At 33.4% G+C, this 144,179-nt stretch overlaps 2 protein-coding genes across 6 annotated transcripts; one reads left to right on the plus strand and one right to left on the minus strand.

The window, feature by feature from the left end:
- The first annotated feature begins 17,215 nt into the window (after window positions 1-17,215).
- Window positions 17,216-67,859, plus strand: LOC118183844 (uncharacterized). 3 transcript variants are annotated; one of them, XM_035353458.2, is made up of 6 exons: window positions 17,216-17,374; window positions 37,217-37,399; window positions 41,055-41,175; window positions 51,181-51,295; window positions 56,519-56,809; window positions 67,308-67,859. In XM_035353458.2, the coding sequence occupies exons 2-6, from the start codon at window positions 37,249-37,251 to the stop codon at window positions 67,632-67,634; spliced, it is 1,005 nt and encodes a 334-aa protein (XP_035209349.1). In that variant the 5' UTR covers window positions 17,216-17,374; window positions 37,217-37,248; the 3' UTR covers window positions 67,635-67,859. The 3 variants fall into 3 exon arrangements, with proteins under 3 accessions (XP_035209349.1, XP_085675063.1, XP_035209342.2); XM_035353451.2 differs by lacking the exon at window positions 17,216-17,374 and adding an exon at window positions 17,677-17,694; XM_085818937.1 differs by lacking the exon at window positions 37,217-37,399 and having other exon boundaries at window positions 17,260-17,374.
- On the minus strand, window positions 67,847-108,120 carry Prp31 (pre-mRNA processing factor 31). 3 transcript variants are annotated; one of them, XM_085818933.1, is made up of 14 exons: window positions 107,974-108,120; window positions 101,261-101,453; window positions 100,226-100,280; window positions 99,947-100,030; window positions 91,913-92,010; window positions 91,216-91,322; window positions 91,081-91,132; window positions 89,026-89,143; window positions 86,281-86,438; window positions 83,723-83,940; window positions 77,649-77,721; window positions 77,383-77,511; window positions 71,890-71,985; window positions 67,847-68,032 (listed from the first exon to the last, which is right to left on the minus strand). In XM_085818933.1, the coding sequence occupies exons 2-14, from the start codon at window positions 101,429-101,431 to the stop codon at window positions 67,925-67,927; spliced, it is 1,467 nt and encodes a 488-aa protein (XP_085675059.1). In that variant the 5' UTR covers window positions 101,432-101,453; window positions 107,974-108,120; the 3' UTR covers window positions 67,847-67,924. The 3 variants fall into 3 exon arrangements, with proteins under 3 accessions (XP_085675059.1, XP_085675060.1, XP_085675061.1); XM_085818934.1 differs by having other exon boundaries at window positions 107,865-108,004; XM_085818935.1 differs by lacking the exon at window positions 107,974-108,120 and having other exon boundaries at window positions 100,226-100,276; window positions 101,261-101,377.
- Window positions 108,121-144,179: the final 36,059 nt, after the last annotated feature.

Below are 144,179 nucleotides of genomic sequence, written 5' to 3' on the forward strand. Positions count from 1 at the left end.
GAGGCAGGACGATAAGTGACTTCAGAAGGTACATGTAATGCGACAGGATGATTGCAGATAAATCATATTATAACTCACAATGCACAAAATTTATATCATTTAACGAATTATCTAATCGTTGCCACATGTTCCATTCAAATACTGTAATATAGCTAGAACGATGTATACAAGACATTAAGCAAACAAAAAAGAAACTTTTCACAAACGATTGAGTATTTCTCGTTTAATTAATTCAGTTCTCACTTCGCGACAAGGTAAAAATACATAAAAACTCAGAATATCTGTATTAAAAATTACGAAGTAAACCTTAAACACTTATTTCCTCGAAAAAATTCCAGAAAGGATTAAGACCGATTTAATTCGCAATAATAAATGAAGGCGTTATCTTTGTTGTTGCGAAGCTTAGTTTCTCTAGATTGCCAACAAATCCATTATTCTACTGTTTCAAATGTAAACAAGCAATGGCCGCCATCAAAACAATTATTAGGCTTAGCGGCACTTAAACAACTTTAAAATTGTTGATAATTCTAAAAATATTGCACACAGAATTACTAAGGGTATAAAACATTAACCGGAAGATAAGAACCACATAATTCAATCATTTTTAAAGCAAAAAATGTACAATTTACAAACATATAAGAGTAAAGAAACTGAGATCACTGAGCCAGGTAACAGAGTGGATATATACTCCTTTTTGAGTTATGCGAGATACGTACGTTCATACAGACGCCACGAAAAATTCTCTTCAGAATTCATTTTAAAGCAGTTTTATAATTTTTTTGGAGGAAAAGAGTCTTTTATTCTGTTCTTACGTACAGAGATCACGCAAAATTGCATCCGATAGCGGTCAAAATGGATATTTTCGTTGAAATATGCTGCCTGAAACTTTTCGGGATTACTCTTTATTTCGTAGAAGGAAGTAAAAACATGAACTAGTAGTGTTTGAAAGTATAAATAGCAGAACTAAAATTTTAAATTAATAAAAAGTATTTGCAGTATTTACTAGTAATGCTGATGTTTCTTAAAACCATTTCTTTCGATCATATGTAAATGGATTTACCTATTTTTAGTGTCTACATTTTAGAATAGTGCTAGATTACAATAATCATTTCACGCACGTTTTATAATCAATAACTTTTCTTTTGATACTGTATAGAAATAATTTAGATAACATAGTATACGATAGTAAGCTAAGTACGTTAAGCTCTTCGTTAAATAGCACACGAAACATTTTGTTTCTATTTATTATGAATTTCTTTGTTATGACAAGCACATAAAATGTAAGCGAAGAATGTACTTAAATTATGAATGTGCTTTACTTAAATGATTTACTTAATATACTTATTTAAGTATAATGAATATACTTAAATTAATAAAGAATAAAACCTAATTTCCAACATTCATTTATTGAGATAATCTCATAGTCTTATATAACGGCAATATTTAAAAAAACACGAATTGCACAATGTTTGGAAGAATAGATACCAAATGACAAGTAATAAAACTGCAATTTGCAATCAATAAAAAAATATTTAGCGTTTTTCAATACTACACAATTAAGTATGGCATAATTATAGATTACAATATTTCATAGTAATGCTAATGTTTCCATAACACTATTTTTTGGAATATATGCGAATAATTATGAATATTTCGAATAAGTCTGAGCACCAACCAGCTGTATCATGAACACGCGATAATCAATTAATATGAACGATATACTACGTTATAGTACTTAGGACGTGTAGGCAACAATTATTATTGGTCATAATAACTACAACTACTTCTACTAAATAATGACTACTACTTTCACTTCACCTTTAGTTTCAGTTTAGTTTCTAAGGTTGTCATGCATAAAATCAGTAAGGAGTTGGTGAGGGCTACAAAGAATAATAAAGATGTTATATATGGAAAATATTGATTCTTGCTTTTTAATTTTTGCTATTTAAATTATTATAAAAAGAACTTAGCAAGCAACCACATACTTGGTGACCTCGGAATTATTGATAAAGATGTCAGAAAGTGAAGAATCGGCGATTAAAGAAGAAATAGCACGGGTAAGTGTTAAAATACCTCCCTTTTGGGCTGAAAAGCCAGAGATATGGTTTTATAAAGTAGAAGCACAGTTTTCTATTTGTGGAATAACTGCCGAGGAAACTAAATTCAACTACTTAGTATCGCAATTGGAAGCAAAATTTGTTGAAAGTTTATGGGATATTATAAGTGACAATAGCAAAACCAAATATACTGCTGCTAAAGAACGTCTCTTGAACACTTTTAAAGAAAGTGAAAATAAACGTTTACAGAGACTGCTAACTGGCATAGACTTGGGAGACAGTAAACTTAGTCAACTTTTACAAAAAATGCGAAATCTTGCTACCGATGGCATTTCGGATAAAGTTCTTAAAACACTATTTCTGCAGAAAATGCCAGATACTGTGCGCAATATTTTAATCGTTAGTGATAAAGATATCGAAAAACTAGCTCTGATGGCGGATCGTATCATCGAAATGCAACCAAAACAAGAACTATACTGTGCCAGCAGTATTGTTTCTCCAGGAACAGATGCTATTGCTGAATTACGACAACAAATTGCAGCTTTGGATAATAAATTCGAAAAACTAACTGTGACAAGAAATTCTCGTTCTCGCTCAAGAAATAGCAGTCGATCATCTAATAATCGAAGTAAATCTCGGAGCCGTTATACCCCTAATGGCAAGTACTGTTATTTCCACTTTCATTTTCGAGAAACGTGTTTTCCTGATAGATGCAAACCCCCCTGTGCATGGAAAAACAGCTCCCCGGAAAACGAAAATCAGCAGTAGAATTAGCGGCAGACTCTGCTGCTGTAAATAAAGAATATTGCCGTAAATTCCGCTTATTTATCACGGACAAGAAAACAGGTTTACATTTTCTGGTTGACAGTGGAGCAGAGGTAAGCCTTATTCCTCGTACTTCTAAACACAAACTTATTAGTGACTATAAATTATATGCTGCAAATAATACAGAAATTGATACTTTTGGTACAGAAGTTTTAATTCTTGATCTTGGTTTACGCCGAGAATTTCAATTCCCATTTATTGTAGCAAAAATTAGTAAACCCATATTAGGTGCAGATTTTTTAAATAAGTTCAATTTATTGATTGATATAAAGCATAAAAGGCTAATTGATGGTGTGACGAACCTTGCAGTTTATGGTGACATCGCACCCATCTCTATTCATGAAACTGTAAATACAACGGGCAGCTTATGTAAATATTCTGATTTACTTGCTATGTATCCTAGTATAACAAAACCAAATTTTCTTATTTCTACTGTAAAGCATAATGTGAAACATCATATTATAACTAAAGGACAACCTGTAAGTTGTAAAGCAAGACCATTAGACTCTAAACGGTTGGAAATAGCTAAAAGAGAATTCAAATATATGCTGGACAATAACATCATTAGTCCGTCCAGTTCAGAATGGGCAAGTTCCCTACACATAGTGACAAAGAAAGACGGTTCTTTCCGCCCATGTGGGGATTACAGAAGACTGAATGATTTAACTGTACCTGATCGTTAACCCATTCCTCGAATTCAAGATTTTCAACATATTTTAACTCATAAAACTATATTTTCTAAAATTGATCTCTTTAAAGCGTATTTTCACATTCCAGTAGCAGATGAAGATAAAGAAAAAACTGCTATTATCACACCTTTTGGTCTTTACCAATTCAATGTCATGAGTTTTGGTCTCAGAAATGCCCCCGCGACCTTTCAGAGGTTCATCAATGAAGTTTTTTATGGCCTAGACTTTGTGTTTCCATATTTGGATGATGTGTTGATTGCCTCTTCTTGCGAGGAAGAACATCGTTTACATCTTAAAACAATTTTCCAGCTTTTAGATAAATATGGTCTCCGAATTAATATTAGCAAATCAGTTTTGGGAGTACCTGTAATAGACTTTTTGGGCTATCAAATATCTGCTGAAGGTTCAACACCTCTACCTGAAAAAATTAAAGCTATCACAGAATATCCGTTTCCAGAAACTATACACCAACTTCGTTCCTTCTTAGGACTGATCAATTTCTATCGTAATTGCATTAAAAATGCCGCAGAAACTCAAGCTCCTCTTCATGAACTTTTGAAAGGATCTACAAAAAACGATCGACGTAAAATACTATGGACCAATGAAACCAGAAAAAGTTTTGAAAAATATAAACAAGATATTGCTCAAGTAGCGTTGATGGCCTACCCCAATTCGGATTACCCTCTGGCACTTCTCACAGATGCATCCGATTTGGCTATTGGGTCAGTTATTCAACAAAAAGAACCAAATGGATGGAAACCTATTGCATTTTTTTCAAAAAAGCTTAATGATGCCCAGAAAAATTATAGCGCTTACGATCGCGAGCTTTTGGGTACATATTTATCCGTTAAACACTTTAAACATTTACTTGAAGGCCGCGATTTTACTATTTATACGGATCATAAGCCCTTAACGTTTGCTTTTAAGCAGAATCATAACAAAGCATCTCCCAGACAACTCAGACAGTTACAATATATCTCACAATTCTTTACTAACCTATGCCATATAAGTGGTCAAAACAATGTGGTTGCAGACAGCCTATCTCGGATTGAGGACATCGATTCACCTGTTGTTGATTTTGACCTGATAGCAGATGCACAAATTAATGATGATGAACTGCAACAGTTGAAATTACATTCCAAATCATTGCATATTAAACAGCACCAATTACCATCAGGAAAACTCTTATATTGCGATATCTGTACTTCTAATATCAGACCATTCATACCTCAAACTTTTCGGATGAAAATATTTAATGCAATTCATGGTTTAGCTCACCCTGGAATCCGAAGTACTGTAAAAGAGATTACTAAAAGATTCATTTGGCCGGATATAAAAAAAGATGTTAAACAGTGGGCTCAAACTTGTATCGATTGTCAGAAAAATAAACTAAACATACAAAATCAGAATATTCTCAATATCAAGCACCAGACGAAAGATTTAGTGTTGTGCACCTTGATTTAATTGGGCCTTATTCACCTTCTAATGGATACACTTATTGTTTGCCGTGTATTGATCGGTTTACCTCTTGGATGGAAGTGGTACCGTTATCAAATATCACAGCAGAAAATATAGCAAGAGCCTTTTATGAACATTGGATAACACGATTTGGTGTACCTTCTTGTGTTATTACTGACAGAGGAACTCCATTCATTTCGGAACTGTTTCGAAATTTGGCTTCGCTATGTGGAGTAAAATTAAACCATACAACTTCTTACCATCCTCAGAGTAATGGGAAAATTGAACGTCTACACCGTACTTTAAAAGCAGCTATTAGATGTCATAATTCTCTTCATTGGACAGAAACATTACCAACAGTTCTTATGGGTTTGCGAGCTGCTCTACATGAGGACTGTAAGTATACAATAGCTGAAATGGTTTATGGCAAAACTATTAAATTACCTGGCGAATTCTTTGAAGAATCAAACATGCCAATATCTAATGATAATTTTGTAAGTAATCTTCGAAATCAGATGGCCCTTTTAAAGCCCTATCAATCCAAATCCAAATGTAAACAAAAGATTTTCATCCCAAAAGATTTGTACACATGCTCGCACGTGTTTCTGAGGGTTGACAGAGTAAAAAAACCTTTGGAGCCCCCATTTGAAGGACCTTTTTTGGTACTGCAAAGAACCCCGAAATATTTTCTTCTATCAATTAAAAATAAACAAGTTAGTATCTCTGTGGATAGGTTAAAACCAGCTTATGTGTTACAACCTAATGAACTTTTGTCTCCAACTTCAAAAAGTGATCATACATCTGTGCCAAGTAAGCAAACATCAGTGCCAAGTCAGCAACTAGAACAACCTAAAAAATTAACACGATGTGGAAGACAAGTAAAACTTCCAGTTCGTTTCAATGACGTTATTGACTTTTCTTGAACTTATAACTCTTTCATATTAATTTAAAACTTAATTATGTTTTTTTTTTGTGTACATAATTTCAATTTATATATTTGTATCAGTGTTATTTGTATAGATATTTGTATCTTCTCTCCCACCATGTTTTCAGAGTAACGCAACTTTGTTACTGGTAGGGGAGTGATGTAGGCAACAATTATTATTGGTCATAATAACTACAACTACTTCTACTAGATAATGACTACTACTTTCACTTCACCTTTAGTTTCAGTTTAGTTTCTAAGGTTGTCATGCATAAAATCAGTAAGGAGTTGGTGAGGGCTACAAAGAATAATAAAGATGTTATATATGGAAAATATTGATTCTTGCTTTTTAATTTTTGCTATTTAAATTATTATAAAAAGAACTTAGCAAGCAACCACAGACGTTATAAGAGAATCCGTGTATATTAATATGTTGCACCGCTGGAGCCACTGAAGACTGGAAAAACCACAATATAATTTTAATCACCGGAAAGTCATTAAACACCAAAACAGAATTCTATTTAACTGTATAGACGATGTTAGTACGTTGCAAGCAGATATTCACCATTACCACGAAGATTTCTCCTCAATTCAAAATAGAATTTGGCAGCTAGCCAAAGCGCGCAAGCCTCGAGCTCAAATGTTTGTTTCCGTCAAATATTGGACAGCTGTTAAATATGCATAGATATGTATCGTCTTTTAACATTGGACGTTTTCTCGGAATTCTTAAAATCGCCAAATTTTTATCCGTGAATGCATCTTCACGCAATCAAATCTTCGCGAAAACTTTACTTTTTGCACTGTATGCGGTAAAATGCTTCATATTATGTCACCATATTAATTCAAATAAATTCGTCCTTACTTCAAAAATAATAACTGAAGTCATATTTCAGCAGTAAAATAATTGCTAGCATGTGATTTGCATTGATTTCGGAAATATGATTTTTCAAAATATATAAAATGCATAACTTAATAACTTACTTTATAGATTAGTTTCATTTTTAAATATTTTGCTATAATATTTAAACAAAATATTTTAATTAATTATTTTAACGAAATATTAATATAAATTTAGCACGTATTTTTAGTACTAATTAAATTTAATAATTCAAGTATTTATATTAAATTTATATTTCATTATATGCATCTACCTTGGATTAATATATTTAGATGAAATAAAGTAATGAAACATTGTAAAATAAATCTTATGCTGACTTCAGATTCTTGAAAGAGAAGATTTAGTCTCTTTTTCATTCTAAAAGTAACGCTGATGAACTATGATAAAGATGCTAAAACGACGACGTCTAAAAGCGGTCATATCAGGACGTTTCAGCGACGTCGACAATTGCCAAGATGCAACGGCAAATATTTTGCGTCTTCGCAACGTTGTAAAGACGTCGTAAAAGTTACCACGACCACTTTGCAAACTCTCGGACTAGTGTTACTTGGGGGAATTTTTCATGATTACAATACTTCCTTTGTGCAAGGAACTAATAACTGAATTTGATGATACTGTTAATTTTGATACATTATCCGAATACAAATGTACACTGGTGAAATAAATTAAGAGAATTTGCATATTTTATCGAATTGTAAGAAAAGAACTGAACTGAAGGAAAACCACTGCTTCTAGATAAAAATGCAAATCTTGTACGGCAAATACGTAAGCGTACACGTGTGCGTAGGCAAAGCCAGCAGAAAAATAGGCTTTATAAGCGCTTGGAGAGTAAGACGAATTGCGTTCGCTAGCACACCTTGGCGAATGTGTTGGTGTTATGTTACAGCAATCGGTTAAATTCACATCGGAACAGTAAAAATAAGTAAACACGAACGTTTAGATGATGGAGTGAGTTGGCGAATTGTGGGGAGGCTAGACATACAGAAAGTTTAATTTAACGCCCAGCGTCGTGTGTAACCTATGGAAACAGTTCCAGAATACTAGATCCATTGAGAGAAAGCCTAGGCAAGGTCGTCCAAGAGCCACGACGGCTAGAGAAGATCGGTATTTGTCCATTTTAGCGAGGCATAACAGACATTTTTGGCGCTCCCCCCTCGGAAAAAAACTGATATGATGAAAAGCTTGTTTAGAGATCATTTGGCACCCCTCTGCGAGCGGCGCCCGGGGCATCATACACCTCCTTGCCCCCCTCAGTACGCCACTGCTCTCGGGACCTGTATGTAGCCACAGGAACCCGTGTAACAAGGATGGCTGTTTCCAAAAGACTGAATGAAAGAGGGTTGTTTGCCAGAAGACTGGCTGTTTGCGTCCCGCTCATGTCTATGGACACGAGAGTCCTATTAGAATGATGCAGGCAGCATAGTGATTGGAGTACGGAGCAACAAGCGACCGTTCTGTTCACCGACGAGTCCCGTTTTAGCCTAAATACTGATTCTCGCCGTACTTTCATATGGAGAGAGTCAGTCCGCTACCTACCCTCCAATGTTCGCGAAATCAACAATTATGGCGGTGACGGTGTAATGGTCTGGGCAGGCATCATGTTGGATGGCCGCACACCTCTCCACGTCTTTGACAGAGGCTCTGTGACTGGTGTGAGGTATAGAGATGAGGTCTTGGAACCCAATGTTCGCCTTTTCCTGGATGCAGTGGGCCCCGAGTTCATCTTACAGGACGATAATTCGAGGGCACATATAGTTCTTTTTGTCGACGATTTTCCCGAGAGTGAGAATATTCGCCGGATGGATTGGCCAGCCAGGTCTCTAGCCAGGTCCCTATACAATATGTGTAGGACGCTCTGGGAAGGGCAATTGCAATTCGCAACCTTCCCTCCGAGAACCATCCAGAAACTGAAAAGAGCGTTGCTGAATGAGAGGGACCAATTGCCACAGGCACTGATAAACTGCGTTATTTCCAGTATGACATCACGCTGCGAGGCCTGTGTGGTTGTAAGAAAGGAACACATACCCCCTATTAACCCATTTCTTTCGTTTCTTCTCCAACCGCTGTTTCAGACCTTCAGACTCCCATGAGTGTTACACACAAACATGTATGTGTATTATAACTGTTGAATGTTTTATTTTGTTTGTATTATATCAGCCTATGTTCATACCAAATTTTATTAAAATCTGTCCAGTAGTTCTGGTGATCGTAGATCAGATATGAAAATTCTCTTAATTTATTTCACCAGTGTAGTAAACTTTTTGGAAGTTTGATATAAGAAATATCGTGGACGAAAAAATCCTCATATACATACAGGTAGACCGACAGACATTACCATAAAAATATATTCTCGGGACCCTAATTCGTGCTGATTCACTCAAAACTCTTTATCGAAATTTTAAACTAAAAGTATTACCTTTCTATGTATATAGGTTGGTGGAAGGTAATAAAAACGCTTGATTATATTGTTATAAATTTATAAAAACCAGTTTTTACACATGGTCAATTGTACCTAATAAAATTTCATATTACAGAGCTTTATGTTTATTGGAACAACGAAGTAGGCTTTGTTTTTAAACGATCCTCCGGAAGCGATATTTTATTCAAAACTCGTTGCTAATTCGGGTATGGAATTAGTGGGAGTTCATGTGCTGGCCTCTTCAGATTTTTGTAAAATAAATATTTTTTAATGACCGGTCGCTTTATTTAATAGCCATTAGCCTTGCGCCTCTACAAGGTCTGGAAGTGGTGGCCATTTCATTGTGGAAACACCTAATAAGTGGCCACCGCTGCTTCTTATGAAGTGACGGACACTTACAAGCATACCTTCTCCAGGATTCGAACCCGGGCCCATCGCTACGGCAGTCAGGGTCACTAACCATTATACCGTCTGAGCGGCTGTAAAGTAAATATAGAATTCTCTCTAAGGCAATCCTTCTCGGTTTCAGATAATTTTGTTGTTCTATGGAGGCGATCGTCTAAGAAAGACAATTCTCAGTGCTGATGTTTATTTATGTTCTCAGAAATATTATTAGTCTCTTTCGGAGATGGTCTTTTATAGTGGAAGTCCTCTGAAGTACACTGGACAGCCAATTCAATAACGCGTTGCTCGACCTTTAGCCTGCAAAACAGCTGCAACTCGCCTTGGCATGGACGCTAGGAGTTGTTGGTAGATGACTGGAGAAAGCTGTACCAAATGTTTGACCGGCGCGGCCAGTTTGCATAAATGTGCTGACATCTTTACGCAAGGTGACTGTTGTTCGCCAAGCTACAAGTGTCTCCAGCAATAAAACACAAAGGTGTCCGGCACCCTTTTTAAATTACCGTGAAGAATGCGACCTTCATCAAGATTCCGGGACAAGTGAATATCTAAATGAATAATCGTCAGTTTGAATAAAAGTGCCGGCACCTTTTGCAAATTAAACCTTCTTAAGACATAAAGAGTCGCTCATCTGAAGATCTGAGTGAATAGTTGCTGACTTGAATAATATGCTAACACCTTCTGCAAATTAGCTAGTGTTCATCAAGACATAAGAAGCGCCCGATACTCTCATTAAATTCGGTTTACACAACGAAGAATGCAGCCTTTATCAAAATGCCACAGCGTCCATGTACGAGTCTTTATTTTAATCACCGACGTGCATAAAAGTGTCCACACCCTTATATGAAGTTCAATTTATAACTTGGAAAAAGCAATTTCTATCTAAGTGCCATAACTTTAGATGGTTTCTAACCTGCGAAATACCCACGAAAGTGACGACATTTTTAACAAGGAACCGATATTTACCATGGACAATCTGGTAAAAAGGTGCCGGCAACATTATTTAATTTATAAATTGATGGAAGCATCTTTCATTGAAGTGCTGATACTTTCATATCAGATCATATTTATTAAGTTATAAGGTATTTCTCCTGCATTTTTGACCTGCCTTCGTGGTGTGGTGGTTTGCACGCTGGGCGCGTATTCCAGATGTCCGCGGTTCGGTTCCCGGCGAAGGCGTTTGCTTATTTTTCATCTCTCCGGCTTTTCTAATTAACCTAATGTCTGTACAGTGGCGTCAAAACTAAAAGGGCGGTGGATGATGATTCTTCACACCCAGGATTTGGTGATTGGTTCCCCTAAAAATCCCAGTCACCCTTTAAAAGTGAGAGTATATAAGGTATTTCTCCCGTCTTCGCGGTGTGGTGGTCTGCACGCTAGGCGCGTATTCTAGAGGTCCGTGGTTCGATTTCCGGCGAAGGCGTTGCTAATTTTTCATCTCTTTGGCCTCGAAATAACCTAATGTCTTTACAAAGTCTTGGCAAAATGCCATCATAAGGTTTCGGCTCCGTTATGAAATTGAATTTATAACTCGGAGAAAGCATCTTTCTTTGAGATGGTGACACCTTTGAGTTTGATCACCTTTATGATAGTTTTCCCTCTAGATGAACAATCGCAGACTTGCGAAAAGATGACATTTTTTAGTGACATGGTGACTTAGGCCACAGGTGTCCTGAGAAGTTTCCCTAATTCCTAATAATCTTATCCGCCCCTGGTCTTCTTAAGAGGCTTCATTTTAATACGTAAAGTTTATGAGAAAGTTCTAAGTTTTATTTCTGCATTGTTATTATTTTTTAAATACCGCTAACTTTCTCATAACTTCGGCTGTGAGTTTTCTTTCTGCAGATCCATTGCCAAACGCAAAAAGCATTCTTCAAAATATTCACATCTGTATTTACATAGCGTTATTCTTGCGCTTCTATAAATGGTATTGTTTATAACTATTAAAATTTCAATGCTTTTTAATTTCAATAAAAGTTCCATATTTATCATCAAATTCCATGAGTAAATTTATTGTAGCTTAATGCAGTGTGGTCCAACCCTTAGTTACCAGTGGCCACTCAAACGTTAGTATAGAAGACATTAAAGAAAGAAAACGAATTACATATAAATCACTAGTTTAATTTATCACTGTATTTTACAGTCTATAAATCAATGTGATGATTGGCACTGCTTTTTTGATACAAGTTTATCAATGCCCACTGTAATTTCCGCAAGGCAAAGTCTCAGGTTCGATTCCAGTGAAGTACTTTCAATGGGATTTAATTTGTTTGAGAGCAGAAAAAGCTCTTTCACACACATATATAATGCCAAACAGCGATAACATTTGCAAAAAGAATTTATGAAGTTTTGGAAAACATTCTTTAGAAATCAGTTTCCAGAAATGTTCAGTGAAATCATAATTTTTAGTCTGGTAGAATGGATCTGCCTGAAGATAATAAATTTTCATTTGAAGGTCGCAACGACTTACTTCAATCTCCATGGGATTGTTGAACAATGAAAGTTTTTTTATTTTAGGGAGTAAAAATCCTGGAATCTGTCTTGGAACTCTTTCTTGATATCAGTAAATACTTAGTAAAACATACCAAAATTTGTGTCAGTTTCTTCTTTCACCTGCTGACAAAATGAGAAAATGTGCCGTATTATTTGCCTTCAGTGCAATTTGCGTTACATTAAGTTTTTTGCGAAAGCCTTCAATATGTCCATAAAGCTGGGATATATATATATATATATATATATATATATTTTTTTTTTTTTTTTTTTTTTTTTTTTGCCTTGTAGTTTCAAGTTTAAAGCATTTAGATGGGTTGTTAAATCTGTCAGAAAAGCAAGATTATTTAAAAACTGGATTTCTTCCAAATTTTTTTTTTATACTCATGCCTAATGTTTTCTTTTTTTGAGGAAAGCAAGAATTTTATTCCTCCCCCCTCCCCCTCAAAAAAACTGTTGGAGACAATTTCCAGCTTTAGCAAGCGCACTTAACAGTGCAATGAAATGTCACCATACTCAGATTCAAATTGTTCACAAATGCAATAAATGCTCTGTGTCTCAGGGCTTTGCCTCCCCTTATTAAATTTACAATATTGCGACAGTTTTCATTGTCTGAGACTTATAATTTTTATTATTAGTCCAAAGGGATTTGAATCCCGAAGGACTATTAGTTTCGTTTTGGCATTTTGCGTCGGACTCATAAATGTCGGTTCACTTTTCAAACTGTTGCCACAAAATGTTAGAGTCCTGCATTATATTTGAAGAAATTAAATAATGAAAAATCTGCATAAATGTATGTATATTTCTCGTATTGTGATAAAACAACGGTACATAGAGTCATCGAATTTTGAATAACATAATCCTCCAACGAATATGAGCATGTGGAAGACCAAATTTGAAATTTGAAATTTGTTTTATGATCGATTTCCTATTTTTTAAAACTTTGACGAATTTTTGATTAACAAACTCAAGGATTTCAAAGCGAGCAATGGCAACGTTGTGCAGAAAAAAACATTTTTATCTCCAGCGCGTGAGTCTCTGTATCGGAAATTCTAAAGATATGCTCGTTTTAAAACTATTTTGCGATATTGCTGTTGCACTGGATCTTATGGTTTAAGTGCGAGGAACATGATATTTAATAAAGAAAGGTAACACACAAAATGTTAAAAAACGCCCCTTTGGACGTAATTTAAAATCTGAAACATTTCAGATTTTTTTTTTTGTATTTTTTTTAATTATTATATTTAATATAATTATTTATATTTACTATTTATTATTTAAAGCAGTAAGGAGGGTGTTTTGTTTTTCCAAATGTTTAACTAACATTTTTTTCCAGTAAAGAAGGGCAAGTGCACAAAAAATAAGTTAGAGGGCCGCACGCGGACCGCGGGCTGCGTGTTTTATCACATTACGTTGTTGTACGTTGTTGTACACACGTCACATTCGTTGTTTTATCACAATACGAGAAATATACATACATTTATGCAGATTTTTCATTATTTAATTTCTTCAAATATAATGCAGGACTCTAACATTTTGTGGCAACAGTTTGAAAAGTGAACCGACATTTATGAGTCCGACGCAAAATGCCAAAACGAAACTAATAGTCCTTCGGGATTCAAATCCCTTTGGACTAATAATAAAAATTATAAGTCTCAGACAATGAAAACTGTCGCAATATTGTAAATTTGGACCACGCTGCCTTAATGAAACATGCATTAGAAAATGTGAAAAGACTATATTTAAACACTATAAGTTTAATTAAGTGCTGTAACAGCTTTAAATAATATTAAAATCTTGTAGTTTAAATAATTTAAATAGATGAACATTAAGGTATTTGTGAATGGCAATATTTGAAACCAGACTCGAGTGCCTCGTGCGACTCTCGCACGAAGAATGTAATTTATTTTTAAATGATAGAATATGTTTTCTCTTCTTGTTTGTATGTCGCCATTTTTTTGAGTGTTAAATAAAAGTTATTGCTGTGTTCCATCATTGGAGTTGCTTCATATCGCCAAAGAAGCATCACAGTCATAATTATTTTGGAGGCACCGACCAAGATCGAATAATCGTGCGTATTTTTATTTTATTAGTTCATCAGTGAACATAATATTAGTGATACCAGATTACTACTTCCTGTTCATATAGAATTGCTTTATTTTATTAGTTCATCACTGAACGCAATATTAGCGATACCAGATTATTATTTCCTGTTAATATTAAATTGCCTTATTTTATTACCGTATTTGATATTATATTTAATATTCATTTTAGTTGTGCAGACGGTAGATATTTATATTGCTCTATGTTATTATTCTTATTTTAATCACAATTAATGTGGTACAGAGAATGAACTTCATATAATTTAAATATTTCATTTTTGAGCCATTTTGAGGAAATATAAGGAACACAGTGTTCGTTAATTTTAAACGTAGAAACAATGTCTTACTTAGGAAGAGCTCGTAAGGAAGATTTGCAAAATCTCGCAGCTGAACTGGGAGTTCATGTGACTGCAGATTTGAAAATAGTTGATTTAAAACAGAAAATTGTTGAAAGTAGAGATTATGATGAAGTCTTCGTCAAAGGAGTTTTAGAAACAATAATAGAAGAACGGAAAGAGAGAGAGGAAGCAGAAGAGCGGAGAAGGAACGAACAGTATGAATTAGAGAGATTAAGACTTGAAGCAGAGACAAAGTCTCAAAATACCGGACAGATCCGGCCGAAAACGGAGCTGCGTCACCTTATGCAGAAATTCGATGACAAGAAAGGATATATCAGTCTATATTTGCTATTGTTTGAAAGGCAAGCAGAATGGGCTAAAATTGATAAAGAAGAATTTGTATCTCATTTACTAGGACTACTTCCTTACGAAGTAACCCAGTTAATAGCTAGAGAACCCTCCGATAAAGCTAAAGACTATGAACACGTGAAAAATTTATTGTTGAGACGGTTTAAACTAAGCCCGGAAAAGTTTAGGCAGAAATTTATGAAACATCAAAAAAGTACCGAATCCACATGGGTGGATTTCAATTATGAAATAGAAAATTATTGCAAAGAATGGGTGACTGGTCTAGGAGTTAAGACTTTTGATCAGTTGCTAGATTTGATGGTGCTTGACCAACTTAAACGTCGAGTTCCTCCTGAAATTCGAGATCATTTTCTTGATGAATGGGTAGAGATGATTTCATCTAAAAAATTAGCTGAAAAACTTGATGCCTATGAAAACGTTTTCGGAAACTTTCAAAAAAAGCCTGTAGTGGATCGGCAGAAAGAAAGATACAATGCACTAACTCAAGGTAAATTGAGTTCAGATAATAAAAATAAAACTGAAAAAAAAATTGTCATCAGGATTTAATTCGCAAAGCTGGTTTCATAGACCTAGAAATCCACGTCCAGATGATAAATATGAAAAACGAAAAACGCCACAATGCTATCAGTGTGGGTCCTATCAACATTTAAGACCCCAATGTCCAAAACTTAAGAATAGTACTGAATCTCCTGCTAATCTTAACAGAATTAGTGCAAAACCAGAGGATAAATTTCTATTACCTTATACTAGTATGGGTTACGTAAATGGTCATAAAATTCCTATATTAAGGGATTCAGGTGCTAGTATTGATATAGTTTGTCGCAAATACATCACGCCGGAAATGCTGACAGGTGAAAATGTGTGGGTGCAACAGCCATTAGATTTGAATCCAACCTGTTTACCATTGGCTGAAATCGAACTAAATTGCGATCTTGGACGAGTAATAACTAAGGCTGCCATTATTAGAAATGAACTCGACAAAGGAAGGTATTTATTAGGCAATCGAACTTTTGCACTGTTGAATAAACAAAGAAAGGAACCTGATAGTCATCCTTATCAGGTTAATGCCGTCTCTACTAGATCTCAAAGGAAAAGAAAAATAGCTGAAGAGAAGATCTTGGAACCGATGAAGGAAGAAAATAAAGCATCCAGAGATGTCTTTGAAGAAGTAAAATCACCGGAATTAAACGTGGAAGATGTTCACGAAAAACTGGAAAACGATAAAGAAATTAATATTGGGAATCATTTTGCAATGCAGCGTTATCATCATCTTTCGGCTTTTGATTTAATATCAAAGCCGCTACTAATAGACGAAGAAAACAATTGTCGAAAGCAAATGACAAATGAATATTATCCGAAAGGCACAGATGAACTGACGAAAGGCTTTGCTGTGAATTATAGCCGAGGAACTGGTCCACCATGAAAGAGATCTAGGCGCCGTCAAGGAAAAAAGGAAGACTAATTTGATCATTTTGCATCTTTTTCTACTTAAATGTAGTATAAAAATATTTGTTTAAAACTTAAAAATTTTGGCCTGAAATTTGGAAACTTATAAGAGAAATTATCTTTTCTCTTTAAGCAATTGAGCAAGCCGAGCTTATTAAACTGTCAAATTTTACAGAACTTTTCCCTTCGGTAAAAGTCTCTCCGTTGGGGGAGAGGTTGTAACAGCTTTAAATAATATTAAAATCTTGTAGTTTAAATAATTTAAATAGATGAACATTAAGGTATTTGTGAATGGCAATATTTGAAACCAGACTCGAGTGCCTCGTGCGACTCTCGCACGAAGAATGTAATTTATTTTTAAATGATAGAATATGATTTTTCTTCTTGTTTGTATGTCGCTATTTTTTTGAGTGTTAAATAAAAGTTATTGCTGTGTTCCATCATTGGAGTTGCTTCATATCGCCAAAGAAGCATCACAGTGCTTACTAGTATTATTTCTTAGAATTAAGTTCCTTAGTAGTATATATTTCTATGATATAGTAGCATCCTTTGATATCTTTTCATTTTTTCCCTCTCTTGGAAATGTGTATTATAATTTTTCTATATATAAAGCTTAATTTATCAAGAAATAACCTTTTACGTATTAACAAATCGATTTCCTTTCGTTCACGAAAAGAATTACTTTTTGTAGCATCTGCTGTTGAATATTAAATGGAGTTTTCTCAGTTGCTACACGAAACGAAGGTAAGAGTGACAGATGCGGAAAACGATTTTTGCTTTTTTATCTCTCACCGATGAGTACAGTTCGAAGTCCACTTTCACTACGTTAGTCATGTGCACAACTAAACATCGTGAGAACGAAGCTTCATTAGCGCATGTTTAAAAACTAATAAGCGAAATGTATCGTCTGCTGCTTAGTTCGTTCAAATTCTCATCTAGTTCGACTGTGCTCTGAGGTAAACATTGTTTTATTTAGTAATCAATTTCTTTCATCGTTATCTAGAGTCATAATATAGGTGTAAATGCTGGAAATTTGGTGATAAACTCGCGAATCAGTAAATGTGTTACAAGCTTAAGAAATAGAATCTATCTAAGTTAGTTTAAAGAGAACTATGAATTCGAGGATTCCTGTTTAGAACGAATCTTCTTTCTTTTTTTGTAGTTATTTACAACCTTTGGTATACGTTATACCATTCTTTTTGTGGAATTCTCCATTCGTTAACAGCTTTCAGTAAATCAAACATGTTTCTTGGTTTTATTTTTGAGTCATTGCAAAGTAATCAGTTTCATATAATTTTCATGTTTTGTTTAAGGTTATGCAGTCTTATATATATTAACGAATCAGTCTACTATACCGAACAAAATATAAAACTGTACTTGAATTGTGATGCCGTTCAATGTAATTAGAAATTATGTATTACTTATTTTTAAATTTCCTACGAAATTAATAAGTGAATTCTGATGCAAACCGATCGTTTTATTAAATAATATTTTTCACAAAAAATTAATGTTTTTAATTGTTTACATTTTTACATGTTAAGTTTAATATATTATACGTTATATTAAGTACATTTCTTTAAGCTGTTTTTTGAATTGTAATATGTACGTATTAAACTCTTTACGCTGTAATAAATTAAATCTTTTACATTGTAATATATCCACATTGCATGTAGTTTTCCCTGAATACGCGATAGCATATATTTTAGCTTAACATTTTTTGAAAATGTAGAGGTTTATCATTTTCAAACGGATTTTTTAATTGCATTATCTCAGTATCATTACTGTTATATTCTGGTGTACTCTTTTACTTTGTATTTTATATTGCAAACTACAGCTTTCACTACTTTTCCAAAATATTTTGAAATTCTTTTATTACGTTGGATGTTGTTTTTAGGTAAGTAAAATAAATTAATTTACAAAATTTAATACTTATTTAAATATTTATTAATATTTTGGCAACAGATAAGAAAACCTGCAAATTATTTCTTTTTGAGTCATTTGTTAGCTGAATAACTGTATTAAGTTTCAGAAGGTGTCTATTGAAGTATAATTTAGGACATCTGCTACTGTAAAGAGAAAGAACGTTTTCAAAGAATGACTACATTATACGGAATTATCTCCCTGTCAGATAAGAATCACTATACTGATATTATAAGAAAATCAAGATGATATAATTAATTATTATCATCTTTTAGAGTGCTTAGAACTGGGATATTTACTTTTCTAACCGAATACACGCTTGTATTTCTTATCATTGTCGCCTAGATACTATCATAGTATTGAATACGATTTCGAATACAAAAACTTAAAGCTACATTTTTCAGCTTAGTATCGTTTATGTCACAATCTATTTTTACTAAATCTGAAATGCGCTTATATTTCCTTCTACGAAATCATATTAGGTTCTTGCGGAAATCTTTTCTCATTCGTACCTTTCATTATTAGAAAAATGGACCAATAAAATGTACCCATGCTTTCTTCGGAATTTGAACTTTAGCCTGTTGGTAAGACAGCTAGCATTGCTAACCATTATACCGATCAGGGCAGCTATATATTTCTGCAGACTACTACATCTTTTAAAGACCCATCAGTAGTTAAAGAATACCGAAAACTGGTAATTTGATTCAAACCCAGGCGAATGAAGTGGATTTACGGTTCCCCGTGTTTAAACGAGAATACAAACCAGTTTCCCTTAGAAAGTCTCACATGAAGTCATCCATAGATTTAGGTACTATTGTAGAACGCACAGATCGATGCGTACGAAGAGAAGTGATAGCGGCTCCGCAATCGATTACAATGAACATTTTTCGGAATGTGCAAAGAGCTTTGGTTGTTCCAATATCCGACAGGAAACTTTCTCGACGTTTGGCTGAAAACGGTTTGCACACAAGCTACTCTTTGCGAAGATAGCCATTATCGCCAAACCACCGACGCAAAAGACTGTATGGTGTCGTCAACGAGCCGCTTGGACATCTGAATGGCACAATGTGGTATTCGGTGACGAGTCTCGGTTTTGTTTATCTTATGATAGTCACAGGTTAAGAGTTTTGAAGTATCGGGGATATACAGCCAATCCGACTACTACTGCTGAAATGCACACTACTTGTTAGCGTGACATAATAGTTTGGGATCATGTGTTATGGTAGCAGATCACCCCTATTACGCACTAAAACACATTGAGGGCACGACAATACGTTGATGCGGTGCTGCAGTTACTTGCGCTATCTTATCTTTAGTGGCTGCGAAACAGTAATTTCCAGCAGGACAACGCGACATCGCACGCAGTATTCGTTAGTCGACAAGCTTTGCAGCATGTCCCATTGCTTTCTTGGCCTGCCATGTTACCTGATTTTCTCCGATCGAGCTTTATTGTTTTATCGTCGTTTGTCTGCTCTGTCCCAACCATCATCAGAGGATGAACTTTGGAGGAAGGCTCAGAGCATATGGGCTTCCATCCTTCAGGATACTATCTGCACACTAATTGAATCTGTACCTCATAGGATAGCAGCTTGCATCATCGCGAGAGGTGGTTATACATCTTATTGATTCCTTGCATATTTCAGTATTGCATAAATTTATCTTTCTATAAATAACATCACTCGTTTACATATGCATGTTCTGTCTGTCTATCAGTTGACATCCCATTCTGCCCAATCTTTCATACTGTTGAATTTTCTATGTCGGGCAACTTAGAAAAAACGAGAATAATAAGTCTTCCCAAGGAAAGTACACATCGGATGCAGGGGCGTAGCTAGAGGGGGGAAAGGGAGGCATCTGTCCCCGGGCGCAGAATCCAAGGGGCGCCAAATTGATGTTACGACAATTTAAAATTAAATGTTTTCCATCCTTGGCAAGCAGTTGGGGGCGCGAAATTTTCAGTTGTCCCTGGGCGCTGAAAACCCTAGCTACGACTCTGATCGGATGGCTCGATAAAATGGCCATGTTATGTGATTTTTTCTCTAGAGTTTTAATTAAAAGCATAGTTTACATTACAAGTGTCTGCAATAGAGAGAAATATCTTATAATGAACTGAATACATTCTTACAAATTTCCTCTGCAGAACACCTAATATTCTGCAACGTATATGTATGGCACCAGACCCGGCTGTAGTATTTTTAGCGCTCTACGTGATTGGTACAATTGGCGCCTGAACTAACTAAACATATTAATAAGTGAAAGAGAAATATATTGGATTGGTCGGCATTTGCCTTTCCTCCCCCAATAGAAAAAATGCCTTTTACCATTTTTCTGGTGTTAGCATATAGTTTCACGCTACAAGTAAATGTTCACCGTTTAAAAATTTTATAAAGTATAGAACAAGTATGGTGGGCTAGCAAACTTACCATTTCTGTTTGATTATTTCTTGCCTTTCCTTTTGAATGGTATCATACAAATACACTTAAATAAACATCATCGCTATTTTTCACTATTTTTTATAAATATCAACTTTCAAATGCTTTTAGCCTGTTTTATTCTTTTATTTTATGATCACTTGCGTTAAACATTATTCTAGACAATCCATTTCTCAGTCGCTTCAAAAATGGACCATTTTCTTGAATATAGAGTGAGCCCAGATGGAATAGCGAAACATTTTGTAGAAATCGGATGAATGTGCATTTAGAGTAACATAGGAACATTATATATCTTCTACATTTAAAAAGTGAATTTAAAATTTTAAAATATTATTTTAAAATACTTTATATTTAAAAAGTGAAAAGATTTGTAATGTGTTTCTGTAAAAGTATTCAATGTTTTAATTAGATATACTCGCATGATGAAATCAACGCATTTTCCTGTATCTATTCCTTTTAACAACAGGAATAGATAACTGTTTAACAGGAATAGATGTCCTTTTAAACAGTTTGTTAATTGATAACAGATAGGTTAAATACTAACGCATAATGTTTAGGTTCCTCCGAATGGCTCGAAGGAAAAGTGGAGCAACGCAAAATCGCGTTTCGAAACTAAATGCCTTTTTGGGCTAAGGAAAATGAAAATAAATCTTAATATATCCAATTCGTTTATTTAAAAATTGTTATATGATCTTTGATATTGGAACAAACCTTTTTATTAATTGTGACAAATCAGAGTTAAAACTTCTAATCCTAATAGTAGATAGAAAATGGGGGTTCTGCGGCAGGTGGGTCAGTGGGTCAGGGGGCGTGGCCAATGACATCACAGAGGGCGGGGCCAAAGGCAACGTCATCACACTAGGAGGCGTGGTCACGAGTGGAGTTGATGTGTTGGTAGACTGCTGATTGAGTTGTAGACCTCCTGCTTTTCATTTAAAGTTAGTTTTTTAAATTGGCAACGGGAAATATTTTCTGCATCTTAATTTTCATGAAATGGCGATGCTGCCCTCTCTTGACGAAAAAGTGAATTATATGTTTTAGAAATATATTTTTAAGTAAATTATTCAATGCGCGACTCTGAAAACAATGTAAAAGAAACAAATATAAAAAAGACTTTCCTTTAATGATAGTTCATCATGTTATGAAAATGTAACTACAAGATAATTTGTTTTTATTACTCAATTTTATTCTGATACTTTTATCCTTTCTAGTTTTCCATGAAACTTTAACTTATTTCTCAGGTTTTCTGTTTTCATAATAACATATTCATTTACTGTCATATTTTTTAATACTTAACGTTTCTAATTTGTAATATTTTATTTAATTACCACATACTATTTTTTTTATTATACCTTTCATAAATTTCAGCATACCCTGATTTTTAACTTATATATTATATTTCACAAACGTTCCCGCACATGCTGTTTATTTGTTACATTACTTAATTTTAGATACAATTTCACACTTTTTTTAACGTTATAATGTTCAATATATTCTGAATTTTAACTTTATTTACTTTTTTTAAACCATTCTAGTATTCTATACACACTTTTACTTTTTTTTAAACCATTCTAGTATTCTATACACACTTTAACTTAGTGGTTTGAAATTCTATTTAAAAAGAAACGTTTATTTTTCGTGATCTTAGTTCTTTTACTAAATTTTCTACAGAATTTCTAATTTCTTTTACATGTTCAACAATATCTTCCTTACATTACCGAATATTTTTTTTTTAAAACTTAAGTCTATAACTGTTAATTGCTTCACTTACGTTCATGATTTCCCTTCTGTGTTTATATTTCTTAATTCTAGTTTAACTTATTTATTATAATGTTTTTATTTCTGTCTCATCACTCGTAATTCCAACATGTTATCCCTTTTTATTCATTCTAACGATATGGATTGTTTTCATTTACTCCATATTCAAATATTTCCTTGCAATTTTTAAAATACTTGTTTTATTCTCCGATCATAATAGATCATCTACAGGTTTTACTCAGAAATTTCCATTCACAACTTTACAGTTTAATACCATTTATATCTAAATGTATTCCTTTCTCATATAGTTTTATGGTCTTCAAAGTGTCTAACATCATGTTCAGTTTTAAATCCCGATTACCTTTAAGTGTGTTGATAATTTTCATTTCTAATTTTACAACCACGTTCAGTGTTTCATCCACACATACCAAAATATTTCTTACATCTTCTGATATTTAGTCTATGTCATATTTCAGTACTTCAAATGAATTTACACTGCTCACACTATTATTTTTTCATGTTTTAGAGACACTGACTATACAAATTTTACTATTTTTCCTACACTAATTGCATCTATGTCAGCACTCATGATAAACTAGCAATTGGTTTGCATCACATGCATAAAGAAATTCTTAAAACCAACTTTTTCAATATCGTACTCAAATTACTGTTTTCCAGATGGGAATTAGCAGTATTCTTTAGTTTTACTCTGTTACATCTTTTTTAATTTTAACATCTTACTTTTAATTCTAACATACATCTTTTGAACAGTTTTTTCTTTTAATGATAGCCTTACCTTATCTGTTCAAATTAATTCTTTAAGTCACCTTCTTTACTACCTTTCAGTACCTTCATAATTCACTATGCAAACGCAATGTCTTTCACTGACATTCTGTTTGATAATACTACAAGTTTCCTTAACTGACAAAAAGCGAATTATTTCTCATTTCAAAATAGAACTACTATATTTTCGCACAAACATTACCTTCATCCATTCAAGACGCCCCTTAACCTGTAACTGACGTAGCGATAGGAAAGGAGACTCTTATATGCTCTTTCGACATTTGAGGTTTTTAGAACTTCTTTGGCAAGTATATCAGTTCAGAAGTCAAACAACAAAAATCAGCGTTATATTTACAAAATTTTCACAGGACTAGTTTCGATGGTTTTACCGAACCACCAATTATGTTTTAGTTCTGGTTTCACCAACAGATGGCGCCCCTTGCTTATTCTTGTCCAGGCTTTCTTATCTTATCTAATCATTATTTCCTATCTGGTTTGGTTCATTTGCGCTTTTGCAGCTGGAGATGGTGGTTCGGTAAAACCATCGAAACTAGTCCTGTGAAAATTTTGTAAATATAACGCTGATTTTTGTTGTTTGACTTCTCAATTAGTATTTATTCGGCGTGTTATTGTGTCTTAAGTATATCAGTACCATCAGAAAATATACTTGACATTTTTAGCCAGTTTAAAGGCAACATACTGTTATAAGAATGATTTTAGTTAAATTTATCAGACAAATAAACACATTTTGTGCTAAATAGGCATAAACATTTAGATTCAGAATATTTCTTTTTAATCCGATGTAAGACTTGAATTTCATTCATGGTACGGACTGTCTCTTGATTTTTTTGTTTACCTTACACTAATAGAACATTTTTATTTTACAAGTTCAGCTTTTAACGGAATAGAAATAAAAACTACGATACACCTGGTGTTTTTAAGAAAAGGAACTTTGATATATTTCTGGAAATGTAAATGCTTCTAGAGTTTTCTTTCAATAACGTTGATTTTCATTACTTTACTAATTTCAATAATTCTGTTATTAGCTAATATGAATGAAAGATTGTCAAAAATGTGACACAGCATAACTCTTACGAACATACGTATCTTTACCAGCATACAGATATTACCGATTGAAATGAAGAAAGATAAGATATTTTACTCCAATCTACATTAAATTTAAAAAATATATATATTTAAACTTTCATACATTCCAAAGAACAAACGAAAACTCAATAGATATTGTTATGTTTGTATATATGAGATAAAAGTTTTATGAATGGTATTTAAAGTAATGCTCAGAACTTCATAAAAGCGAACATTCCCTATGTTAATACACATATCATCAGTTATTTACATAATTCAATGTAATATTAATCATTACATATACTATATACACATATATTTAAAGTTTAATTGTCTTACAATTGAATAATTAAGTATTGAGAGAAAGAGATTCCTTTCTTGCACTATTTAATTCACATGGAACAAATTTTCCCATCAACCACATTGAACCGCGTTTATTAAATTCGCCAAAGCTCTTTTATTTCTGCATTTTCACACTCACGACACATTTTAAATGAAACTATTGATTACCATTTCAAACACCGATATCATAACTCAGTGTAACACTACACCATAACTCATTTTTTCCCTACTAACTACAATTTTATATATTCAAGAAGTACATCTAAGACATGATCATTTTCTATGTTCTAGCAAATCGATTCAATTGCGAACATACTATTAAGACTTGCGATTTTAGAAGACTTGCATGTGTTAACGATGTCAACGTTTCTTCGTTTTTGTAAGATTCGCATCAAACCATGTCGCATTCGAATGTGGTGTAAGAGATCACTTTATCTTTTAAACACTTGTAAACAATGGATGCAATTTATAAGAAGAGAAGTATCATGCTGTTTCAAAACATCATCATCAGCATATTTCTGTTTCTTTTCAAATTCTGTTTTACTTGAAAAAATATCCGAACATTCAATACGATGTAAAGATTCATATTGTTTTAAATTCTTATGCTCACTGAATATTTTTTATCATGATTTACTCTTAAAAGTAACTTTATAAGTTTTCATATCCTTTTTACATGAAAAGAACTTGTGATTATTCACTACAAAATTCTAAGACGAGAAGCTTCGCGACTTTTCAAACTATAAACTTAAATTTCTTAGGACATACACTACATCTGATGTTTCTTTCATGAGATTTCAAATATCTCTTCAGATTACTCGTATTCAAGAAACCTTACAAATATATCACATAAGTTCAGCGAATAATCGCTTCATAAACTCTTAAATTTTCAACACGAGTGAATCACTTGAAGCATATACTGCACTGTAAACATACATTACTTAAAAAAATTGTTATAAAAATAAAAATACATTCATTTCACCAAGAAGCTTTTCTATTTAAATACATTTATTTATTTCCAAAGAACAAGTTTCTGTATTACACATAAAATATACTTCGAATTTTCTTACATTAATTAACATCAAATTAACAGCAATATCCATTTACTGACATTTGATATACATGTTTGCTTTAAAATTAAAACTAAAATTTCAACATATTTCTATTAAAAAAAACATAAGGAAAAAAAATAGTCATAACATCAAACAAACACAGAAATTTAAATAGTATAGCTGTACTTATATTAATGCATTTTTATAATCTTCATAACATTTCAATTCAAAAAACCTATCACAAAATAAATGAAAATTTTTTTTTCTGCCTTAAAGAATCTCTTATATTTTTAAAATTAATGCATAAAAATATATCTTCACCAATATATTTAATTCTATTATCAACACTTATTATAATGCAATCATGTCTTGTTTGTGAAGGAGGATTTACAATGCAACCTTCGCATTTAAATAGTTTTTTAATCACTGAATTTAATTCAGTTTTGATAGAGTTTATGAGTTCTTTAAAAAGTTCATCATCATCACTTGCCATATCCGAACAATTGTTTTTACATTTGATTTGCAACGGTAAAATAATTTCAAAAATACTTTTATATAAAGTATTAGATACATCAGGAATAATTTCTTTCAATTTTTTTAAAATATCACAGTTTACTTTTAGGTATGTAGGTTTTAGTTTAAAAGAATTTTCATCTTGTTTAAAAACTTGTTGAAAAATACACTCACCTTCTTTGTTGAAAACTACCAACTCATTATTGCAAATGATGCTGGCACTCGTATAGACAAGATTAAATTCATATATTTTTGAGGAAAATTCTTGCCATGTTGCAGGAGTTATAACAACACCGCATGTAGTAGGGTATAATATTTTATTTTGTTCCACACATTCACGTAGATGAATGTTCATTCTGTTTTCAAACTGATTTATGGACACAAAATATCCCCAACCAAGAGTCCACTGTGCAATCAACTTCGAACTTTCTTTTTTCTGTTCTCGATTATTCGGCATGAAGATATTTTCAGGAACAGACTTCATATAGTGGGCAAACCAGTCATCCTGTGGAAGTTCATCCTCATTATCTTCCAAGCGTCGTTTTTTAATTTTCGAAATTTTTATGTTTCGGAATGTGATACTAATTCTAGGATCTTTAACGTCAGGTTGAGAGGGTATTCCGTGCATCCAAAATTGATTCGTTGGGGGTTTCATTACAAGGAGAGTTCCATGAGTTAAGTCCACGCTTCGAGATGTGAAATTTCGCCTGGTAAATACCATTTGACGTTTTGTACCTAAACTGATGATAGGTATATCACTTTCAGGTTCGAGACAAGTTTCATTGTCTTTATGCGTTGAAATTTTCACCACTCCGTCAGGATAATAGTTCAATAAAGCAAAATTATATTTTTTGCCAGTTATCGTGTCAACATAATCTTTTACATTTAGAAGAGTTTGAGTCCATGGTTCTGCACAAATGCTCGTTCCAGAGAATTCGTAACTAAGTCCTTCATCACCAAAAGCGAGTACTTTTCTTCGTGGAACATACTGAGTCCCATTAATTTCAAAACTAATATTTTTAAAATCATAATTTGATAGTCATCTAGCAAAATATCAGCTTCATTTCGTGAATAAAATTCTTCGTATAATTCCACATTTAACTCTGTATCACATATATTCCTCATATTCGCTTTTGAATCTAACGACAATTCTGAATGATATAGAAATACGTAGCATTCTTAAATAGCAAAAATTATCTAAAAAATACATTAACGAAATGATTTAATCAACACTTATCGTAATACATTCTTGTCATGTCTTGTTTGTGAAGCCAGTCTTTCCGGCGTCATATGTGTAAAAATAATCATGATAGGATAGTGGGAAAGAGTTATAGTGTCCTAATGTTGTTATTCTGAACCTCGATATTACATATATGCATAAGGTGAATCTTAAAAGCATCATCCACTTATCATGATAGAGTAATGGAAAATTTCTAAAACTCTGATAATCATACGCGAAAGAATGTATTATCTTAAGGTTATTGTTGCTATTCCAAGTTTGACAATACATACAGAAGTGAAGGAAGACCCTTGATGAGCGCTACACGTTATCATGATAACGTGAAGTCTACAGCGCTTATCAAGGATCTTCCTTCACTTCTTATGTAAAGTTATATCCGAAGTTATATCACTTCAGTCGCTTAATAATACATCGCATAAATATTCTTTTCTTTTAAAAATCCTAGTTGAAAGTTAATTAAAATTATTTAGATTAATATTAAATGTATGTAAAGGGCTAATTGTACTACAGAAAGGTTCATGACTTTTCTGTGTATACTGTGTGGTATATAAAGTGAACTTCAGGTTTTTCCCACTGATAGTAAATCTGGAACCAATAAAAATGTATTAAGACTCATTTTTAGGTAAATATATTGCTTTTTATCGCACACTTTCTAAACATTTGTTGGGAATTCTGGGTAAATAACTTAAATTCAGTAAAGATTATATCCTGATTTGGGTAAAACCTTAAATATTCTACAGTGAAAAATGTTTATTTCATATTTAGTTCTTAATATTAAGAAAATAGTTCTAAGATAGTTATTGTGTACTGTGGGAATACTACAGGAAAAGATGAACGATTTAGATGGTCTTTGGAGTTTTTTACTCAGAAAAAGGTAATATTTAGCAAATTACAGTTCTCGAAAATGCATAGAAAGTTCCTGTAATGCAAACATAAATGTACAATTATAAGAAAACGTAATACTTATTTGGGTGTAATTTTTTTATTGAAAATGAGTTATTCCTTATTAAATGTGTATTAGTAAGGAATATTTAACTGCTATGATGAGTGTTGTACGAAGAAATTTCTGTATTTGTGATGAAGAAGGTTAAAATATTCGAAATTGTAGTGGAGATTTAGGTAAAATGTCTCTTACTCTTTGGTTCTTTCTGTAAATATAGGTATATTGGTAATTATATATGTTGTGTAAAGTACTTCAAAAGATTTCGTTCATAAGAAAATAAATTGGTAAATAAACTAATGCAAACTGACATTTGCGAAAAGAACATTTTAGTCTAAGAAATTGAAAAATAGTCTATATATGTAATTGTCTAGTGAATTAAGTTGGAACTGGGCTAACTTAAAAAAATGTATTAACACTATGCGTTAGAAATAAATGCATATCAATAAAACAAACTTTCAAGAGATGAAATTGTAACCAATGGGTAAAATCGATGGTCATTCATCTCTTATTCAATACTGGAAATGTTTATCTTAGAAATTTCTTTTATACATGTAACGTCAGATTTCATCCATTTCACATGAAAGCCATTCATGAAGACAGAAATATCCGTACTTAGTGTAGGGAAAGGTAATAAAGTGAAAATTTACATAGTCGAGACATTTAAAGTGATGTAGAATGCATTCAATTAGTACAAATTACTGAATTAAAAGGTACTGAGCGTTCAAAATAATAAGAAAGAATTTTGTATGCGTTCATGAAAGAATGAATATGGGTCTAAAATTATGGATGAAAGTTGAGATTTCATTCTAAAAATTCGGAATCTATCAAACTAGCTTAATGAGAATCAAGATTCAAAACTGAACATTGGTAAAACTGAAGAGCTTAAAAACATATATTCAGATATAAAGGGTATTAAGAATTAAAAGGAAATGCTAGAATATGCAGGAAATGTTAAAGTTTGAAAATGCGAATCAAGTTAATAATGAAGTAAAGTAGTAGGATAAGTCATGGTAAGAGTACTACAGAATGATAAATTGTAGAATTGGCAAATTAAAATAGTACTTGGATATGAATAACAGTTAAAGGTTGTAAAATAAAATGCTTAATTGAAATCGATCTCTATTTTTAAGAAATTTAAGCGTGTTAATTTAGCTGAAATAGTAAAATCACAAGCGCAATTACAATCAAAAATTATAAAACAGAGTTAAACTTTAGAGTATGTTGGAAACTAGAAAAAAAAACCAGTGCCAGAAAAGTATGAAAATTACATCTAAAATTAATTAAAGTTCATGCGTATGGTAGGAAAATGTAATAAACAAGTTCAAAATTAGAGTACTTTAAAAATTACGAAGGTATAAAATGTACGAAACATGTTAAAAATAATATCTAAAATTGAATAAAGCTCATATACATGGCAAGTATTAATAGAGGAATTAAGCTAAAATTAAGAGCCTGTTTGAAATTAGAAGTGTTAAAACGTATGAAAGTCGTTACAAATTAAATGAAAGTCATGTGAAAATATAAGAAATTAAGAATAAATATAAGAAATTAAGAGTTGGAAACTAAAAACAATAAAAAAAAAACAGAAAAGGAGTTAAAATTTACATCTAGAATTAAATAAGTTAGGTATATGGTAGAAAAATATAATAAGCAAGTTCAAAATTAGAGTACTTTAAAAATTACGAAGGTTTAAAATGTACGAAACAAGTTAAAAATTACATCTAAAATTAAACAAAATTCATATATATGGTCAGAAAATATAGGAATTAAACTAAAATGTAAAGTATATTTGAAATTACAAAGTTTAAAACATATGAAAGTAGCTATAAATTAAATGAAAGTCATGTACATAGTGTAAAAGTATAGCAAATTAGTTAAAATTCAGAGTTTGTTGGAAACTAAAAACGTTAAAATATAGAAAAGAAGTTAAAATTTACACCTAATATTAAATAAAAGTCAGGTATATGATGTGAAAATATAGCAATTATGTTAAAATTAGGACTATATTGGAAATTATGAAGGTTAAAATGTATGAGAGAAATGAAGTAAAAGTCATGTACGTAGTGTGAAAATATAGCAAATTAGTTAAAACTCAGAGTATGTTGGAAACTAAAAACGTTAAAATTTACACATAAAATTAAATAAACGTCAGGTATATGATATGAAAATGCAGGAATTATGTTAAAATTAGGACTATATTGGAAATCATGGAGGTTAAAATGTATGAGAGAAATCAAGTAAAAGTCATGTATATATGTGAAAATATAAAGTGGTTAAAAATTTGAGTATATTAAATAGTGTGGAGGTTAAAATGTACAAAATAAGCTAGAAATGTTACATCTAAAATTAAATACAAGTCATCTATATGATTAGAAAATGTATGAAATAAGTTAAAATACAGAATATGTTGAAGATCGCTAACGTTGAAAAGAACGAAAAAAGTTAAAAATTACATCTAACATTGAATAATATAATACACGAAAATGCGTGTTTTAGTAATTACACTCATAAAATATAACGAATAAGTTAAAAGTATTGCCTAACAAGTCTGAAAAAACTCTGGGTAAAATGAATTTAAGAATAAAAATGAGTAATGTAATGAAGATTACGGAAAGTATATGTGATATTGTGAACAGAAGATTTGAGAAATAAGGTAAAATTCTGAGTGTATAGATCACTCAATCATTAAATTCGAAAATAATCCTCGTTCAGGGTAACTAGGAGATAATCATCATATACGTAGTAAAACAGTTGGAATACGAAGAAAAAACACAAAGGCTAAAAATTTATTAACGAAGGGAAATCACCTCCGATAAATCAGTAAAATATAATCTTTTATTAAACTGTGATGACATGTAGCAGTTTTGCAGATATTCAGTCATAGGATAAATACAAGTAAGAAAATAATTATCCTCGGAAGAGGTTATACTGTGAAGGAAACATTTCATTTTATATCTGTTTAAGGAAATGAACTATATCAGTCACTTAAAACACCTACTTGATATATGCTTTAAAGAATTCAATATAAATAAGTACACATTATCATATAACTACTCAATGCCTAAATCACCAAATTAAAAAAGAAAATAATCTAAGCACACGTCCTTTTTCTGTGACGTAGCAACTACTCTACTCGCATCCACTTTCTGATTCGCATCCCTGTCCCCATTTTCAGATAAGCCTCCCTTCCACGGCTCAGCCTTCCTTCTCGAGAGCTCCCTCAACTCCCGCTCCCTAAAGCTCCTGATCCAGAACTGTCCTTTCCTCTACTTACAATCTTACACTTTTCTGTCAATTAACTTCCAAAATTCACTGTACTGTATTTTTCTCTTCTGTACCACTAGCGGCCCAGCGGTAAAATCTCTAGTTCCAACCTGGGTTCGATTGCAGGTGAACGGGCTGACTGCATGAGCGTTTTCGTGGTTTTCCCCAAGTGTAATTTGTGTATGAGCTAGTTTCTCTGAGAACGTCCTCCACGAGTGCATCCCCTTTTTTTTAGGCAGATAGCTTTAGTGTGCTTTACCATAAGCAACTAAATCAAACCAAACTAAGCCTTTTCTTTTCTCTCCCACCGCCCCCCAAAAATACTTTAAGTTTTCATCGTTTTTGAGCTTGATGAATTTGTCTAATGTATTCCTAACTCTGCTGTTTCTGTATGCCAGGGAGTTTCCAAGCAAGTGGCAGTTTTTACCTCTTAAGCCCCCGATTCTGTAATGAATCAAATAATGCTTTAAATTTAAATGACCAACCAATGTGTATGTGTCCTGTAGAACGTTCAAGCTTTGTTTTCAATCCCCGATGATCAGTCTCGAATATTTTTCTTTTTATTTGTTAATACTCGTCTTAACTCTCTTCGAGCGCATGGAGAGAGCTGAACTTTTTTGACTGCTTAATTTTGATACTAACTCATCGGGTGCACAGGGAGACCTAAACTTTTTTCACCGCTCAATGGTCTCTCTTATACTGAAATATTTTTTCTCGTTAAAAGAATTTCGTGTTAAAGGATACTGAAAATATATATATATATATATATATATATATATATATTCAACAAAATTAAGTTTATTAGAGTACATTTTATTTATATAGATATGTATATATGCATGCATTTAATAAAAATCATTGAAACAAAAACATCCACAAGAACTTAATTAATACAAAATTTTCAAGCTTTTTGAAAAAACAAAACATTTTTTGAGTTTTTAGAAAACAATCTGATATTTTCTTTGCATTGTCTTTTTTAGCATCAAACTGCTAACAAATTATTCAATGTATTCCATTTTGTTATTCATTTCACCATTAAAATATGCGTCTAAATAACTGCGCAAACTTTTCATGATGTTCCTCATTTCGGATGACGTGGGAACAGGAGCTGGATTATTCATTTCATTTTCGTGTCGGAAATTTGCATCAATGACATTTTTTGAGCTTTGAACAAACTCCAAAATATCTTTGTTTGCCATAATTGGGGTTATACACGCATTATCATCAACTACTGCAACGAATTCTTCCAATAATACAGTAGGACAGTCCAGTAATACAGAAACTTTCTCAAACATTTCATTAAATGCCGGCTCAATTTCAATTTAATCCTTCTTCATTTCTTTTAGCCCCAAAGAATCTGATACTTTAAAGAATCGTGCATGGCGAAAACAATTTTCATTCGTTCTTGGAGTCCCTGAATTCCATGCAGAGTGCAACATATGAAGAGATAGAGACATGCAGAGTGCAACACATGAACCAAACTCACAGATTTTTACTCACACTGCGATGTACTCGTCACCAGGGATAAATAGAAGGGCTAGCTCATTTCCTTGTTCGACTCCTCGCCGACGCGAGCCTAATTGGGGGGGGGGGGACGTAACAGGCAATAATCTGACGTCACTGTGATGCCACCTGTCCTGATTTCCCGCGTTTAAAACATTAGTTTCATTGAGCTGCGAGACGATTTTCTAGAGGTTACATATCCCAAATTAATTTTAATAATATATATATCTGTTTTCTAATAATGTATATATTTAAATAATTTATATATGTGTAATTTTAGTCAGTTTTTATTTTAAGTTTTTATTTTAAATTCTATATTGTAAAGTATCGTTTACGTAATATGGCTTTTTGTGCTGCAGTAACGTGCCGTAGCACTTACAGAAGTATGAAAGGATGAGATATTTTATTTCATGGGACCAAAGGATCCAAATGAGAGTTTGCTTTTGACGAAAGAATGGATACACAAATGTCAAAGAGAAGATTCTATTAATGTGAAGAGCGGAAAAATCTGCAGAGAACATTTTCTATGCAGTGTTTATGAAGATGATATGAAAAATCGCTTGTTTGGATAGCCACTAAAAGAAACTGTTGAAATGGAATGCTGTACCGAAAGTAAATTATGATGACAATAATAAATCGAAATTGATGATGACAATAATAAATCAAATTTTAATGATTTTGAAATAAAACTCACAAATAAAAATGTAGATCATCCTGAATGTTTAAGGATAAACAAGAATGCATTGATAATTTGAAGAACAAAATAATATCCTTAGAAAATTGTATTAAAGTATTGAAAAATAGAGAAAAGAAAAATTTTAGAATGTTTGTTCAGCGACAAAGAAGGTGGACGACATCTAGACAGAAATTGGAATCAGAAATTAAAATCTGAAATAGCAAAATTGGGGGGGGGGAGCACAAATCGGAGAATTTGGAAAAATGTCTAAAGCCTATTTTTATAAAGATGCAGATTAATGCATTACTGAAAAAGAAGAATAAAATCAGGTGGACTAGTGAAAATATTTCACGTTGCATCGTCATAAGAGCTATGTCATCTTAAAGCTATGATTTTTGGAAAGAAAAAAAAATTGGAATATCTTTACCTAGTATTATCAAATTAAAGAAATGGTGTTTATTTTATTTTTTAGTGTTTTCTAAATTTTAGTGTAGTCCAAGAATTTAAAGTAATGTTCTTACTCTAAAGGAGGAAAGAGGCGAATATTTGTATTCTGTAGAAAAAATAGGCGTTCTCAGTTTCGACGAAATGCATATAGATTGAAAACTTTGCTATGACTCTAAACTGGACTAAATTGGTTCTTTTCAAAATGTGCAGTTTGTTTTAATCAGAGGTCTCATTTCGCGCTCTGCCTCAAATTACTGAGAAACCGCGTTTTAGATAGAGGATTTGTTTTAGAAGATGTAACTGTTTTAAATTTTGATATTATTAAAGAGGTTTTACATAGAGATTGAGAAGAAATCAAATTGTGTCACAAACTAAAACCAAATTATTTAATGGTCAAGGGAAACGAGAGACAAAAAGTCGCTCCAGAGAAAACATTATTTTCAAAAAGTACCGAAAAAGGTATACTCTACCCCACAGGAAATCAGAAAGCATCTATCTTCTATGAGTTAATCGATAATATCTTCGGTATTATGAATAGTACCAAAATAGTACCAACAAGAATAACAAGTATTTAACAAACTAATTTTGTTAAGTACTTGTTAAAGTTATTCTTATTGTATCCTTTGTAACTAAGCCCACCAGCGGCCGAGCGGTAAAGTCGCGGAACACGGGTAGTTCGGTCCGAGGTTCGAATCCCACGAACGGGCTGGCTGCATGGGCGTTTTCGTGGTTTTCCCCATGTGTAACGTGTATACGAGCCAGTTTCCCTTAGAAAGTCCTCCACGAAGGCATCCCTCCCCTTAGGCAGATAGTCCTCGGTGCTTTGCCATAATCACACACACACACACCTTTGTAACTAATTATTGATTAGATTTTGTGCTAGATTAGCATTCCAGATAAAATATAATAGTATAAAACATCAAAGTAATTGGCATAAAAAGACCTGCTTCCTTTACTCACACTTTTGAAAAATTAAATAACTGTTTTAGGTACTCTGAATAAAGCTATTTTGTCAAAATTAAGGTAGCAATCTTATATACTTTTAGATATAAGTATAAATTACAAAATTATTTAAAAAATATCTATTATATTGAATCGGAAGAGAATTATAACAATGTAAAATTTACAATTAGGCAAAAAATCAAACGTAAGTTAGCAGAAATGTTGCCATATATGTCATATATGTTTAAACCTATGTCAATGTAAAGTTGTTTTTTGAATAAATTTAAATAGCTGCTATTATAGTTATCTTAGAAGCAGTATAAAAATTCTCTCAGTTAGCATGCAAATAAAGAAATGATTAGAAATAAACGTGCATTAAATAATAAAAACCTGCAAATAAAAATTAAAAAAAAAAAAAAAAAAACACGGAACTTTATGTTAAAAGAGTAGCACATTTTATCTATTATTTTAAAACTGAGTAAGCATTATTAATTTTTTTAATGGTTCAGTCTAAAATGCATAAAGCAGTAACATTGCCTCTTCCAAATTATAGCTGTCTTTCACACACGGCTCATTTTAAACGCTGGTTCAAAAACGCTAATTTGCAAGCTGTGAATTATATTAGCGCGCTCAGTGTCATCATGGCTACGTCATCACTTCTCACTTTCTGCTTCAGGGGGAAAAGCTCTATAAGCTAGCCCTTCTCTTCTAAGCCCTGCTCGTCACCGAATTCCAAAACCAACTGATAAGATGCTTGTGTGGCGTTTGTAAGAGTGGTTGAAAGTAGCTTAGAAAACTGGCTCGTGTTCGCAGGCTATTCCGAAGGTATTCCGAGGGTATTTCAAAGCCAAGTTAGAACATGTGAAAACACCTCTCTTTCATTTCACACGCCTCTTAAATCTCGCCTGCGAGGGCTGTGTTTTCCATATTTTTTTCATTACCATAAAGGATATCTTTTCGTGTTAAGAGAAACAAAATGCATGAAAATTTATAGCAGTTTGTCGGAACCGTTGTATTATTTCGTGTTAACCGATATTTCGTCTTAAGCGTTTTCGCGTTAAACGTCTTTCACTGAATGTAATTTATTATTTTTTAAATACCGCCGATTGTAAGTAGTACATGTCCCGGCCACACACATCTTTTTTCTTCGCTATTTTTTTTCTCTTCGCCTTTATGAATCATACAAACCAAGATACTGAGGTCACTGCTAAAGCTAGGAATAATAACTAAAGTACTCATTCATCTCTTTAATATCTTAACATTAACTTCAAAACAGTTAACAAAACGCAAATTATAAATTTAGATCATGTGGCACCCTATCGATTTTATTACTGGAATCTTAAAATTCACAATTTTAAATGTATAAGAATAACGTTTTATCTGTTTTCCAAAATAAAAGTGTCTTCAAACGGGATTTCATTTAAATTGCTTTGCAAATTGTTGCCATTCCTCTGCTTCGAAACAAAGAATAATTATATTACACATTTTGATATTTATCAATGTCAGCGTTTTCAGATAGTAAATTAGTATTTCTGTGTTATAACAGTTTATATAAACCTTGTGAATAAACATGCCAGGAGAGAAAAAAACAAATGAACTTTTTTTTTTTTTTTTTTTTTTTTTACAACTGCAAGCAGTGATCATTTTTACAGGTGAAGATACCCGAAGCAAATCCGGATACTTTCATCAATTTACATCCCAAATATAAATATTATAGTGAATATGGAAAAGGTACGGCAACACTTAACACTCTGTAAATATACACTTTGATGAGCTGAGTGCGTCCACGCGGCACATCTTTTTTTTTTTTTTTTTTTTTTTTTCCCTCTTCGCCTTTACTAATATAAGATTTGCAAATTTAATAACTTTTTGCCAAAAAAAATTATTTATTTACTTTTAGCCTGGCGTCTTGCTTTAGATGAGTGGTTCAAGATGCTTTCGATCGCGATGTTCTTGTGCCTATGGCTTCCATTCGTTACAGGGAAGATGGAATTTCCCAATCCTCAAATAGAATGGAGAATGTGCGGTAGGCCAGAGCCGTCTTTCATTTGCGACCCTGAATTCATCTTAGATCGAGGAAACGGTGAGTGCTGAAATATTTTAAATTTACAGAAATAAAGATTTGGCAATCAAAAATAGTTTTCTAGTATTCGGTTTTTATTTAATTTAGTTCGTTTGTTCTTATTTAAATAAGTTCATAGGGAGCAAGGTCTTTAAAATGCTTCCTCAGCCCTTTAAAAAAAAAATAAAATGGTAATCTCAGATACAGTTGCAGAAAATTACTACAATTTCGATTTAAAAACAAAGAATTAATGAAGATTATTTGACATAGTCTTAAACCGTCGTTCAAATAATGTAAAAATATATGATTTAAAAGATGTGTAAAATAAAGCAACTTAGGCAAAAAAAAGTAATACGTAAGTACTTTTTAAAGTACGTTAGTATTGTAGTACTAACAGTCGATAGGGTAATACGTTGTACTTTAAAAAAGTACGTACGTATTATCGCGGCGATCGTTGGTGGAAAATTCGGCAGTAGTCGCAATATGGTTGCTGCGGAATTCTTATAAAGGACATGATCATAGTACATAAGTGGCGCTAAATTCGCGCTGCGTGGCCCGTTGGTGGGATAATCACCTTTCACCATTGTTAGACTATCCTTCTCTCCTCCCTTCCGAAACTCAAAAAATACATATTTATTTATTTAAATTTAGATTATTTTTAATGGGCTTACAAATTATACAACAAAAAGAATCGACATGTTGATAAATACCAAAACTTGAATAAAAGTAGTTTTTTTTATATTCATAAGCTAAAACTGAATGCTTAACAGGTGCATAAAAGACCGTATACCCCCATGAAACTATGAAATTCCTTCTAGGAGGAAGTCGGTATTGGGTGAGAACCCCTGCTATACTCTGTTATTTCAGAATAGACATTTCAAGGTAATTTTTTCCACAGATATATCGTAACGATAGCAACGACTGCTGCGGGGGAAAGGGTTGAATCTTTTCATTAGCTAAAATTGCCTTGATGCATTTGCGTGGTGAAGAGCGCACACGTTACGATCGTAAATGAGGGGAGGGCCGATATGCCCTTGAAGTGCCTGTCTTAAAGTAACAGACCATAGAAATGGAGGAACTCGATTAATACATTGCTTTTCTTACATTAAGGAAAGAAATTAAACCAACGAAGGCCTGTTTAAAAGCTTGTAGTTTCTGTACTTGAATTCAGTGGTTTAATGTGAACATTGCAATGATTTATAGACCTCCAGTACTAGCTTTAGAGTTTTAAACAGTACTAGCTTTAGTACTAGCTTTAGAGTTTTAAACAGAAGATGTATTGAGGAGATGAAAGAGTATTGTGGAGATGTTCTATTATAAGAGGACCACAGTTACAGTAGATGACCGATCTGTTACTGACGACACTAAGCTTCTTAATAAAAATGAGAAACAGTGCTTGACATAAAATAGTTTGTTATTAGAACACATCTCTCAAAATAATGGAACTTTTTCTTACTTTCGCTTTTGAGCGGTTACCTACTCACACAGACATTAAAGTAATTCTAAAATAACTAACATTTTTACCGTTGCCAAAATTAAATCTGAAATAAAGTGTCATCACTTCAGTTTTCCTTTAAGAAATATTAAATTGATAAATAATTCGCATTTATCTGGTACATTTAAATAATAATAATTATAATAGTTGTATGATAGCAAATATAACAAATGCTACAAAATATACATTTTAGAATAGGTATGTAGTTCAGCCGCTCCAGATCTTCTATTTTATTTTCATGTCCTAAACAGAACATAACCCGGGATAGTTAACATCATCCTTACCATTGAGACTAACGGCCGACTTAAGTGTTTATACAGGACAGTATAGGTTTCTGTTCGGATGATGAAGATGATGAAGAGAAGGGTTTGTAAGGGATTCAATGCACACATAACCGATCATAGCTTGATAAAATTTATTTGCTGAAAAGAGACACTTTGCAGTTGTGGAACTTTTCATAAAAGTACTCGTGCAGTTCTTCTTAGTATGACAGAGCACAATCAATAGCTACTACTTCAAACTAAATGTTAAACACAAGACTGTACACAAACCTCAGTGCGTAAGCTCGTAGAGTGATCTCTCAATATTCTGAGCTAAACTCAATTCGAATCAGTGCTAAACTAGACTGAGAACTGAATCGTTTCTGGTTTTGGTTTATGTGATTGCGGCAAAGCTCGAGGGCTATCTGCCTAAGAGGAGATATGCCTTAGTGAAAGACTTTATTAGGTAAACTGGCTCGTATATACATTACACATAGTGAAAACTACGAAAATGCCCATGCAACCAGCCCGGTCACGGAATTCGAATTTCGGACCGAACTACCAGTGTTCAACGAATTTACCACTAGGCCGCTGGTGGGCCCTGACAACTGAATTGAATTGAAACGAACCAGGCTATGCAGCGAATATCGCGCGAAGTGCGACGTATGTGGCTCAATAAGAAATATAGGCACATCACATAAATCTTTCATGGACGTAGAACATAGAGGACAGATAAAAGGGAGGCAAAAAAGGATCGAAAAGCGATCAAGACATCACAAAATAGAAAGGAAAGGTTGGAGCATTGGGGAAGCAAAGCATATCATAACATTGTGGTTTTTATCCATTCACGGGCAGTAAATCGCATATTAAATTACAGCTCAGTGAAAACATCAAAACTTCAAAGTAGTAGAAACAAGAATACAGAAATACAATACAAAATGAATGTTTGAAAACAAATGTTATATACACGTGCTGTCTACAAACTACTATGTCATGATTTTAAAATGCGTAGATAAAAACAATGGAACTTTTAACAGCTTTCGATATTCATCATAGCTGAGAAGACCGTAGTGGCTGAAGGTAGGGCTGATGAGTGGAAAAGCATAATGACGCATTTGGCATAACTGAGCTTGAAGAATCCCAATCTTTATTTTTTACGCATATCAAATCGAACGAACAAGATACTTCTTAATTATAGTTGAATACAATAAGTTCCATTTTAAAAGTACGACGTCATCTTAGGCAAATAAGCAGCAGCGTGGAAAAGTTGCGTCTTGCCAGCACAGAAGCGTAAGCGAAAGAGAACGCAGCAGTTCAAAGAAGTGAGGGAGTCAATAGTTTCAATTCGAGTTAGAGAAAGTTTTGGTTTGCAATTAATTTAATTGATCAAGAGGTATCTGCATTAAAACGTTACGTAACTAACATAGAAAGATCTTGAATCCGGGAGAAGAAATGAATTTAAGGGACAGCATAAAATTTAGAATCCGTAATTTTGAGATCGCCAATTTATTGTATTTTGTTATATTTTAAATATCCCCCTTCAAAAGAGAGATTGGGATAACAGGGTGACAGAAAAATAAAGCATTAGAGCAGCAAAATACGAGGGATATAATTTTGAAAATACGAAACATAAAAATAACTTTCAAACAATTAGAAAAATTATAAGTCGTAAAATTTTTACTGAATTTGACATTTCACTGAAAATCGTAGAATTTTGAATTCAATAATAATTTTAAGCACTATTTTCTTTTAAAACAATTGCACATTATGTCAAATGAAAATTTTGTAAATTGTCTTGACGAAAATAGTTCCACAAAGTAAATGTTCAAATTTTTTCACAAAGTACAGGTTCAAACGTTTTTCATGTAAACTTTCTCTCAATTTTCCCTAGTTTTATACAGATATTTATTTATATCCACAGTTGAAAGGTTGGATGAACTGGCAAATATGTTTCGTCGGTCAACAACTTGTTTATGCCCTTCTTGCCCAAGCAATGCAGGTGTCTCCATCGGAATATTTATCAGATCTAATATCACTGAAGAGTAAGTGATTAAATTCTAATTTTTCTGCTCCATAGTAAATTATAACGTTTTCCAAAGCTTAATTTAATACTCCTATACATCATGTTCATAAAAGTGCTTAAAGCACCCTTTATTTTCGCAATCATTGGTCGCAGACTTATATGTTACAAAAACATTTTAAACTATGCAAATGTTCATATTCTGGCATTTTTAAATTACGGATTCGCTAATCTTGCAAAATACAAAGTGTTTCGTATTGAATGGGACAAATCTGTGAAAGCTATAATTTCTTTAATTTGATAAATCAAATTTACAGTAAAACTATAGTTATTCAAGTTTTTTTATATGTTTTACGTGTGCCCGTCCGGTAGCATAGCCTAGTATATCTATACGGTATTCTAGTTCCTATTACACTCGTGATAGAATATCCTTTGTTAATGATTCGAGTATTTCAGTTATCCGCTGCTTCAGTTGCTATAAGTCCCGGGGAATTGGAGGTACGAAACTTTTGTCTTTAATAAAACACCATAGGAAAAATCTACAAGGGTTTAGATCTGAGCATCTTATTGGCCAGAAATCGCATATCGTTTGACGCAGAATGGCCAGTCCAGCGATGGGGTAGACCAGGGTTTCTTAAACTTTTTTCAGTCGCGACCCTTTTTTATCACTAAGATTTTCTCGCGACCCACCAGGACTCCATAATATTTACAAAAATTTTGTGGGACCCCATATGTATTGCGCAAATCCAACACACGCGTGAGTGAAACTGTCAATATTTTCACGTGTACTGTAATATACTATTGCAGTTTTAGGTTAAAAGAAATTTCTCCCGCCTTTTTGGAATGTCTTCGTGGTGTGGTGGTCTGCACACGCTGGGCGCGTATTCCAGACGGCCGCGGTTCGATTCCCGGCAAAGGCGTTGTTAATTTTTCATCACTCCCGCTTCCAGTCAACTTAATATCTCTACAGTTATGCCCGAACTAAAAGGATGGTGGTTGATGATTCTCCACACCTAGGATTTGGCAATTGCCCCCCAAAAAGAACTCGCCCTTTAAAAGGGGGAGTATATAAGGCATTTCTCCCACCTTTTTGGTATGCCTTCGTGGTGTGGTGGTCTGCACGCTGGGCGCGTATTCCAGAGGTCCTCGGTTCGATTCCCAGCGAAGGCATTGCTAAGTTTTCATCTCTCCTGCTTCCAATCAACCTAATGTCTCTACAAGGTCATTAATTTCTAATTTTAAAACATAGAAATTTTAAAACATTTTTGAGTTATATAAAAATAAAATGATGAATTTAAAATGAGCAACTAAAAAGCCTCTCCTCTATTTTTTTTTAATTACATGTTACAGTTATATGTGGATGACAAAAAAAATTATCTTATTGAAAACATTTTGGCGTTTGGAAGATAAAATAAAAGTAGTAAATACTCTATCAAGGGTATCGAAAGATGTATATAATTTGAAAGGTACTATAAGGTATTTTTCATTCTTTAAGAATTACATTTTTGCTAAAGTCTTCTTTAAGCATAACATTTTGAATAAGCATAACTACACAAATTGCTATTATCCATCACACAATGAATGTTTCTTTTATGCGGAAGTGTCTTGTTTTTCGATTTGTATGGAAGTGTCGTATTTCGAAATACTATCAAAGCGCTGTCAAAAGAGGTTCTAAATGTAAACAAAAACACTCCATCTGGAGAACGAAGCCCTCGTAGCAGTGCTTCACTCGTAGTGCGGGGTTGGCCCCTCCTTTCTTTCTTACCTCCATGATCTGGTTAGTTATTGTTGCAAATATTGCAAAACTGCGTATTTCAGAGAATGTAAATTTGATAATTACAGTACAAAAATAGTCTTTTGCGTGAATATGTAAATATTTATTATGTTATCGGGCTTTGTGCGAACGTTAGTAGAGTTCTTGAGTAGGTTACATGAAGACGTTATTGTGAAATGAATATTTAACGTGGTAGGTTACTGTTAGTATCGAGCAATTGGTACAAAATTATTCAATCTTGATTTGTAGTTTGCTTATATTTGTTTAAATTAAATTTTGTATTATTTAGTAATTTGTGATTCCCATTTTTATGTTGTGCTGAACTATTTTAGTATTTAGTACTGAATCGTTTTCTATTAGTATCATTTATTAGTATGAGTAGGTATTGTTGCAAATATTGAAAAAAATTCAGGGTAAATGGAAATTTGATTATTTCAGCGCAACGGAGAAGCAACTGCATTAAGAGGGTTCACATGGGTTTTTAATTATGTAATTTTTGGTATATATGTTCGGCCACCAGCAGCTGAGAGGTAAAGTCTGAACACTGGTAATTCGGTCGGGGCCAGAATCAAGCGAATTAGTTGCCTGCATGTGTGTTCCCTCCGTTCCGTGTAACTTGCATATGAGCCAATTACTCTTAGAAAGACCTCAGAGAAGACATCTCCCCTCTTAGACAGGTAGTTCTTTTATGCTTTGCCATAAGTAAAGAAACTAAACCATTTGTTATGTATATTTCTTTTAGAACAAAAATGGCATATAAAGAATTTCTTACTATAAAACGGATTTTACATTTTATCTCGAAAACTACCTATTTCTATGTTTAATTAAAAAAAATTAAAATTTGCTAGAGAAACTTAAAGGAAGATGGGTGAGGGCGGCAGTTTTAAGTTTTTGCCCCACCTAGGAAAATTGCTAAAGCCGGCGCTGAAGCTGTAGTATGAGAGGAAAATATAATATTTTTAAATTTTTGACGGAAATACAACTAATCGTGCTTTATAAGTTTATTTAAAGGTTCAATATATTTTAAGACTTAGCTTAAGAAGTTAAAATAGAGGGAATTTTAAAGTAATTTATTTCACAACATAATATGCATTAAATTAATTAAAAATAAGTTAAATAAATTAAAAATGCAGAAACATTTTATGCCACTCACCTGTAGCTCCAATCTCTTCAGCTGTGCTGATGCAAGCATTTCTTCTTATTACCGAATTTTTGGGGCGTTTATCATTAAAATTACAAATGTACGGATATTTGAGCTCATTTATGAGAAGATCACCAGTCGCTGTTGGAAAATGGGCGTCTGGCATCTCTATGAAGGTTACTGTCACATTCTTGCCACTAGGTGGCGGGCATCTCTTCCTTTACTTTTGCTGTAATTAAGTTCCGAGAACTAGTCGAGATTGGAACCGCTCTGAGGAGCGTAAAGACTCAGAACTAAAAATGTACTGTTTTAAAATAATTATCACCTACCTTGTAAATAGTGTATATTAGCTTTTTATTCCAATAAATAATTAAAAGACAAGATGGCCTGCTAATTGTAATAGAAACTCTTACTGGAAAACGTGATTATTAGAAGCCTGGCGTCGAGAACACTGAAGATGCAGCAGGTAAGGAATTTTACATTAATTTTATTGTAAATAGAAGAACCTGATGCAACATTTTTATGGCGCCCGAACAGGGACTCGAGGTTTTTTGAAAAGTTCTAATAAAGTGAATTCAAAAGCTGATCTTGAAGTATTCAGCAGAAGAATAATTTTGTTTTCTAAGTAAGAGTTAAATATTTGTTTTTCATGAGACGTATATTTTTTGTGTAAGTGCTTGAATCTAAGAAAGATAATGGCTGAAGTAGATAAATTAAAAAAGAAAAGAAGTATCTTAAGAACTGCCGTTACAAAACTATTTAAGAAAATCGAAAGTGAATTAAATAAATCTGAATGTAGTATTAATGAGCTCGAAGAATTGTTAGAACAGCTTAATGCTAAAACCGAAACGCTATCTAATGCCGATGTGGAAGTTCAACCAATTCTGAGTGTAGATGAATTCGAAATTACAGAACAATATCGCGAGAAGATAACGTTATGGAAATTCAGGCTTAAGAAACGGATTAAGGAACTTAATCATGACTTAAATGCACCGAACACACAGCAAAATATAAAAGATACACCTAATGTTAAATTACCAAAACTTTCGATTCCCGTATTTTATGGGAACAGTAGTCAATGGCTTACTTTTTGGAATAGTTTTGAGTCCTCAATACATAATAACGAATCATTGAACAAAGTAGACAAATTTAATTACCTGAAAGCATATTTAGGAGGAACAGCTGCTAGTTGCGTTCAAGGATTTCCGTTATCGCCAAAACATTATGATTCAGCAATTCAAATCTTACACGACCGTTTTGGAAGGAGAGACACTCTTATTAATGCGCACATGAATAATTTGCTGAATATTGAATCATTAAAAAATGCGAATGACATAAAAACATTTCGTAACCTGTATGATAAAGTACAAACACAGATTAGATGTCTCGAAGCGTTAGATGTTGTATCGGAATCTTACAGCGCTTTGCTGTGTCCGATGATTTTGAAGTTATTGCCTTCAGAATTAACGCTTGAATTTCATAGAACACAAAATGTTGGCACAGATTATAACATAAAAGATTTAATGTCATTTTTACACGCAGAACTTTCATCCCGCGAACGCACAAGGTCAACGGTTTCGCAACAGCAAAAAGTATACGATCGGCGACAGTCTTCTTTCCCCCCTGCAACGAAAAGCGCATATGGTTTCTCAAATAGACATAATAAACCAAAGATTCCGACCGCTACAGATTTGTTTACAAAATCTGAATGCAGGGAGGAAGATATGAACTGCGTATTCTGTAATCAATTCCACAAGATTCATGACTGTAGTTTCGTTTCCGGCTTATCATTACAAGAAAAAAGGGACATTTTAAAAAGAAAATGTGCTTGCTATAAATGCCTAAAATTACACCATTTGGCTCAAAACTGCAGAACAAAAATAACTTGTTCTATTTGTAAAAAACAACATGCAACTATTATGTGTAATAAACAAAATCCTTCTGTCGAAGTTTCGGAAATTAAAAAAGACAAACAGATAGAAAATAAAGTACTTTCAAATCAAGCAGGATGTTCAGAAGTATATTTGCAAACTTTAATTGTTCGCATATATGGAAGAGGGAATAACCAATTTGTTCGAGCGATAATTGACACCGGAAGTCAAAACTCATACATAAGCAGGTATGCAGCAGAAAGGTTACAATTAAGAAGCTTAGGTGAACAAAGTGTAACCCACGGACTTTTCGGTGGCATAGAAGTTTCAGAAAAACATAAACGTTATAGAATAAAATTGGGTAGCGTAGATAAACGGTATAATTGCGAAATCAATGTATTGGATGAAAGAAAAATATGTTCTTCGATCCCTAAAATCAAAAATATACACTGGATTAGGGAACTTAGAAGAAGAGGAATTTACGTCAGTGATGTTTTTGAAAATTGCAGATTATTTCAGGAGAATCCCCAAGAGATTCATTTGTTGTTAGGGGCAGATGTTGCTGCAAATTTATTTACAGGTAAAATCGAAGTTCTTCCTTGGGGAAGATTAGTTGCTGTAAGCACAAGACTTGGGTGGACAGTCATGGGGAAAGCGAACACTGACAATTACGAAATAGAAAATTCCTTTTCCACGCTTTCGTTATCTTTACATATTTCTGATGCCACGCTGTCAGAACTGTGGAGGCTTGATGTTATCGGAATAACAGATCCAGTTACAAAAAAGGCTAGAGAGGAAAGGGATTTGCAAGCAAAATTGCAATTCGAAAATTCTGTATCTCTAAACGAAGAAGGGCGTTATGAAGTCGCACTTCCGTGGGCGGAGAATCATGTACCACTCTCCACCCACAAGGATTTAGCGTTGAAACGTCTACAATCTACCACCCAGAAACTTTTATCTCAAAATTTATTTTCTTCATACAATGCAGTTTTTAATGACTGGTGTAACTTAGGAGTGATCGAAGAAGTTAAAGAAAATATTGCGGTTGACTATGGACATTATTTACCGCATAGACCGGTGATCAAAGAAAATAGCTCAACACCAATTCGACCGGTGTTTGATGCGTCTGCGAGGAAACAATCGTCTCCTTCTCTAAATCAGTGTTTGGAGTGTGGACCAAATTTGATAGAACTAATTCCATCTCTTTTGTTGAGATTTCGGGAAGGCAAGTTTGCTGCTATAGCAGACATTGAAAAGGCTTTCTTACAGATCAGTGTAAGGCCTCAAGATAGAGACTGGCTTCGGTTTTTCTGGTGGAATGATGTGGAAGAAAGGAAAACGAAAATATTTCGTCATACTAGGGTAGTATTTGGGGTTAAGAGTAGTCCTTTCCTTTTGGCAGCTGTTATAGAATTCCATCTACAAAAGTACATGAAAAATTCTTCATATGATACGGAGATGGTAGCTAAACTCTTGCGTAGCTTCTACGTAGATAACGTTGTTGCCAGTTTTGACAAAGAATCCGAGATGATCCAGTTCATCGAAAAATCTCGAGAAATAATGTATGAAGGAAAGTTTAATCTTCGAGGTTGGTTACATAACGGAGATAACTTGAAACATGAAACTATTTCACCCGTATTGGGTCTGTTATGGAACTCTCAGAAAGATAACTTAACTTTGAATCTGAATTGGCTAGAAGATTTTGAAATGGGTATAATAACGAAGAGAACAATTCTCGCTGTAACACACAAAATATTTGATCCTATTGGTATTGTGAGTCCTGTTCTCTTGTATCCTAAAGTATTGTTGCAGAACCTATGGAAAACAGGAATTTCTTGGGATACTGAAGTCGACGAGAGTACAAAACAAAATTTTGTGAATTGGTATAAAAGCCTTTTTCTCTTAAAAGAAATATCCCTCCTACGTTGGATACATTCCAGCAAGGACAATAGGAAGTTCTGCAGCATTCACACATTCTGTGATGCCAGTAGTAATGCGTATGCTGCTGCAGTTTTCTTGAGAACTGTGACGAATTCTGGAGTTGAAGTTCATCTGTTGGCATCGAAGTCAAGGGTAGCTCCCGTGAAATATATTACGATCCCTCGTCTGGAATTGATAGCTTCCACGATAGGTGCCAGACTATGCTCTTCTGTTTTAAATGGTTTACAATGGCAAAATGTGGAAACGCATTTTTGGACGGATTCTACAACAGTTTTGACATGGATTCAAAGGGAAGAGATTGTCTGGGCTGTCTTTGTGGAAAACAGAGTCAGGGAGATTAGAAAACTCACAGATCCAAAAACGTGGAAACATATTGCTGGAACAAAAAATCCAGCTGACCTCCCATCAAGAGGTTGCACCGCTAAACAACTTTTAGCAGTTAGATGGTGGGAGGGCCCCGACTGGCTGAAGAAAAATCAGGAAGAATGGCCTAGACAAAGGAAAATACCGGACATGGAAATAGTGAATTCAGAAAAAAGGAAATCAGTCATTTCTGCACTAAATACGCAAAGGGTAGAACATTTTTTTGAGAAATATTCATCTTACCATAAAATGTTCAGAATAACTGCTTGGATATGCAGATTTATCAACAACTGCAGAAGACCAGATTCTAAACAATCAGGAGAACTCACGGTCCCTGAAATAGAAACTGTAGAAAAGAAAATATGCAAGATAATACAGATAGAAGCATTTGGCAAAGAACTTAAAGTTAGCAACCTTTGTACCTTTTTTGACTCAGATGGCCTTATTCGGTTAAAGACCAAGATTACTAGAAGAGAGGAAGAAGAAAATTTTCTCTGTCCAATTGTATTGCCCTCAAATCATGACTTAGTTCATAGGTTAATTTTAGATTACCATTTGCGACTATCCCACGCTGGTGTGCAATTCGTACTAGCCAATATTCGACAGAAATTCTGGGTCCTGAGAGGAAGAAAAACAGTACGTAAAGTTCTTATGAAGTGTGTTCGCTGTAGAAGATATAGCGCAAAGAATATAGAGACTGTTCCAGCACCTCTTCCTGAAGATCGAGTTAGAGATGCTCTGGTGTTTGAAGTGACCGGAGTCGATGTAGCCGGTCCTCTTTATTTACGAAAAGGAAAAAAGGCATGGATCTTGCTCTTTACTTGCGCGGTCTATCGCGCGATACATCTTGAACTGATAGAAAGTTTATCAACAAATGCGTTCATCTTGGGATTAAGGAGATTTATTGCCAGAAGAGGTCGTCCAAGTATTATTTACAGCGACAATGGCACTAATTTCGTTGGAACTGAAAATCTTTTAAGATCGATAGATTGGAAAGAAATAGAATGTAATTCAACTAGTATGAGAATACAGTGGAAGTTTAATCCGTTGGTGGGAGAGGTTGGTACAAACAGTGAAGAAGATGTTGAGAAATGTTCTCGGCAAGTCCTGTGTCTCTTATGAGGAAATGTTGACTATACTTTGTGATATCGAATCAGTAATCAACTCAAGACCCCTTACGTACCTTTCAGAAGATCCAAATGATCTTACGGCACTAACTCCTTCAATGTTTCTACAAGATGTGCACGACGTCGGAGTACCAGACTTAGACTACCTGGATACCATCAATCTGACAAAAAGATACAAGTTCTTGCAGAACTTAAGAGAACATTTTCGCAAAAGATTTCGTGATGAATATTTAGCTATCCTAGTGCAAAAACCATGTAAACGATCTACTCGGACTATCAACAAAAATGACTTGGTGTTTGTCGGCAGCGACAACAAGAAGAGAATAGATTGGCCAATAGTTCGTGTTGTAGAACTATATCCTGGGAAAGACAACGAAGTACGTGTTGTCAAAGTGAAAACTGCAACGGGTGAACTCCTAAGACCTGTGAAACGTATTTATCCTCTCGAACTTGATAGACCTAACTTGTTTAGTGACTTCACCATGAACAGAAAAAACTCTGCCGATAAGTGTGACAGTGATATGAACTATCAAACTAGATATGGACGTAAAACTGTAAACCCTGTTACATATTTTTAAATTGCTATACTAATTTTTGTTTCTTTTCAGTATTTTAGAAATTTAATTGTCCTAACAGTAGTCAATTGGAACATGTTATCTTGATATGGTATGAATGTAATGCAGAAAATGTTTAGATGTGTAATCCTTCTTTGTAAGTATTAATTTTAGAGCATTAGTTACTTTTCATATTTGTGAAAGTTGTACTTGAATTTTTGTTTGATTATTGATAAATTTTGTTTTGATTTTCCCATTTTATCGAGGTAAAATCAAAAGGTGGGAGGATGTCACATTCTTGCCACTAGGTGGCGGGCATCTCTTCCTTTACTTTTGCTGTAATTAAGTTCCGAGAACTAGTCGAGATTGGAACCGCTCTGAGGAGCGTAAAGACTCAGAACTAAAAATGTACTGTTTTAAAATAATTGTCACCTACCTTGTAAATAGTGTATATTAGCTTTTTATTCCAATAAATAATTAAAAGACAAGATGGCCTGCTAATTGTAATAGAAACTCTTACTGTAAAACGTGATTATTAGAAGCCTGGCGTCGAGAACACTGAAGATGCAGCAGGTAAGGAATTTTACATTAATTTTATTGTAAATAGAAGAACCTGATGCAACAGTTACATTCTTCTTGGCATAAACTCGATTTATGTTTTCGCTCTCAGCGGTCAATTAGCAAACAATTTGTCGGTACCTTTATTCAAGTTGGCAACGATTCATTTACATCTTCACTGAGGCGTCCGGCATTTTGATGACAGTTACATTCTTCATGGTATACTTCATAACGATGCACTTCATAACGGTAACTGAACTTCATAACGATGCTGGCACCCACTGTGTTTTGACTGATAGCAGTCAAATAGCAAATAAGATGCCTGTACCTTTATTCAAGTCGGCGAGCGACGATTCACTTAAATTTTCATATAGGCATCCGGCATCTTAATGAAGGTTACATTCTTAATAGTATAAATTAAAGTTTCCGAGCACTTTTGGGTCTTCTGAACAGCAGCACATTAGAAAAGGTACTGCTACCTTTATGCAAGACGACGGCATCGATCAAACTCCCTCCATGCGCCACTGTTATTACGAGTATTGTTGCGCGTAGCTGCAATTCAGTTTTCATTATCAGCTGGCCTTCTTATACAATAAATATATGTGAACCATTATTGTGCGTACATAGCTCCATTTACAGAACATAATATGGCTATAGATGTATGTTTACTAATCTTTAATGATTATAAATTTTCATAGGACTCTGATGCGCTATCAGACTGGGCGGGCTGTTGCAGAAATGTTGCGAAAGAGATGGAATCTAGGAAAATGTGATGATGACATTCTAATTGTCTTACTGACGCATCAGAACATTGTAAGTAATTGTTTTCTTAAAGATTTACTACTGTCAAGTTTAAGGGCAGTTTTAAGTAAAAGCTTTCATATAAATTATATGCATTTACGTAACTATTTTTTTAATTTAAAGTTTTTAATTACACTAAGAATTTTAGAATTAAAGAACCATCTGCTGTAAAAGTCACTGAGTGCTTCTTTTGATATATGTATGAAGGTTGGTTTTAAGATTTTGGTGAATTTTACAGTTGTAAGAATGACTTAAGCAACGTGCAGTTATATCGCATTTTGTAAAATATGTAAAATTATTAAATGCAATATTAAATTGTTTGTTGTTGATGTTAATTCACGTAAACTTTTAGTGGCATATTTTTTAGAGTCAGATATTTTATATTATCCTGACCAGTAGCTTTACGAATTCTGTGTTTTCTTGTAATGTTCTTTTACTAATTTTAGCAACAGAGATTCTGTTAACTCCTCACCTTATGCACCTCACTTTTTTGCTCTTATCACTCAAGGAGGTTAGGATAAACGAAGTAAGCCTCCTCCGTATGCCTCATGCATTGAAAATGAAACCATGAAACGTCATGGAATGACGTCACGACTTATTATGGCCCGCTGTCATAAATGAACTTTTGGTTGGTTTAGTTTACATTCTAATTGCTGTTGTCTACAGGTTAGCTTTCAAAAATTATTTTCTACTTAGTGCATAGAAAAATCACAAGGATTGCAAATAACTGTTTTAAACAAGGAGATTAGAATAGATGGATTAGGCGTGACATCACAAAAATGAAGCCATGGACCTTATAAGAGATAGACTAACCTAGTGGGCGGGGCGCGTGTCACCGACATGTCCGCAAGAAAGAGAAGGGACGATCTGGTTTACATTAACACTGAAACTATATCATGAACTGAAACTATAACGGCGTTTTTATCACATAACTCTTTTTAATTATTAATTGTGATACGTTGTATAGTGATGAGATTATGAAAGCCATAGTGTTTTTCAAATAGGATTTAATATATATCATTAAAGCACTTTTTACTGCATTTCGCACATTTTTTTCACGCGTAATTCTTGTACAAACATCTTTACTTTGGTAAAACGGTAAAAACTTTAAGCTCAAAATTTATGAACTGAATTTTGCGTAAAAATAAAGTAAAATTAAATAAGATCGATAGTACGTGATGCTTTGAAATAAATAAGGTAAAATTAAACAAGATCTGATAATTTTTCTTTTTTAATTTAATGAACATTTTCAGGCAGTGATTTTCCAAACTATAATAACATTACGAAACGATCATATTTATTTGATTATATGATCATTAAATTATTAACATTAAAGTGAATTAGTTATTTTAATAATTCATAAATTTTGGAGCATAACATTTTATGAGCGCAATGAAGGGAAAGAAAAAAGATAAAATAAAATCTAAAAGCACTCAGATTTTATATTACGCCCAAAAGGAACCTTTTTTTAAAGTTTTATGTGTTACCTATATTTATTGAATATCATGTTCTTCGCCCGTAAACCACATACATTTGAAAACAGCATATCTTTAGAATTTCCGCACTGGAGATAAAACTGTTATTTTCCGTACAGTGCTCGCTCTATTGAGTTTGTTAATCAAAAATTCGTTAAAATTTTACAAAATATGAAATAGATTAAAACACATTCGAAATTCGGCCGTCCAGATGCCCATGTTCGGGTGGAGGATTACATTATTCAAAATTTGATGGCTGTAGATACTGTCGTTTTTGTCACAGTGCGAGAAACATACACGTATTCATGCAGATTCTTCACTATTTAATTTCTTTACATATAATGCAGGGCGATAATATTTGGTAACAACAATTTGCAAGGGGAGACAGACATTTAAAGTAAAACAGCGCAAAATGCCGCTTCGAAACTAACAGCCTTTCTCGGCTACCGCCGCTTTGGGCTAATAGATTAAATTAACAGTAAATAAAAATATCTTATGTAGAACAAAAATAAATTTAAAAAAATAATTACTATAAAATACAAGCAAAATTAATTATTACGGTTAAATACAATTTTATTATTAGAATTAAATGTATAGAAATTTTTAAGGAGTCAAAAGTGTTTATCACTATGATGTATTATGAAATATAATTGAAATAAAATTCCTTTATAGAAATTATGCTATAATACTCATCTATAATTTTAAAAAAGCAGCACAATTTAGAATTTTAAACAAAACTTTTGAAAATTCATTTTTAAATATTTTAGTATTTTTTACTTATTTACACCAATAAAAAGCATAAAAATTGCAAGAGAAAATTGCTTGTTTGAAATTTTCTATTAGTTCAGATTAAAAATATTATTTTCTAAAAGAAGTAGTTACAAATTTTCTTAGAGCATAGGAAAAACTAAAATAATATCCAGTTCTGAAAGCATGCAATAGCTTTATAATTATTTGGAACGTTAATTATGCTTGATAAATATGCTAAATTTTTAAAAATCAATCTCAATTTCAAAAATAAAAATATGTAGAAATTCTAATTTGTGAAATGAGGCGCTACAACTAGCTTTTTTTTGGTAATTATACACGCTGCAATAGGCAACCAATGTTAAATTTCTGCAAGTCGTCCCTACTCCTCCGGATGTATGAAGGTGACAGCCGGCTGCGCCTCAGACGAGGGAGAAAACCCGTTTGGGTTAGTCTATTTCTTATAAGGTCCATGAACGAAGCCAAGGAAATGTCAACAACGTGACGTCACGACTTATCGTGGCCGCCATATGGCGTACGGATAAGACTACGACATGTATTGCTAAATAAAATTACACCGAATTTAAGAGCAAATATCAGTGTCCGCAGGTTCAGAAAAGAGTTCTTATCGCACAATTTCCTTAAAATACCATTGAACTTTCCACTGATCTTCTTGGTTTTACCATGTACATATTTGTCTTATAATTACCATATACGAGTACATATTTTCATGTAGTTAGATTTTGTTCAATTTGAAACAGCTATTTGCAATTCTTGTGATTTTTTTATAAACTAATTAGAGAATCATGTATGTTAAGCGTTAAAATTAGAACGGGATACTTATAAACATTCAGTGATGAGTAGCTAACATCTAGACAACACCGATTAGAATGTAAACAAAACCAGCCAGAAATCCGCATATGGCAGCGGCCGTGATAATTTGTGTTTATGGATGACAACACCCATCCTCACCGTGCAAACATCGTAAGCGAATGCCTTCAATCGGAGGATATCACCCGTATGGACTGACCAGCATTCTCACCGGACTTGAATCCAGTAGAGCACATGTGGGACATGCTTGGCCGACGAGTTGCAGCCCGTCAACCTCCTCCTAAATGTCTACCGAAACTTCGGAGAGCATTGCTTTTTGAGTGGTGTAATATCCCCCAAGATCAGATCTATAATTTGATACTTAGCATGCTTAGGCGTTGTATGGACTGTACTGCATCGTCTGGGAGACATACAATGTCTTAACAATCATACCAACCATATAATATTGATTTTTTGTAAATAGTTTTTTTTTTTTTTTTTTTTTTTTTTTTTTTTGTAATTTGCTTCAGGGAGAAAAAATTGCTAATTTTTTTAATAATATCAAACATATAAAATTTTTTTTTTTTTTTTGCTCTTTACCTTTTGTTTAATAAATAAGCTTTACAAATAAGTCAAATTTGTTTTGCTTCTAACTCTTCCTTTGCCTGATTTTGCATTATCCTTAATTTATGGACATAAGTGTACTTAATGAGATGAAGAAAGAAATATATGATAACATCTGAGTCCAAATGCTATCTTTACATGCATAAAACTATGCATATGAGAAAAATATTTACTCCAATTTGTAAATAGAAGTCTGCACTTTTTATTGCAGTCTATATGAAAAAGATGTTCTATAATAATAGCCAATACAGAATTTCATTCAATGTGAACTTAACTAATATGTATACATTTACAGTGTTTAATTTCCCATTTAATAACTGCTCTTAAATGTACTGTCTACATAAGAAATACTCATCAAACAGAATGAATTTATCTTATTCACAACGAATATATTCAATTTACTCACATATAACTTTTAATGTTAACAATGGATATAATCAGGTTATACACAACATGTATTCTGAATCTTACACTTTAAAAATCAAAAGAATGCAAGCACTGAAATAAGAAAACACTAGATTCATTGCAACACTTCCAGTCCTTCTCAGCTCAATTATATATATATAAAAAAAAACTATACACTTGAATTTTCTTAATCCACAGGTGTTAGTAAATGCATAATATTCGAGGCTAATTAGCTTGAGTCATTTTCTCGATGTAAAGAGTGATAATATGCTGTGAACATCAATCCAAATATAAATGCGTAATAAAAATCATGAAAGTGAAATATCGGCGATTAATTAAACGAAAGCACTACGAGATTTTCTACTATTACGCTATACATTTATAGCTGCAAAACAACGGCAAATTAAAACGTAAACAACATACGTTCACATGCACGAAGATTTAGTGTCACAAGAGCAATAGAAGCTCATTGGTCCATTTTCGAAACCCCTCCCTCAGTGGCTACATTAATGTGCACTTATGAAATATCCAGGGCAGAAGTTCATCTCTGATGTTCTGTCCTGCCAGACCTCCACAGTTTGGAACATATTAGGTGCAGGGGCTTAAGTTCAATTAGAACCATAAAATCTGGTTCCAATACTTCTAAGGATTTTATTGAAATTTTAATTCCAGTTGAAACCCAAATGGAATGACTTTTGGTATTTTAATTTATTTAACAATTTGTCATTAATTTAACTTATTCATCTATTATTTTTTGAAATGTTTTTTTGTTAACATTTCCTGTGATTTTTTTAATTTTAAAAATTAAACCCAGATTAGGTCATCAGTTAACAGCCTCATGCAACGTGCATGAAATCACTGAGCGATAATACATTCGGCAGTGAATTCTACAGAATTATATTTGTTATTTTTAGAAGTTTACACCAAACTCAGTATTGTCATGTATTGTTACTACATGTGGTTATGCATCTTATTAATAAGCTATGGTTCAAGATTTGTTAGTGTAGTAATCCATCTTAGTCTCCTCATAGCTCAAGTCAAGTTTCATCATGATCGAACAATTTTAATAAATGCGCGAAATTTTCTGATGCGAAAAAATAAATATATTAAAAATTTTAATTTTTAACCTTCATATCGCATTACATTTTAATTTGTTTTTATCTTTCTTTCATAGTCAGATTTCAGCATGGGTTCTGCTGTACGGAAAATTCTCTCTGAGCAAACTGCTATGGAAATATTGAAAGAGTGCAGAATACATTTTGATTCTGGGTGGTTCTATCAAGGTCTTGAATCAGTTGTAAACTCATTCAATGACGTCATCGTACAAATACAGAAGGAACAAAAGCAAAGTTACAGAGGTCTGATGGTTGGAATAGCTTTAGGCTTTGGTGTGCTCTTAGTCTTAGCAGTAGTAGCTTTCGTAATTTTACATTACCAGTCTCGTATCAGCAAACAAAGATGTTCGGTAAGTTTTTTCCATTAAATATTACATTTTAAATTCAGTAGCGAAATTTCTGGTAAAAAATTGCCTTTCATAATGTTATCGCCATGGAACATGTGCGATTTATTCAGAGTATATTGAAAAGTCTACACGACTAATATGTCATAGATAATTGGTCTTAAACTCAGTGTAAGAAATGAATCAAGAAAGATAAACAAACTCTCAGACTCTGATAGTTGTCTATGATGACAGTTGTCAGTATGTCAGATAGTCAGTAAAATGATGATAGTTGTCTATGACTATGATAGTCTCAGACTATGGTCAAGTAACACTATAAGGTATTCTCTCCCTCCTTTCTGCATGCCTTTGTGTTGTAACGGTAGGATACTCAGCACATATTCATAAGGTCCAGGTTTGAGTACCAGCGAAGACATTGCTCATTTTTCATGTCTTTTGCATCAAAAAAAAAAAAAAAAAAAAACCTAATATCTCTACAGTGGCACCCAAACTAAAAGGTGGTGGATAATTTTTCACCAGCAGAATTTGGTGATTGTGTCTCTTAATCCCTAGTCGTCCTTTAAATTGAGGAGTATATAAGGTATTTTCTCCTTCCTTTCTGCATGCCCTTATGGTGTAATGGTAGAAAACTCGGTGTGTATTTGAGAGGTCCAGGTTCTCGGCGAGGGCACTGTGCATTTTTCAAGTCTCCTGCTTTAAAATAATGTAATATTTTCTCCCACCTTTCTGCATGCCTTCATGGTGTAACGGTTAGTACACTCGGCACGTATTTGAGAGCTCCAGGTTCGAGTCTCGGTGATGGTATTGCCCTATTTTCACTTTTCCCACATAAAAAAATCCTAATGACTCTACAACACTTTTAGTAGAAGCGTACAAAATTTTAGCTTTTACACGGGCTCTCCGCAAAGAAAATTCTTATTAGAAATTGTGTTAACAATTACCTCTAATATATAAAATTAGTACCATATACAAAATTACCTTTGAAAAAAATCATCAGAATTAAATGGCTTCAATTATTTTAATCTGGTGAAAAGAAAAGATGTTAAGCATTGATTTCAAAGGGCATAAACAAAATTTAATTTCGTTAAATTAAAAAATAATTATTTACTATTTGAATACATGCATGCATCCTTCTTTGATGTAAAAATTATCTTAGAAATTTGCATTCTAAGGTTTACATTCATAGCTGTGTTTAGCAAACTATATATATCAAAGACGGCAAACTGCTCATTTATGGGATCAGATCAGAACTGCTCACTCACTAAAATGAATTGGTTCTTTTTCCATGACTCACCACTCACTAGCAATAACTTTGATGAGAAAGATCCAGAATATAGAAAGGTTAGCAAGGATGGAGCAAAGAGTGAAAAGAATCGAACCAACAGTGGGATCAGGACCAGTTAGCAAGGTTGGAGCGAAGAACAAAACGAACTGAATGAAGAGTGATTGGAAGAACTGAATCAAATGCTAACCCCCTGAACTGATTTCTTTCAACTGTAGTTTTCAGATTCCCTAACACCTCCAATCTACACAGCCTAACAAAAAAATTCTAGAATAAAAACTTTTCAAAAAAACTGGTAAGTGACAAAAATTAATTTAATTTTTAACACTGGGAGCATGAGTATTCTTTTCTTCCCTAAAATGGGAAGTTCACACACTTCCAGCTTCCTTTAGCGTTTGCTCGCTCAGTAAACGGCTCAATTTGTGAAAGATAGCAGATCACTATTCCAGGCATATTTCAAAAAAGAACTGTCTGTGAACTTTAAGAGAGCTACAATTCCGTTTTCTGGAGGAGTAAATTTGCTTAGTAAAGTTAAATGGTTATTTGAATCAGTTCGGGAGCAGATCATCGAACTCTAATATATATGGGTTTTGAAGGTAATTTTAATCCCCTAACTTACCTTGTGTGTTCGTACTAATTCAATGACGATAAACATTTTCCCCCCCATTTCTTTCCAAGAGACCTAGATATAAAAAGTCAAATTTGTATATTTTTTGCCAAAAGCTGCCATGTAATCAAAAGCATTGTAGTATGATTTGTGCTTAAAACTGAAACTTTGCGTCTATGATCACTCATGTGTTTGAAAAATATCTTGTTAAATTAGTCTCAAAAGTGACTACTTTTCAAACATACATGCTAGAGAAAATGCTACCATAAACTGTAACACCAACAAGGCCAAATCATAGGACAACTAGTTTTATTTTACAAATTCCTCACAATACAAAGATGAAACCATTATATACAAGCAACAATAATTTTTGATATTATGATCCAGGTAGCTAAAAGTTATTGGCAGAGTTTATCTGCTGTAACCTCTCATGGTTTTTGTCATGCCAGTATCTGTAGCATGATAGACAAGAAGTGTTCGATAGGAATGATCTAGTGAATGAGCAAATCAAGAAGGAACTGTAGCCTGCTATGCTTTAAGGAAGTGCTAAATGTTGAGTGTGACTTACAGTCACTGAATGTCTTACTGGCAGGTAACTCTAGAGTGCTCCTAAAATGTCTGTAAAGTAATGCTAACTTCACAGCACAGATGTGCATATCCAACCACATCTCATACCATAACTACCAATGCTTAGCTGCTATGATGATGCATAACAGCAAGATTCCAAGAAATGCTCCTCATGATAGTACCATATGCACTCTCATCCATTAAAATTTTGCCTGAAGGATCATCATGATGTTCATTCATTCATGTGAATCATTCAATGTAGCAATGTAGCTGCAAAATCCTATGCTTATACTGTCAAAGGTAAGCTATGCAACAGCTGCCGTGGGAACATTTGATGACCATAAAAGTGATGTCTCATCACTTTAAGGCCTGTGCTAAGATGCATGATGTGGTTGTATGAAACATATGAGCTGTTTGCATAAGATGTCTGCCCTCTAGCATATTGGTGTTTCAAGGTTGTTGTGACTTTCATATCCTTCTGCTCATATCTCCTGGACATAGCAGCTTCATATTCTCGAGACAATGGTTGAATTTCACTTAATGCAGGCAGCAGTTTTGCGGTATTTGTCCTCTTATTTGAGGCAAGCTCTACACTTTTAGCCAAGCAAACCAGGAAAAAACAAAATTCTTGGAAGGAAAACTTATCTTCTTTTTTTTCCTTTTACACTGAATTTTGGTGATGCTGCAGACGCCCATTATTTGCATATGTGCCATATTGCTAATCATTTTTATGATATATCTATTTTGCAAATTTTATTTGGACTGTTTCCTTTATAGTGCTGCAATTTTATTGGACAGGAAAGTATTCTGTCAATTTTTATCTAATTTAACACAGTTAGTCATTTTTTAATTAGTTTTTTAACATGCAATAAATATGTTAAAAATGCTGTTGGAAAGGCTACTTCAAGAAACCAGACTAATCTGTTTAACTGGATCTAAGAACTATTACAGATTTGTATATCTATCATCAATTCTTTTACTGATTATTTCTTTTGTTTAGGAAATTTTGAAAATAATTATTCAGTTTATACTTGAGACCAAATTTACTGTGATAGCGGTATAGAAATTTTATATTTATTAACAGGTCTTTATGGTGTGATTCACACAATGCAATAAAAACTGATCATAGTAAAGGAAGCTCTTTTACAAAATTTTACACCATATCAGATTTAAATTTAAAAGTCAATCTTAGTTTGACACTGGTTTAATAATAAAAAAAATAAAATAAAATAAAATAAATAAATAAATAAAAAAAAAAATAGTGCATTTTTAAAGAAACAGGCAAAGCATACCCTTTCCTCCAAAGTGCAAAAATATTGGTTGAAAATATATCATTGAAACAGATAGCTATGGTAAAGAAAATGAAAATCATTTTGATATTTATCATGAAAAGCATAAATCAAAGGAATCAAACTGATGAAATTTGGCTTTTAAAAGCTTCAGAAAAAATTGAATTGGAATTAAAATCATTAATTAAAGTTGATGCACTGGTGCATGTGGAAGGCTTCAAGAAAATTCACACCGATTTAATACATCTTTATAATTTCAGCAGAACTAGCATCAAAAGAAAAACTGAGACTTGATCATTTGTTCTTTTCACATATATCAGCCACAGAAAATTTATTTCTGTTTCATTATACAAAACCGATATCTTTAAACATGAAGTAGTAATACTACCTTAATTTGGCTGTTTTATGTCAAATCAGACCTCAAAAGGAGTGTTACAAATTTTGCAAGAATTAATAGTTTAAAATGAAGGAGAAACAAAAATAAATAAATAAGTAAAAATAAAAATAAATCTGAAAGTTTTAAGATTTTATATTACGCCCAAAGGGTTTTTTTTAAAAAACATTTTGTGTGTTACCTTTATTTACTAAATATTATGTTTTCTGTGCTTAAACCATAAAATTCAATTCAATAGCAATATCACAGAATATATATATATATTTAAGGAAAAGAATATTCTAACCTAGTAAGCAAAAAATATCCGTTACATTCCGAATTCTAAATATTTGTTTACATAAACATTTATCACAAGGCCTACTAGGAAAAAGATATCAAAAGATATCAGACGATTGCAAATGCACAATCGCCAGAGATCACATGATCATTTTATTTTCAACAATTTCAAAAGTGAATCAACAAAAATGCCAAAATGAAATTAATAGCCCTTCTGAGTAAATAGCCCATTTGGGCTTAAAAACCTTCTTTAGCAGATTTTGGGGGTTCTAAAAAAGAGGGATCTGTGTCCAATCCTCAAAATCAAGCACCAAGTTATGGTAGTTGTTTCGTCCAACTTTAAATCATTGTTTCTTAAACTCTGGGTCCCGACCCCAAAAGTGGTCGCAAGGTAAAATGTTTATGTCATGAAAATTCAAACCCTTTACTTTCTTGAATACAATACATTTTTTTACAATGCAATTATAAAATCATAATATTGATCAAGTTGAGCTGTATATCATATTTGCATACTGAAAAACACAATTAAGTGCACGATAACAGCAGTGTTGGTTTACGATTTCAGCACAAAAACTATTTCAGGACCAAAATGCACTACTGTAACTAATGTAGTTAACACATTTTTAGTTAGAAAGTTGATTTTGTTTCCTCACAAGTGCATGCATCGCAAGAACAATACATCATATATTACTGTTGGTTGACTAAAGTTGGTGTTTATTTTAATAATTAATTATGAAATTTATTTTATTTATATTTTTTGATAAACATATAATGGTAGAACTTTAGTCTGAATGAATAAATGGTAGAACTTTAATCTGAAAGATAATAATGCAAACAGCAACATTACAAAGTCTCATCAAGCAGGATCTAGTAATTAGAATGGGATATTTAAGAGGGAAGAAAAAAAAGAAAAAAGATGCAAAAGATGATGAAGATATGAAAAAAATTGCAAAAAATTCCATTACCAAATAACAGTTTTGCTAATAAACTTTCTGAAATCAGTAACAACCAATCTGAATGACTTTTTACTCAACATATGGAAAACTCACAACTCACAAATGTACAATTCAAATTGATGAAACAAGGAATATTTCAAAAAATAGGTCAATTATTAGTATATTTCAGATGCATTTATAAGAAAATCATCAATGAAAAACTGCTATTTTATTGCTCTAGAAGAACTTAACAAATGGGAAAACATACATAGTAAAGCTGAAAATTTTTTAAAAGCTGAAGCCTTCATAATAGAAAAACTACACTGGAGTATCAGATTATGCAAAAGTGATGACAGATGAAAATATTGTTTTTAAACCATTTGTTAAAGCTTCTGGTTAGAATAATATAACTTTTAAACTTTTATCCATTAGGAGCACTTGCTGCATAAAAATTAGCATAAGAATTGGACAGTATGATTCATGATGTTGTCAGAATTTATTATTACATGCAGAAGAAATGTAGCATCCATGTGGTGACCAGGTGTGAAAGACTAGTCCCAATGTAGTCTATGTGTGCCATAAAAGGAGACTAAAATAGTTACCCACTGTCCAGATGTATAGCTGGATACTCTGCTGCTGGGAATTATATCAGGGGACTGGTCTTACATGTTGGGCATTGGGCCTGAGGCTACACTCCAGAAAAATCCTACAATTATGGAATTAAAAGAAGAATTTTCTGGACTATCATTGTGGAGGCGACTTGGAAGAGAATTTAGAGACCTGAGGTTTAGAATTTGAAATTTGTGTTTGCTTTACAGAAGCAAGGGACCTTTTTCTTTTAACGTAATTAATGGATGATTATAAAATTGACTTCATGGCACTTCAGGAAACGAGATGGACTGGACTAGGAATTCAGGATGGCAGAAATTACACTATATGTTATAGCTGTTGTAAGGTATATTTTAATTTTATAACACTATGTTAAGTTTATGACACTTCCTATCTCTTTACAATTCCTTACCAGAATGAGATTTTAGAATCACGTTAAATGCAAATGAGAATTAGAAAGTATTTAAGTCAAAAGTTCCAATGACTGAAAGAGAGAGTTAGGATTCCTGAATAGTGTGTGTTTGCCTTTGGCTACGTCTCTCTAAACTGTTACTACACTCAGCCATATTACATGCCTTTTAATAGCTTCACTGGCTAATTCAATATTACAGCTAACTAGTTTAGAAATGTTAGCTTTGGCTAAATCTCTTTAGTTAGACATTAATTAGTTCTTATTTCTCACATTTTGTGTTTAAGTCCAAGTGGAGGCTTTTCTGTACGTCCCGAGGAAGGGGCCAACTGTAAAATCTTTATTTTGAGCAAATAAAGGGTAATTAACCCTTCCTGAGTTTACGTTTCTGTTCCAGTTCACTAGGTTCCTTGACATTGCATTTAACAAGATCAAAGCGAAGAACACTACACTGTGATTATGGGAAGCATGTGCTTGGCATGGATTTCATTGACCATAAAAGGATTAGTCATATTATTGAGAGACCAAGTCTCCCAGGTTATGCAGGATTAGATTGACAGGTAGATACTTTAATTATAGTTTAAATAATAGACATGAATAAGCTGACGATAAGGATGAAAACAAGGATACTTTCTACGAAAAAGTTCATGCATTGTATTCTGCCACTCCTAAACATGATATCAAAACTATGCTGATAGATGCAAATGCTAAGACACAGAAGGAAAATAGGTTCACACCTACTATTGTGGCCATAGCCTACTTCATAACTCAAATGATAACGGGCAGAGACTAATATTTTTTGCTAAGGAACATGTTATGGTGGTGGTAAGTACTTATTTTCTAAACCATCACAAATAAGTATGATATTCACAAAATGACTTGGTCTCCAGATGGTGACACTTTCAATCAGATTGAACATGTCTTAATTGACACCAGACATAACTCAGTCATATTGAATGATCATGAGACATTCTCAACGAAATACAAACTTAGTACCATCTGTTTGATACACAAAAAAGGAAATGTGCTTGATTGCAGTAATTATAGAGGAATTACTCGTAGGTCTTCTGTTCATATTCTATAAAATACTTCCAATTATTCTTTGAAGAGGGTGGGGGGAGACTGACTACTGAGCAAATTTTCAACCTAAGGCAGATATTTGAAAAATGCTGAGAATTTGAAATCAAAACACACAATCTTTTTATCAATTTTAGAATTCCATATGATTGCATTAATAGGGAATTACTCTTTCAGGCCATCCATTAATTAAATATTCCAGTAAAACTTATTGCATTGGCGGCTTTGCCTCTTAAGGAAACCAAGATACATATTCATTTACAAGGCGACTTCACAGAACAACTTGAGGTCAAGAATGGACTGAGACACAGAGATGCAATGGCATGCTTCCTGTTTAATACTGTACTTTAGGCATTTGTGGCAATGGAAAAAAGGAAATAAATAGGCATTCATGGCAATGGAAAAAAAAGGAAATAAACAGGCATTCATGGCATTGGAATTTTAATGAAAATAAAACTAAATATATTCCTTGTTTGAAATCTGACTTACCATTTAGTCAAATTAGTAGCAATAGATTTGATAAAGTCTACAGTTTTTCATATCTGAAAGTGGAGATGAATTGTAAAAATGAGATAACTTCTGAAATACTTAAAGGAATCTCTGTTGCAAATGGATGTTTTCATGGCCTCAAGAGCTATTTAAAATCCAGCTTCAAGTTAAGAACTAAATTACTTCTTTGCAGGATGATCTGTTCTGACCTATGCGTCGGAAGCTTAGGTGCTGAATTTACGTGATGAGGAAGCTTTGGGGATTTATGAGAGAAGGATATTGCACTGCATACTTGGCAGGGTCCATGTCCCTGCCAAGTATCACAAAATCTATTAACCTGATGCAATAAAATTCTTCAAACTACACATACTTAAATGGGCTGGTCATCTGGCCAGAATGCATGAAGATCGGTGTTTAAGAAAATCTTTCTGGCACAGCCCATGGAACCAGACCTCAGCGTAGACCCCTCCCCCTAATTGAGATGGATCGATTGTATGAAACATTTTAAACGTCAAAACATGAAGAACAGTTGCCATAAGCAGTGATGCCTGGAGAAGACTTCTGGAGATGACCAGGGCCCACCCTGGGCTGTCGAGCCAATGAAGGACAATATGGATATCAAGAAGTGGGTGCTGAAGAAGATTATTACCATTAAAAAATAAAATTCTTATATTTTTAACTAATCAAAAATCTGATCATCCAACTGTTTTTTAAAATGACTTTGCTTATGAAATCTGACCTATTTTGTCATATATTTTTTTAAAACTAAACCATCTTAGATTGTCCGTTCAAAGAAAAAATATATTAACTTCAAATAATTTAAATATATTAACTTCAGATGACAAAATTGAAGGTTTTGTTAAAGAGGTTAACATTTGGAAGAAGAGGGTGGAAAATTATTCACTAAAAATGCTTTCAACTATCAATAATTATATAATTGCAAAAGTTTAATTACGAAAATTATTGCAGATCACATAAAAACCCAGAAACACAATTTTGCAAATATTTCATAATGAATTTTGATTTCAAAAAGTTATCTTGGATTCAAAAACCACTTTTGATTGATATTAATGAGATTTTATAGAGCTATTGACTGCACCAACATGTCAAACACTGCACCAACATTTAATTTGTAATGCAGCAAACAAAAAGCACACCCATCTAATTAAAACACAATTTTCTTTCATTAATTAATGCATGAAACAAATCCTAAGACTGCTTCATCAAAAAAATAAATTATTTATGGGAAGTATTTATACTTGTATATTCTGGGTCATGAAAAAAATCTTGATGGCGAAAAGAAGTCACGAATTAAAAAAGATTAAGAAGCACTACTTTAAATTAACCAGTCTATTTCTTTGTACAAACTTGATTATTTTCTTTAAAGGAAGTACCATTACACAAGTGCAACAAGAAATAAGAAAAAAAAGAAAAAAAAAAGTTAATGTATGCTTAAATCCCAAAATTTCATGGCACATCTTGTGAAACTTCACAGTACATCAACTGATAAACAAATCAATTGTAACATATTTTATACTTTATTGCTATCATTTGAAGAGCAGAAACATGAAAAAATGACATTGTGTTTTTTTTATTCTCCAAGAGAAAATCAATATGAGATAGTACAGACTATTCAGATATTATAGAATATTTCATGCACCTTGATGTACAGTGATCTATAATTTAAAGACTGCCTTTTAAGAGTAATATTTACTATAATTTTAATCATTTTTTAAATTTGTTAAGCAATACCCAACATATTGTTATTGGTGTATGTAAAAATGGCAACATTTTTCAGGTTTAATCTATGAAAACTTTCAATTACAATTTACTAAAATGTATCCCTCCTTTGTCAGCATAGCTACCAACCTTGAAACATGAAAAATTGCAAGGTTTTCCCAACATGATTTCAAAAATACTTCAAACTGATAAATTCAACTTAGTCTTTTTATAATGTACTAGTTACGTTTATGCTCGTTAACACGATTCTGAAGTAAACAAATTTTCAAATGAAATTTTTTAATAATTTCATTTGTTTCTGTAACTTCCTTTAAGTTTTATACTTATGAAAATTGAAGTAGAAAAGAAAAGCTTTCATTCATCAACATGTTTTTACCATGATGAAAATTAAAATAATATGAATATACTTAAAGGGAAACTTAGAAATACCTTTAATGGAGGTGGTAAGGCAAAAAAAAAAAAAAACTCAGTGAATATTTGTAAATTTGCAAGACTAGTTTTGAAGGTTTAAAATGAAATGAAATATTCAGATTCATCCATTGAATGTTAATTGCATCTTCATAAAATGCTATAAATCTCTATATTGAATTAAAATAGACAAGACAATAGAAATTGTACCAACAAATTTAGGAGAAAGAATGGAATTTATACGAGTTTCATTAAATTAGATTTTTAAGAGCGTGTCACCAAATTTTCTTTGTAGCATCTGCATTTTCTTTAATATTTAGAGATCACTTACTCCTCTACATCTAAATTTGAAAAAAAAAAAAAAAAAAAAAAAAAGTAGTGCTTGTTCATGTATTCATATTTACTTTCATTTTTATTTTTAGGATATATATGAGAGTATGCCAAAGCTGAATAATAGCAACAAATTTTCTGTGGAGAGGGGACAAGAATACCAACTGCAAAAGCTTAATGAACCAAACACTAGTGATGAAGATGGTGATGATAATTATGAAGAAACATCTTACAATCAAAATACATTTACAGCTTCTTCAGTGTTTCATGCACGGATGCAAAGGCAATTAAGTGATGTTACAGAAGAATCTTCTGATGACAGTGAAGTCATAGTGGAAAATAGTGACAACATTTCTCCCAAATTTTCCCTTCAACCATCAAAGGAAAACACTCATAAAATACCAATCACTGAACTGTGATTTATCTTTTCTTTCTCCATTATTCTACATTTAACATGTTAAATGACTGTTTTGATATCAGTTTGACTGATCACACAGTTGCAAGTTAATACGTTGACTCGTAGAACTAGTTATGAAGGATATACACAGAAAAGGTTCTGTGAGAACTATTTTGTAGTCTGTGTTCATATACATAATTGCATTTGTTACTGTTTGAAAAAAGACAAATTAAATATTTTTTTTGCATTTGTTTTATATTTAAAAAATGAGTATACAATTTTTATTTACATATGAAATAATCATTAAATCATTTACACTTTCTTTTCAACTTTTATGAATCCCGATGTGTTTGAGAAATATTTGGCTGCTGATTCATTTACCTTTTTCTCTGCTGCTTGAGGATTCACAATTTCTAGACCCTAAAAGAGAATTTTTTGAAAAATATAAGACTAAATATTTTTCACACATATATTAAATTTACAGGCTACCTTTCCAACTCCTGTACAGGGAATTTTTTAAACAATAGCTATCTTCAAACAAAACTATTTAATTTAATCTAACACTGAATAATTGCTTTGCTTAAAATCAGATATATGTTTTGATTCTAGGAAACTTTTTCATGTTTTCCAAGAGCTCCACATTAAGCATTACAAAGATGTATTTTATAAAGAAAAAAGAAGGCAATTTATTCAAAACTTACTATAAATGGAATTAACATTTAGCAATATTTTCAAAATATTTAATATCAGAAAATCAAATTATTTATCTGAATCATTTATATACAATCGATTTATATGAATCAACTTCAGTCCAATTTTTGGCATATAAAAAAATTACATGATGCTGCTTGGACTCAAAGTTTAACTTAGAATATGGCACCATATGTTAATTTTTTAAATAGAATTCAAAACTGCAGTGCTTATTAACATAAAATTAACTAATAATATTTTTAAATAGTTACTATAAATAACACATCTCTTGCTAAATCTTCAAGTCATATGGCATTTAGCAATGTATTAAGAAAATCTCTCTTCAAATTTATCTTTATGCTAACAAACACTAGAAAAAAAAAAAATCTGTCAAAATTGTGCAAGATATTGTAATGAAATAGAAATTTAAAAGGACAGTGATGAAGATAACATTAAACTTAGCTCTGTTCATAGACACACACACACACAAAAAAAAAAAAAAAAAAAAAAAAACACTTTACAGTGCATGATTTAATTACAAGTTTGAAAATAAAATTAAATATTAGTTACAGATAATTTAAAACTGCAGCTTTATTTTCATGACTTCATACTGGATGCATTTCGTTATATTTGGTTGAAAATGTATTTTATAAATGAACTACCATACTTACCAACCTATCACACTAAAAAATCAGGCAATTTTTCTAAGAAATCAGAATTTTTTCAACGACAAAAACTTGAATGATAAAATGATAAAAACATATTTTTAATAATGAATAAATTTTAAATAATCACTAATTACTATCTGACAGTTCAATTACTAATTAAATGCAAACAGTACAGAAATAATTACCTGTAAAAAAACAATTATTATTTACCCTTTTTAACAGAAAAAATATTACTTTCATCAGTTTTCAAATGCTATGAACAGTGGCAGATTTTGCTTTCATTAAGAAATGCACTTCATAATTTTATTCACAGCAATTGCCTCATAGGCCTTCTTTTGCTAAAAAATAGTTTAAGTGTCATTGCAAATATTAGAATTAAATTTAGCACTTGTTTTAGTAATGATACTGAAAATCCTCTAGCACTCGGCATTAATATGGGGAAATTGTCAGCACAGCCAACATTATTCTAGACAGTTCACTGTATTTTAAAATTCCAACAGCACTTTTCAGTTTCCCAATTAAACTCCAATGAATGTCAGTCCTAGCTGGTTTTATAACTTTATCCAAGTTTTCTAATTATAAACTGTAAAATTGCGACTGCACTTTATCAATTGCAACATCAATATCTAAATGTCTTTCATAACTAAACAAAATAAAACTGGAAATCTATTTAAAAAAATATATCAGAAAAAGATGCGTCTGATAGAGCAGAAACATCTGAAACTTTGGCATTACTTAACGGTTGATTGGAAATTTACATATATGTAATGACGTACTCGGTAGAAGTTGCTTCTAACGTGGAAGTGAAACTTATTTTTATCTTTCCCCTGAGAGTTCTTCTACTATTTCATTAGTTGCAGCCCCTTATCAAATCTTCATCATTCTTCTGGTTTTTTATTTTACCATAAATTACATCATATATACAATTAGAAGACAAAACAAAGGTTGTTTTTACAAACTTTGATAAATGTCTTTAAACAGATTATGAATCACTGATTGAAAAATGTGAATTAATGGAATTCTGCTTTTTAGAACTGTGTTAAAAACATAGAATGATGGCAAAAAGGAGTGTACAAAAAAAGCACAATGTTTTTGTTAAGGTCTCTGAAGACATGCCAATTGAATTGCTCACATGTGAACTTTGTTAAAAACATCAAATGATGGCAAAATGGAGTCTACAAGAAAAGCACAATGCTTTGTTAAGATCTGAAGACATGCCAATTGAATTGCTTACATGTGCAGAAATTACATTTCCCACAATTATTTTTAACAGTAGATGCAGTAACTGGATCTCCATTTATTTTAGGTATTTTTTAACTTTCCATAGAACCTTTTCTCTGAATTCTAGAAAAACATTTCTTTAAAGATAGCCAGCATGTATATACAAGTTTAAATTTTTTCCCCTTATTACAGTATTATGCAGCTGTTGGAATTGTTTCAATTTTTACTTCCCTTTAGAAATCTTTTCAAGACAATAATAAATATCAACAATCAGGCGACGTTCACGTAACAGGTTATTTAACAGTTTACGATTTATGAAAAGTGCATGAGTATTTCACCTTTTTCACACACATAACTAAGATAAAAGATCGTAATTTCTTAAAGTATTTCTTGAAAGCATGTGACACTCACACCACTTAGTGAAAAGATCAGCTAATTAACAAATCCTATCTTGCTTTGTGCTCATTGGCTACTACATGCCAGATGACAGGAAGTAGCAATCAATACTCATTGGAGAACTGGAAAACAACGTTTTCAAACACAATCACAAAGCACAAGTCTCTGCTTAATTTCTCACTGATAAAACAACATACAATTTCTTTTATACTTAATCTAGAGAAAAACCAAGCGCTTTCAGATACCCAAGATCATTGTTTTGGGTGCAAATAATGAAGTATTAAGGCAAGCTACATAAAAACCATGAGAAATTTTAAGATTAAAAGAAAGTCTGGAGAAATATGTTGTAAATTGAGTTGGCAGGAGTATAGTCGAAAATCGGGGGGGGGGGGGGAGGGGGCAACTCTGTTTCACTGATAAAACCATGCGAACATACTTGTATAAAAACAAATACAAAATTTATCCTTAAAAATTTTGTAATGTTTTAGCAGTTTTATTAATAACACAAAAAAGAAAGCTACGAAACATGTTTACAAATTTAAAGGAAAATATTTGAATTCATTTTATGCATATGGATGATATTTTTGTTAATGATATTGAGTGCCGAGTGGGTCGACGAGTGCATCGAAGAGTCTGCTAGTATATTGCGGTTAGTGCATTGTCGAGAGAGTCTGTTAAGCTCAGGGAACAACTAAACCTAAGAGTCGAGAGCTGCACTCTATGTGTCGTTGAGTGCATCGCTAGTTGCAGCGTGGAGAGTCTTGAGAGTATGCGGAGTTCCGAGAACGACCAAGCAGAGTCGGGAGCTGTACTCTATTGCTTTGCCGTGAAGCTGTCTCCATCGTGATAGTCTGATAACCTGGAGGCTGTGTCGCTGATCGTGTCAGTGTGTTTATAGTAGTTCATCAACGACTGTAAACGTGTTTTGAAGCTGTCCTGACAATACTAGCCAATAAAGTGTGTTTCCATACATCATCAAGTAATGTTGTCATTATTCACTCCAAATCCATACGAACCCCATACGAATGTGAAGGAAGAAAATAATGCAACAATCGGTGTCAGAAGAGAAAAACGTAACAACTTGGTGTCAGAAGTGGGATTCGAACCCATGCCCGGAAATAATGCAATAACTGGTGTCAGAAAAAGAAAAACACAACAATATGCAATCTAAAATAGAACTTTACGCCTTTGTGATTCTTAAATTTGCAAAGAACTCATAATACACTTTGATAAATAAAAAAACATAAATATTACTTTTTTATGTTACACAGTTTAGAACAGAAAAAAATTATTTTAACATACCTGCAATGGAGTAAATGCAACACTTGAAGCTGTGCCAGATATTTGTCGACGAACAGAAGTACTGCCACCCCATACTTGTTGTTTTTGAAGATTTTTCTGAAAACAGAAATTTTATATAAAATAATTAAGTTAAAACTCATTATATGCTGATAAAAAAAATCACATTAATTGTGTTAAGAAATATTTTCTTTTATTAACATCTTCCTAAATGTCAGAAAGTCCAAAACAAATGGAACTAAAACAAAGTTTAAAATATATGCTACAAATAACACAACTAAATGGGAACTTAGAGTAGCCTATAAGTCTAATCACATTTTAAAATTAAAAACGTAATATTCTTTTCAATACTTTTAGTCTCAAAATGGCATATAACATGCAATCACTATAAACAGCACATCACTTTTCAAATTGCAGCCACCAAATATTATTAAACTTATTAAGTATATTAATCTATACAATACTTCACAGTAATATTTAAAGAAATGAAGATGAAATATGAAAAGAAAAAAGAATATAGAAAGATTAAATACTGAAGAATTTTCATGAATGTATGCATGTTTCTCACACTGTGAAAAAACAATGGTACCTAGAGCCATCAAATTTTGAGTAACATAGTCCTCCACCAGAACATAAGCACCCAGAAGTTCATATTTTGAATTTGTTTTATTATCTATTTCATATTTTGTAAAACTTTAATGAGTTTTTGATTAACAAACTCAAAGTGAACAGAGGCAATAATGTACAGAAGAAAACATTTTTATCTTCAACATGTGAGACTATTTGTCAGAAATTCTACAGATATGCTATCGAATTTTACGTGGCGTACGTGCCAAAATATGATATTTAATATATATATACACACAAAATGTTAATAATAAAAAGACAAACAAAACAAACAAACAAAAAAAAAAAAAAGCTTTGTAAAGCTGTCTTTGTCAGAAAATTGAACATTGATCTGATGAACTGAGAAATGACTGAAAATAACAGAAAAATGCATGCCAATACTTAAAGCTGCTTTGGGAACTCTAAATGTATACTGCTATGATGTTTTTAAATTTTTTGTAATTTTGTTGTTGAATTGTATATAGTGTAAGTGCAAAGAAAATGATGCATAATGAAAAAACTAAAAAGAAGGGGGGGAATGGTTAGTTGGAGCAAGTGCAGCAGCAGACTGACAGACTGTGGGCTCAGAGAGAGTGTAAAAAACATTACCAAATCCTTTTGGGCGACCGTTAGAATCTGAAACCATTCAGATTTTTAAAATGTTTATTTGCTTTTTCTATTATTTATTTTGTGCATATCCAATTCAATCATATGTCACATAAATTTTGCCAAATATTCCCCATGACTTTTCCTTACATTCCTTAAAAACAGAAGTATACTTTTTGATGCAAAAACAAAACATAATAGAAAAATACTTTTCATACTGAAAATCATATGCAATTTCACTGTCTTAACAGCAAAAATGGAAAGATTAGACATGTCTTTGTAGGAAAATGTTAATATTATTTTAAATTTATTAGAATTTTGAAGCAAATTTTAAGAACATTAAATTCAATCAGATAATACAGAGGATGATCCAAAATTCATTTAACAAAAAATCCTGAACATAGGCATTTTTTAAATCTTTTAATTTCAAGCATTTAAAAAAATATTGAATTCCCAAATGATTTTCATATGATTTAAATAACAAGTACTTTTATACAGTGCCTCACAGAGACAAGCCACACCACTAAAATTTTATACAGTACTGTAGAAATCTCTCAGCATATTTAGATGCATAATATGCATATTTTCACTTTCAGTAGTCAATCATATGATCTGGATGCATACAAAATAGAAGAACTATATTCTATCAACTAGACACTAATTATTATGAATTAGTCAAGTTAATTTTCTCAGGGATAAATAAACTATCTTTTCCTCATATTACACATCAGAATAAAGATTAAAGGATGAAAAATGGCTTTGAGATGCCATCCAAAATGTTTTATCAAACTATGGTTAGTACAAGTTTAATCACATGCTTACATACAGCCAATCAGTCTTTGCATCACACTGTGGCAAAAACTCAAAATGATGTTAAGCAATGGATCAGATTTGGAGATAACAGTTTCTTACAAGGAAATGTGAATTGTCAAATTGGGCATGCAAGTACCATAACAAACACTACAAAGCCCAGATCAACATACTTGACAGCTTGTAATATCAGCCCACAACTCACAGCTGATGATAACATATTTTTCCAGAAATAAGGCTGGGTTTTATGCTAATTTATGCCAAAAGACAAATTTGGGCTTATTTTCAGGAAATGCCATATTTTTTGCTCATAATTTACATTTAGATTTAAAACGAGCTACATTTATTCATATATTTGACTTACAAGAATTTACATTTTTTCATACATTTCATGTATAAAATTTTAATTATCATTCAGACATCATTTATCATTCCATCATCTTCTGAAACATTCCTATAAAACCGCAAATCCCACATTCTAGACGAAATTTTTTTCACAAAACTCTGTTTCCTGTAAAACCATTGGTTGTAATCTCTCATTTCTAGCAACTGTTCTGTCTTTAAATGGGCACTTTTTGTAGATTTATATATGATGTCACTGTAATGAAATTAGAGCACACAAAATAGTATCCAATTGAGTTTTGGATTATTTCAAGCAATCCTTCACAATAAGGTAGCTTCTCTATCATAAAGCCATCTTTTAATTTTTTTTTCTTAGTTTAATATTAAGATTAAAGTTTTCAGAATTAGAGACCAACTGTTAAGTCACAGTCCTTTTAATTTTCTATAATATTTATATAATGAGCTTACTTATTACAGAAATAAGAATGTAATCACAACAAAGCTAGGTAAATTTTACTGCAGAATTTAATGTAATCAGTCAAAACATCATGACATTTGTTTAATGAATAAACAATAGTTAGCTAATAGTCTCACAGTATCATTTGAGTTAATTTTTCTTCACATTTTTATAATTTCATGGCCTTTTTTTAATTTGTGTAACAGGGTTGCCACTCAAACGGGAGAATGAAATTCCCTGACATTTCCAGGTTCTCCAGGTGTGTTTCAAGAAAATTCCAGTCTATCCGCGTAATGTACGTTGGCTGTGCTAAGAAGTAAATTAATTATAGTATTTACTTGTATTGTGTAGCAAATTCACTTAATTATTCAATAAATCCCAGAGGGCATTTATTCTTAATTATTCTTGGTATACTTTGTTTGATAATTCTGTTTACTTTTCCACTTAAGAAACTTAATAAAATTTAAGATATATACATTGGATAACAAATGTATGTTTTATTTAATTATTACTCATGATCATCACCAGTTGAAGACGAGGCTAATCCGGTCCTTATAAATAACAATGCAATGCTAAATAGTTAGGTTAGATTTTAGGTAAATTTAATTTGTGTGAAGTATGTTCTTAAAAGGCACCTTAACACTTGAAAACACAAATATAATTATAATAGTTGTTGTTTTCTCCACTGAAGATTGAGATTAGAATCTTCCCAATCTGGAATAAAATAAGGCTTTTTTTGCAGACATTCTGCAGCTAAACGAAAGAAAGAAATCTATTTTAATAAACTGAGGTATTTTATATTTATTTCGCAGCATACATAAGGAAAAAATATGTGCATTAAATTTCGTGATGGTATGTCATCATACAGCTAGAATTAATTTCAGGATTATGCCAGAGAAAATTTCCTGAAATTTGGAAATATTATTTACTAATAATAAATTTAGAGGGAAGAAGCAACATTAAATTATATGAATAACATAAAAATAAAAATAATTACTTAAATTGAATTAGAATAATCAACGATATTTTAGCGAATAATGGTTAGCCTAGATGACTGATTACTATTTTTTTACTTTACTGCAAAATGGCAAGGTATTTATTTAAAAAAAAAAAAAGGTTTAAAAAGGTTTCGCGGTAAAATCCTAGCATACGGTAAGGCGTTGGCACGATTTTGAAACTTGTCGCCACGACCAAAATGACCCATTTACTGCGCACCATCATGTCGCCAAATCCCATTGTACCATACATGGAGATTATTCTAACCAAAGAACGTCTATGTAAAGAAGAAAAGGTTCCATACAAGTAAAATGCTATTACGCCACTAGAATGCAGAGGGAAAATTTGCGAAGGGATTTGGCGACGGAACCCAGCGGCCAGAATTTCCTGCTCCGCGATGTGTACCGGAAATTGAGAAACACGTGTTAAGAAGAAACGTTCTTTGACAAAAAGAAAGCTACGAAAAATCCAAGAAGAAACGTTTTATCAAAGGACGTTTCTTCTTGGATTTTTCACAATAATTTTAAAAACGGATTTTCGTAGTTTTATTTTCCCCTGAAAATAACTAATCCATGAATTAATTTACTTGCAACAAAAAATATTTTCTTTTCCTTTAGTTTAACCACTTGCGCTAAGACTAAACTTCACGGTTGCGGTGCCGTGCGCTACAATATAACAAGCGGTAAAGTGTCTCATTTACGCCGCTCCGCATCTGCGAGTGCAATCCAGAGCTGTAGCTCGAGAAATAAACAATCTCGTTGTTAGGCGAGGTGTGCACCACATTATTTTCATTTTTGTGATAAATGCTTATCGACGTGGTGTTCACATCGCTCACGGTTTGAGACAAAAGCATCTCGACGTGCGTGGCATGTCTTTTTAGCGCAACTGGTTAAAGAAATTTTAAACGATATTCATTTTATGAACTCTTGATAACGTGACCTTCGAACTTCGACACCGGGTTCGAGCTTTGGCGACAGATATATCACGCATGCACAGATGTTTCCCTCTATGATGGAACGGAGCCATGTCTGTTGCAGAGAGGTTTTCCTTCTTTACAATACATATGCTTTGATTCTAACCTCCATGGTACCGTATACTAGGATTAAACCCATTTTGTTTTATACGAAAACAGGTACTTTCTTTAGTTCATGCACTGCACATGCGATTCTCGAAAATACTGGAAACCAAAAGTTGCAGGAAACTTGCTTTGCCTTTCTAAAAGACAATCAAATTGAAGCTGCGAAAATTGGCTCTATGCCAGCTGCCCGAATGACACTCACATGATACACAATTCGCCAAAATATTTCTCTCTTCCGACGTCGGCGCAAAAATCGCTTTTTTTGGCGGGATCGTTGTATGAGCTTCCCTGACTTTTCCAGATTTTGATAAAAATACTTAAATTCCCTGACTTTTCCCTGAATTGTTTGGTCAATTTTCGAATTCCCTGACATTTTCCGGTTCTCCCGGTAGCGTGGCAACCCTGGTGTAAACGCCATCCAAATGTGAACCCTATTTTAATTTTCTGTGCAGATAATTTTGTCTCCTAAAATAAAGTATTAATAAAAATGAAAAATTTTTAATCAAATTTTGAAAACTTTAGAATTAACAGCAATCAAAATCTCCATTGTTTTTATCAGAAATTTTACATTAATCATTCAACAAAAAAGTTAATACTATACTTGTAAAGTTTTTGAAATTCGAACTTTAGTCTTCTCATCAATTTGAGGAGCTCTGATACGTCCAGTGCCAGCTTTGCCTACTTGTCCCAAGCTGAATCCTAAATCATCTTGATAAGCATCTTCTTCAATCTGTTACAAAAAACATTAATGTAGCACTCATAATTTTTATAAAAAGAAAGTTCAAATTTTTAACTAGTAATATATTTTAAGCAATATTCATTTAACACACAAAATTTATAGTTTTTGCATAAAAATATATTTCTTACTTCGCCAAAATTCATCCTATTTGCCTGCTTCCTAAATTCAGTAATTGCATAACGCTCTTTCATTTTTCGGACTCTGAAAATATGAAGATTGTTAACTCAATGGCATATGTTAGAATTCAGTAACTAAGACCTTACATTCATTTGGTTTTGCAAAATAATATTTTAAATTAAATAAATGAGGCATAAAATTCCTCCTGTTTGCCTGTTTCCTACATTCAGTAATTCCATATAGATCTTTCATTTTCAGGACTTAGAATATTTATAAATATGAAAACTGTTAACTCAATGGCATATGTTAGAATTCAATAATTAAAGTCCTTTTATAAGTTAAGTTTTGCAAAATAATAGTTTAAATTAAATATGTGAGGAGTACATAGAGTTAAATGACGCATAATTAAATTAAATTATATAAAAAAACTGGATTGCTCTTTATTTCCTGCAAGTAATTAGCATTTACGTGTATTATATATATACTTGACATCTTATACATTAAATACAGAAGCTTTAGTATATGGAAGCAACTAAATTTTTATTAGAGAACAGTGGAACCTCAGTTCACAAATATAATTTATTCCTAAAAGCTGCTCATCATCAAAACTGTTTGTAAACCAAAATTATTTTTCCCACAAAAATTCATGTAAAAGGGATTAATCCCCCCTGGATCAAATATGATAGCTTATTTAAACTGTACAAGAGTACTCTGTGTAAGTGTTCATAATACAAAATTAATGGAAATCATTAAAGGTAAGATAAAACACAGTACTAAAGAAATAAAATAGGCAAAAACTTAATTTAATTTTACTATACCTGTTGAAAAAAGAAGGGATGACATAAATGATTAGGAAGAGATGTTATTGTTTGTATGAGTTGTCATCATCCGTAAAAACATCAAGTAACTTGGGCTTCATTTAAATTTTTATTGGTTTTCAGTACCACTCAATTCTGCTGAACACTCAATAGGTTTTTCATTTCACTCAAAATTTGTTGCATTTGATTTGCTATTAAAGTCTCTTTTTAACCACTTTTACAGCTGTTTCCAAAACTGTAACAGTTTTTTCTTATTGAGCTCATTTTTATGGTCTTACTTCCAAGCCCATAGTTTTGTCTAGAGATACAATCTTATGGATAACAACAACACACACAAACAAAGAGAAAAGGAAAAAAAAAAAAAAAAAAAAAACTAAGCGTGAAAGATTGAAAACCTCAGCATGCAACACAATCCAGACACAGTTTCCTCCAGGCCAGTTTCAGAGTACTACAAGTCACTTGCTGCCAAGTTCACAACTAAGTAATGGAAAATATAACCATTCGGGATCCGAGATTCCACTCACTGCATTTCGTTCATTTATACAACTGCAGTGGTATAGAGATAATTTATGAACATTAATCTACACTGCAAAGAATCTAACATATGCTTTAAGAATAAATGTAGATATTAGAAACTTTAAAAAAAATCTGAAAGGTTTGAGATTTTAACTGTGGCCCGAAAGGGGTTGTTAAGGTTTTTTATACTCTCGCTGAGCCTGAAGAAGTCTACCAATCTGCTCTTATACTCACACTTGCTAATCCACCCCTTTTTCCTGTCTTTTTAACTTTATTATTAAGTACCATTTTCTTTGCACTTATTCCACACACAGTTTAACAATAAAAATGACAAAATTTTTAAAAGTTGCATAACAGCATATATTTAGAATTCCTGATGCAGTGTTAAGTGTTGGAATACATTTTTTAAAATTTTTTCATTTTATCACATCAATATTCAGTTTTCTTAATAAAATGGACAATTAAAAGTTTTTTTCTTTTTGTTATTAACTTTTTATGCATTGATTTTATTTATTAAATATTACATTTTTTACACTTACACTACATAAAATTATGTTCAACAGCAAAATCACAAAATATTTAAAAGCAGCATATCTTTGGAATTCCCAACAAAGTGTTAGAGGCTGTGTACAAATTTTTATATTCGCTATATTATTTCTTTAAAAGCTAGCTGCTTGCACGGCCAACTGCCTAAAATAGTTAAAAATATATAACAGTTTTAATGAATCCAGCTAGTGTAATTTTATAAAAATATTGAATATTTCTAATTAGATATTTCATTATTTTAATACATGTTTACTCAATCAATCAGAATAAAAAGTAAAAAAAAAAAAAAAAAAAATTATTATTTAGAACTGTGTTTATTGCTTTTAAATCACATAGTTTATTACTTCCAAATTAAATAAAAAAAAGTATCTTAGGCTTTACTGAATGGTAACATGCCGATGCACGTTTTATTTCAGACCACAGCAAAACATTGCTTTCATAGAGCTGAGTTTGTTGCCGAAATTGAAAGATTAAAAAAGTTGCTGAAGTTGAAAGAATTGTCTTACATTTTTCCATATTGCAACAGTCTTGCATGCTGGAGATAAAAATGTTTATTTTTCCTAACAGTGTTGACACTGCTCACTTTCAAATTTTTGAGTTTGTTGATCAAAAATTCATTAAAGTTTTACAAAATATAAAATAATAAATAAAGCAAATTCAAATCCAGGTGCATATGTTCAAGTGGAGGATTACATTATTAAAATTTGAAGGCTCAATGTACCTTCCACCCCACACACATACATATATACAGATACTTCCTTATTTAATTCTTTTAAAATAGTACAAGATGATAACATTTGGTGGTAACAATTTGAAAAGAAAAATGCCATTTATAGTGAATCTATGCAAAATCCCATTCCCATTTCCATAGCCCTTTCTGATCTAATAATTTATTTTGGAATGTTTTTCTATAGAGATGAATCATAAAGGCTACCTTACTATATGCCATATCAGCTTCTGAAAGATTACACAAGAACATTCTACTTTTTCAAATTGAAGGACACTCAAATCAAAATACGAGAACTGAAAAAAATTTCTGTTCAGATAATAATAACTCATCACAAAATAAATCAACTACTTGCCATATTTTACAATCTACCCAGCAAACTAAAACACAGCATTTCTGGCTGAACCTGCATGACCATCCCTGCAAACTTTGAGATAATGAAAAGTGAAACACACTGATCTCTTTCCTCTCACAAATGCAATCTCAAAAGCAAGTGAAAATTTTCCTCCAAGTACACTGAAATGTGATCAAAACTTTCTTGTCTTACATTTTGGTTGTGATGACATAAATATGGGGTGACCCAAATTGGGTTGTTATTGCATTGTGTAGAAACATTTTGTATCTAGAATAAACTGTACTGTTACTGGAAACAAAAAATAATGTTAATTTCTTTGTTTAATCAGATATGGTAAAGCAAGTGAGAGTTGTCTAAGAACAGACCTTCACAAAGGATTTTCTAAGAAGGATTCACTCACATTCACATGACAAATGGGAAAACCATGAAAATGCTCAAGCAGCCATCTTGCATACTTATGCTATACTTGCATGCTTATGTATACCTATGTCAAATTTCCACTATTTAGTGGCCACTCATACGCCCAGAAAATACCATATTTCCCCCCATTTTCCCCCCCTCACTAATGCTACTGTATGAAAAGCGAGAGGGGAAAATAACGTGAATAATTTAATTTCTGAAGAATATGGTTGCAGTAAGAACATAACAAATGAAAAGTATTCATGATTAAACTACCAGTAACTATCATAACACTATTTATTTAAAAGACACCTATGCTGCAATAAGAATACACAGTAAAACCAGCTTCCTCATATTAACATTATGGTACCTAACACATATTTCTACTTTCCTGTACCCTGAATATTGTCTGCTCTTATTGTCCTCCTCTGCTACTCGTAGGCTTTAGATAATTTAATGCTGCTGCAAATACTGTCTGTGGCGTTTGTTGCAGCTTGCAAATCATCGCCATCATCATCATTGTCGTCTTCATCACTGCTAAGTGTATCTTGCCATGTGCAATCATCTTAAGAACCAGCAAAAGCATTAGATACTCTTGTTTTCTTGAAGCTGTTCATTGTTACTACTTCATCAGTCAGAGCTCACGCATTCAAAATCCACAAGCAAATCAGTGATTCAGATGAAAGCCATCTGAATGATTAAGCCTTTGCACTCGAGGCTTTTCACGCTTGGGTGAACCAGGAACTTAAGGTGATCTTCCACAAATCTGGTGATTTTCTTACAATTAATTAACCTTTTCACGATGGCGCACCATTGTTTAAGACACTCGTGTGGGATGGAAGAGAATCGAAGGCAGTCACCGTACAGGACAGAGGTTTTGCATCGCTAAGCCTAATTTTATAACAAAAATCAGAAAAACAAAAGTTTCGCTTCTAGCATCGTAATTTTTGGTATCATTTTAGATTATTACTTGAGCTCTTATATATGTTAAAATTAGCCCTTAAAACATTTTTTCTTTATTTTACATGAAAATATACTTAAAAAATTGCTTATCTTCTAAAATAATTTTCGGAAGCGCTATTCAAATTATTCCACAATTTTAATTGATAAAATCCATCAATAAAGTTTAAAATTAATAAAAAGAACACACTAAAGACTATTTACAGTAAGAAGTAACAAAATTTAAAATGAAAATGAGTGTGGTAAATCTCGAAGCACAGAGAAGTATCACTTTGTAACTCTTAGAAAAAGTATCACTTTTTAACTCTTTAGAAAATGAATCAGTACTCTCATTTGCGTTAGTAAATGGTTCACTAACCATATGAGGGTATTCTTTCTCTGATAAATAGCGCCTTCCCGCCATAATAGACTGGAGGTGAGGCTTTCCTAAATAAAAAAAGAAGGAACGGAAATATATGTGAAGGCAATGCAAAATGTAAAAAAACTCCACACAGTAACCCTAAGAGACTGTAAATAGTAGAGGAAAAAATAGAATAAAAAAAGAAATTGGATATAAATCAGATACGAGAATGTTTTTATTAGCACGTAGCGATTTAAAGAGCTCACCTCTGTTTATGCTTTCCCTCTGCCTCCCCACCCTCGAACAGCAGATGAGTAAAATGCCAAAGTCAAGCAGAATATATCAAACTCAAGGTCAGAAACCTAAAACTGTGTTCATTTCAAAAGTAATGGACACAGGATGCCATCTAGTGGCCTTCAGAAAAACATTCCCCCTTAAAATGCGTATACGCATCACCCGTCCTCTGAATGCGATCTTTACTGATGTGTGGATGGGACACCCGGCTGTAAGAGACGTTCTTAGGGAATGTGTATATGGGACGCTCGTCCTGAAAGGGTTAAAATAATTTCACAGAAATCTAATGGTTCTTTTATGTCTTGTTATCCTGCGGCTTTTTTGCCAGGCACAAGTGGTATTTCTTCGGATTCTGTGTATGTTATCCATTTTGAATTTTGTCTCTTATGCAGAATCATTGCGGTTTTCACATTCACTATTACCCTGACTTTTCACCTTCTTACACTTCTTACCTCCTCTCTACCATCAAATAGTCTATGCATAGACATACTTCTGTTCCTCAATGAAAAATTTAACTCATTTTTTCTTGAACTGATTCTTTCATTTCATTTCATGCTTACTGCACTTCATAACTTAAAAAATAATATTCCTACTATTACAACTGTTGTATTCAGACTTCCATCAAAGACACATATATAACAATAATTATAAAAAACATGTATTTAAGATTAAAAATTGGTAGTTGTTTTATACACATTATCATTGAATATACCGATGAAGCGGCATTGCCCAAATAAAACCCAAATAAACATCATTACCATTTGAATTATCACACCAAACGGAGTGTTGATCGAGAGTCATCTCTCGAGTTACCATAACAAATTAAGTGGTGACCAAAAGTCACCCAGAAGTGCAAAGGATTAATTATCATGTGGATGAATCCATTTTAAAATTAAGGTACGCTTGCTTTATAAACACCTTGAAGAAAGCAGAAATTACAAGAATACTTAAAAAATCTAGTGCTAAAGCTAAGGGTAAAAATACATAAGGAGACTAAGATACAAGTAAATATGGTTTTGCACATATGTATACATAATTTGAGTGGTAGGAAGAAAATAATTTAAAAGTGCAAAGCATTAAAAGTTTATATGCAATATATGATGAATCATTTATACTCAAACAATACATACCTACGACCTCCTCGCTTTTTATGTGGCTGATCAATAGGAGCAGGTAAGGGTTTAACCTGCTTTACAGGTGGTGGTTCCTGAAGTTTATCTAATTTCCTTTCTATATCTTCTCTAAATGAATGACCTACTTCTCCATCAACAGACTGATGAAAGCGATCAACACGAGCAGCAATTGCACATTTAGCAGCGACAAGTCTGGCAGCTTTTCTTCTCAAGTCCTACAGCAAAATTATTATATTTAGATTTTAAACTAAAATGTAAAACATGAAAAAAAAATTATGCTAAACTTTTAGATAACTACAAGGTGGTTAAGTATGGCTGTCACTAATTTTTTTTCCAAAATTTTTATCGCAAATGAAAACGTTGAACATATTACTCTTCCACATACCCCCCTTTCAGAATCAGTACATATTTCCTAACAGTCTGGAAGCATTTTAAAAGAAGTTTTTCAGTTGGCTATGAATCTCCTCTTGAACACCGACGTTGATGGCGATGCTATCCACAAACTGCATGCCTTCCAAGAGAGATTAAATCCTGGACTCAACATTAAAGTAGTGGACCCATGTGTCATAGTAATCACTACCGACACCAAAAAGCTTACCCTTCATCTTCATACCACCATGGGAGAGAACTGGCAGTTTGCATGCCCATTGTTCTTGGCTGTCAATGTGAATGAATTCCCCGGACATACACCTAGGCATAATGCAAATGATTTCACAACAGTTTCTTGAGTATAACACTGACTAAAAGCATAGACAGTGATGTATCTATTATAACAAGAGTGATTCTTCGATAGTGATGTGCCTATTATCACGAATAACGACATTCACATGATCAGTGTTTCTCGGAGTCTCTACCAAATTTAGATGACGGTGTTTTCTTAAATGAGAAATTTGATCATAATGTGTTGCTCTATGCTCTGCAGTAGCTGTTGTTCATTAATCACTCTTGCAACTGCCAGATTTTAGCAAGTTCTAACCTGCATGGAAGGTAAATTGGGGTTAGTGGTTGCATTGACCCAAGGACACTCAGTACTCTGCATGGGTAGCGATTTGGAACAGGAACAGTCTGGTGATATTTAAATCACTTCATACATACAAATTTCTACTCAGAACTTTAATGTGTCAAAGTTCAACAATAATAAATAAATGTCTGTCAGTCCACTGCAGCCTGTCCTCAACCTTAACCATCTTGTGATCAACCTCAACATTAATCAAGTGACACCTGTTGTTTTTAATGGGTCCCAAGGATTCCAAATAACATAATGAAAGTTAACCCACCTCTCCCCAAGAATCACATATTTTCAAACTGAGAATTTCTGACAATTTTCAAACTGAGAATTTCTGACATGGCATTAAATTAATCATCACTGAAAACATGTGAAAGTGCAACACTGAAAATTGCAGAAAGATAATTAGAATAAGAAAACGTTATCTAGATTTACTGTAGTGTTGCCATGAAGAATTATCATCAGTCAAACTTCGAAAAAAAAAAAAACTTTTATATAAAGTTATGACAATTATCTTTGAAGTGTTAGTGTTACCAAAATTAAGAAATGGCCTAAGTTCCCAGTACCTAATCATTGCAAAAATTACCTTGTCACCAACAAAAGTTCTCAGTGACAGTTAATAGATTGGTTTCAAAAGCTAGGCAACATCAGGAAAACTGATGATAACTCAAAAAGTATGCAAGGAATTGGAGCGAAACTTAGTGATAATATTTACTTAAAAAACAAGACAAAGTTATTCAGAGCATTAACATTTTGTGATATCAACAAGAACATAAAATCTTCTAAACTCCGATATACAAATTTAATATGAAAAAAAAAAAATCTCAATAGTGAGTATAATCATCCTGAACAGTAATACAAGACTGCCAGTGAAATCTCATGCTGCTTACGATGTTGTCAATCAGCTGTAGGGGTAGCAATGTCCATTCATGACATAAAGTAATTCGAAGCCCATCTAGGCTTAGGTAGCCAGCAACATACCTCCCAGGAGTACACATATGCTCAGTGGGAATAAAGTCTGGAGACTGTGCTGGCCATGCCATTTGTACTACAGTTTTTTGATACATTTTTGCACTGATCAAAACTTAAAAATCACATTATCTGTAATACTATTTTAAGAATTGCAGTTAATCTGCTAAAGGTTTCTTCAGTTTATTATGGTATTCAAAGTTAAGGCATTGCTTGATTTTTAAACTAAGCATGACTCTTAAAAAATGTAACAAATGCTAACTTCAAACAATGCTCCCAAAAAATAATAAATTTACAAGATACATTGCTTGATTTCCAAGTTCAATATTAATAATTTTAAATTTGGCATAAAAAAGTTATTTTTCAAATTTGATATAAAATGGAGCAATTCTGACTTAATAAATAACAGTTCTGCAAAGGAATCATTAGCTAATTACTATGACCTAATTATTTTGCCCTATTATTCCTTCCCCAAAATTTCTTAATTTGTTAGCTTAAGAAGTAACTATTAAATTCTCTTATATATGATAATTTTAATTCATTTAGAATAACCGCTAGAAATCAGGGAAGAACAACTTACAGCTGGCGTGTTTTGGACTATATCACTTGAATACACAAATCCTGTATGAGGCATAATAGTTGTTGTAGAAAACCCAGCAAGTGTCCGTCTTTGAGAACCAAGAACTTGAATATTACATGCAGGCATTTTAGCTAGATTACTCAAACCTCCAGCCACACCTAATTTGTAATACATAATAAATTAATAATAAAAGAGTTTCTTTTGTCTGAATCAGATTGATGATTAAAAGGACTAAACAAAGTAGTTTTAATTAAAATATTGAAGATAAGAAAAAAGTGCAACAGAAACGTTAATCTACAAAATTCTATGCTTTATGGAGTAAAATATTAATTTTGTAATTAAGTTTAACTATCTGAACTTCTTTCCTTTTCAGTTTTTCTACAGTAATTATACACTTCAAAAAATTTATTAAAAACTAAACCTAGAAATATCCAGATAAGAGTATTGCAGAAGAAAAACATAAAAAACATAGTTGCGAAGAAAAAGTATACTTTTAATGGAAAATATTCTAAAAGATTTATGCTTACATTTACCTTGAAGTTAATTATTAAAACATTACATAAACATTATAGAAATAAAACAAGAATAAGGCATAATTTTTAGTAAAATTTAAATTTAATTGGGCAATTTAAATTACACATATACAGACACACACACTATATGCATATAAAAACACATGTTAGCAGATATTACCCACAAATGGAAAATTCCTAAATTCCCCAGAACTCTTAAAAATTGGACATCAGTATATTTATACCCTAATAATGGACTGATAGGTGTGGATATTCCTGATAATGGACATCATAAAATGTAAACAGAGCACTTTTCTTAAATACTGGCCATATATAGACAGACAAATAGAAAGAAACCATGAAAAGAAATCTGAATAGTTTCAGAATTGAAGTGACAGTTCAAAGGGATTTGTTAAGGTTTTTATGCTCTCACTGAGCTCGCTGTCTGTTTGCTGTTGCACTCACTCCTGCTAACCCATTTCTTTTTGCCCTTTTAGCTTTATAGATATGCATGACTCTACATAGCAATAAGGCTATACGAGAGACTGTACATTAGCTTTATTTTTAAGCATCATTTTCTTCACACTTAAGTCATATACAATTCAACAACAAAATTATAAAAATTTTAAAAGGAGCATAGCAGCGTAAGTTTATAATTCCAGATGCAGTGTTAAGTATCAGTTCCCCCCGCCCAGTCTTTTCCCAGTTTATTACATTAATGTTGTTTTTTTAGTAAGATTAGAAAAACACATTTTTTTTTTCTTTTGCTTTTCCTTATTAATGATTTATGTATTAACTTTATTTATTAAATATCATGTTCTTCTCACTTATGCCACATAAAACTAAATTCAACACAAAATCATAAAGTATTTAAAAACAGCATATCTTTAGAATTTCCAATATAAAGTCTTGAACAATGGAGATAAAAGTGTTTTATTCCATACAATGCTGCCACTGCTCACTTTCAAATCATTGAGTTTGTAAATAAAAAATTCATTAAAGTTTTACAAAATATGAAATATAAAATTCAAAATTTGGGCTTTCTGGTGCCTATGTTCGGGTAGAGGAGGAATCAAAATTGGATAGCATGTATCATCGTTTTTCCACAGTATGAGGAACATACACACATGCAAATTCTTCATTATTTAATTTCTTCAAAAGTAATACATAGAGATAATATTTGATGGCAACAATCTGAAAAGTGATATAGATGTTCATAATGGACAATGCAAAATCTTGTTTTGAGACTAATAACCTTTTTGGCTAAAAATAGTTTGGACATCAAAAGTGGTATACGAAGATGAATTCTCAAAATCTGAAATTGGTTGTCTGAAGTTCTATCAAAAGCAGGATATGATGGTGAAAAGAATAATTTCCTCAGTACATCAGCCTTGCCTTCTCACACTAATTTTTGACAATTCATATTTATATGATAATTTACTTTTAGAATTATTTATATGTCACTGAATACAGAATGTGTATTCTTTTGTCTTGTAATGATACCTAGGTAAATTGTTCGAAATGCATACAAATCAGACTCTTATGTTCTGTGATGTAATGCTAAATTAAAACAGGTAAAAGTTGGTTTTTCTTGTTAAACCTAACATTAGTCAAATTTATGATATTTTAAATTAGTTATCTAATATTCCAAATAAAATTATTATTCTTATTTATAGCAAAAATATTTCTTCATTCATTAAAAAAGATGACAACTATGAACGCCTAAGCGCATGTGTCAACGCGGTGCATGCGCAGAAAGTTTTTAGTTTTGAGGTCCGGGTTATAGATCATTCCAGAGTATGGGTGTCCGAATTAACGACTTTTGACTCTATCAAAATTAGCCATCTCTTTATATTTGAAAAATTATACTTTCCTCTTAACAGACTGCACGCAGGAAATGTACTTTTATGTTTCTTGTGTCTGTCACTAGAGTGCAGGTAGATATTTAGTAGATTCGCACTGGAGAGCAGGTAGCGTTAAATACAATGGACATTGTAAGTGTGCATGGTGTGTTTGTGTTGCTAAGCAACAATTTCCATTGTTTCTTTCTAGAAGTTCAGTTTGTCAAGTTAGTTGACTAAAAGCGCGAGTCCAAGGCAAAATATGTGTTAATAAATTCCCCATTGCGTGTATGCAATGTGTTAACAAAAACAGGGAAAATTAAAATCAATAAAACAGAAACATTAAATTTAACATATGAAACAACATTAAAAAAGGCAAAACATAACATTACCCATTAATTTGGCAGCAGTTGAAGCTCCAACTATCACAGATAAATTTGGTGCAATAAATGACATGCGTGACTCTACATAAGTGTATATTTCTTGCTTGAAGTTATCCAATTCTATTGCCTAGTAAATAAATCTAATCTTATAAACACTGCAGATACAAGAACATAAGATACAACAGAAACCTGATCAGATGTTACAATGCACCACAAAAAAACCACAAAGAAATATTAAATGCTTAATAAACATTTGCTTTTTTATAATTAATAGAAAGTAAATAAATAAAGTTCTATAAAAATAACCTAATTATTATAAAATTTAGCAATACTATAAATAAAATATTAATTCTTTACAGATGACACTGTTTACAGTCCCCACAAATAGCAATAATGAACTTATTTTAAAATGGGCATTTATTTGATGCATCATAAAAAAATGAAAGTATTTTACATGAAAGCACTACATATTCAAATTCTGACAACAGCAAACTCTTGGAGTTATTTTATTTTTTATGTTTCAAAATACTCCAAAATAAACCTGTATTACATTTACTATAAATGTTTATCATTTTTACAATTAGATACATTTATCATTAAGCAGCCATTAATCTTCATTCTGTTCATTCATCATTCTCCTATCAAAATAACTTAAAATCATTTTGGGGGAGGAGGGAGAAGGAAAATTCTCTTTAACATAACAAGACAAAAAAGTAAGTTCTTAAAATTGTAAAACATTCTGGTTACTTGTTCTTTCTAATTAAATGAATACAGGATTGTCAGGCTTCCACTGTAATATAGTTCCAAATCCTATGCATTATAAAGCACTTTTTAATCCCTTTTAGTTTAATAATATTTCAGCAGTTTTTACTTAAATAGAACTAAGATTACAAGGACTGATTTTGGAAGCAAATAGCACCACATAAGTAAATAAAAATGAATCATTAAGAACTATTTTACTTGTGTATTAGCCGGAACTGCTGATACAGCAACAATAATCTACTGGCGTTTTCTGGCAAAGTATATTTTCGATGTGGATAAATCAATGAAACAGCTTTTCATATTCCTGGCACATATTGTTAAGCAACTGCAATAAAAAATCACATCACACTGTTATTCTCTACAAATTTTAGCTGCCAGTATATGAACTCTGATGAATAAAACGACAAGTGACTTCTCTCATACCACTTCCCAATTTTTATTTGAAGACCTTATCGACTGTTGTTGACACCACATTTCAATCACATAGCTTCCATTATGCCCATTTTCATCACTTGAGAATTATAACAGTATCTTGGGGAAAGCATAAGCCTGGAAATAATGCATTGCTTCATAAAAAATAAGGCATTGCTACATTTTTGATGAATTTAGCAAATGCATGATGCAAAATTGATTAAAAATTAACACAAGACAAACAAATGTCGTCCCAAGGAACTTTCTGCAGGAAAAGGATTACCAAAAAAAAGCTGAAACGCACATAACATTTTGGCTCTAATTGTTCCAAAATTGGTGTTGAAATTCACACACATATATATAAATAAAAAAAGAATTTTGGAATCACTTTTCACAAAGACCAAAAACTGAAATTCACAAAACTAAATTTTGAAAAATTCTATAGATATATATTAGACTTCTGTAAATGTTAAAAGAAAAGTTTAAATAAATCCTAATAAGAAAAACTAAAAATGAATAAAGTAAAAGAGAACATGAAAGAAGAGGAATCCAATGAACTCCGATATAACGTCATCAGAAGATACATTGAAATTAATTACAATTCCTCTTCCTAAGAAAATCTTTGCTTTGCTGTACCCAGAATTAGCTGATGAACCATTTTATATATATATTGAGAGAGAGAGAAGTCATTCTCATCTTCTGTCACCCTTCTAACCACACAAAAAAGGACGAGGAACTTATCATTCTAGAAGAATCTGGAACAAGTTGTAGAGTTATCAGATGTACACAGGAGAAATAGTGATGGTATTTCCAGAGATGTATCAGCAAGTACTAGCTAATTTGCATGTATTCTATTTTTATTTTAATAATAATTTACAGAATACTGCTTACCATATCACAGGCTTCAAATATAACCTTTAAATCTTCATCCGTCAAAAGTTGCCTGAAATATTTTTAGAAATCATAACAATCTTGACACAAAAGAACTGAAACATTTTCAAAAATTTTATATCTAATGCTGCTTACCCTTGGGTGGTAGATGCAGTTACACTCACAACCATGATGGTGGCAGGTGTGAGAAATTCTTGCAAGATTTCACTGTTTTTAGCTTTGTCCAAATCATTTCCAAGCTCCTAAATTAAAAATACACAAAAGATATTTTTACATTTGTGCATGCCTTAACATCTTTAATTCAATTTTAAAGACATAATGGTGAGTGATGAAAGCAATAACAAAAAATAGTAAAAATTAATTCAATTTACTTTCACCAAGCACACAAAATTAGAGAAAAAAAAAAAAAAAAGAGCAGCACCCAAACTCTAGGCACATTTCTCTTGAATGCATATTTTCATTATGCTCATAATAGCTGTGATTTTATACAAAGGTATTTGAAAGTGTAAAATTCCTTTAGTTGCTTTTACCTTCTCTTGTTTTCATTCTGCATGCAGTTATGGCTGGTTACAAGGATTCTTGTGGTTTAAATGATGCTAAATTAATAGCCAACAATAATGACATAAATTATGATATAAAATTTAGAAAGGGGAGGAAAAATAGTGTTAAAATCATATAAAACGTCATTATCTTAAAGCATGTGCACAAAATATCATTCCTAATAGTGTTTTAGTTTTAATAATAATAATTTTTTCAAACTAAAGTGTTTTAAAATATTCATTATTCTTAAACCTAAAATTAGAATCTAAACACAGAAAAAAAAAGTATTTACCTTTACAGTAGATACATACTGAAGAGGAACTGGAACTAATGATTCTAATTCAGGAAACCTTTTTGAATATTTATCTCTTGTAAATTTATGAATAATATCTGAAAACAAAAATTATCATTATCATAAAGTGAACATATAACATAATACACTACCCTCCAAAAGTTACGGAACAGCATTTTTTATTGTGTCTAATTTGAGAATGAAGCAACACAGAAACAAGAAATTTACAGAATATATTCACTAAACAGTTCTTTAATGAATGTGGCATAATGTTTTTAAAGTTCAACACAAACATGAATTACAAGAAAATATTGCACTCTTGGCAGAGAAATCCAGTCTTGGAGAAAGAGTACAAAATGAACAGTATGACTTTATGATTGCCTCACTTTTAACTTTCTGCCAGGATTTTTTCATACACTCAAAAACACTAGAAACTGACGTCCATTCCATTCTTCCTATCGATGTGACATCATGAGATATTGTCTCAATCCTCTTTATCCACTCTTCATGCATAAATCTCTTGAATAGTTTATCGACCGAAATGTCTAGAGAAGTCAATCCGCCAGGTATTCCAGACATGTATTTGGTTTAGTAGCAAGAATTTCTGCTGACTCCATTAATGGGTCTTAAACTAACTGCACACTAATAAAAATGATTTCTTATGAAATCCGCCTGGACACCTGTATCACACAATCTGTCATACTTCTTAATCAACTTCATATCCTCTTCATCCATTTATCCTTTGGAAGCAGGGGCGTAGCTAGAGGGGGGCATCTGTCCCCGGGCGCAGAATCCAAGGGGCGCCAAACTGATGTTACGACATTTTAGAATTAAATGTTTTCCATCCTTCGCAAGCAGTTGGGGGCGCGAAATCTTCAGTTGTCCCTGGGCGCTGAAAACCCTAGATACGACTCTGTTTGGAAGGAAAATGAATACATGGAATTATGTATTAAATTCCATGTATTCATTTTCATTATTAATCTTTAAACGTTTTTCGTTTAAAGATTAATAAAGGAAGGAGTTTTAAGCCATCAGCACAACAGCAGTATAGGACATCTTTTCACTACTTGATGTCTTTATCATTACTGTCTTAGCACCTTTAATATCCACTGTACTATTTGATGGCATGTTAAACATCATGTGCACATTCATGTTTCCTATTTGTCCTAACACAAGAAATTCTTCTTTCCTCAAGCTTATGACATTTTTGGAATTCTATAATCTTTCTTTCATATTCAAGTGACAGTTTTTATGCTATTATAGTTCTGGGTATGCGTACGCAGACCATTTCTATTTACGAATATCTTGATCCATGACACTCTTCCAGAAAAATTGGCAATATACATATTTATTTATCACTAATTTTCCAGCTTCAATTAAAATTACTTTTTAAAATAGTAATCCATTTATTATCCAGTCCTTAACATGTTCCTCAAGCTATGAAGCTAGAAGCATATGAATGCAGAGTTCTTTTATTCCTATCTCCATTCACTAAACCCATCTCCAGCTTCCTCCATTCTTGTATCGTCTTCTCAGTCATATATGAGCCAAAACATCTTTCAGCTGCTCTATTTCCATGTTCTGGAGTACAATTCATAACTTCAAGTTTAAATGCAATACTGTACAGCAATCTTCTCTCTTTAGCTCCCATGAGAGCACCCTAATTTAAACCTTTTATGCCACACTTAGTTTCTCTATGTAAAAGCAGACATGAACACCAAAGAGAAAGTAGCATACTACACATTAAACAACACTCTCATACTACCCAAGTTTGACTAACTGTAGACTCTGAGTTTCTCAAAAGAGATATTCTGATTCTAATTAACCAGTCACCAAAATGCTTTCATATCAAGCTAACCCAAATTGTCCAACCAGAAGAACCCTTTATTTTGAAGCACCAAACACAGTGTAAACAAACAGATGTGAGTTGTGTAGACATGACAACTCCTATGAATTGTTGCTTGCATTTTTATACATAAAGAATATTACTGTTTTCACAAGTAAGTTGTAATGAAGTAAATGTTAGGACAGAAAGGTGGAAAAAGTTAGATGGCTTTCAAAGTGAAATTGCTTCCATATTTTTCACATGACTGGCAACTGTGGTTCATACTATGTCTTATTACTGATTTGGCATGATTATGAGTGAGAAATAGTGTTATTCATCTTTATTAATTTGCATTTAATGCACACATTACTAAACCAAAAATTTTTATAATTTTATTTATTTTATAAAAATGATACATTTGAATGCAGTTCTGCATTGCCAATAAGTGCTACAAATGTTATAAGTGCTACAAATGTTATTCTCTAAGTTACTTACACATCACATACTTTAACATGAGAGATGAAACTAAACTACATTACACTACACAGCATACATTCATATATTGTACACCATATACATATATGATTTATTTGCGAATTATTTTAGAAAGTATTGTCAAGAAATATTAAAACTCTGTTGCTTTTTACTGGTTCAAAACAGTGTTGCTATTGAAATTTGTAATAAAGGTAACTAACTATTTTCTATGCCTGATATGGGAAAAAATATTTAATAGTATTTTTCCTAGAAAATCACCTTGTGTCTTAGAGGACAACGTTATACCCTTGGCTCATAAGATGCAGTCTGATTTTAGGCTACATTTTGGAAGGGAAAAAATATGTCTTATGGGCCAGGAAATATAGTACTTACTTCAGAAATACAAAGAAATTCTTAAGAAATATAACAGAGTGAATATAACATCAGAAAACATATTGCCTAAATGGAAACTTTAGCTGTTCTAAATTGCACAGGTTTCACCTATTGCTCATTGCTGACTGCTCATACTTTGGTGTCAGTACATCACTTGCTGCTCACCATCTGTCTGTTGTTTGCATCAGCCAAGAGGGACTGTAGACATTTAATACCTTGGTTGTTGGCATTTTGTGAAGGGAATACTCAGTACACTAATTTTAACAATGAGGAATATTTAACAGTCATCATAAAATTCCCAAGAATAAAAAAGTATTACTTAAATAATATAACATAAATATATTTTATACAGAGTAAAAACCATATGGTTCCTAATACAAAACAAGAATTGAAACAGAATTAAAAAAATAACAGCTTGAATTATCAATAACAATCACATTCTAAACACACCATCCAATATAATATGGTTCCAAGAAATGAGCAAAGTCAAAATTTAATAGTCTTATGTTTATTTGATGATACAAGATATAATCATACCATCAATGAATTAAAAAGCAAAGTTGTGTAATATCATACATTCTAATGCATGAATAAATGAACTGCCAAATGTATCTCATTTTATATTAGTATTACTTAACTGTGTAAATCTATTTACAGTAGATTTGACTAAAAACTATTAAATGCATTACTAATTTTTTAACAGCACACATATTGTGAAAAGATAAATACTAAAATGAACTAAACTGAATGTTTTTGGTTTCCAGGGCATATGTATAGACATTGTAATCTATGAAGCAAAAAGATTGTTTTTTCCTCCTTCATTACTTGTCTATATAATGAGATGAAACTTTTGATAACTTCCTGGAATACTTTGTTTATGTAAACCACTTATCTAGTTGCTTGACCCAAAGAATATTTTCTATCTGACTTCACTTCAACATATTTTTCTGTGATTAATTAATTTTAGCTCTCGATTTCAAATGAGAAAAATATAACTCATCACTTCACCCGGACTTACGAGGTACCTTTACTAAACAAAAATACAGGTATCAGAAATCTTTTTCTTGTACAAACCTTTTTTTTTTTGCTCCTAAGAATGTGATGTCTATCTGATCAACCTCAAAATCGATTAAGTTTTACTCAAAAATCTACGACAAACTAAAATTGTTTTTTTTAAATCTAAGTTAAAGATTATTAATTTTTAAATTTCAATATAATACTGATAAAAAATTTGAAACACTTTGAGAAATTTATGTATTAAATGTATAGAATTTATAGAAATATTAGGCATTCTAAAATTTGGTAAATATGGTAGACAATCACAAAGTAAGCAAATATGATTAGCAAAATGACACTTGATAAACTAGTGATAAAACTCAACTAGTTTCTGGCACACATTAGTCAGAAAACTTTGACTAGTAAAAAAATGTACATTAAATGTGGTATTACTGCATATTATAAGCCTATGCCTGTAAAATATATATGCAAAATGCAATAAAACAAAGTACACATGTATTATAAAAATTTAGATGTTTTACTAAATGCAGAAATAAAGTTATGGAAGATATAAAATGTATATTGAAGTTTTTTAATTATTTCCATACGGCAGGTTTTACTTATTGCCTGTCACTGGCCATTCATAACTGGTACATCAATTTAGAATACACTAACTTTAGTATGGAAAGTGTATTATGACTACTGCATTTTCTATCCTAAACTTATTTATGTTAAAATATCTTCAATAGTCATTCTGTACTTTCTGTTAAAATTAATCCCCACCGTCTTTATCCAGTCATGAGTTTTCTTTGCTTTTGGTATATATTAGTTTATAATTTAAAATATTTTGCTTTCTTACTTCCTTTAATAGCATTAATATAAATTTAATAACAGAAGTTTATGAAAACAGAGACTAAAACAAGTAATTACATAAATTTACCTATTAACACGTTGAGCCTGGCACAGGTCCCTAGGGACCAGCAGTGAACTTTCCATGTTGCCGGCCTCGGCCCTCAGAGACCAGCACTGGAGTTTTCGTTTGGCTGACAGGACTGACAGTATTAAAGTTAAAAAATAAATATAGTCTCAATGAAATGTGATTAAATGTAGTTTTAATGAAATTTATTGAAACATTCTAAACAAAAATATGGCTTAGCTTTACACATACTATTACAATACATAACAACTTTTTTGGTAACATTTTGATACCAATCTGGATTAAGCCGATTTTGTTACCAAGATAACCGGCTGCTGAACGGAGAGATATGACAATATTTTAAGAACTGTTTTTATCCACAATTGTATGTAATTTAATTATGCATATCTGGCAGCCGGTTACCGGCTGAACGGAAAGGACAGCAAATTCGGCGCCGAACTCAACCTGTGAATGCAGTCTGAATAAAAGTCTCTATGAGCAGACACAAAAACCCATGCCACTTGGACGGTTAGTAAATTATTTGCTTAAAAATAAAAGGAAAGTACTATGGAATAACAGCATGACCATGAAACAATGACATTAAATACACCACTAAATGTAGAAAACATCCCTTGAACAAGAAACTAAAGTAAATTTTCCATTTCACCTTTTAGCAATGGCTGATGTACATCTATTTCTACAGCAAACTCCGGATTAATTAGTGTATGGTTAACCTAGAATAACAGTTAATCTGTCAACAGTTTAAAAAAAAAAAAAAAAAAAAAAAAAAAACATGGGCATGAGGCATGACTTATATTGTAACTAACAGAAAATATTATTAACAGTTTACCTGTATTTTTAAGCAGTTTATTTTGGAGAATAAGCTCATTAAGTTATGTAAATTAAATCAGCATTCAAAAAGAACACACTTCAAAACAGAAGGGGGAAAGCATGCTTTTATTTATATTACTGAATTTTCTATAGAAATCAATGAAAAATAGAAGATTAATAGCTGTACATTTTATTTCAGTTTAGCAATTTATTTTCAATGGATGATTTAAAAAGATTTATGCATCCCAGATTATGTATAATTAAATTACATACAATTGTGGATAAAAACAGTTCTTAAAATATTGTTACATCTCTCCGTTCATCAGAAGCTGACTGCATAGTTAAAGTGAATACGCATCAGTCACCACAAAGGATTAACATAATCCTCAAAACATGTAAAGGTATTTTAGGGATAAAATAGTCGAAATTACGGTATACAATTAGGTATTTGTTTAGTTATTTCTAGAATTATAATGATCATTTATGTTTATCTACAAAACTAATAAAATAACGGGAGTACAAGCAAGTCTCTGCCATTCTTTATAAAAAATTAGGCATTTATTATGAAAGTTATATTTATTCAAATTCAGTCATTCAATTCATTATGTTTTATTCAAAGACTGTTTATCGCAAGCAATTATTATTTCCCATCTTTCTGGCAGCACACGGATAACGCGTCAGAAGAACACTTCACTTTTTGAGGCTATCCACAAATCAACCCGATTTTTGGTATCTTCCCATGATGTGAAGTGCTGCTCAGACAGGCTATGCATCATCTACCAAAACAAGTAATAATCAGAAGGAGCAATTTCTGGTGAATACAGTAGGAGGGAGGGGGGGAATTTCTCATTTCAGTGTTTTTAAGTAGAGTTTGACCGGCATTGCAACTTCCTGATGAGCATTATCATGCAGAAGGATAATTTTGTTATGTCTGGAATAGTAGTGGAAACATTTTTCTTTGAATGCTCAGCTCAATCTCATAATTTGTGTTCAGTAGATATGCCTAGTTAAGGCAGCACTCGGTTGAGCAACTCATAATTACATGACACCGAGTTGATCCCACCATACACACAACATGATTTTTTTCCATGAATATTCGGCTTGGCTGTCAATGTTGAAGCAATGCCAGGTGGTCTCCATAATTTCTTCTTTTGCGTATCATAGTAGACACATTTTTCATCACCAAAGACTATGGCCATCGCCAGCTACTCTACTATTTTCCATCTTTCTGGTAGCATGCGAATACTGCGTCGGAAGAACGCTTCATCTTTCCAAGTTATTCACAAATCAACTAAATTTATAGTATCTTTATATGATGTGAAGTACTAGTCAGACAGCCCATGCATGATCAATCAAAGCAAGTAATAATCAGTAGGAGCAGTGTCTGGTGAATACAGCAGGAGGGAGAAATCTCATTTCAGTGTTTCCGAGTAGGTTTTGAGCAGCAACGCAACGTGTGAATGAGAGTTATCATGTAGGAGAATAATTTTATCACGTCCGCAATTATAGTGGGCACATTTTTCTTCCAGTGTTCAGTTCAATATCATCAGTTGTGTTTGGTAGAGAGCCCCATTAATGGTTAATCAAGACACTCATAATACGTGACACCAAGTTGATCCCACCATGTTGAAGCAAGGCCAGGTCATTCCCATGATTTCTTCTTCTTAGGGCATCAAAATGACCATTTTTTATCACCAGTGACTATACAATGAAAAAAACCCTTCCTGTTATACCTACCAAGCAGCATTTCGCATGTAAGAAATCAGCATTCAACATTTCTCGGCTTCAGTTCATATGGAACCCAATTTCTTTATTTTTGTATCATTTAAATTGGGAATATTTAAAATCATTCCCAATGATTTTAAATGATGTGAAAGTGTTTGTTGAAGCATTCCTAATGTAAATGTAAGTTCTACTTGCATTTGGCACCAAATCTTTATATAATAATGCTTCCAGTTCCGTGTCTTCACACACTATCGTACTTCTGTTCTTTGTCTTCAACGTCAAATTCATCATTTCTAATCTTTTGAAAGCACTCACAACTTCTCTCATTTAAGGCAGCCTCATGGCATTCTTACTGCTTCTACATATAATTAATGCAACTCAGCTGCAGATTTCTTCAAATTAAAAAAGTAAATCAAAAGTTTTGGCTAATGACGCTCATTCAGCTCAAAGCTTGACATTTTTGCATGAAAATATATATGATGCTGATACAAAATCGCTAATATTTCAAGATTATGTTGTTAGCAGATGTCCAACCTTAGGATATGGCATTTTACATCAGACAATTTTAAGATAACTGTGACGGCATTTTTTTCAAACGGCAGAGACTTATTTGTACTCCCAATAGCAAAATATTAGTAGTTCAGAATCTTAAGATCAGTGATATCTAAATTACAATTGCCATATTTAATTACAATATTTTCCCTTTTAATAACAAAATTTAAAGAATTTTTTAAAGATATCATAAGCTATTTAAGTTCTTTGAAAGAATGGGGGGGAAAGGATGCTCTTAGTATTTCCCTAGAAGTTTAATGTTTCTCATTACAGATAAACGCTTTTTAATTAATGATTCTTCAAATAAGTCAACAAAACTTACTTATTTCATTATCAATTTCCACAGCTAAATTATTTGCTTCAACAATTAGTTGATACTCAGGATCAGCTTCAACAGGACCCACAGCTGAAATAATTTTTTATTACACTGAATAAATAAATAAATAAAAAAAAAAAACAGAAGAAATTTAAAATTTACATTATTATATTGAAAATGATTCAGAATCAGATAATGAAGTTCCAATGATAATTTTAAAATTGAACAATTAACAAGAATGTGAACGAGAAAATAAAAAAAAAAAAGGCCTTAAAAAAAAGATACCTTCTTTTCGTTCTGAATTTCTACGTTCAGCAATTTGTTTCATTACTCTTTCTAACTAAAAGAAAAACAGTTTAATTATAATATGATTTATGAATATAGAAATTTCTTTTTTCTTATTCTAATTTTTTACAAGGAATTGAACAAAATATAACAATTTGTTTTCTACCTTTCTAAAAGATCTACCCTACCTTCTAAAAGAAGGCTCTGATTTCTGAACAAAATTTCTACTTTTTAATCCATGTTAATACATTAAAATTAAACGCTTTAGGTCCCCCTTTCAGGAAAAAAAAAAAAAAAAAAGTAAAACTAATATTTACATACTTAATGATATTTAACTCCTTTTCAAATTTTATTGTTCAACATCGCAGAATAACAAACATAGACCACTGAAATTACAATTTATTAAAAAGATTCCACAAAATAATTTAGTACTTCCTTTTTATAATGGCCTCCAAAATTTAATTGCTAATCAAGTGAAGTATAACACGTAGCAAGGTATAAGAACATGTGGCAAGATTTTAATGAGATATCGGTTAATCTTTGGATTATGGCAACTTGGAGATTTTTTGGCCAGCAACCTGCTAGTTTTTGTTTTCACGAAGTAAAGTCATGTTTTTTCTTTTTTACTCAACAATTTTTTCCAACAATCTGCTAGCCGAATTACACTTATGCTAGAACTTTTATGGAACAAAAGTGCTTAACCATGATGAAGATTAGATGCGAAATTGGGGCAAAGTACAGAATCGCCCACTGCTTGCCACATTTTTAAGAATTGCACATATACGGTATCATCCATGTACACGTCGACCTATTTTCACTTAAAAAAAATCCCAGAATTGCACAAAAATGGCATTGCACACACTCTCGACTTTATCCATGTACACTCCTAAAGTCTTAGCTAGTAACCTTTATCGCTTTGCTAAAATGTCGCCAAATTACCTGTTACCATATTCCAAAGATTAGCCGAGATATCTTTGTTTATTAGTGATTTAAACTTCAGGGTTACTCTAATAAGGAAGTGCCAATAATTCTTACCTGTTCGCTATCTCTAAGTTTTGCTATAGCTCTTACAGACTGAAATTTTGTATCAATTTCCATCGGAATATCATCCACTTCAGGAACAGGAGCATCCAACTGCAGAAGATGTTCATCTTCAGCTTCCCCTCCTTCCTCCAAGTCAGCCAAAAGCTCTTCTGCTAAGGACATGTTTTCTTATTCTTGTAATGACCTAAAAGTCATTCATGGAATCATTCAGTATCATAGTAATATTCATTTTTATTTAACATAATTAGTATGGAAGATATACAATCATACATTCTATCAGCTGATTCAAAACACACAGTTTATGGCTGGGCAAAACAATGTGGAAAAGTTTAAAAATAAATAATTTACACAGTTAAAAGATGTGCCAAGAGTCAATTACAAGTAATGGTGTGAAAACAGAATCTTATGTTGGCCTGGAACGGGCAATATGAAAAATCAATTAGCTATGACAAATTATCAACAAGATTTGAATCACAGGCCATCTGATTGCTAGCTTGACATGCTACAGTTGCATGCAACAAACATGGGGAAGATGATAATTTCTTCTATTCCATCTTACTTAAAGGACGACTAAAGAGATGTTAACAAGATCCAGTCAGCCAAAGCTAGATGGGTAATGAATAATCACCTGTCACACTTCAGTCAAGTGTCACTGTACAACAAATGAATGACTGTGTAAGTGCTACTGTACAGTCATTAGAATTTTTTGTATCAGAAAAGTGAAAAATCTGCTATGCCCTTAACATTGGCTACCAGGATTCAATCCATGGATCTTCCAGCTGCCGTCTATCAGCTACACCATGTGAAGAAACACAGGAAAAGGTAATTTTTTATAACCCGAAATACACAAAGTATTATTTTCTCATGGAATGCACAATATCAGCATTAATATGCATTGATAATTCTGGCCTACGTTTCATTGCTTTGAATAAAAGAATTCCTCCACTGAAACTATATACGTTATACAGTGCAATACTCGACTCTACTTATAGGTGTAGGCCGTAGCATTAGAACCCCTCCCCCATATCCCATGCAGCCTTGATCCAAATGCTTCTTATCTTGAAGAAGTTATTTGAAAAAAAAAAAAAAAAAAAAAAAATTGATGGTAAGCACTGTCAAGTCAGCAATAAATTATTTTTAAGGGTGTTTTGAAGTAACCTCTGAAACAGAATTAATAGACACAGAATTCTAGGAACATCATTTCAATACAGTGAAAATCATTTAACATGCAACTGAGGGAACTGAAATATTTTTTCCGGTTCAAAGAATTTTGTGTGAAATGATATTGCAAAAAAGAAATATACAGTCAAAAGTCGTTAATCCGGACTCGTCGGGACTTCGGCGATTCCAGATTATCGATTTTTCCGGATTATAGATCATCAGTTTAAATCTCGTAAGATGGCATGCAGGAATTCAAAAATTAAAAATATTAAACCGTAATTTATGAAATAAAGAACAATTATGATCTAAAGGGTATCAAAATTTGCAAAAAGAAAAAGCTTAATATTTATTTGTTTACTTTATTAAACATTTCTTTCAATGTAAGTTGTTTAAGTTTTGCTTCGTTTCATGTGATAATACTTTCTCTTTAATTCTATTAAACAGACATAATTTCTTGTTCAGTTACAAAGTTCCGCTGTTCAAGTCCTATAATTGCTGTGTCGAGAACACCGACTAATTTGTCAATCGAAATTTTTTCGTTTTCAATAACCTCTGTCACTTTTCTTCGCTATCGAAAGCGAATTATAATGACGAGGAACTTGTTTTAAATCATATCAAAGACGGAGCATATCAAGATGAAATACTACATTTGGTAAGGAATTATAAGCCAAATAAAATAAAAACATCTACGCTGAAGATGAGGATAGTGCTGACAGATCAACTTCCAATTCATTACGCGCCCGCCGCGGCGTTCCCCCCGCCGAGCAGCGTGAAATTAATAAACAGATTTCGGATTTCAAAACATACTTTCGCTTTAGATCCTTTACATATTAACAAATATATATTGGAAATTCTATTTGATATAATCGAAAGTTTAAGCTTACTTTTATAAAATTGCTCTTACAGTCTGCAAAAAATAATAAGCCGGATGCAATCCGAAAATTAAGGAACAACGCAATCATCAACATTAACTGAAATAGATAATTATTTAGCTTATACGTCCATTATACATAAAATGCGCACGCGAAAACGTATTCTGCACTTGCGCACACTCATATGCGCAGTCGTAAAAGGCCTTACGCGCACGCGTGAACGCCTCTGCGCATGTGTCAACGTGGCGCATGCGCAGAAAGTTTTTAGTTTTGATGTCCGGATTATAGATCATTCCGAATTATGGGTGTCCGAATTAACGACTTTTGACTGTATATTGTACAAAATTAAGTTTATTAGAGCACATTTTATTTAAATAGATATGTATCTATGCATGGGTGTAATAAAAATCAATGAAACAAAAATATCCACTAGAACTTTATTGCAAAATTTTCAAGTTTTTTGATAAACAAAACATTTATTGATTTTGGAAAATAATCTGATATTTTTCTTTGCATTGTCTATTTTAGTCAAATTGTCAAAAAATGGTTCTATCTCGTCTAGTCTGTTATTCTTTTCACCATTGGAATGTGCGTTTAAATAACTGCACATACTTTTCATGATGTTTCTCATTTTGGATGACGTGGAAACAGGAGCTGCATTATCTATTTCATTTTCGTTGTCGAAATCTGTATCGGTGATATTTTTTTTAGCTTTGAACAAACTCCAAAATATCTCTGCCATAATTGGGACCTGTGCACATATTATCATCATCTACTTCAATGGCAAAAAGGATGTTTAGTGATAGAAAAACATTTGAAAGAAAACTGCACATTTTCGAAAGAGATCTTGCAAGTGGGCAGCTGAAATATTTTCCAAATCTAAAGATGAATAAAGAAAATTCTACTCAATTTGCACACAATCCTTCAAGTCGTGAAGAAATCTACGAGGAATTTTCAAGCATCATAGCAGCAGTAAAGGAGAATTTTAATAACAGATTTCTACAGTTCCAACAGATGGAAACAATCATGTGTTTTCTTCTCCAGATAAATCTAAGTTTGAAGAATTTGATCTTTCTTGCTTACAATGGTCAGATCTTGAAAATCTGGGAATGGAGCTATTAGAATTTCAAGAAAGCTCTACATGGAAAAAAAAAAAAAAAAAATTCTCTGATCTGCATGCAGCCTTTGAAAAGATGAAATGTAAAGAGATCACACAGGATAGCACAATTGAAAGTTATGAGAATTAAATCCTTAAAACGTGGAATTCTTTGCCAAATAAGTTTAAATCAATGAAAATACTTCGGGGGTGCTATTCTTACTTTGTTTGGATCATCTTATGTGTGTGAACAGCTGTTTTCAGCTTTGAATTATATCAAATGTGACACAAGAAACAGACTGACAGATAATCCGAGTGCTGCATGTGTTGTGCTCAAATTAATGAAGTATGAGCCAAGGTTTGACGAATTATCAATATGTATACAACGGCAAAAATCCCATTAATTACGCAAAACCAATCTATTTCCTGTAATAAAAAGTTTTTTGTATCGTTGAAAACTCGGCTAAAGTGCAGAATCGCTTACTTTTACTTATTTGGCGCGCTGTGTTTGGCGCTTTTTACCAGATTGATAAGTGCGTCAATTGTGGTATCGAAGACAATTTTGCCGTTCTGGAAGGCTAATTTCAAAGCATTTCATGCATGCGTAGTATTTTAAATTGAGAATTTCTTTTGAGCACGAAATTCGGAGCATTTTCGCACGTGCTCAGTATGTATTTTAAAATTTAGAATTTCTGATTGGTGTAGACGATAATAGATGGTAAAGGTGCAGTTGTTTTAAACAATAATTGGGTAGATTAGACTTTAAGGTACCCCTTGTATTATAGCAAAGTTGTTGTTTGATTTATCGCCAACTTGTTGTTTCATTTATGGTAGCCCGAGTAGTTGAATGTTATGGAAACCCTATTGTGACGTAATCGGGTGAATGATTCTGGGAAAATTTGAACCATGGGATGTTTTGTAAGCATTTTTGTGGTGTGTGTTAAAACTGTTTAGATAGATTTGAATGAGTTTGTAAGAAGAAAGGTTCAGATGGTAACTATGTGAAGCATTCGATCAGAAAGAGTACCTGGTTTGAAAAGTCATTTGAGTATGACTGATATTTTGATTTTTACGTGGCTCTGGGTGTACGAAGCGAACTCGAAAATCATGGTAAGTGAATATTTGCTTTTGGTAGTGCTTAAATGTATAACATGTTCTTCCTTTTTATGTTATTTTGTTTGGTTTAAAATGTATTGTATTGAGATTATGTATTTTCTGTTTGCCTATATCGTAGACTTTGGTGCTTCTTTGACTTTTTAAGTGAAAATATATCAATGTGTACATGGACAAAGTAAAGGGAGTGCGCAATGCAAGTTTGTGCAATTCTAGGATTTTTTTAAGTGAGGCATGTACATGGATAAAGTTAAAAGAGTGCGCAATGCCATTTTTGTACAATTTGGGGATTTTTTTTTTTTTAAGTAGATCGATATGTACATGGATAAAGTGAAATATTTGCAATGCCATTTTTATGCAATTCGGGGTTTTTTTTTTAAGTGAAAATAAGTCGATACGTACATGGATACCGAGTTTGTGCAATTGTTTGTCTTGTTATTTTGGCTTTGTGTAGCGGTGATTTTTGGGACAAAAATCGCCGCTTCGCAAGCCAAAATAACGAGTCAAAGAATTGCACAAAATCGGTAACCATGTACCGCCAAAAATTGCCAAGGGGTAACCTAAACTATACTTTTACCCAATAATTCGAGAACGTTTTGAGAATTCATTACTTTTCGTTCATCAACTGAGCGGAGTGGATTACCTCTTTTCAGGTAAGTGAAAGTAATTTAAATTTTCAGTGTTTTGTAACAATTTTAAGTGTTTGAAACTTACTATGTTTTTGAAACGATTCTTATTTTTAAAATTATGTTTTTGTAAGGACTGGATTTTCATATTTTAAAATTTTTTGGGAGTGAAAGTATTAATTTTTCAAGGTTTTGTAAGGATTTTACGTTTTCTAAACTTACTACGTTTTTGAAATGATTTTAGTTTTTAAAGTTATTAGGTTTTTTTGAAAGGATTTCCAGTTTAAAAAATTTCCCACTTATTTGTTTGACACTTTTTACAAAAGTAAGAAAAACTGGATTTTTGTCAATTTTCTTTGACTTTTTAAGTGAAAATAGGTCGATGTGTACATGGATAAAGTGAAGAGAGTGCACAATGCCGTTTTTGTGCAATTCTGGGATGTTTATTCAAGTGAAAAATGGTCGATATGTACATGGATAAAGTCAAAGGAGTGCCCAATGCCATTTTTGTGCAATTCTGGGATTTTTTTTTAAGTGAAAGCAGGTCGATGTGTACATGAATGTGGAATTTGTAAAATTCTTTAAAATGTGAAAATAGGTCATGTGTACATGGATAAAGTCAAGAGAGTGTGCAATGCCATTTTTGTGCAATTCTGGGATGCTTTTTTAAGTAAAAATAGGTCAATGTGTACATGGATAAAGTAAAAATGTGCAATGCCATTTTTGTGCAATGCCATTTTTGTGCAATTCTGGAATGTTGTTTTTAAATGAAAGTAGGTCGATGTGCACATGGATATCGAATTTGTAAAACTCTTAAAAACACGTCAAGCAGTAGGTGATTCTGCACTTTATAGGTGAATGAATTTTAATTCTTCAGGGTTTTGTAATGATTTTAAGTTTTTGTAGCTTACTATGTTTTCTTAACCATGTTTGTTTTTTTAAATTATTATGCTGTTTCTAAAGGATTTTCAGTTTTCAAAATTTTGCTTCAACTTTTATTTTGTATTTATCTTACCTGTTTGCCATTGTAAATGTCGCGCCTTGCGTAGTGTCTTCTGGAGGGGTTTCAAATCGAAGAGACAAGACACGAGAGCCCGCCTTGTTGGCGATTTTGAAAAACACACCAAGCAGTGGGCAATTCTGCACTTTCCACGAAAACTCTCTTTTTTTTTTTTTTTCTCTTTAAGTCTTAACCTTTTCCCGGGGGCGGGGAGATATATGTCCCATGCATTGACTACAGTAAATAAGGCTCAATAACATAAAAACTTTAAGACAACTTTAGAGACTTAAAAAATGGTGTCTTACCCCACTTATGGAAGATTAGCCCGATACTCAGAAATGCAATACACTTTTTGAAAATTATTAACTATTTTATCAAAAACGTTTCTTATTGAGGCAAATCTATAATTTTTTTTTTTTTTTTTCCCTTCACGACTACATCATGGACTGTGTACGCCATCAATTTCCCTGTCAGTAGAAACATTTGAAAGAAGATAGATTGACTTAGTTGATATGCAATGACGTAAAATGACTGGGAATGTTAGAAGACGCAGTAGGTAAAATCGACCCAAAATCACTGCCACATACGGAAATAAACTTGTTTTTAAAGTTTTTAATTCTAGGAAAAACTCTTTCTAGTCAACGCTATAAGGTACCCAGAGGGTACTCAGATAACCAACAATTCCTAAAATATCGGCGAACAATAGGAAACATGGGATCAAACATACCTGGCGCGTGAGCTCACGGGTTAAAGTGTAGGATTATAGACAATACTGACTACAATTATACCGTTCACAACGTCTGCATACGGAACAATAATATATAAAAGCAACAGACCTCACTTTAGAAAGCTTCTTTGCATGAGCATTAAATTGTGACAGCAAAATGTAAACGCCAGTGAAAACTCAGGAAACATTCATCGATTGCTTCTCGCTTCTCTCAGCGATATTTGAATAACAACAAACTGCAGTTTGAAATCACTTCAGTTCCGTGTCGCTGATCTTCGCAATTATCGCGCATTTCGCAAGAAGTGTGCGCTGCGATTACGTCGGCATTTTAGCAGAGCTCCGAAATTTTTAAATGTGTATTCAGTATTTCTCATCTCCTTAAATAGGTTTTTCACACTTTTCCCTAAACAATGGCTCGTCCATCGAAGCGAAGAGATCTCTGTCTTAAAAGTATCACATCTTCTTCGCTTTTCATTTTCTGCAGGGTCTACAACCGAAATCTAGCATCTAAGGGGTCTAGTCTGGACACCTGTCGAGATCGATATCGGAAAACCAGTCGGGATTCTCTTTCCACTCGACAGCAAACGGGAGAGCGAGTCTGACCCCTTCAAATTCCGTCGGCGGAAAATGGAGATTCCGTGCGGAAGTGACGTTTATTGCATAGCAACCAGTCTGTCTCACCTCTACATTGCTCGAGGCTCAGGGAAAGAGGGGTAGTTTGTTGTCAAAAGGGCTGCTTTGCTTTTCAATGAGGATGGCGGTATAAAAAAAATTACCAATCAGTTGGAGTAAATGGTGAAATTTTTCGAAAAACTCTGCAGCTGTTAAGTGATAAACTTGATAGAACATTTAGTAAAGAGCACAGAAAAAAGAAATGAGAAGAGTCAATGGATATTTTACACAAAACTGCAGATATGTGAAGAGAGTAAGCATAATTTTACGTATGATCTTTTGCAAAACGGAAATTTTCTAAAAGGTTACATGTTTGTAAACTATTTGTTAACAGTTTTATGGTTAAAATATTTTTTGTCTTAAAAGTTATGTAACAGTGTCCTAAATCAAATCATTAAAATATAGCATCGTGTACGCGTGTTTAATATTTCTATTGAATTTGAATCAATTTTTTTTTTTAATTTTTAGGAGCCCATGATTGTATCAATAATTTTATTTATTCAGGAATTATACTTATCACGTAGCTACAAATATACCATGTATCGAAAATACCAATAAGCAGAAAACTTTGGATTGATGCATTAAAAGGCGATTTACTAGTAAGTAAAAATATAAGAAATTTTTAACAAAAGTAATGGGAAGGAAAATAAAAAGAATTAAATAACTATAGGTTAAACCACAAAACATATCATCTTGCATATAAATGCACACACATAAACATACATATATTATATAAAATGGAAGGGAAAATTGCATAACAGCTGCATATTGATAATGGAAAGATTTTTCTGTTTATATAAATGAACTCTGGCATTCTTCCGTGTCAGTAGGTGCAATTATAGATACGAGGGTACCATCCTACAGCGCTGATGACACCAGAAAATCCAAACTTTCGATTGAATAGTAATTTGATTTTGTTTTGTTGAAAACTATGTAAATTTATCTATTTGGTGAAAATACCACAACAAATAGCATATATATCCTCTCAAATGCACCAACTTGACATTTATTTCTCAGCCCAATATATCTGTTATTAACAATATATCTCTGGTAACTTCCAGATGCAAAACAATTTAAGGCAAACAATTATAAATATATAATTGTTTAATAATATTTTTTCATAATTTGTATAATATATTATAAATATATCAACATATGCAGTGAAAGGAAATTGTAGTACATATTCCTATTTATAACCTTTTTAAATAGATCTCACCAGCGACCGTGAGGTAAAATCGCTGAACACTGGTAGTTCAGTCCGAGGTCCGAATATCGCGAACGGGTTGGCTGCATTACCAACATATCTCTAATAATCAATATATCAATATATCTGTCATTACTAATATATTTCTCATTACCAACATATTTCTGGTAACTTCCAAAAGCATAAAAATTTAAGGCGTACAAAACCTTTTTTAAATAAATAACTATATACATATGTATAACTGTATTATAAATATATCAGCATATGCGGTGAAAGAAATTGCAGTTTTGTTTTTATTTATACGCTTTTTTTCATGTTTCTATTTATACCCTTTTTAAATTGATCCCACTAGCGACCGAGCGGTAAAATCTCTGAACACTGATAGTTCGGACCGAGGTTCGAATCCCGCGATCGGACTTGCTGCATGGGCTTCATTACAAACATATTTCTCGTAAATTCCAAAAGCATAAAAAAACCTGTTTTAAATAACTAACTAACTAAATGTATTATAAATATATTAACATATGCAGTGTAAGGAAATTGCAGTACACATTCCTATTTATGCCCTTTTTATATCGATCTCACTAGTGGCCAAGCAGTAAAATCTCTAAACACTGGTAGTACGGTTCGAGGTTCGAATCCAGCGAACGGACTATCTGCATGGGCCTCATTACCAACATATCATTGGTAACTTCCAGAAGCATAGGAGGTTAAGGCACGCAAAATCTGTTTTATATATATATATAATAATTTATTTCCTAAACAGTATTGATTATATTATCTCCTAAGTTTAATTAATATATATATATATATATATATATATATATTTATTTATTTCTATATATATATATAATTGTATGATAAATATATTATCAGATGCAGTGAAAGAAATCGCAGTACATATTCTTATTTATACCCTTTTTAAATCGATCCTACAAGCGGCTGAGCGGTAAAATCCCTGAACATTGGAAGTTCGGTGCAAGGTTGGAATCCCACGAACGGGCTGGCTGCATGGGCGTTTTCGTGGTTTCCCCATGTGTTACGTGTATACGAGCTAGTTTCCTTTAGAAAGTCCTCCACGAAGGCAACCCTCACTTTAGGCAGATAGCCCTCGAGGCTTTGCCGTAATTACATAAAACCAGCACTTTATGATCTGAATAAAAATACAAAACTGATGTAATATCTAAAAGCAGACCACATTAAAAAATCTGATTACTAATTATAAATCTTGCATTATAATATTTACAAGAATTTAACCGAAAATTATACAGGAATTTAATTTGTTTTATACAGGAGATTTTGGAAACTGACATTCATATCAGTACAGTTAAAACTACTTAAATAATTTTTTAACCCAAAGCAATTTAATGTAAATATTGAATTTGAATTATATACTGCATATTCTTTAATGCACGTGTTAATGTATTAAATTTTTATACACTACAAATTAAAATAAAAGTAGAGGAAAATACATTATAATTTAAAACATAAAATTGCCAAAATTTATAAATTACTCATCCAAACATGAAATTAAGTACATTGATATATACATTAGTTGAAAAATTTAAATTTTAAATTAAAAGTATGCACTCCTTCTTTATATGTAAAATAGGAAAACACCAAATATATTATTTTCACTAAAATTTAATTAAGGCATTGGTAATGTAGAATAAATAAATAATGTAGAATCGTCAGCATTAAATGCGTTATTTCTATAGCGAAATACTCGAATTTTTCACAAATCGTAAGAAATTAAAATATCTATTACGTACACTTTCAAAAACAATCCGTGACCGCCGTCCTCAGTTGAGCTCTAAAACGACAGTCAGAAACTTAAACGGCAGCTATCCAGCTGACGGAAAAATTTCCGACGCGTCGATCTCTGTAATGATCGAGACGATGACACCAGACTCGATCTCTGTCGAGTAGATCGCAGAAAACGACCCAATCTTCCATCTCGACGGTGTCCAGACTAGGGCCCTAAGACAAAATATTCCGGTGAGTACCCTTCCTTTCTCTAAAATTAATTAAATCTCTGTTATTAAGACACAATAACACGCCGAAAGAATACTAATTCAAAAGTCAAACAACAAAAATCAGCTTTATATTTTCAAATTTTCACAGGATCAGTTTCGATGGTTTTACCGAACCACCATCCTCAACTGCAAATGCGCAAATGAACGAGATAGGTTATAAGGATTAGATAAGATAAGAAAGCCTGGACATAAAATAAGCTAGTGGCGCCATCTGTTGATGAAAACAGAACTAAAACATAATTTCTTTTAAGGCCGAAGGCAAAGATGGGTTGGAATTAGGATCGTTAACTAGAACAGAAAGATATTTTTTTAATGTGAAATGCCTCTAGAAAATCCAGTTCTCCAATGAAAGATGTTTTTTGAATAATTTTGGCAGTAGAAAAATTGAAAGTGGGATTTTCGGACCAACAATGTTGAGCAACAGAAGATTTCTGTGTTTCCTTTTTTCTAACATATGCCTCATGTTCCTTGACGCGAAATTTTAAGGCTCCCTTAGTTTGTCCAATGTAAATTAAACCACAATGGGAAGGAATTCTATAAATACCCCAGGAATTCATAGCCGGAATGGGGTCCTTGAGTATGGAACTCGGAATTTTATTGATGGGAGAATAAACGACCCGAAAGTTAAATTTCTGCAAAATATGTGCAACTTCATACCTAAGTGATGGAAAGAAGGGAATGACAACAAAATTTTTATAATCTCCTAAAACAAGAGTGTGCCTTTTAGTGTGTTGAGATGAGAATTTTTTAACTGCTTGATTAATAATGTTGGGTGAAAAGCCCCTGCCAATAGCTATTGCTTTTAAATAATTTAGTTCTTCATCAAGGGATAGTTTGGAGGAGCAAACTTGAAGAGCACGGAAAAACATAGGAATAAAATTAAGCTAACTTTTGTTTAGTCGAATGACATGATTTAAAGTGTGGTGGAAAGCAAACCGATGATGGTTTACGGTGGACCCAAGTACTGAAGTTGGATGTGTTACGTGTGACCAGAATGTCGAGAAACGGAAGAGAATTGCAAATCTGAAGTTCAAAAGTGACCTGAATAGCAGGATCAATAGAATTCATTGTTGAAAGAACTTTATTTAAATCATCTTTATTACCTTCAAACAGGGTAAAAGTATGGTCTACGTAGCGGAACCATACCTGGGATGTTTAAAGTTTCAAACAATTTTTATTCAGAATAATGCATGTAGATATCAGCCAGGATGGGACTGAGGGGCTTCCCATGGCTAATACCTCAGTTTGCTTGTAATATTTATTTTGGAAAACAAAATGTGTTTGTTTCAAACAGAGTTGATTGAGAGAAATTAGCTCATCAATTTCGATGCAAGAGAAATGAAATTCGCGAAGTCTGGTTTCTAGACATCATCATGCACACTCCACTGGAACATTGGTGAATAATGATTTTACATCAAAAGAAACCATGAGTAAATTTCTAGGAGAAATATTTTTAACCTTTTTTACAAACTTTATTGAATTTTTTATGGTGTAAATGTTATTGTCTAATAGAGTTGAAAATCTAGAAACTAAATATTTAGCTAATGGATACGAGGCAGTACCTAAATTTGATATGATAGGCAGTGGCGTAACAAGAACTCTAGGGCTCTTATGAAAAAAACATTCTTTGCCCCCCTAATAAATTTACAATATTAATCCCCTAAAAAAAATCGAGGTTTCCAGGAGCCAACATTTTGACAATGATTTTTATAAGATCAGGATTAATATTTAAAAATCTGGTATGACTTCTTTGAATCCCCTATTAAATTACATACACTTTTTGCTGCATTTCATTTAATGTTATTTCCTCGAATAATTTTAACGTAACTACCCGTTTAGTTTTTATCGTACGGTAGTCAAACTTATAATTTTTTTTTCATAACTAGTGCAAAACTTTCCTAAGTACAGGAACCAGGAAACCGAATGAAAAGTTTAAATTCGTTATTTGTCGAAAAGTGTGTTATTATTTTTTTTTTAGTTGGACATAGCCAAAACATTTTTCGTCATTTAAAACACTTCTGTAATGGGAAGATATGACTACGACCAAAGATTGTGAAAATATTGGCTCGGGTAAGGGGGTTGATATATATGTAGGTATACACTACAATAAAAAAGAGAAGTTCACAAATGGATATCATTGCAACCCCATGTGCAAAATTTTAACGCTCTACGGCTAATCGTTTTTGAGTAATGCGATGCATATATATACATATATGTAGTATCTGTAAGTGCGACACAACCACCAGAGGGCCTCACCGATGCGCCAGCAGCGAGGTGAAAGAGGAGTATGACAGAGACCTTCTTCTGCTATCCCACGCGAAGGTGGTGAGATGTCTGTCTGCACGTGAAGGTGTAGAATAAGGAACTGTAGTTTTCCACACGAAGGTGGTAAATTGACCGTTTAATACATCAGCAAGTGCGAGTAGGCACTAATCGGTTATGTGATAAGACTGGTAAAACTATACAGAATCCTGTTTGTATCAAACGGCACTTGTATTTAATCTAATTTGTACCTTTTCTGATTATCTTTATTAAGTGTTCTGTGGTGTGGAAAACAACGTTGGAATTGTTATTTAACATCTTCAACTCCCCCACTACAGAAAATCTGGGGGCCTGTTCGAGATATTTGGATACTTCAGAGAAGGTACTGGGAAAACTTTGCTTTATTTCTTTCTTGAAGATAGTGATACTTTTGTTTCGTTTTTAAAATGAGTTTCCTAAATAATTTAAAGAAAAGTGATTTAATATTAATTGCGGAACAAATTGGACAGACTGTTCCAGAAAATGCTAAAAAAGTTGACATTAGAAAAATTATAGAAAATTCTGATGTTTTCAAAACGAACGTTGAATTTGTTCGTGGCGTCGTCAAGTCGATCGCAGAGGATCGGACGCCTAAAACAAGTAATGAACACTATGTGTTAGAGATCGAATGTCTTAAATTAGCTCAAATTGAGAAGCAGATTGAATTAGAAAGTTTAAAATCACAATCATTATCGAGTGATAGAAGAAACGCGTAGACTAGTGTTGAAGATATTATTAAAAGCGTCAAAACACTAACTATAGCTGTACCTCAGAAACCGGAAGCTATGCATTTGTTTTTTCAGTCACTTGAGAAAGCTTTTACTACTAAAAGTGTACCAGTGGAGTTAAAATCAGAAGTGTTGATTAATATATTAGGTGATAAATGTAATAATGTTCTAACGTATGTTTCTGAACAAGAAATCGCGGATTATGATAAATTAAAAACTCTAATCTTGAAAGAATTTCAGCCCACACCGCGTGAATGTTTGAACAATTTTAAAAATGCACAGAGACATTCATCTGAATCACATGTTCAGTTCGCGTCTCGACTCAGTGCAACTTTCAATTATTATTGCAAGTTAAGAGAGGTAGATGACTTTAAGAAATTGTGTGATCTTATTGTATCTGATAAGTTGCATGAAACTCTTGATTCTAAAACAAAGGAACATATTAGTGTTTGGAAGGGCCAAAGTTGGTTCCAACCTAATCAATTGGGAAGAGTATGTGATTTATTTTATTCATCCAGGGGTAAATCTTTAATTGATACTAGTAACATGCGAATCGAAACTCCAGAAAATAAAAAGCTTAATTTTTCCAAAAACAATCTTAGAAAAGCTCAGAGCAATTTCAAGGATTCAGGGAAGTTTGTAAATCAAGGTAGTAGTAAACCAGATCGTATTTGCTATGTTTGTGGGAGTAAAGGGGAATTATTTCACTTTGCGAGATATTGTCCCAAACGGTTAGGAAAGGAGGAAAGTTTGTCTCCAAAAAAGGTATCTGGGTTAGAGATTGACTCGGATAATGCAGCTAGAAATAAGTTAGAATTTATTGAACTGTTGATTGATGGTAAAAAAGTAAAATGTTTAATAGATTCTGGAAGTGAACTGATAGTTGTAAAGAAATCCCTTTTTCCGAATAAATTATCAAGTGCATGTATAAAACTCAAAAGTTCGTTTGGTCACGTGGTTAAAGCGGAAACGGCTAAGTTTATTTTTTCTTTATGCAAAAGCAAAAAAACAAAAAGAGATAGAAGCAGCGATGGTTGATAAATTGATAACAGACTGTATTTTCCCCCCTTCCTGTCTCAAAATGATCTGTTGTGACCAGGTGATGATTTCACAATATGAAAATTACTCTGTTGCGTCGGAAAGGAATTTTTTGTCTTTTATTTCTGCAGCCATTTAGGGAGACAGCGAAACAGATTTATGGCATATTAAAGATGAAGGATTATGCAATACTGTTTCCACTCTTATTAATGAGTATAAACCGTTAGAAAAGCCGCGCAGTACAGACTTAAAAATGAAAGTAATATTGTTACGAATTTGGTATTTAAAAAGCTAATGTTAGTTCAGTTATAAATTAAATGGTTTTATTTCTCGCGCAGTGCAGCGCGTGACGAATATTAAAAGAAAGCTAAGCCGGAAAATTGAAAATACAAGAGCGCGTGCATTAAATAAATAAATATCTCTTTTTGATTTCGAGAAAGTACTGGAAAATTCTAGCACGTGATCTTAAAATCTTATAAAAGGAGGAAAACATCTCAGTTTGTAGTAGTTGCTTAGTTTGTTGTTATTTAGAAAACTGCTCTTGTCGATTATAGCGAATTCGCGGATTGGCGTTCTTTAGCTGTTTTGAATTAAGTTCTATTGGACATTTGAGTAGTTAAAAGATAACTACTGTGAGATATTGTAATACTGCATGATAATTTGAGAAAACTTAAGCATTTTTGTTGTGATAATAATAAATTTTTATTCCTTTTTCATCGGACTTGTGCATTCATTTCATAACGAACCCGTACGCACGCAACAATTTTTGGTGTCAGAAGTGGGATTTGAATGCCAATAACAAGAGCGATGGAAGAACAATTCAGGCAAATTATGACTGCATTTGCTGCTTTCCACGAAAAGATGGAAGGAGCCGTCAACTCCGTTAAGGAAGATATAAAAGCTGTACAAGAAAAGATGGAAGCTGGCCAAACATCTTTTAAAGAAGAAATTAAAGAGAAAATGGATGCTAGTCAAATATCCGTTAAGGAAGAAATGAAATTGGGCCAGGAATGAGTTAAGGAAGAGATGAAATCCCTTAAAGACGAGATGAAAGCAGGTCAGGACGAAATGAAAAGAGAAATTACCTGCGTAATAGAAAATAAATTTGAGGCTATGGAAGGCAGAATAGACGCGGTTGAAACTAAAGTTGGACAAATAGAAGAAAGAGTTTCTTCGGTAAAAGAACAAGTAGAAGAAAGAATTTCTTCTGTAAAAGAACATATAGAAGAGAGAGTTTCTGCCGTCGAACAACAAATTGATGATAGGGTTTCTGCTGCCGTCGCCAAAGAAGTTGACAGCCTAAAGAAGTGCATAGCGACGGTAGGAAACAATTCTGAAGGTCTTAAATTTTTATCGATGCCTGCTCGTTCCGTTCTGAAACTATCTACATATGATGGGAAGACCTCCTGGCAGGTGTATAGGACACAATTTTCTATCGTTGCGGATGCGAATGGATGGGATTCCCAAGCTAAGGCCTGTCATCTCGCCGCTTCTCTGAGAGCAGACGCAGCGGACGCTTCCCGAAAATCAAAGGCTAGATTTCGAAGCTCTATCCGGCGCTTTGGAGCTGCGCTTCGGCGAGAAATGTTTAAAAGACTACAGCAGGCTCCAATTAAAATCTCGTCAACAGAAGCTCACCGAAACGCTTCAGGAGCTCGCCACGGATGTTGAAAGGCTGTCACATCACGCCTTTTCGGAGTGCCCGACAGAAACAAGGGAAATCCTGTCCCTACAATATTTCATCGATGGCATCCAGGACCCTGAAATACAGAAAGCACTGCGAATGGCGGATGTTAAAGATCTGAAAAGCGCTTTAGTGTATGCCATGAAATTTGAGGCAGCCCAGCAAGCCACCCGTCGAGACCGCCATCCAGTCAGAGCTGCTCAAGTCCAGGAGCCAGGGGATCAAGTCACTGCTCCTCTAGACGATTTAACTAGACAACTGAACGCCTTGAGACAGAATATTGGTGACAAGAAACCGACTGTAAAGTGCTGGAACTGCGGTGCTGAAGGACACAACCGACGAAACTGCAGAACACCCCAGGGCACGGATGCTAAGACCGCTCCTAACAAACAGCAGGGAAACTAATTAGTGGCCATCTCGCGGGGCGGAGGTTGCCAGATCATGAAAAGCCCCAGTTTAAAGCGCTTCAGATTTCTGCAGTGAGAGGCGGCAGTAATAGACTTTTCATAATAGGACATATTAATGGAGTTCCCTGCAATATGACGATAGATACAGGAGCCAACGTTACCATCATCCGAAAAGATTTGGCTCAACAACTGGGAAGCAAACTTATCTGGACGCCGCCCTGCGTTACCCTACAGACTGTGTCCGGTGAGAAGATCAACATCGATGGAAAAGTAAATGCTAACATCACGTTTGGAAGTGCCGCTTACCATCACACGGCATATGTAGCAGAGATCACTGATTCTTGCATACTCGGATTGGACTTTCTAAGGAAATACAATTTTTCCTTGGACTTTAAAAATAACGAATTGCATTCTACATCTGAGGACATAGCGTTATTTGGAGTCAATGATGAAGTTAAATCTGTCCATAAAATCATAGCACAAGACAATATCACAATACCGGCAAGAACAGAAATTTTACTTCCTGGATCCATAGCCGAAAACAGAAATTTTCGCTACGGCATCATAGAATATCCCAATAACTGTAATAGCCCAAAAGGAGTACTAGTAGCCTCAACACTCGTCGACCTATCCAGAACGGTTATCCCGGTGAGAGTCGCCAATGTAACTGAGAAGGGGAGAATTATTAAGAAAGGTGAAGTGGTTGCAGCATGTACTCCAGTAACCAGCGTTGAAAGAAAGAGTAACATCCAAGAGTCCGTGTCCTCAGAGAGCATTACATCGGAGTTATTGCAGAATGCGCAATTAAACGATAAAGAGAGGAATGCTGCCGATCGCGTTATTAAAGATCTTCAAGTTGTTTTCTCCCGCTCGTCTTCTGACGTGGGTCGAACTAGTTTGACACAACATAGAATAGATACCGGCGATCAACCCCCGATCAAGCAACATCCAAGACGTCTACCGTTTGCTAAACAGGAAGAGGTGCGAACACTGTTAAAAGATATGGAAGAAAGCGATGTCATGGAGCCTTCACTAAGTCCATGGGCATCTCCCATCGTCCTAGTCAGAAAGAAAGATGGCTCAACAAGATTTTGCGTCGACTATCGCCGGTTGAATGAGGTTACGAAGAAAGACAGTTACCCTCTTCCTAGAATTGACGACATTCTAGACACTCTTTCTGGCAGCAAGTGGTTCTCAACACTTGATTTAAAGAGTGGGTATTGGCAGGTAGAAATACAGCCTGAAGACCGAGAAAAGACGGCATTTACTACGGGACAAGGGCTTTGGCAATTCAAGGTGATGCCGTTTGGACTGTGTAATGCGCCGGCAACATTCGAACGTCTTATGGAAACTGTTTTGAAAGGCCTTTCCTACGAAGCCTGCCTCATATACCTGGACGACATCATCATCGTCGGAAAGAGTTTTGAAGAACATTTAGAAATCTTAGGAAGGTGCTTCAGAAACTGAAAGAAGCCAATCTGAAGCTGAGTCCCGCTAAATGCAAATTGTTCCGAAAGGAAGTGGCTTGCCTGGGACATGTTATCTCTGCAGAAGGTGTGCGCACGGATCCTGAAAAGGTATCAGCCGTTAAATCCTCGAAACGTCCCGAAAATGTCCATCAGCTGAGAAGCTTCCTAGGGCTTTGCACCTACTATAGGAAATTCGTGAAGGACTTTTCTTCCATCGCAAGACCCCTACACAAGCTGACAGAGAGCAACCAAAAGTTCTTGTGGACAAAAGAATGCGAGGATGCATTTAACAACTTAAAGGAGGCTTTAACATCTGCTCCAAGCCTGACGTATCCTCAGCTTGACCGACCATTTATTCTCGACACCGACGCGAGTAATGAAAGTGTTGGTGCTGTTTTGTCCCAAGAAATAGACGGCCAAGAACGTGTAGTGGCGTACTGGAGCAAGTGCCTGTCTAAACCGGAGAGGAATTATTGTGTCACCAGGAAAGAGTTGCTCGCCATAGTCAAAGCTGTAGAACAGTTCCATCACTATCTATACGGCAGAAAATTCCTGCTCCGCACCGATCATGCATCATTGACCTGGCTTTTAAATTTCAAGAATCCTGAGGGTCAAATAGGCAGGTGGATACAGAGACTCCAAGAATATGACATCACTATCCGTCATCGTAAGGGATCATCACACGGAAACGCCGACGCCCTGTCTAGAAGACCTTGCCAAGAAAACTGGCGATATTGTTCCAGGGTGGAAGCGAAATACGAGCTGCTGACTCCGGTCGCAAGACAAATTACAACATCAACATCGGCTGATCGAGAACCGTGGAGTGATGATGAAGTCAGGAAAGACCAGCTGGAAGACAGCGACATTAAACCCATAATTGATCTAATGGAGTCGTCAAACAGAAAACCTACCTGGCAGGACATTTCTATCTGTAGTCCTACAACCAAACAATATTGGGCACTCTGGGATTCACTTCACATTCGAAACGGCGTCTTATACCGGAAATTCGAATCGGATGATGGGAAGACGTTCCGATGGCAGCTGATACTTCCAAGATCCCGCATTCCTGATGTCCTTAAAGAACTACATAACAGCTCTACGGGAGGTCACTTTGGAATAATGAAGACCTTACAGAGAGTTCGTGAGCGCTTTTACTGGAATAATGCAAAGGATGACTTGCAAAAGTGGTGCCGATCTTGCGATGCCTGTGCAGGTCGGTAAGGACCTAAGAGACGCAGCCGAGGCAAGCTGCAAAGTTACAACGTAGGGGCGCCTTTCGAACGAATCGCCTTTGACATCCTGGGACCTCTGCCACGAACTGCTGATGGCAACAAATACATACTCGTTGTCGTTGCTTACTTCACCAAGTGGCCTGAAGCTTATCCTATTCCTGATCAAGAGGCTGTCACAGTAGCTGAGGTAATGATACAGCACTGGATTTCCAGGTTCGGAGTGCCTCTTCAGTTACATTCCGATCAGGGAAGGAATTTTTTTACCTCGGTAGTAATCAAAGAACTATGCAAACTACTCGGCATTGACAAGACCCAAACGACGCCATTACATCCCTAGTCGGACGGCATGGTAGAGAGGTTCAATCGAACCATCCTTAATAACCTCTCATTAGTGGTTTCGAGAAACCAGGAGGACTGGGACAAGAAATTATCGCTGTTTTTACTGGCTTACCGCAGTGCTGTCCACGAGACTACCGGCTATTCTCCATCACAGATGCTATTCGGTCGTGACCTTCGTCTGCCTTGTGATCTATTGTTTGGCCGCCCTCCAGATGCTCCTTCATCGTCTGAGGAATATATTCAAGATCTCCAGGCCCGGTTTGAAGTGATGCACAACTTTGCACGAGAGCGAGTCAACTTGGCGACGGAGAAGATGAAGACCCGCTACGACACAAGAGCTACTGAACATCAGTTCCACGAAGGAGACAAGGTGTGGTTGTGGAATCCGACTCGACGGAAAGGACTTTGTCCGAAATTACAGTCACCTTGGGATGGCCCGTATACAGTCCTAAAAAGGCTGAATGACGTCGTGGTTCGGATTCGTAAGTCTTCGAACTCTAAACCTAAAGTCGTTCATTACGACAGGTTAGCTCATTACTATGGCCATAGTACGTAATGTAAATAATTGTAAATAGTATCAGACCATGGTCCTTTTTGTTTATAAATGTGTATTTGATTTGATTTGTATTTAGTATTTGATTTGCATTTAGTATTTGATTTGTATTTAGTATTCGATTTGTATTTAGTATTTGTTTTGTATTTAGTATTTGATAGCATTTGATTTGCTTTATGTATTGCATTTATTGTTCATGTTGTTTATTATTGTAATGTAATGCTTATTAATGCATTTATGCTACAGTTGTAAGTTTAGCTTCCTGTCCAGGGATTGTACTGGCCGGGACGTGCAGTCCTTGGGAAGGAGGCAGTGTTACGAATTTGGTATTTAAAAAGCTAATGTTAGTTCAGTTATAAATTAAATGGTTTTATTTCTCGCGCAGTGCAGCGCGTGACGAATATTAAAAGAAAGCTAAGCCGGAAAATTGAAAATACAAGAGCGCGTGCATTAAATAAATAAATATCTCTTTTTGATTTCGAGAAAGTACTGGAAAATTCTAGCACGTGATTTTAAAATCTTATAAAAGGAGGAAAACATCTCAGTTTGTAGTAGTTGCTTAGTTTGTTGTTATTTAGAAAACTGCTCTTGTCGATTATAGCGAATTCGCGGATTAGCGTTCTTTAGCTGTTTTGAATTAAGTTCTATTGGACATTTGAGTAGTTAAAAGATAACTACTGTGAGATATTGTAATACTGCATGATAATTTGAGAAAATTTAAGCATTTTTGTTGTGATAATAATAAATTTTTATTCCTTTTTCATCGGACTTGTGCATTCATTTCATAACGAACCCGTACGCACGCAACAATATTAAAAGATGATATTGCAGTTTCTCAGCGTTCGAGGAGAATTCCTTTTGCTGATCAAAAAATTGTTGATAATCAAATAGATGAATGGTTAAAGGATGGGATTATAAAGCCGTCGTGTTCAGAATATGCTTCGCCAATTGTTTTGTGTAGAAAAAATTCGGGGAAGACACGGATTTGTGTTGACTTCAGGCAGTTAAATAAAAAATAGTTAAGGATTCTTTTCCTATGGCACAAGTAGAAGAAGGTTTAGATTGTTTGGGTGAAGCAAAGGTTTTTTCGACATTAGACTTAAAAAATGGGTTTTTTCATGTTCCAGTTGAGGAAAACTGCACTAAATATTTGGCATTTATTACTCACGCAGGCTTGTACGAATTTCTAAAAGCACCTTTTGGTTTGTGCACGTCCCCTAGTGTGTTTCAAAGATTTATTTATAATGTGTTTAGAGATTTAATTCGAGATGACACGGTTGTTACTTACATGGACGATTTTATTATTCCAGCACGAAATGAGAAAGAAGGCTTAGGAAAGTTGAAACGCGTTTTACAAGTAGCCAAAGAATATGGTTTGGAGATTAATATACACAGTCCAGTCACATTAATGTGACCACCACGTACTTTCCATGTCAGAGTTAAATAACCAATCACAGAAGGCAGGTGGCAGCACAGTGCAGTTGAGCGTATATAAAGGGTGTGTGAGGGCTTCGGAAAACATTTCAATCGTTGGCGTAATGCAGAAACGAAGCGATTTATCCGACTTCCAAAAGGGCATGATCATTGGCTTTCGGGCCAAGGGTGGAAGCATTTCCGAAACGGCTGAGTTTGTGAACTGTTCGCGTGCCGCCGTGGTAAAAGTGTACCGTGCATGGCAAAATGAGACTGTCCAAAATTAGCGACGTGGCAAATGTGGTGCACCACGGGCCATAGATGACAGAGGCGAACGACGGTTGCGGAGATGCGTTCGGGCAGATAGACGGGCTACCGTTGAGCAACTGACAACCAAAATGAACCAAGGGGCTACCAAAAGTGTCTCCCAAAGTACTATTCAGCGAACATTGCTGCGTCTGGGCCTCCGAAGCAGACGCCTGGTTCGTGCACCTATGCTGACTGCTGTTCATCGACGGCGAAGGCTAGAATTTGCACGCCAGTACAGCAGCTGGACGTCCACTGAGTAGCGACAGGTTGCGTTTTCGGATGAATCGCGTTTTATGCTCCATCGGACAGATGGACGTTGGCGTATAAGGCGTGAAACCTCTGAAAGGAACCACCCTGCAACCATTGCCGGAACGGTCCAAGCTGGAGGCGGGAGCATTATGGTCTGGGGAATGTTTTCCTGGCATTCTCTAGGTTCACTGATCATTGTGGAAGGCACAATGGATCAATACAAGTACGCATCTGTCCTTGCGGACCATGTTCACCCCTACATGCGCATTGTTTTTCCTCAGGATGATGGCATCTTCCAGCAGGACAATGCGAGGTGCCATACAGCTGCCCGTGTACGTGCGTGGTTCGAAGAGCACCAGGATGAGTTTACCGTCCTCCCCTGGCCAGCAAACTCACCTGACTTAAACCCAATCGAGCATCTGTGGGACCATCTCGATCGAGTTGTTCGCGCCATGGATCCTCAACCGCGTAATCTAGCGCAGCTTGCCACGGCATTAGAGTCGGCATGGCTCAACATCCCAGAGAACACCTTCAGGGACCTATGTGACTCTCTTCCTGCACGTCTCGCAGCAGTCCGCTCTGCGAAAGGTGGTTATTCTGGCTTTTGACAGATGGTCACATTAATGTGACTGGACTGTGTATTTTGAAAAGAAAAATAGAATTTCTCGGGTATGTTATTAAGTATGGTACAATTCGTCCATCTACTGAAAAAACAAAGGCTGTTGAAAATTTCCCGGAACCCAAAAACCTTAAGCAGATTCAAAGTTTCTTGGGTCTTACTGGGTATTTTAGGAAATTTATTGCCAATTATTAAAAAATAGCGAAACCATTAAGTGATCTTCTTCGTAACGGAGCAAAATTCAAATTTGGGCCTGAGCAAAAAGATGCATTTAATAAATTGAAAGAACTTTTATCCACAAGTCCGGTTCTTCATATTTTTAAACAAGGAGCACCATTAGAATTGCATACAGACGCAAGCAGTCATGGTTTCGGCGCTCTATTGCTACAACAGTCAGATGATGGACAGCTACACCCCATTTACTTCATGAGTAAAAAAACTAGTCTCCAACAAGAGAAGCTATCTAGTTATGAGCTTGAAGTTTTAGCTATAGTAGAAGCTCTAAAGAAATTCAGGAATTACCTTTTAGGATCTAAGGTCAGGATAGTTACGGATTGCGATGCTTTCCAGAAGACTATGTTCAAGAAGGATTTAACTCCTAAAGTGGCGAGATGGGCGTTACTTCTAGAAGAATTTGACTATGAAATTGTTCACAGATCTGGGCAACAAATGAAGCATGTGGATTCATTAAGTAGAAACGCTGTTATGATGGTTACTTGTTCTCAGGGAGAAGTTACAGCCAAAATTGCAGCTGCGCAAAGAAGGGATGAGCGTCTCCAGTTGCTAAAATCCTTAGTCGAACAAGGACTAAAGAAAGATTTTCTAGTGAAAATGGAGTATTATACAAGTTCGACAGTGGTCGTGAGTTACTTGTGGTACCCGAAGCATTAGAGCTAGAAATCATACGTAGTATCCACAAGGGACATTTCGCAGTGTCTAAAACAGAAGATCTGCTAAAAAACGACTTTTATATTCCTAACCTTAGAAAACGAATTGAACAAGTTATTTCAAATTGTGTAGAATGTATTTTGTGCGACAGAAAACGAGGTAAGAGCGAAGGATTGCTGAATCCCATACCAAAAGATAGTATCCCTTTGAGCACGTTTCATATCGATTTTATAGGACCATTACCTTCGACAAATAAGAACTACAATCACATCTTAACCGTGGTTGATGCATTCACAAAGTTCGTGTGGCTCTATCCAGTAAAGTCTACATCAGCTCAAGAAGCATTTCAGAAGCTGAAACTGCAACAATCAACTTTCGATAGTCCTTTGAGAATTATAAGTGATAAAAGTACGGCGTTTACCTCTAAAGACTTTGAAGATTACTGTAGTCAAGAGAAGATCCAGCACATATTTACAACTACAGGCGTTCCTAGAGGAAATGGACAAGTTGAAAGGATTCATCTCACTCTGATTCCAGTCCTATCCAAATTATCCATAGATGATCCAACCAAGTGGTACAAATATGTTGGAGATGTACAAAGGATCTTAAACAGTACTAACAGCAGAAGCACAAAGAGTTCTCCATTTGAGCTTCTCACTGGTGTTAAAATGAGAAATCGAGAGGACTTAAACATTATGGAAATTCTTGAAGAAGAAAGAAATACTATGATGAAAGATCGAGAAGATATGAGAGAGGAAGCAAGGAAAAACATTCTAAAAATTCAGGAAGAGAATAGAAAAACATACAACAAGAAGAGAAAAGAGGCACGAGTATACAATGTGAACGACCTAGTTGCCATACAAAGAACGCAGTATGGAGGTGGACTAAAGTTAAGGGCAAAGTTCTTCGGTCCATATCGTGTGACAGCGAGGAAAGGCAAAGATCGTTACCAGGTGGAAAAAGTGGGACACCATGAAGGTCCTGGATGTACCACTACAGCAGCTGATCTCATGAAGCCGTGGACTTCTACTATATAGGACTATGTGTGGTTCTTCCACACTTCTTTCTTTTTGTTTTTTCCCTTTTCTTTTGTTTTTTTAAAATTTATTTTTAGGTGCTGTCTTGATGTTCCAGTGTTGCTGATCCGTGTTTTCGCGGACGAAAAAGTGTCAGGACGGACGAGTTGTAGTATCTGCAAGTGCGACACAACCACCAGAGGGCCTCACCGATGCGCCAGCAGCAAGGTGAAAGAGGAGTATGACAGAGACCTTCTTCTGCTATCCCACGCGAAGGTGGTGAGATGTCTGTCTGCACGTGAAGGTGTAGAATAAGGAACTGTAGTTTTCCACGCGAAGGTGGTAAATTGACTGTTTAATACATCAGCAAGTGCGAGTAGGCACTAATCGGTTATGTGATAAGACTGGTAAAACTATACAGAATCCTGTTTGTATCAAACGGTACTTGTATTTAATCTAATTTGTATCTTTTCTGATTATCTTTATTAAACGTTCTGTGGTGTGGAAAACAACGTTGGAATTGTTATTTAACATCTTCAACTCCCTCACTACATATATGTGCATACATAACGTGCGTAAATGCGAACATACAATTGTGAAGAAAAAAATTCCTTTTGAATGCATTTTGGGAAAAGAGTCCTTTATTTTTTTGTCTGTGCGTACAGACGTAACCCCCTACAAAATGGATTCGGTTTGGTTTATGCGATATTACGGCAAAGCCTCGAGGGCCACCTTCCTAGGAGAAGGGATGCCTTCGTGGAGGTCTTTCTGATTAAAATGGCTCCTATACACGTTACACATGGAAAAAACTACGAAGGCCCATGCAGCTAGGCCATTTGGGGGATTCGAATCTCTGACCGAACCACCAGTGTTTAGCGACTTTACTGCTCGGCTGCTGGTGGGCCTCAGATGGATTTGGGAGCGGTCAAAAGGAATATTTCCATTGAAATATGATAAACAAAGCTTTATGTGATTACTTTGTATACGATATTCGTACAAAGAAATAAAAAAGCGAATTTTTAATTTCATCCAAAAGCTTTGTTTTCAAACAAATACTACTTAAACAATCAATTAACTCATTGTATGTAGCAGTATTCAAATATTTAACAGTGCTTCAAAGCATTTTTATAACGTTGTAAGGTATTTTTCCTGCCTTCTTGCATGTCTTGGTGATGTAGTGGTCAGCACATTCGGCGCGTACGGAGAGATACGTGTTTCGAGTCCCGGCGAGGGCATTCCTCATTTTTCATATCTCCTGCTTTCAAATAAAAACTAATGTCTCTACAGTGGCGCACGAACTAAAATGGTGGTGGATGATGATTCACCACCACTAGGATTTGGCAATTGGGTCTACTTATCTCCAGTCTTCCTTTTAAAGGGAGAGTATGTAAGGTATTTCTCGCGCTTTCTTGGCATGCCTACATGGTATAGTGGTCAGCACACTCGGCGCGTATTCGAGAGATCCGTGGTTCGAGTCCCGGGGAGGACATTTCTCATTTGTCCTCTCTCCTGCTTTCAAAAAATACCTAATGTCTCTACAATGTCATATTCTTCCAATAATTTGACATCAGGTAAAAAATTAGCTATGTATGTAACCACTGTTACTTTTTACTAAAGTTATCTGGATTTAATCTCCCTAAAACTAACCGAAATTGATTTCATCTTTTAGAGATTTTTCCATGTTTGATCAATACAGTTATTTGCTTACCAATTTTTCTGTTCAGTATAGCTTCCGATATGATGAGAACTTCTCTCGCGCTTTACTTTTCGTACGGGTAACGTTTGCCAGTGCTGTATTCTTGTTGACCACATCTGTCTTTATTTGAAATTAGGTTCGCAATAGTCTTTGTTAAGTTCAAGTGTATAACAAAGCAAAATCTGTCTCTAAAACGGAGTTATTAATCACTGTATAATGAACAGAAGAAAATGATCTGCTGTCTTTATTTCGGGAAAAATCGGTATCTTTTGGTCTACACAGGCCAAAATTTAAAACAAATCCTTTCTTATCCTTTCTAAGAATTTCTGTATAATGACCAAAATCGGATGAATATCTTTCATTTTTTACATTTCTAAGAGCGGTTGGAACATTGTCTCACCTTTCGTCACTGGTTAATGACTGTAGCTGAAATTTTTTCTGATGGTTCGCCTTCTTCAGCGATTTCATGTCGAAATAGTTTTTGGAACATTTTTAATTCTTATGCTCCGAAGGTCTTCCCTTCTGCCAAACAACACGACAGGACTTTTGGCTCGCCGCATATTTAGAGTGCCGCCATGCTCACTGAGACTACAAACATCCATGCCTTACTTTGTATTCAGTTGAAGTTTTGGTGTACTGGAAATTTAAAAGAAGACGGATTCTATTCTATAGTTTTTCTAAAAGAATTCATCGTCTTTTACGTTTAAACATATAAATGTAGTTCAGCAGGACATTCTAGGGCCCCCTAAGCCTTCGGACCCTTATGCGACGGCATTCTTTGCATACCCTTATTTACGCCACTGACAATAGGGCGGAAAGGAATACCACTTTTATGAATTTTGGGAAAAGCATATAATCTGGCACAATTCGCAACAGATGGGGTAAACGAATGTTTTAAGTTGCTTGGAATGATTTGTGAAGATTTGATCGCAGTTTTTACTTTTGACAGGTCCAAAGGTGAAGGATCTTCAGGGATCGGATTATATGGTCCTCGTTTAAGAGTTTTGTGACACTATCGATGTAAATGTTCTTATCCATGACGACTATCTGGCCACCTTTGTCGGCCTTTGAAATGGGAATATCTGGGTTAGAATGAATTTCGCGCATTGTAGCTCTTTCTCTCGCAGTTAGATTTGGTTTCAAAGGTTTATTATTGAATTTCACATTATGAGCGATAAGATGCCTAATCGTTTCTTTCTGTGAATCTGAAACTTTACTGAACTTGAACGCTTTTTCGATAGGTGCCAAAATCTTTGGAATCGAGGGTTTAGAGGTTTGTGAGAAGTTATATTTTAGAATTCTCTCTTGTTCTTCTGATAAACTAACATTAGAAATTTTAACTATTGGCTTAATGTTTACAATGGGAAGATTTTTTGAACTATTTGAACTGGAAGACTGTAAAAGTTTTTCGAATTTAACTGCAAGGGTGATTTTATGACTGTTAACTGCATTCTCCGTTCTAGACCAAGACTTTTGTTCAAGGGCAGTGAATTTTGGATATGAATTAGCGAGTTCCAGATGAAGCTTATAGAGCTCATGTTCAATTTTGGACAATTGTTGATGTGTATTCCTTATGATGGACGAAGTAAGGCAAGCTTGCAGTTTAACAGAATTCTTGAAACGCGTCTGGAAGGTTTTTGATTAGATTTGATTTGAATGAAACTGGGAATCAATTTTTTTATATTTACACTTAACTAAAAAGTCAAGATGATTCAGGAACTTTTGCCAATCAGGCGTAATTTAGTGAAACGATTAACGAATGAAGGCATGATAAACAATACAGAAAATCAAACTAAATTAACTAACCAATAATAAAGCACGCACAAAACAGCAGAAAAATCACACACTGAAACGAATAGAACACAAAACGTTTGCAACCAAAATGCATGAAATCCGACAAGCAAAACACAAACAGAACTTCAAAATTGCAAAAAAGTACTTACCGAAACCCATGCAATCATAAAATGGCGGCCACACCACGTGTAAAAAAGAAAGCAAAAAATAAGCCGGTTTCGGCTCCGAAACACATACAAACGCAATACGACGAAAACGACGTGGAAAAAAGAAAGCAAAAGATAAGCCTGTTTGGGGCTGCTATAATTAAGACACAAGCTCTTGTTTTAGGAGATTATGAAAATTCTGTTGTCATTCCCTTCTTTCCATCAATTAGCTATAAAGTTGCACATATTTTGCAGAAATTTAACTTTTGGGTCGTTTATTCTCCCATCAATAAAATTCTGAATTCCATACTCAAGGACCCCATTCCGGATATGGATTCCTGGGGTATTTATAGGATTCCTTGCTAGTGTGGTTTAATTTACATTGGCCAAACTAAGAGAGCCTTAAAATTTTGCGTCAAGGAACATGAGGCATATGTTAGAAAAAAGGAAACACAGAAATCTGCTGTTGCCCAACATTGTTGGTCCGAAAATCACACTTTCAATTTTTCTGCTGTCAAAATTATTCAAAAAACATTTTCCATTGGAGAACTGGATTTTCTAGAGCATTTCACATTCAAAAAAATCTTTCTGTTCTAGTTAACGATCCTAATTCCAACCCATCTTTGCCTTCGGCCTTTAAAGAAATTATGTTTTACTTCTGTTTTCATCAACATATGGGGCCACTAGCTTATTTTCTGTCGAGGCTTTCTTACGTAATCATTATATCCTATTTCGTTCATTTGCGCTTTTGCAGTTGAGGATGGTGGTTCGGTAAAACCATCGAAACTAGTCCTGTGAAAATTTGAAAATATAACGCTGATTTTTGTTGTTTGACTTCTGAATTAGCACTTAATAAGTTCTCTTTTATGTATTATTTATGTATTATCTCATTTATGTATTATTTTCGTAAGTTCCTGCCATTAAACAACAGTTAGTAATTGCAATTGATCATAATTTTGTGGTTCTTTCTTGCAACCACTCTTAATAGATGCTTGTTGAGAAGGGATAGATTACCAATCTATTTAGAATTTATTACTTATTCTTTTAAAACAAAATTAGTTTTAAACATAATTATTTTGTTACACTTGTTGCCAGATTTGCTTTTTGACTAAAGATTTTTTAAATGTGGAGTAATTACGCGATAATGCTACTCTACTTATGTTACCTCCTTTAATTCTCGTCACTCAGCTTTTACTCTTTCAAGCCCCCGTTACTTGCATTGAGGAATTTCATAAGAGGGAAAAGGGGAATCCCGGACATCGTTGGTTGCATTAGGTTGCGTCATTTGCTTCTTCCACCTCCGACTTATTTTTATTTCATTTAAAAAATTTTCACCTTTAAATATTGTTGCAGCACAGTCGTATATTACATTACCTTGTTGCTGTACCTTTTTTTTTTATTTTACCTTTTTTTTACACTGTTCTTTGCTATTTGTCTAATGTCAAAATGGGAGGTGTGGATTATTTTATATTTCTTTGAATAAATTTGTTGCAATAATAAGCTAATATAAATACAGTGTGTCTCAATTTATTAAATAGTACTAATAAGAGAAGTTATAATAGTTAAATTAATAAATAAATGCTGTGTTTAATTAATAAAAATTTACTTAAGAATTTAATGAATAAACTTTGCAAATTATTATTTTCCCTCCTTTCCCCCTTACATACTGCCATCGTTCCATTCTTCCTGACATATCTTGCTATTGTTACTCCCAGCTTTTTGCAAAGAGCTATTTGGATTACACGTAACTGCTCGTTTCTGCCATCTCCTCGTTCAATTCTTTTTGTTGGACTGCGGAAGTGCGGACACCTTTTTCGCCTTACTTCTGTAAGACCGAGTATTTAGGCTTTCATTTTTGTTTTTTCTGTGTAACGGATGCTTATCATAGCTGAAACATGGAATTCTGAAATGGCGAAAATTCTGAAATGTATTAGGATCTTAAAAGCGCGCAAAGATTAGCTTATTATGCACAGAAACACTGTAGGTTCAAATGCAGCCGACCTTGAACTCTTACGGTCTATAGAACAAGAAATATACTATCATCATTTTTTAGCCTTACAAAAAATTGTACAAAAAGGCCTGGAATTATTTGTCGTTGGTAAATTTCAACCGCTACAGACAAAGACGACATTTGGAAAATTCCCACCCTTACAACAAAAAAGATTCTTAAAGCAGATTCGCCTCCCATTCCTTAACGAAACAGATTTTCCAGATTAAATAATAATGAAATCGATCAAGATGAAGCTCAAGAAAACACCCAGCAAGATCAATACAATTCTAAAACAAAACATTGTTCAACCAAAAAAGGCAAAATACTCCCCATCATTATTTTTGAATCCATACGGACCTTACGTAAGAAAATTGCCCTTAGGGGAATCTATGATATAGATTCTTACATAAAAGAAACTTTTGCAAACATTTTTGAGTTTCTTACCGTGCTGCTAAGTGAATATACAATTTAATCTATATTATAAACGATATATAGATATGAAAAAGTTTGACATTAGTATCTGTTTTCATAATGCTCAATGCAAATGTTTTTCCGTTACATTAATGAAATATTAATTTTGAATGTTTCAGAGAAAGTTAATATGGAAACATTTTGCGCATACAATATAGAGAACCTTATTGTCCGCCTAAAGTTTCGGTTCATGCAGATTAAAAACTCTCCAACACATAAATAAAGTGTCGAAAAAATACAAATTCATGTAGATTTTATGAATTTCAATGTATATTTATTGATTTATTTACGGATTCGATGTATATTTTTTACATGAAAAAAAAACTGCAATTTTTACACCATTTAGGAGTCATACATAAAAAAAGAGTTCGCTTAAGGGGAGGGATTCTTTCATGAACAAATTTCGAGGGAAAACTGACTCGTATTGGCATTACACATGTGGAAAACCATGAAACCAATCCTGCAGTCAACGTTTTCGGCCTGGCGATATAATGATTTAATACCAATATTCGGCTGCTTTAACCACCCGGCTACAAGTGGGACCTTCACACCTACAAAGACGTTTTCGCTTAAGAACTGTTTATCACTTCTTTCTTTTCTCGATATTATATTTTGTCGTTTATGTTTTATCGTTATTTAGCAGGCTTTATTTACTGTTGTTTTATTTCAATCAATAATGGCAAAGCAGACAAAGGCTGTCAACCTAAAAGATAAAATGCCTTGAGGTAAGATTTATAGGAAATTGGCTAGCATTCGTTTCACGCATCAGGATGATTGCGGAAAAGCCCATGCAGCCAGTCTGTTCCTCAGCATCTGGAAGTAGGCCAATCTACCAGGGTTCAACGGTAAAAACGTAAGAATTGCCGAAAATTTAAAAATAGTTTTTGATAAAATGTTCCATTAATTCTGATAAGTATACATACATATATGCATAATAATTATGAGAAGAAAAACTCTTGGAAATTGAAAAATTAGCCAAATAAACTTCTTGAACGCGTGCTTACAGCTGCTGAAATTAATACAAAATAGAAAATTGAAGGATTTAATAATTTTTTGAGTTATTATGCTTTTCTTGGAAATTATTAGTATTTAACTGCATTTCTTAACCTTTACATGTAAATAATAAAAGTTATAAAATCATGAGGTTAGGCTATTTGGGTGTTCCAAAGCACCCGGGGTCTATCTGCCTAAGGGAAAGGATGCTTTCGTGGAGGAACTTCGTGGAAGAAAACTAAAGTACACCTGTGAAAACTTCATGGAAATCATCTGTTCAGCCCGCCACATGCGGGGATTTTAATCCGAATAAAATTATCAGTATTTAGCATTCTTAAGCACTGGGCCACGAGTAGTTATTCAACTAAAAGGAAAAGAAAAAGATTACTAGGGATTAATAGCTTTTTTTGTCAGTCATTAAAACTGTTAATAAATCTCTGCAGTCACACCTGGGGTTGAACACAGGCTATTTGACAATGGGTTCGAATATTGGGGAAAGGCTTGACTACATGAGGGTATCATCATGCATGACTACATGAGTGTACACAAGCAAGTTTATCCTCGGTAAACTGCTGCGAAAGCAACTTTCCCCTTACGCAGTTTCTGCGTGCGCAATTTATCGCAATCAATTAGTTAAACACGCAAACTGATTACATCATGAAAAAGAAATTTGAATCAAGTGTTTCTCCATGCAAATATCCTCATGGACATATTCTGAGTTTTCATAAAGAGCATGCTGCTAAATACAAGATTTTTTTAAAATTATATTTATAAGTCGAACTGAGCATTACATATATTCGAAGGTTGGCTTAATATTTGCGTACTGACCTATTGTTAAATATTGCACAGCATATAAAAAAACAATGAAATGCATGCAATAAAAATTTCAAATTTATCAGATTTAGCGTTTGAATTGTGGGAATGGAAATATTTTCAGATAATATTTGTAAGCAGTTTATATCCTTTAATCATATTTCAGTTTTCCTTGATTGATGCATTTCACACTATAATATATTTTCATATACAATAATAGGTAAATAATTTATGTTAATCAGTTATTAATTCGTTTTAGTGCCGAATAAAATTTGAATATTTGTACGGTTAACGCTGATACCGGCAAAAGCAGTGACACAGTGAGACTTTAAATTTCACTTATGTTAAGAATAGTGCTGATATATACACATGGTATAAATTTACATACAAGTTTATTTTCAGTCTCAAGAGAAAAAATGGAGAACATTCAATTCATATATTCTGTAGAACTAGCGTTAAATAACCAGAACATATTTATTTTAATTTAACAGTTATTTCATAATTTACATCTTAACTGTCACTTCTTGCTGCCGGTTTCTGGCCAAAATGCAAATTAATTCGCGTGTATGTAAGATGAGGTCTTTCGATTGTAATGCAAAGCGTGTTCTCGAGCCCATGTTGTAGAGACATTAGGTTAATTGGAAGCAGGAGAGATGAAAAATGAGCAACGCCCTCGCCGGGAATCGAACCATGGACCTCTGGAATACGCGCCCAGCATGCTAACCATTATATTACGAAGGCATGCTAAGAAGGCGGGAGAAATACATTATATACGCCCCCTTTTAAAGGGCGACTGGGGTTTTAAGGGGTCCAATCGCCAAATCCTAGAAGTGAAGAATTATCATTCACCGCCTTTTTTTCGGGCTCCAATGTTAGAGACATTCAGCATTTTGGAAGCAGGAGTGATGAAAAATGAGCAATGCCGTCGCCGCGAATCGAACCACGGACCTCTTGAATACGCGTCGAGCGTGCTGATTACTACACAACGAAAGCGTACTAAGAAGGCGGGAAGAAATGCCTTATAACGTTACTAGGTTGCTAGCTCACGTAAGATTTCCAATCTTCGCCTTGTGTTATAGCTGCAGATATTGATCTCCACTCCGGTTAAAATTGAGCGAATTTCGTGTTAAACCGATTTCTGTAGGGACGGTTTACTTATAAGCACTGATATGTCTTCTGCTCTTCTTAGCTTTAAATAAAAGGGCCTTTTACACCCTTCTCAAGTTCCAATTGTTGTTTTAAACGTAGCATTAATTCGCTTAATATCTACCAAAGTTTGAGTACTATTTGTTAACTAGTTGCCAGTTATAAAATTTAAGCAACTGCAGCGAATGCGAAATAGTGTTGCTACCACATTTACCTGTCTTTTAACCGGGGCCCATAAATGCCCAATCAATCATCATCGTTGTGAAGGATATGGACATACACAGAGAGCGTGTCACAATAATCCGAGGTGTATCCGTTCCCTTGACGAACTCAAATTCTTCGAATGCTCATTAAAGAAAAGAAAAACACTCCTGCGTGCTGCATCCTCTCTGTAGGTTCACACGCTAGTAGTATTACCCTGACGTACTTTGGATAGATTTTTACTCTCTTTAGTAGCTATGCTGGCTATACTGGCGATGGTGGTGATGGTGGCGAAGGTGTCGATGGTGGCTATGGTGGCGATGGTGTGTAAAGAAACTTGATGTCGGATATGTGCTGTGGAGTTGTTGTCGGAGATGAGTTAAAATACGTAATAATTTTCAGATTATTATGATTTTGAAATGTTTAGTGATGTCATGTATTTTTTTTCTGTGATTTTATGATCCTACTTTTCTGAAACGAAAGATATGCTTTTATGATGTTTTGGTGTATATGCATTGTTTTAATTCGGTATAGAGTTGACACGTTTATATATATAATGGTGAGACGCTATGTGATAATAATTATTCGCTTCCCTTGGAAAAAGGAAGGAGGAAAAATCGTTTTAGAACTAGAGAAAAAAAATGAGGACACACGTGACAAAAAAATGAGGACAAAATGAGGACAATTTAGATTACAGGATTTTTTTTGTTAAAAGGATGACAACTAGATTGGTGTGGTTCTTGAATGAGAAAAAAAGAATGAGGACCAAAAAAAACTCGAGAGAATTTAGATTACAGGAAGGAACGGTTCTTAATTTGTGATTGACATATGACATGATTTATTTTACTTATGGAAAAAGAGTAAAAAAACTTTAAGAATAATGAAAAAGGAGGACCCACGTTTTTTCCTAGAAAAATTAAAGATTGCAGGGGAGCGCATACGTTATCAAAACAGATGAGTATTCCGAGGGCGGGAACATAAAAAGATGTGGAAACGAGGGTTGTTTTCTTCCTTCTTTCTTCTTTGAATGTGCCATCGAAGTTGCATAGAGGGAACGTGAATGGAGGTCGCAAAGAGGGAGAGGGGAATCTCAAGTATGGAAAACGAAAGCAGTTAGTTTTAGCGCGGGGGTCAATCTATTGGGTCGAATGCGAAAAAAATGTGGGTCACTGAATAAAGTTTAGCAACTCCTTTTTCTTGGTAATAGAAATAATATGTGAGGGGGAAAAAAGTAAGCATATAAATGTACTGGAGAGGCGACGAGGGAAATTAGGACACGAATAGCGTATTTAAAGAGAAAAATTCGCAACGAAAAACACATTCCTTCACTCGTTTGATTTGCAGTTCCTGACACAATGGAAACTTCAGCTTCGACGAGCAATGGTAAGACATTTTTATTTTATGCTTTGCGCTATGTTTTTCAAAAAAACTATTTTTTTTGCTGCCCCCTAGAATTTCGTTCATAGTATGTGTAGTTTTAAATTATTTTTTTAGACTGTAAAGTGAAAAGACACATTAACTTGCTTGACGACGAAGATGTGGAATTGAATAATCCCCACCGTAAAAGAGCAAAGAGCTTCGATTTAGATTTAGCAAGCGAAGAGAAAAAACCCTCTTCCCATCGTACTCAATACATCTTGGTAATACATCGTAATCTTGTCATGGAACTCAAGGAGTTCCGAGGTTCTCATTACATCGGCTTATCCAGACAGACCTCCAATAACGACATCAAAAATCGGTTTAATATACCTTTGGAAATGCTGGATACCTTGAAACAGGCCTGCGAGCACATGATCAACCATATCAAACGCAATCGAGTGGTTTAAAAAAATGCTTGTTTTTTAAATTTAATTGTATTATTTATTTATTTATTTTTTTTTTTCATTTTCTTTTTTTTTGAAATCAATGTGTTATTATGTATAAATGAATGTGTTATATATTTAACATTGACTACTTTTTTTTAATTGTGTAGCATTTGTAAAGTGCGTGTTGTTTAAAATTATTCAAAAAAAATGAATATGTCAATTTGAAGTAATTTAAAAAAATCATATGAGGTTGTTATGTTCAGCACAACCTTTTTGTAACAATCCAAAATAATAGTTTCTAAAATCAGTATGCTAAATTTTATTGTGCACAGAAATGCCCATCGCGGCTTTGTGCGTTCGTATAGAGCTATTTGCAACAATTACAGAGATCCTCATTTACTATATCAGGACAGTCGACAAATAATTTTTTCATTATTAAGTAGTAGTAATATTCTTAGGTTAAGAATACTTATATGCTTAAGCATATTATTTAAGAAAGGCGATAGAGACAAAGAAACAGAAAAAAGTTTCTATTTTTGCTCCAAATGTGAACGAATCCTAACACGAGGACAGATAATGATAGCGATTGACAATGCATTTCGAAAAATATTTCTAGGCATTGATAACTTTATTAGAAACGGTAGTGGATGGACAATAAAGCGTCTGAACTACATCGACATTCAAGTAGGCAATTTAAGGGAAATAAGAGGCGGATGTAAACACATAGAATTGCCAGCAAAAATTAGAAACAAAAAAGCGGTTTTAAACATTAATTGTTATGATAATAAATGCTTTTTGTATTCTGTTATCGCAAAACTATATCCAAGGAAACAGAATAAAAACACGTTAAATTATTATAAAAAATATTTGAGATGTCTTAAAATTAACGGGATAAAATTTCCGATTTCCTTAAGTGGAATTCAAAAATTTGAAAAGTTAAATGATTTTAAATTAATGTATTTGCGTTTGAAGAAAATGAAATCTTTCCTTTAAGGATAAGCAAACAAAAAATATCGACTTAATGAAAGAAATTGATTTACTTTTTTTTGAAAATCATTTTTTTAATCACAAACTTAAATGGATTATTAAATGTTCGTAAAGGTATTCATCACTATTGTAAAAACTGTTTGTTAGGGTTTCAGCGAAAATGCAGTTTAGAAACCCACATAAAATTGTACGAAGGCAAAGAACCTCAGAAAGTAAGCATCCCTCAAAATTTAGTAGTTAAATTCACTGACTTGTCTAAACAATTATATCATCCATTTTGCATTTTTGCGGATTTCGAGTCTCTCACTAGAAAAGTTTCTTCAGCTTTTCCATCTAAGTTTCAGAGTTTTTCAGTAGCAGTAGAACACCACGAACCTATCAGCTATGCAATTCTTGTCACAAACATTAACGATGAAATAATATTTACGGAATACTACTCCGGAAATAATGTCATTAATAACTTTCTAAAAACTTTGAAATACCTATCACATAAATTGTTACAGAAAATGAAAAGGATTCTACCGATGGTGGAAATCTCTGAAACTTATGACAGAAACTGTTGTCACATATGTCAAAAGCAATTTTTACCAAACGAGATACGTGTTCGAGATCACTGCCACTGGAGCGATGGACATATACGCGGATTAGCACACCAGGCTTGCAATCTTAATTATAGATGTACATATTTTATTTCAGTGGTAATACATAATGTGCGTAACTACGATTCCCATTTAATTTTACGAAATATGCCGAAAGATGTTTTCAAATGCATTAATATCACACCAGTAAATTTGGAAAAATTTACTATGTTTACTCTAGACGAAATCAAATTTTTGGATTCTTATCAATTTTTAGACGCTTCGCTAGATACATTAGTTGAGAACTTAAAAAAGTCCGAACACAAGTTCGAGATTTTTAATAGTTTTTTCAAAGATGAAACAAACAGTTTTTTACTGCTGAGGAAAGGAGTATTCCCATACAGTTATCTGGATTCAGAAGCAGTTTCAAAGGAAACCTGCTTACCAGATAAAAGTGCTTTTTTTAATATTTTAACAAATAACCATATAACAGATGATGAATATGAACATGCACAACTCGTGTACAAAACATTTCACTGTGAAACAATAGGAGATTATTTAGAACTTTATCAAAATGTTGATACTGTTCCGATATAATAGCCGAAATATTTTCGGCCTTTTGCCGAGAATGTCCATGACGTACTATAATTTGGATCCCCTCCATTTCGTGACAGAATCGGATCTCACATGGAATGCGAGATTGAAATATACAAAAGTAGAATTACAGCTATTCAGCAATGCCAACGATTACATGTGGATAGAATCACAAATGCGTGGGGGATTTATTTATTAGGCAAGCGACATGTAATGGCTAATAATCCGTATACTTCATATTATGACCCATACAAACCCCATAATTATATTTTAGCACTTGATGCTAACAATTTGTATGGATATGTCATGAGTCAGTCGCTACCATATGGACATTTCACATGGTTGACGACTGACGAAGTACGACATTTCGATATTTTGAACATCGATCCTAATTCAAGCGTTGGATATATTTTAGAGGTAGATCTCCTATATCCACCTGAATTGCATGATATCCACAATGATTTTCCGTTGGCCCCAGAACATTTAACAATAACATATAACATGTTGTCTCCATATGCGAAAAAGATGTGCGGCAAATTAAACATGAAAAGTGTTTTACCCTGCAAAAAATTGACACCGAATTTTTTCGAAAAGAAAAATTATATATCTCATTATTTAAACTTAAAATTTTATCTTGAACAAGGACTTGTTCTACAAAAGATACATAAGATTTTGGCTTTTTCCCGATGCAAATGGTTAGAAAACTATATAGCTTTTAATAACGATAAAGGAACGGCATCCGAAAATGATTTTGAAAAATCTTTCTTTAAAAAAATGAATAATAGTTTTTACGGCAAAACATGTCAAAACGTAAGACAGCGTGTTAATGTTAAAGCGGCCTTAAATGAAATTCAGAGCAAAAAATACTTGCAAAGTCACTTACTGGATTATTTCGAAGTGATAAATGAAAATTTATCATTATATAAAATGAAAAAACAAAATTTGTGTTTAGATAAACCAATTTATGTGGGTTTCACTGTGTTAGGATTGTCGAAATTTCATATGTATAATTTATATTATAAGTATTTTAAGAGAGTGTACAATGATAAATGCGAATTGATTTATACTGATACTGACTCATTATATATGAATATTGAAACTCGCGATATTTTTAACGACATGAAAAAGTATTTCAATAAAATTTTAGATTGTAGTAATTTCGAAAAAGATCATTTTATGTACAGTTTAAATAATAAAGGCAAATTAGGGTTTTTGAAAAATGAAAACAATTTACCCATCAAAGAATTTGTGGGGTTAAAGTGCAAAGTGTATGCATTCTCTTTCGGAAATACATGTAAAAAAAAGTTAAAAGGAATTAAAAAAGCTAGTGTCGCAGATCTTACCATTGAGTCATATAAAAAGATTTTGTACGATGAAACATTAATGAGACAGTATCAATATACAATTACTTCCAAAAAGCATGATATATACACCGTTCTTCAAAACAAAGTAGGATTGTCGCCATTTTACGACAAGAAGTTCTTAAAAGCAGACGGCATAAATGCCAATTGCTATGGTCATCATAAAAATCTGCTTTTAGAAGATGAATGTATAGAAAACACATTTTAATATGTAATTATTTTTATATAAACAGCAGTCATTTCAAGAAAATTGAAAAAACTGTTTCATGTATTTTTTTTTCCTCTACTTAGAATATAAAAAAAGCGAAATGTTGTTCCACGTCGATTATTCGACTCCGAATTTCTTACATCATGTAAAAGAAAGAATCTCACTACGAAAGAACTAATCAACATATTTGTCAATGGATTTTATCCACTCCAGTGAAAAACAGGCTACACACAATATGTTTTTTTAATGATTTTTTGTATGTATATTTTTGAATGCTATGTTTTTTCATGCTATTTTATGTTATTCATATTCTGTTATTATGTATTTTGATTTGTATAGTTACTTTTTTCATGTAGACTAGTTTTTACGATAAAAGTGTAAAAAAAAAAAAGGGGGGGCAAGCCCCTCAAGTACTTGCATATTCACGATGAAGAGCAATCTGTCGAAATATATCAGATGCTTTTTAACGTGAGTATGCCAGACAGAGAGAAAAGATGTGGTATGAAACTTATAGTATAATTTGTATATTTTTAAAAATATCTAGTCTGTGTGATTATAAAATAAGAGTGAGTAAAAACATGTTTTGTTAACTATACTTTTTTTTATTTATTGCAGAAAAAAGAGATTACATAGTTTTTTTAACATAATAATTGTTTACAAATGAAGTTCCCGAATAACTTCGTCGTCGGGAAGGATGATGAAGTATCCAATCTTCTTTTTAGTGCAAGGAACTGTATTTGGAACATCTTCACCGCAGCATATATTTTGTTTCCCCATCATCACACAATCAAATAAATTGTTAAACAAATTTAGTGATGAGCCATGCAATAACATTTCATCGTAGGAGAGTTGTAGTAGTAAATATCCATATTCATTTGCTTTCGAATGAGCATGAATGTGATTCATCACTTCCGAATTGTTCAAAATTTTAAAATAGCATCGTTTTCCAATCATTTCATTTTCAATTGAATTCCTGATACAGCTAGTAATATCTTTAAATAAAATATTATGCACATAATAATATTCTGTGCCATTGGAATCAAACAACAGATATCCGTAACGTTCCATGTTTCGTCGATGAACTAATGTTTGGTGGCTTTGCTCATATATATAAGCGCAGTACAACGTTGATTTCCCCGATGAAATGTGTGGTGGCAACATCTATTCAGTTTAAAATTTTTCTTCACGAATAGTTTGATAAATTTTTCATTTTTTCTTGTATTTCTTTTGTTAAGATCCTTTAATGTCAAATTTTTTGAATACTGATATAAAAAATAAAGCTTAAAGTAACCGAACGAGGAAGAAAAATTATTTTGAAAGCAAAACTTGTTATAAAATACTTTTTGAGAATTTTGATTCAAAAATCGCAGGATGTTTTTGTTTGATGGAGGTAATCCATAGCTGTCGAAATAATACGCTTCGCCGTTTCTAAAATAAATAGCAACCCAGTGACTGCCCGGTAGATTTTGAGGATCTAAATTCACTATAAAGCTTCTAAATTGATTTTTTACTTTAGGTAAAATATCCGATGCATATACTCCGCCAAAATGTTCCTTGATTTTTAAATCACTACAAGCTAATCTACACAAACTTATCGTATTCATTTCTCCTTTCGCCACAAGATTTTTTTTTTAGTAATCCGTAAATACACTTCGAGATTTATCAATCTCTATGACATTACGATATTCTGCAAATGCCAATAAAGTGACCGTCTCTGGTAAACTATGGGAAAACTTTATATCGATTCCGATATTTCCATTTTTATTCACGCTTGTATGTGATTCACTTGCCGCATAATCAGGAGTCAAATCAAAAACATAAAGCGTATATCCATTTTTATATTCCTCATAATTAATGTTAATATTCTGAAAATATGGTAGCGGTTTAAATCAGTAAAATGATTCATATAACATCTTGCATAACAATGTTGTTGAAAATCAGGTTGGAGAGGCTTAGTAGGAATCATTTGACTCCCATTTAATATACAGAGATAATTTAAATTATAATGAGAAAATTGAAAAGGATTTTTTGAAACATTCCCGTTATATGCTTCATTTGATAAAAAAACCTAAAATGATGCGCGTTGGTAGCTGCCCAATAAATGCATTCGCTATTGTTGTCGATTGTAGTCCATATGATAGAGCAAAAGTCTTAACTTCTATTCGACGTATTGGCATTTTAATCACGCCACTTTCTAAGGCTTTTTCATGCGCCAGAAAAATGGAAGGTGAGACGTTTACCTTACGAACGTATAATTTTGCAGAATGAATCACAGTTTTAAATTCGTCGTCTTTGGACATCAAAGAAAAAATGTCTTTGTTTTGTTCTAATTTGATGCGCACATTAACATCGTTAATCAGTAGCTTCGGCTGAGTAGCTAAATAAAAATAAAGAGGTCCTATTAAATCCATTAAATTGCTTTTAGCACAAATTTCGTGTCGCTTCTTGTATCCTGAGTTGGTTGAATTTTTGCCAAATACATTATGTTGTGATGCTGTATCTTTATAAAACAATGAGGATGCTAACATATTCTCTTGGCTAGATTTAGAAGAAAATAAAAGGCTTTCGAGGATTGAAAGATATGCGTAATTTCCCTGTGAAGAAATTTGTCTGTCATTGAGGTAAACACTGCACTCTGAAAACATAGTGTTTAGGAAATAATTGATCGGAGCAACATCATCTGTTTCTGTTAAATCGTGTTTTTTTTTTCACAATCTGCCTGTATATGTATAAGAGTACGTGCCAAATCTAGATAATGCTTTCCATTTCCATTTATATAAAACTCTATCGGAGTTTTATCATTCAGCGAAGCCACAGGATGAATTTCTAAAAATGAGGATTCTACAATGGCAAGTTGTGTTGGTGAAGATGTAAAAAGATCCAGTTCACTTTTTAAGCACATGGATTCCATCGCGAAAAATATCTTTATGCTGTGTTTTTCGACGTTTTGTTTTAGTAGACTGAGTAGATTTTTTTGTTTCGCTTTCTTTTTATAACCTTTCCATGTTGTAATTTGTTAAAAATATCATCTTTTATTTTTTTTTGTTGTTGTCTCACGTAATCTAGAGCGCGCCGAGTCTTTTAGAGAAGCACCAGATGCTACATCTGAAAGGACATTTTTCCCAGTTTGTAGCAAATGCCTGTCTAAATAGCGTGAAGTTTTTAATGTCAATGGAGTAATATATCGCCTCAAATCTCCAAAAATTCCATAACCTCGTTGATGTGCTATACCTTGAAAGTAGGGACCTCCTCCACCAACTTGGGAACAGTAATAAAATTCGCACTCTTTTGCGCTCAAATGCATGTTGTTTCGTTTCGGAAACAAAGAATGACAAAATTGTGCTCAAACTATTTAATTTATAGAGTGTTTCGTTT

Source organism: Stegodyphus dumicola, chromosome 6, assembly GCF_044657685.1.
Source record: "Stegodyphus dumicola isolate Sdum_Otavi_A_Nest chromosome 6, ASM4465768v1".
Classification (NCBI taxonomy): domain Eukaryota; kingdom Metazoa; phylum Arthropoda; class Arachnida; order Araneae; family Eresidae; genus Stegodyphus; species Stegodyphus dumicola.

Bases quoted from the DNA above. Each gene is read 5' to 3' on its own strand.
- LOC118183844 (XM_035353458.2), top strand. From the start codon at position 37,249: ATGCTTTCGATCGCGATGTTCTTGTGCCTATGGCTTCCATTCGTTACA. The intron at 37,400-41,054 runs GTGAGTGCTGAA...TTATATCCACAG, and splicing joins CATCTTAGATCGAGGAAACG to TTGAAAGGTTGGATGAACTG. The intron at 41,176-51,180 runs GTAAGTGATTAA...AAATTTTCATAG, and splicing joins AGATCTAATATCACTGAAGA to GACTCTGATGCGCTATCAGA.
- Prp31 (XM_085818933.1), bottom strand. From the start codon at position 101,431: ATGTCCTTAGCAGAAGAGCTTTTGGCTGACTTGGAGGAAGGAGGGGAA. The intron at 83,941-86,280 runs GTAAGTTGTTCT...ATTTTGCTGTAG, and splicing joins TAGTCCAAAACACGCCAGCT to GACTTGAGAAGAAAAGCTGC. The intron at 77,512-77,648 runs GTAAGAAATATA...TTTTTGTAACAG, and splicing joins ATAGGATGAATTTTGGCGAA to ATTGAAGAAGATGCTTATCA.